General features: G+C 40.1%; 1 protein-coding gene and 1 pseudogene across 6 annotated transcripts; one reads left to right on the top strand and one right to left on the bottom strand.

Moving 5' to 3' along the window:
* Positions 1 to 56,756: 56,756 nt before the first annotated feature.
* Positions 56,757 to 58,839, bottom strand: LOC113917894 (annotated as a pseudogene). The gene has a single exon (XR_003518391.2). The product of XR_003518391.2 is annotated as a cell division cycle protein 16 homolog (transcript).
* A 5,758-nt stretch (positions 58,840 to 64,597) lies between these two features.
* On the top strand, positions 64,598 to 143,293 carry GOLIM4 (golgi integral membrane protein 4). 5 transcript variants are annotated; one of them, XM_027584568.2, is made up of 16 exons: positions 64,598 to 64,881; positions 110,294 to 110,368; positions 111,913 to 111,962; positions 113,232 to 113,285; positions 114,587 to 114,737; positions 118,307 to 118,389; positions 118,919 to 119,002; positions 122,896 to 123,054; positions 125,608 to 125,940; positions 127,828 to 128,075; positions 128,777 to 128,856; positions 130,259 to 130,368; positions 132,906 to 133,073; positions 133,405 to 133,473; positions 141,187 to 141,267; positions 141,582 to 143,293. In XM_027584568.2, the coding sequence occupies exons 1-16, from the start codon at positions 64,695 to 64,697 to the stop codon at positions 141,729 to 141,731; spliced, it is 2,082 nt and encodes a 693-aa protein (XP_027440369.1). In that variant the 5' UTR covers positions 64,598 to 64,694; the 3' UTR covers positions 141,732 to 143,293. The 5 variants fall into 5 exon arrangements, with proteins under 5 accessions (XP_027440369.1, XP_027440368.1, XP_027440371.1 ...); XM_027584567.2 differs by having other exon boundaries at positions 128,777 to 128,859; XM_027584571.2 differs by lacking the exon at positions 64,598 to 64,881 and adding an exon at positions 104,301 to 104,449 and having other exon boundaries at positions 128,777 to 128,859.
* Positions 143,294 to 144,179: the final 886 nt, after the last annotated feature.

Below are 144,179 nucleotides of genomic sequence, written 5' to 3'. Positions count from 1 at the left end.
AGAGGGAAATTTGTTCCACTCAGTGTTTACATTAGAAATAGGAAAAGGACTCAAATTAATCATCTAAGTTCATACCTACACAAACTAGAAAAATGAAAGCAAAATAAACCCAAAGCCAAAAGGATGGGAATATTAAAGCATGACTAGAAATCAGTAGAATTGGCCACAGGAAATGGGTAGAGAAAAATCAATGAAACAAAACCCAGTTCTTTTAAAAATTTCAATAAAATTGATAAACATCTAGCAAGACTGACAAGAATCAAAAGAGAAAACAAAAATCACCAGTCTCAGTCTCAGGAATGAAACAAGCATACCACTATAGGTCTTGAAGCTATTACAAAGCATAGTAAGAGAATACTGCAAGCAATTCTTCTATTCAAATATTCATATACTCAAAAACTTAAAAGAAATGGACCTATTTCTCAAAAATCACAAACTACCAAACCTCAACCTAAATGAAATAGCTTAATTTATTTTTTAATCATTAAGTTAATATATTAGTAATTAAAAGACTCTCAAGAAAAGAAATCTCCAGGCTCAGATAGTTTCACTAGAGAATTCTACCAAACATTTAAAGAATTAACACCAATTTTACACAAATTTTTCCTGAACAGAGAAGAACAGGAAACACTTTTCAGCCTATTTTATGGGTCAGTATTACCCTGCTACCAAAACCAGACAAAGAGAGTACAAAAAAAGAAACCTACTATGAACTTAAATGAAAAAAAAAAAATCCTCACCAAAAAATTAGCAAATCAAATACAACAATGTATGAAAAAGAATTACACACCATGACTAAATGAAATTTATTTCAGGTAGTCAAGCCTGGTTCAATATTGAAAAATCAACCAATGTAATTCATCATATCAACACTATGTGTCCTTATCTACTATCCTTCCTTAATCATCAAGTTACAGGTAAAGGAGAATTGTCTCAACCTGATTAAAAGCATCTACAAAAGAATCTACAGCTAGGGATGCCTCGGTGGCTCAGTTGGTTGAACTTCCAACTCTTGATTTCAGCTCAGGTCATGATCTTGGGGTGTGAGATTGAGCCCTGAGTTGGGCTCCACGCTGGGCTGGGAGTCTGCTTAAGATTCTCTCTCCCTCTCCCTTGTCCTTCCCTCAGCTCATACTTTCCCTCTCTCTCAAATAAATAAGTAAATATATTTTTTTAAAAAATCTACAGCTAACAGCTTACTTAATGGTGAAAAACTGAACACTTGCAGACAAAGCTATGACTCTTACTACTCCTATTCATTGTATTATTGGAAGTTCTAATCACTGAAAGAAGGCAAAAAAGAAGAAATAAAAGACAAAATGGAAAGCAAGAAATTAAACTATCTCTATTTGCAGATAACATGACTATTTAGAACTAATAAGTGAGTTTATCAAGGATATAAGGATGCAAGATAAATGCAAAAAAATACATATATTGTAATTCAATACAATATACATTGAATGTGCAAAAACTATACCACAATATCATTTATTGTTGCTTCAAGGAAAATGAAACACCTAGGTGTATGTTTAAAACATATACAGGATCTGTGTGCTGAAAATTACAAAATGCTGATGAAAGAAATCAAAGACCAAAATAAATAATATATTGTGTTCATGAATTAGAAATCTCAATACAGTTTCAGTTATCCTCAAAATGATCTATAGATTTGATGCAATTTCTTTTAAGATACTAGGACATTTTTCTGTAGACATAGATAAGCTTATTCTAAAACTTATATGGAAAGGCACAGGCCCTAGAATTGCTAAAGCAATTTTGACAGAGAAGAATAAAGTGAGAGGAATCACTCTATTCAATATGAAGGTTTACCAAATAGCTACAGTAATCAAGACAATGTGGTGTTGGTGGAGGGATGCGGTCATAGGTCAATGGAACACAATAGAGAACCCAGAAATAGACCCACTCAAATATGCTTCACTGATTTTTGGCAAAGATACAAAAGCAACTAAATGGAGGAAAGATAATCTTTTCAACAATTGGGCATCCACAGGCAAAAGAAAAAAAAAAATCTCAAACTAAGCCACATAGCTATACAAAAATTAACTCAAAATGGATCATTGACTTAAATGTAAAACATAAAACTATAAAACTTTTAGAAAATAAGGAGAAAATCTTTGGGATCTAGGCTTGACACCAAGAGCATAATCCATAAAAGGAAAAAATCCATATATTAAACTTCGACAAAACTAAAAACTTTTGCTTTCAGAAAGACTATGTGAAGGGAAAGAAAAGACATGCTGCGCAACAGGAAAAAAATATTTGCCAACCACATATCCAACAAGCGACTAGCATCTAGAATACATAAAAAACTACAAAACTTAGCAGTAAATCAATAACCCAACTAGAAAATGGGCAAATAACATGGACAGATATTTCATCGAAGAGAATGTATGGATGACAATTAACACATGAAAAGGTATTCAGCATCACAAGCTCCCAGGAAAGTGCAAATTAAAACTATGATAAGATATCACTACACACCTATCAGGATGACTAAAATAAAAAATAGTGACAAAACCACATGCTGGTGAGAATGTAGAGAAACCAGGTCAACCATGCACAGCTGGCAAGAATGTAAGGTGGTACGATTCTGGAAAGTAGCTTGACAGTTTCTTATAAGACTAAACATGCAATTACCCATATGACCCAGCAATTACAATTTTGGTGTTTGTCCTAGAGAAATGAAAACTATATCCATATAAAAATCTTTACATGAATGTTCATATCAGCTTTATTTCTAATAACCCAAAACTGGAAACAACTCAGGTATCCTTCAATGGTCAAAATAACTATGGTAGAAGAATTTTATGGAAAAAACTCAGCATTTAAAAGAAACAAACTGTTGATACATAACAATCTTTAGAGAATTATGATGAGCGAAAAAATCTCAAAAGGTAACATATTGTATGAATCCATGTATATAACATTTTGAAATGACAAACATTAGCAGTTGTCAGGGGCTAGGAGGGGTGGGTCAGGACAGGGGAATCCATGCATATGGTTATAAAAGAGCAACACCAGGAATCTCTATCATGACAGAAGTGCTGTGATCTTGACTGTGGTGGATATCCAAAACTAGACACATAAAGAACTAAAAATTATAGAGTTATAGCACACACACACGTGCACACACACGTGTGCACAAGAAGAAAAAAGAGGAGAAAAGGGTGGGGAGACCAAATTTAAGTTACAGTTTGGAATAAAGTTTGGAATAGAGTCATCTCTTTGCAGGTTGAATAAGAGAGAGAGAGAGAGAGAGAGAGAGAATGCTGGAAAAAAATGGAAAAGCAAGTCACAGAGAGTGAGACAATATTTCCAAAGCATCTATCTGATAAGAGATGTATCTAAAATGTATTTCAAACTTATAATAATGGAAAACAACAAACCCCACTTAAAAATGGACAAAGAGGATGAAGGCTTAACCAAAGAAGATAACACATGGTCAGTTCGACATCATAATGCATCATTAAAATGCAAAATAAAACCATAATGAGGAACCATTACACACCCAAAGGAACGGCTAAATTAAAAATGGTTCACAATATGAAAGGTTGCCAAGGAGGTAGAGCAACTGAAACTCTCATGCATCTCTGATGAGAATGCAAAATTGTGCATCACTTTTGAAAACAGTATGGCACTTTCTTATCAAATTAAACACACACCACATGGTCCAGAGATCTCACTTCCAGGTAGGATCTCATTTCATTACGCAGTGAGTGTTTTCTTGCAGTGAAAACTATGTTGCAACGATCTGAATAAGGTACTCAGAGGCAGCGGCATTTGCTACTGCGTACAATGTCAGCAGTTGTAGTCTTCACGTTCAAGAAAGCTGCTGAATAGTGAATTTTACCTCATCTTCAAGAAAAATACATATCAGTAAGAAAGAGAGATTAAGAAAAAACACCAGACTGAACAAGATATCAGACTGATTCTTGAATGGGGCTTCTTTGAATTCAAGTGTCTGCTTATTATAATCTAAGGAATAAAGTTAGCCATCAGTCCATATTATACAGTGTTTTGCATACAGTTGATGATCATTTAATATATATTTGGGGAATTAAATTAAATTAGTTCAAGCCCCACTCTTCCTTCAAATTCAGTTGAATTCCCACCTTTTACGTGAGAGTTTTGCTGATTTCTTCCCCTACCACTAACCAACCCTCCTTCTTTCCACCAAACTTATTTCTTACTCCTCTAAATTCCAAGATTTCTTGCATGGTTCAGTCATTTGGAATTTTATATATGGCATGTACTTGTGATCCACTCATACAAAAGTATATGGCACATCTCCCCAGCTAGGTTGTAGGCCTAATATGCCCCATGATGCCTGAGAGAATAAATTCGTCTGTTTAATGCTCATGGTGCACTCTGGTTTCTCTAACCAAGGAAACATTTTGTTTTCCTTGTTTTCATATGTATTCATCTTCCATTTATTTCTTTTTTAAAGGTAGCTCATTTTTTAGGAGGTTTACAATTACAGAAAAATTCAAAGATAGTACCTGTAGTTCTACTATACCCTTACCCAACTTCCCCTATTAACTAACATTTTACGTTAGTATGGTGCACTTGTTAGAACTAATCAACAAATATCGACACATTTTTATTAACTAAAGCCTGTCGTTTTTTCAGATTTCTTTGGTTTTACTTAATACTTTTTCACTGCTCAAGGGTCCCATCCAGGATATCACATCACATGTAGTTGTCATAACTCCTTAGGCTGTTCTTCGCCATGACAGATTTTTGGACTTCCCCAAGGAAACCTTTTTAGAAATTTTCATCATGAGGTAGCTTTTCTCTTAAGAATCACCCAGTGGCACCTGGGTGGCTCAGCTGGTTAAGTATCTGCCTTCAGCTCAGGTCGTGATTTCCAGGTTCTGGGATGGAGCCCCACGTCGTCGGGCTCCCAGCTCAGGGGGGAATCTGTTTCTCCCTCTCCCTCTGCCTCTGCCTCTCCCCCTGCTTGTGCTCTGTCTCTGTCTCTCCCTCTCTCATGAATACATGAAATCTTTAAAAAAAAATCACCCAAATCATGTAGTTTCTTTTTATGACCTTTTAACTTTGCGCACTGTATCATAATTCTAGTGGAGAAAAACAGATAAGAAGTTCACATGGCACACCAGACTGCAGCTTATCATCCTACAGAGTCATTCCCTAAAACATAAAAGGGCAAAAAAACTAGTGCATAGAAACTTATTTCCAGACATGTCTCTTCAGGGCACAGACTTGGCCCTTCCTTCCACTCTCCACTTCCACACTCAGGGTCATCCCATGTGGTTGGGCAAGCCCAACTTCAGAGGCACCCAGGCAAGGGTGGGGGGGTGGATCAAATCTAAACCCCACTATTCTTCTAAGCTATCGACTCATGCCTTGCCTCTTCCTGTAGGAACTGCTTTTGTCTAATTTTCACAGAGGTGCTGTTTGGGCTAGAGAAAGTTGGGGTTTCCAAGTATAGTAGGTTCTACCACCTATTGTCTCTTAAATTGACCAGCTTTTTAAATTGTCCAGAAAAACTCCAACGCCCAAGTCAGTATCGTTTCATCTCCGACCCAAACTCCTGAAATAGCCTTCTGATTGCAATGCCTTTATACAACATTCTTTAGCATAACGAATAAAATGTTTTATTATCCGGTCTCAGTTTACCCTACTGGTCCTATCTGCATTTGCTGTCCAACATGCGGACTGTGATTTAGCCTCACAGGGATATTTGAACAAAACAAAGCTCTTCCATGCCTCGGGAAAATAGAGACAAAAGAAGCCCAAGGGAGATCTGGAGAATGTAAGGTCAAAGGGACCTGCGAACCAGTTCCTAGATAAAACCAAGGGAAGCATCAAGACGCCGACACAAACATGAATGTTCGATGTGCCTAATCATACGGCAGTCAATGGCCTTCCAGGAGCAGCAGAATGTCTGAGAAGGCAATGGAATAACTGAGAGAGAGGCAGACATGAAGAAATCATGTGCATGGAAATGAGAGCAGATTCAACAGTGACCTGTGGGGGCCAAAGTCGAAAGAACCGACAGAAACAAAATCATGTCAGCACATGACTGGGGCGGGACAGCAACAGAGAGCACTGGATGGGGATGCCTCTCACCAGCTAAACCCCAGAGCTCAAACTAACCAAGGCAAGGGGTGTAGGGGCACTAAAGTGACTGAGATGAAGTCTTCATCACCAAACAGATGGAGGTTTAATATAGATAGTAATTATGTCATAGGAAAGTAAGGTTAGAATACTTGGGTATCTCGGTTAGTAGACTCAACTACAAATAATTCTTAAGTAAACTAGAACTCATTAATATTCTTCATGCATAGCGAGTCCTCAATGAATGTTTATTACAAGAGTGAATAAAACTCATAATAATTCTTTTAAGCCATCCCCAAGTTCTGAAATTCTTTCAATTTTTTTTTCCAAAATGTTCCAGTTACCCACTAGGTGGCGGCCATTATCTGGAGTCTTTACTTCCTGGGTTGCTACAGGATTTTTTTTCCTTCGCTGGACCTATGGTTCCTTGTTTGCAGCTAGCAGAGATGTTTCTGAGTATCTCACTAGAGACTTAAACTTTTTTTCTAATGCAAAACTGCTGGGATTTCCCCTCTAATCTTTCCCAGGCCGTCTCTGTAACTGCTGAGGAAAAAGACTGAAGTATCTAGCTACAGCTCATCTAAATACCCGAGCAGCTGCCGAAAACACATCCATTTCACTTTTTTTTTTTAAGATTTTATTTATTTATCTGACAGAGACAGACACAGCAAGAGAGGGAACACAAGGTGGGGGAGTGGGAAAGGGAGAAGCAGGGAGCCCGATGCGGGACTCGATCCCAGGACCCTGGGATCATGACCTGAGCCAAAGGCAGATGCTTAACAACTGAGTCACCCAGGTGCCCCTCCATTTCACTTCCTTAAACATGTTCTTTGGACACAGACTTTGCAGCATTATCCTCCCTTCTGCGTATATCTCTCAGGCCCGTCTCATTTCTATGCCCCCCTGCACGTCCCCTTTCTCCATGAGAAGTAATACTCTATTTTAACTTAAATATATTTGTTGAAGCTTTCTATTTAAAACTGTCTGAATTTTGGACAAGAACATAAGAAAACAGCTATGAGAAATGCCAAAGCAGCTTAGAAAAACTTACTTGGGAAACAAGCTTCTCAAAAAATAACTTTAAATTTTTAAACATTGGCATTTTCACCCTCTAAAAAATAAAACAAAGAAAAATCTCAGTTACTTGAAGGTGAAAAAGTGAGGGACTAGAAAGATGAGTGAAAGATCCTGGAAAGAGGAGAGTGAATGTTTAACTTTTCTGGCCTGGACTTGGGAGAACACTAAATTGTTGTCCACGAGCTTCAGGGAATTCTGTTGTCCTCTTTCTGGGCTACTCACTACAGTGAGGCATCATCCCAGGCAGATTTATCATCACCCCCAGATTCCAGGATCTGAAGGCTGTTCCTTGCTGACTCCCAGCCTCTCACCAGACTAGCATTTTCCAGCTACAGACAACCTACTGCATACCTCCACCTCCCAGGGAGCTGTAATTCCGTAAGTCCAACGCTTGCCCCCTTATAGGCCTCAGCTGGACAATGACATCGGCATCCATTCAAGACAGAGACACGGGAATTCCCCTCCAGTCTGCCTTCTCCCTGACTCCTGCCTAATTAATCACTGGGTCCTGTCATTTGGATCTACTCTGCCATTTCCTTTTTCCATCCTTTCCACTCGATTCCTGATATTCTCTTGGTTTAAGCCCTGGTCAGCTCTACTCTGAGTAATGCAGCAAGCTCTAAACACATTTCCCTGCCTCGCCACCTTCCAGCTCCTCACGCACTGTCCCCAGATTGGTCTTTCCCCAACACAAGTGTGATCATGCAACTTAGTCCTATTTAAACCTTGTTCTGTCTCTAGAATAAAAGTTCAAACTCTCTGGAATGCCCTTCCTCCTCCTACGAGTCAGCCCAGGCCTCCTGTAATATCATCCACCACTCCTCCTGACCTGAACCCTGCATTCCAATCTTCTAAACCACTGACATTCACAAAGGGGCCCTCCTCCTCCATGCCTCATGTCCTAATTAATGCTCAGGCTACATCCCTTCTTAGCAATATCCTTCTATCTCCTCCCTCATTCATCTAGAAAACTCCTCATCATTCTTCAAGACCCAGATCATCCCCCAAATTGATCATTTTTTTTCTCTGTCCCGCCTTGGTACCTTGTATATGAATGTATCAGAGGGTCATTATCCTTTAATGCCAATACTGTGAGTCCCCTAATAGCAGGGATTGCTCCTTAGTTTTATGTTCTTTATTGACGAGTACCGTGCCTAGCCCTACTCAGTACTCAGAATACCTCGAACAATGAATCAATGAAGAGGCAGGATATTATTGATCAACATCTAGTGACTATGTAATGAGACAAGTATTTTGCTAAACCTTTGTAAACAGTATCTCATATACTTCAATAGCCCGATGAAGTGAGTTCTTTAATTATTCTGGTTGGCAGACGGAAAGTTTCAGGAAGTCAAGAAATACATGCAAAAACAATATATGCAAATTAAGGGCTCAGCATCTTTGTTTAGTTTGCTCCGCAGAGCCGAATCTCTCCACTCAAATCTACGCGGCTTCCCCAAAAACTGAATATGAGGAAATGCTATTCTGACTTTCAAAACTTTTTTTTTTTAAAAGAAAGTCATGGACTCTGTATGCTAACCACTTGAGAGCTTGACACATATTCCAGAAAAAGGGCAAAGGTGACTCTTAAGTCTGGTTTGTGAACACTTAGTGAGGGTCGTCTCACTAATACCCTTGGGCATTGCCAGGAAACTGTGGTTTCTCTAGGAATAAGCAATTCCTAACCAGCTTCCTTTCCTTCTGGGAGACAGGACGACTTGAACTTAAATCAGGGAACTAGAGTAGGTGTGTGGGGATGGGCGTGACTCCCCAGCATCCTCCCCTGCCCTGCCCCATTGCACAGAAGCCATGACATGTTGGGTCTTGATGCCAGCTTCAGGGGTGAGGACTGTTTGGTCTAAACTAGTGTTTCTCCAAGTACTGGTCTGTAGAGCTACCAACTGCATGCTTGATAAAAATGAATTTCTTGGGTCACCTGGACGTCTCAATGGGAGGAGGATGTGACTCTTGATCTCGGGATTGTGAGTTCGAGCCCCACGTTGGATGTAGAGATCACTTAAATAAATAAAACTAAAAAAAATTTTAATTATTTCTTATTTCAGTGCTCAGAGATTCTAAATCAGGAGGTCTAGGTGCCCAGGAATTTTCTCCCAGAGGAGTCAGACACAGGTAGGCCAGAGCCACACCTCAGAACTTCAGAAACATGTCCTGAAACCAAACATGAGATCACATCCCCTTGCTGGGAGCCTCAGTTTCAGCCAAACAAGATCCGGTTTTTATCCTGGTAATGGTTCCTGGTCTAGGTCTGAGTGCTAGGGTGACCAGCTGTCCGTGTTTGCCCAGGATTTTCTTGGTTTTAGGGCTCAAAATCCACATTCCAGGATACCCTTTATTCCCAAGCAAATCAGGGTTATTGGTCACTTTAGAGGTGATCGAGGAGGTTGTCCCAGTCAAACTGGAAAAAACAGTCTTCTGTTCACACTTTCTTCCCTTCTCGCCCCCGCTCTGGACACAAACAAGACAGCATGTTGTCCCCACTGCTGTTGGCAGCCATCTTACAACCGCAAGGAAAGCTGGCCCGAGGACAACACACGGAAGAAGGTAGAACAAACTACAAACAGCAGAACAGAGTCACGGTCCTGGTTGTACATGCCTGGGGCCCTCCCTACCTCTGTGCACCGATTAATGCCCTTATTGTTTATTCCAGGTTGATTTAGAGTTCCACCCTTGCATGCAAAAACATTTTAACCAATGCACTTTGGCAAAACAGGGTGTTAGGAAGAAATATGACAAAGCCTCTTTCAGACAAAATGAAGATGTGGACTAAGAAACAGGATAGTAGGGTAAATCTGTCACTTTTGAATGTGCATAACAAATTCTTCTGGGTTCCGTCTTATTGAAAGTTATGGGGAAAAGTATATGAAAATCTGAACTAATATGTAAAATAGTCTATGAAAGCTGGCCTAATGACCTAAACGTAACAAGGTGAAATTTAATAGTCATAAATGTAAAGCCCTACTTTTAGGCCCAAAACAGTAATTAATTTCACAAGTTCAAGATGGCGGAAACATGGCTTAAGAGCAGCATGTGTGAAAGATTTAGGGATTTTGGTTGACTGTAAACTCATTATAAGCCAACAGTGTGATGTGGTTGCCAAAAATGCTAATGCTGTTGTAGGCTGCCTTACTAGAAGTGTAACTAAGATCTCCCTCAGGCCACACCAGCCATAAGAACCTTTTACAAAACAGGATTTTTCTACTCTACAATCACCTGTGTTCTCCTGTTTAGTCCATGGGAATTCTAGATAACCTCCCCTACCAACTTTCTGAGAATCCTTTGGAGTCTTACTGTGAGCTTGTCCCTCTATTTTCTTTTTAGAAACTATCTCAACCATGGATTAAGCTAGCTGTCTGCTTTTTTCACATTCTCATACTCAAGTTACTAAACACTGAAGAAAATCAGATAAATGATAGCACTACAAATTCACCATCATTATCCCCAGCTAGACCCCTCCATACTATTCAACAATCTTTCATTACCCCAAGACAGGGCTCTGTCCTCTTCTCCATTAACTTTTACTACTCTTCTTAAAACCCACACCTCATTTCTCCCTGTGGGCCTAAGCTCTTTCTTCATGAAAATGTAATCTGAATTAACATAGCCCTTGCCTTCATCTCCCTCAGGACCTCATCCTCCTGATTTTCTGCACATCCCCATGGAGTTTCCACCTCAAACTGAGAGATACTGAGACCTGGGGAGGCCAACAAACATCTCCAATGAGACATCCTCGGAGGACCTCCTTGTCTTTCATGAATCCCTTTGGTCCCAAGACCTCTGTCATTGCAGGACAAACAACTAAAGTACCAGCGTCCTCCAGATGTCAGGTAGAGCTGTGTTCCAACCAACACTATTACCTGGTGCCAGGTGGTGCCTCCACATCTCAAAAAAAAAAAAATAAAAAACAGATCCTTCAGTTTTTGCTGGTGGAGTCCCTTCAGAGGGGCTGGAAGTTAATGTGTCTTCTCTTTTTTACAATCCCCACCTTCATCGCTCTCAATCCCACACTCACGCTGGGCAACCAAAACCTTCTTCTTCATCATCTCCCCAAATGATAAAGCTTTCCTGGAAACTGGCATATATAACTGACCATGCCACAGGGTCTGTTTCTCAAATTACGCATCATGCCTAGGCATGGCTCAGCCTAGCCATGAATACAACCTAGGCCCGAGATGAATCTCTTCCACCTGGAAAGCTAGAGGCCAATGAACAAGAAGTCAAATTCCTGGCAGAGCATATCTGAGCCTCTCTTCCCTGCCCTCCCAACTCCTCAGAAGTGCTCTCTCCCTATCTTCACCACTGCTCTGTACCTGACTCGCCTCATACCTGTTCAGAGCTCATTTCTTTCCAGAATCTTCGTCTTGTAGGGAGGGAGGGATTTTTCTGTTTGTGCATATATACATACTCAAGTCTTGCCGACCCCTCTAAGAAACAATAGAACACTAAGTTTTTTTTAAAAATCTCTTGACCCAATGGCATAAACTAATAAAAATGTGCCCTGGAGTAGAATCTAATGTAAATCCTCCTCCATAAATAAGCTCACATCTCTCTTTCTCTTTTGAGTATTAAAAGTAGAATTGGCTAAGCAACAGCAGTCTTTTTTTTTTTTTTAAGGGTTTGATGTGAGGAATATAGTAAAGTGAACAGAGATAGAAGCCAACTACATATTTTCCATCTTCTCCTCCTCCTTCTACAGTTTTGGGGTGGAATTACAAAAGAAGAGAATGTAGGGTCAGTTTCCTGAGCCTAAGTGCTCTGGGACTGCAGCACAGGGTAGGCGCTGAGCTGGCTGAAATTGGCCACCCCCTTCTGTCTGTTCCAGTGGGGCTTAGCATGGACAGACTTTTGTCCTCTTCAGTTCCAGCTCCTCGGCCTCCCCAGAATGGCCACGCCTCCCCAGCATGTCCCCAGTTCACAGTGGCTCTACCGTCACTTGGTTTTGCCAGTGGTGCCACAATGTGGCCTTCATTAGCTTCCCAATGCCTCCACCTCTTTTCTCCTCAGCCAATTTCACATTTCAACTCCTACCCTCATCTATGGGAATCTCTGTCATTGAGGTCTCCAGTGACCACCGTTTTGCAAATTCAACCAACATTCTCTAAGCCCTTTCTTACTCGAATTCTCTACAGTATCTGTTGTTGGCTTTTATTGATCTTTCCTTGAATGTTTTCTTCCTTGCCTCCCATGAAATCAGTGGTTTTAGTTGCTCTTTCTGTCCCCAGGCCGTTCAGTCTCAGTGTCTCTAGTTGTTATCTCTTATTTCCTCAACTATTAGTGTTCCCCAAGATTCTGGTCTTTTTTCCTCTCCTCTCTTTGCCCCACTTTTGAGTGATTGCCCCCCTCACATGGTTTCAACTAGCCCCTACAGACTGCCAACGCCCAAAGCCACACCTTTAGCGACCATCTCTTTTCTGAGTTCCTAACCCAGCCCCCTCCCCCAAATACATGCTGAATATCCAGTAAGAGATTCTAGACCCAACATGTTCAAAATCGAACCCCAAATCACAATCCTCCACACCAAACCTAGGCCTTCTTCCCCTGTTATCTTTACTCTGTTAATGATACTGTGTTCACATACCTGGGGGCATCGGGAACTTCTCTCTTTCCCTCACTCACCCACATTTCTTCTGTGGGTTAAAACCTAATGCCTTCTCTAGAGGTCCAGTGTCTACTGATTTAGTTCAGGCTTTTGTTATTGTCTGGGTGGTGGCCACACCCCCCCTAAAAGGTCTCCTTCATGGTCTAGTATCCCACAACCTCCCCACTGCCTGTCTATTCTCCTCACTATTACCAGATAACTGTTTTTTTCTAATGATATGGATCATCTCATTCCCTTGCTTAATCTTCTCTAGTCATGCCTTCTCACAGACTTCATGACAAATGCCAAATTCTTTACCATGAACTATAAGGCCATTATTATCTGCTCTTGCTTTACCAGCCTCTTACCAGCACTCTCCAACTCAGCCCTCATGCTGTAACTACAGGAGTCATAGTCTCAGTCCCGTGAGAATATTCTGCAGCATGAAAGAATAAATATATCAATAAATAGCCAAGAACAATACCTTCCTTCCCTTAAAAACCAGTTTAGTTTCAAACACCATTGTTCACTGTGTACTCGTAGGTTTCTCCCAATGCTAGATTGTGCGGTTCCTAAAGGCAGTAGTGGACTTTTGTTCATATTTTTATCTCTAATGCTTTGCATGGTGCCTGGCCGTATTGCAGCATTCAATAAATGCTATGGAAGCAAAAACAAACAAAGGGGGATGGAAATGAGAGGAAAAAAAAGGAAAAGGTGCAAGAGAAAGAAAGAGAAAAGAAAAATTGGAAGAGAATAAAAAAAAGACAGAGAAAGAAAAGGAAGAGGGAATGGAGGAGCGGAGATGGGAGGGGAGGAAAGGAGGAGAGACGGAAGGAAGGAAGGAAGGGGAGAGGGAGGGAGGGAGGGAGGAAAGGAAGGAAGGAAGGAAGGAAGGAAGGAAGGAAGGAAGGAAGGAAGGAAGGAAGGAAGGAAGGAGGGAGGGAAAGGCTGCCCTTAATGGCACTATTTTACAATCTTTTCAAACCACATTCTTCTCTTGGCCTGTCTCTGTCTGTCTTACAAACACATGCAGCACCCAAAGCTTACCACGTAATTTTTTAATTAAAAAACCTAATAAAAGAATTTTTATTTGAGAGATAGAAAGAATATTTGTCCTAAAGCATCAAAGAATCTTGCTGGAGAGCAAGCATCTAAGCAACTGCAGATGGCTGAGGATTTTTTGAAAAAATGGAGAAATGTTAGGAATTGAACAGAATTATTAACTTTGTGTCTCATTAATATTTAACTCTAGGTATATCTTTAGAAAACAGAAGAGAGAATATTAACGTCCCCTGTCCTCTAATTGAATAATCTAAGTACCCTCGACTCTCAATTTAGACAAAATCAGAAGCCTGGAGTAATAATTGTTCCAAGATTAAATAACATTAAATCTCTCTCTTCCTGTTTTCTAATCTATAACTGACACCAAATGCTAGCCCTTTCCCTTTGTCTTAAGTGCTATACCTCTCTTCCAGCAAATATGTGAGACCTAGGATATCCCGGATAATGATCCCGTCAGGTGAGGCTGGACATGCGGGAAAGGATTTGTGCTAAGGTATCCAGGAACCACCCCCACATTCCTAAAAACACTGTCATAAAATGCCCACACCTCATAAAAAGATCAGAAGAACTGCCCAGGACAAATTCACAGGCAAAGGCGAAAAGCCTTGGAATCAAGACAAAGTGTACTCTTTCTTCCAATAGCAGTCATAAAACTTGGGAGCTCATGAGCTGATGTTGAGAGAGAAAATACTACATTTTTGACCTTTAAAGCTTTGGCCAGAAATGCATACTTTCAAGGGATTTGATTTGCTGTGTTGCCTATCTCTGGTTGCTGAGGAATAGATGTAATTTCATGAATGGGTCGATGAACTGCAATCAGCATGGTGGAAGATGGCTTCAAATTGCATGTATGAGAGTGAGTGACCAGAGTTGAGGAAGGTTGGCAGGACCCAGGGTGTCTTCCCTGGATGGATAGGACTTGGGACTTGACTCTGTAGGCAACGAGAAACCATTCATTGGAAGATTTTAAGCTCAAAAGTGAAACAGATTTGGTTTTAGGAAGGGGACTTGGGGATGCCTGGGTGGCTCAGTGGGTTAAGCGTCTGCCTTCAGCTCAGGTCATGATCCCAGGGTCCTGGGATCGAGCCCCGCATCGGGCTCCAGGCTCCGTGAGGAGTCTGCTTCTCCCTCTGCTTGCTGCTCCCCCTGCTTGTGCTCAATCTTGTGCATGCTCTCTCTTCGTGACAAATAAATAAATAAATAAAATCTTAAAAGAAAAAAAAAGGAAGGGGATTTGGGCAGCAGGTAGAAGAGAGAAAATAAAGACTCGGACAACAGTTGGGACGTTCTGGCAAAAATCCAGAGTAGACACAAGAGTCCAAATTTAGGCAGCAGGAAGGGAGAGTGGTGAAAAGATCAATGAGAGAAAAGAAGAAACTAAGTAAGAGGAATGGTAATGGTAGTAGGGGACCTTTCTTCCCTAGTTCACCTGACTCCAACCAGGTGGTCTAACTTCACTAGCTGCTTCCCAACTTGACAAGCGCACAGGGTAGGACATTTTTTGTGTGCTCTATAGATCCAACCATTTAGGTAGAACTTCTCACCAGTGTTGTCTGTCAGCAACATCTGTGGAACTTTTTAGCATTAATGCTTCATGGGCACCACCTCTTCTTGTTGTCAGTTCTCTTGATCAACAAAATCGCTGCTTTGGAATGAAATGACACCATTCAACACATGCTCCAGACATTAAAAAAATAAATTTTCCTTAACTCTTCAAAGACCTCACCACACCATGCATTTTCTCAAATGTCCAACATAAAAATGAGCAAGGAACCTATTTTCCTGTTCAAATATTTGAAATGTACTTCTTGTTTTATGGTTATTTATAGTGTTCCACTGACTGCTTATGACATCTTTTCTTTGGGATATAATTAAAAGAAGAATTAGCAAACAATAATGAAAAACATAAATTTGCCAGATTAATAAAATGATTTCAGATAAAATAGCATCCTTGTCCATCAGAATTACATCTGGTGGATGTTGAATACTCAGCTTCTGGGTCTGTCTCTTAACCTTCTTGGTAAAATTAGAGAAGGAGCTAGAAACTGAACTGTATTTAGCTTCTCCAGGTATTTCATGTGCGTAGCCCAGGAGCCATGCTTTGGGAAACACTCTTTTGTACTTGGTTAGTAGTGTATCCAACAAAATGTCTCTGACTTTTGCCACATCTACCAAGATTTTTTATTCCCTCCTCACTGAATCCAGCTGTCCTAATCAGTTTGGAAATCATGCTCATCAAAACTGTAAAATAAAATCTTTTGACATTTTATTTACTTTGGGGAGAAAATTATGACCTCAAATACTATGGGAAGAACTGCAGACTATTAAACATCAGGAGGTTCCCCCTCCCCACGCCCCGGCTGCCTCTGTAGCTAACTTCCCTGACAGGGGTGCTGGCCCTTCCTCCTCCACCCCCACCCCGCCGGCACGGAGGGATTTGCAGAAAGTAGCACTCCATGCTCATGGGGGTTACAAGATTTTGGTATTTGTCATCAGATTTAGTGCAGGTTCTAACAGATAACAAGACGAGAGTAATGAAAAGGGTGGCTTTCAAGTCTGGGGCAGAAAGATGGGTCAGGAACCAGAAGAAACAGTCAGAAGATACAGACAGTTAAGAGGGAAACCAGGCAGGCTCAGGAGAGCTATAATGGTCTTGAGTGGACACTAGGATCACCTACAGAACATAAACATCAACAACAAAATAATATTAGTGCCCAGGTCCCAGGTGAACTACATTAGTAACTCTAGAAGTGGACCCAAGGATAGGTATTCTGAAAGTTCTCCAGGTGATTCTATGTGAAGCCAAGGTTGAGATCCACTCCTCTAAATACCTCCTTTCTCTCAACAGCTTGTTGCCCTGACTGATGACATTCATGCTCTAATTGCAAATGAAACGGATCAAATTCCAGTACCTTTGGTCAGACCTTATTGATCTTTCAAGACACAGCTCCAATATTACATTTGTAATGATGTATTTCGTGATCCCCACTCCAACCTCTTTCATCCTGTGTGCTCTATACCCTGCATATATATGGTTTCATCACAGCACCTGTAAACTCTGTGCACTTGCCTGTCTCCTTCACCAGGATCCCCAAGGGCATGATTAATATGCCTTCATATCCCCATCCCACTTGACATATTGTCTGGAAGGTAACAGACTCTCAATAAAAGTTGACTGAATTCTTAAGAACACAATAAATATTTATTTATTCTTAAATACACATTTAACCACTATATAATTCATTTTCAACATTTATAAAAAGAAAAGATTGAACTATATTGTCTCTAAATCTTTATCCCTTTGAGATCCAAAATGCTGATTTTTTTTTCTCTTTGTATTGCATAAAATGTATACATATGATTCTAGAAATAATGCTTTAGGCCTGTATTTCCCAAACATTAATATGCACTCTACCTACCTGAGATCTTGTTAAAATGCAAATTATAATTGGACAGGTCTGCAATGAGCCTTGAGATTCTGTACTTTTAATAAGCTCTCAGGTCCTGTCGTTGTATCTGGTCAAGGATGACACTGCATAGCATAATTTTAGGGGATGGAGGCAGATCCTAGCCTTCCCTGAGTTCACATCATACATCATAAGGCAGATAAGTTACTCCTTAGCAGCAGACTGCCTGGGTCAGATCCTGGCCCTGATACTTCTATTAAGACAATGAGTCATCTTAACATATTTGTGCCTCATCTTCCTCAACAGTAACAGAGGAATAAGATGGGGTCTTTGTGAAATTAACGAGTTAATTCAGGTGCAATCCTTACAATGGTGCTTCACATATAAAAAGCAGAATACATATTAACACAATACATATATATACTCCTTTCCAGTCAGTTTGTTTCAACAGTGATCATTTCTATTTGTCAGAAGCACTGATTTTTCTTTTTTAATCTTGAAAACAGTGAAGGGGAGATATTTTTCCTTCCTTAGACCGAAAAGCAAACACTGGATCCATAGACCAAGAAAAGATCATGAGAGAAAAAAATTCAACTTGTCATTCTCCAGTCCCATCATTTCTCTGTTTTTTCACCCCAGCGGTGCCCCAAAATACCTAATGTTACCATGTCAGAAAGAGTAAATTGCAAGGATTAAAACCCACAATAAAAAGAAACTCTGGCCAGAATATACAAATTGACACTCAGTACAGCATAAAGAGCAGCACAAAATCACACTATGCAAAGCTTATTTCCTGACACTAAGATACCAGTTCTTTGGCGAGCCAATTGCTTTTCATTGAGGTGTATCAAAGTCTTGGGGTGTAGTCAGAATGCAAGGAAGATCACCCCAACCTGAAATGATTTCATAGCAAGCATTGGGCTCAGGTTCAGAGCCCAATGAAGGAGGAAGAGAAGCATCAGAGAGTAGAAAGAAAACAACAAAAACAAACAAATGGAAGGAGTGCCTGGGTGGCTCAGTAGTTGAGCGTCTGCCTTTGGCTCAGGTCATGATCCCAGGGGTCCTGGGGTCGAACCCCGCATGGGGCTCCCTACTCAGCAGGAAGCCTGCTTCTCCCTCTCCCACTCCCCCTGCCTATGTTCCCTCTCTCGCTGTGTCTGTCAAATGAATAAAATCTTTAAAAAAAACAAAAACGGAAAATCTGACATTATTAGGAGACTTGTCTACCTTAAATAGGAAAAAGAGAGGGGCACCTGGCTGGTTCAGTGGGAAGAGCATGCAACCCTGGATCTTACGGTTGTGAGTTCAAGCCCCACAATGGGTGTAGAGATTACTTAAATAAATAACTATTTTAACAAAAAAGAAGAAAGGGAGGAGGAGAAAAGAAAAAGAAAAAGGGAGGTTCAAAACAATCATTATTGAGTCCTAACTATGTGCCAATGGTTTCAAGTATATTCGGGTTGTAAACATCCCAGAACACTCTCTGCGGAAGGCGTTTTGAACCGCTCTTCACAGTTGAGGAACCTGAGAGGAGAGGGGTCCTACTTGCCAGACCCGGATTCGGCAGAGCTGGGATTTGAATCTCCGGCCGGTGTACTTTGTGTAACTCGTGAGTCCCATCCCCTGAAACTTACTTGGAAAGAACCTCCAGATCCGAGATTTCTCAGGTTCAAATCAAGTTTAAGGTCATATAATAAATAACAAGCCAGGACAAAGTGAAGCAGGAATGAATATATAAAACAGCTGAAGTTGTGCCAAAGACACATTCCGCCTTTTAACAGTTTTCATTGAGAGAGTAAATCCTGGGACGCAAACAAGTCAGTTGGGCTTGTTAACCAGTCCTATAGGCTCGATTCCAGCCAGGGGCTCTACGGTCTGGTCTGCCCCGTCCCTTCTTTTGTTTTAAGGTGTATTTGGAGAAGAGTGTCCGCCCTGCTGGGCGATACGAAGTGCAAAACTCACCAATAGCTTGGATTCTGCCCCTGGCTTCTTCCTGGACTAAAACTGAGGTCGCTTGGGTTGCCCGCACTGCTTTGATCAGTGTAAATTCCACTGGGCCTCCGAGCCCTTGTTAAGTGAAGGAGGTTAACCCAGTGGGAAAAATGAATTCGGGGCCTTGAAAGATGGTTGATTTAACACTGAGAGTTTAGTTAACCTAAAGTTCGACCTATTTACTTACTCATATCTAAGCAAAACAGAAGAGAAAACTTAGCTTGTTGGTTTCATCTCTGACTCATTATGCCGGGAGACCCCTTTCATATCCCGATTTATATAATTCACTCATTACATTACCTACTTTCAATGCTGAACCTACCGTGTTCCTCTTGGTTTGGCTACAGTGAAAAAAATTTTTTTTACCCCTTGGTAAAATTTTCAGAAAGTCTATTTTTCACACTTGGAAAAGTCCATTTATTTCTTATTCGGTTATAAGTTCCTGTGTTAGAAGAAAAAAATCGCTAATAATGATACTGTTAAGGGGATCACATAGCTTGACAATGTTTCATCATTTTGGGTTTTCCTGAACAGAAAACTACTCCAACCGTTTTAACTTTATGCTTCCCACAGAATATATGAATAAGAGAAAAGTAAAAGTCACATTCTTTAATTAGTATGTCAGGAATTTTCAAAATGTTATAAAGTAGTACTTGAAATGGAAAATGGCTGCAAATTCCAGGTTTTTTTGAACATAGCCTGGGAATAAGGTATTCTGATAAATAGATTATTGTCTATATTGTATATAGGTTAAATATTTCCAAAGAATTAGAATTTTCTGGACACTGAAGTGACTTGGAAAATATAATTTAATCTTTCTTTGATAAATCAGAAGATATTTTAAAATTTTATACATTTTCAGGGTCACCATAATAGACACCAATTAATCCAATTTAACTTGTTACTGACAAAACACAAATGTCATTTTTAAGTGAAATGCCAGATTAATAGAGTGACCAATAAACCATATTTCACTGTAACACATAATGTTTTGGAAGCTATGTCCACTGTTTATATTTTTATTTAAGTATATTATTGAGAAATAACTATGTTAGTGGTTGTGAACCTCCCACTCCACAGCTAATCGAAATGCAATTGCATAGGATTTCTTTGCCCCCTGCATATGGTCATTACAAAAGTGGGGTTTGGCATGACAAATATTGCCTCACTGAAATCCCATGTGACATTAAGAGCCAAACAAGAGCAGTGTTTCAAGTATACAAAAGCAAATCTGAGAATTTAATATTTTCTCATAAATTGATTCTCAATCTAAGTAGAGGAAACTTTGCATTCAACATAAAATTGGTAAAGAATTAAGCAATTGTTCTATATACACTGGAAACAAAAAACAGATAAACTTTTAAAACTGTTTGAAGTCATTATGAGTCTTGAGAGAAATGTGTCTGTAATATTATGAAAGAAAGCTTAACTTTCTCATTTGGAGGATTTGGAGGATTTATCTGGTAACTAATATTATTATATTGACTATAAATTACGGCTGTTTCTTAAGTGGACTGCATTAATGTCATTGGTAGCATTCATTAAGTGCATTAAACATCCACCAAGCTTTAAAACAGAAATATTGACTGGAACATGTGCATTCATTATGTTGATAATAAAAACAGGCATATTCTTAACATTTCAGTCACAGAGAGATTTCTAAAATGTTAAATTCCTTGGTAGTAAAAAAATAATTGGATGGAAAACTGATTTGAGGGTGGAGAATAATAAGGGCAGTCTGCACATAAAATAGATCAAAGGGAAAAACTCAAAAACCCACAGCTCTGGAGGCACCTGACTGGCTCAGTCAGTAGAGCATGGGACCCTTGATCTCAGTGTCCTGAGTTCAAGCCCCACGTTGGGCGTAGAGATTATTAAAAAAAAAAAAAACAACCCAGCTTTTTAATTATAGAACAGTGATGACAAAAAATCATAATTGCCACAGAATCATGGAAGAACTTCATGAAACTAATTACCTGGGAAGTAGTTTTGTAACTGTGCTTTCAGCAAGTCTTCATAATTTATTTGTGTACTAATTATTGATTATTTATCCCTGTTATCATATAAGCTACATATTTCTACCTGGGTTTCCCAAAGCTCACCTTCAAAATACACTTTTGTTAAAATATGTTTATAATTTCAAAAACATATTCTAAGAGCATAATAATGTTTATACAATTAACTTGAAGAGATGTATTGGTTAATCAAAAGTTAAAAATAAAACATGAATATTACCATTTTTCTTTTTTTTGCTCTTCATTTTATTTTTGAATAGGTAATTCATTTACATAGTATGACGTTCAGAAGCTAGTAATATTTTACAAACTTCTATATATTATTGAGAGACATGACTATGCCCCAAACAAGTCCTAAAAATAGCAAATATCCATCAATATCATGTCTTGTCTCTTCCACGTCTTGTTAAAATATTTCAGTCCTCTAGTTTTAACTCTGTGTAGCTTTGGTATTTTGAGGCATAGCTTTAACCAAAATGCAGAATGTCATTATGACATACTTTACAAACTCTGTAGTATTTAAGTTTATATTTATAGACTTATGCCATCTCTATTCTAATGTGTCACCCCTTCTAGGCACCAAAATGATGATTAAAATAGGTTTCTTCTCCCTCTCATTTGGAGAATATGGGTAAGGAGTGTAACATAAATTGGTAGATAGTGGCTTATTGAGAAAGGTGTGATAATATTGAGGAACATGCTCAGTTTTTAAATTCTTATGCTAAAAAAAGGATGCCTTTAAAATTTTAATAACCAAAAACCATACTCTGAAGAAAAAAATTAAAGACAAGTTTAGAAAGCACTAAATCTAGCGTGTAGTCGAAACCCACCTTGTTACAGATGAGGAGATTAGGCTCAGAGAAATGAAGCAGCTTGTTCAATTTCCCAGAACTAATGAATCAAAAATCCGAGATTAGAACCTAGTGTCTGGACTCCCAACCCTGATCTCATTTTGCTGTCAAAATTACTTCTTTTCATGCACTTTGCCTTTGAATGACCTACAAAGATGGTATATATTCAAATTATGAATAGGGGTTCCTTTTTATCTTTGTGGGAAGGTATAAATAAATAGGTTTATGAAGGAAATAGATAAATTCATGGATGATATAACTTCAAGAAGAAATTAGAGATATTTGCAGGCTACCATCAAAATTGCCTCCCAGTTACCCCCAGCTCTCTACTCTGTTAAAATTGAGCCCACTTGAGTGTTGGCCACACCTTCCAGTCTACTCACAGCTAACTGTCCTTCAAAGCTGACCAGCTCCACCCCCTGCTCTCTGTGACACTGTTTTGTCTTGACCATCTTTTTGGATTGCTTTCTTGATCTCTCTCCCTCTCTTCCATGTTTATAGCTCTTCCTTTAGGCCCTCCACTGCTCACTTAAACTGCTCTTTCATTATGATCCATCCATGTTTACTATATTTTTCTCTGTAGATGCTTCTCAAATTTCCCTCTCCTGCTCTTTTGTTGACTTTCATCCTGGCTTATATTTCCAACTGCCCATGGATAATCTCCATTTGAATGTCCTGCAGGTACTTCAAACCCAAGTTGTTTAATAATTTATTTTCTCCCCTAAAAAAGATCTCCTGACTTCCTTGCTTCTGTTGTCCTTCCAATAAATCAGGTTCAAAAACTTGGAGTCTTCTTTGATTCTCTCTTTTTTTTTTAATTTCTTCTTCTTCTTCTTTTTTCTTTAGAGAGAGTGCCAGAGCAAGCAGTGGTGGAGGGGCAGAGGGAGAGAGAGAGAATCTTAAGCAGGCTTCACACTCAGTGCGGAGTCTTAAATGGGGCTCAATTCCATGACCCTGAGACCATGACCTGAGCCGAAATCAAGAGTCAGATGCTTAACCAACTGAGCCACCCAGGCACCCCTCTTTGATTCTTTATCTGTGTTTCTAAAACATGTTTTAAACCTAAACTTTATAAACCTTCTCCATAAGTTATCTCATAGTCCTCTTTTTTCTCACACCTTAGTTGCCTATCATCTAATACTTTGACTATTATATAAAACTCTGAAATATTTGTCTTTCACTTTCTCCTGCCCCCAACCTTGATTAATAGACCCATTCACATTACCTTCAGATGAGTCTTTGTATACAGTACTTCAAATCACTTGACATTTGTTTACTCAAACCCTTCAAATTCCCTCAGTCTACATCCAAAGTATTTAATCTGGCATTTAAGGCCATGCATATCCCAATGGTTTCATCTTCAGGCAACCTGTGAGGTTTTTAAGGCCTGCTCCACACCACATACCTAGTTAACAGTGAACCTCCAAGACACTTAGTTTTGAACCACTTTATGTGACTCATCCCAGCTGATTCACTCTGGCCTGCTATGGTCCTTACAGCATTTGTCCTTGCAATTAAACTTGCCTAGAACTGATTCTCTTTGCCATTCCTCTTTCAACTATTCAGCCACCTCTCCTCAAGCCTCTTACCTTGACTGCTACGTTTAGCCACATAAGATAAACATTCTTCTTTATCCTGGAGCAGTAAACCTGGCCGCTGTACTGTCACGTTCTTTCTCTCGTATCTACTCTTGGGTTTGCTCTGTCTACTCACAAACTTTACACACAACTACTTCTGGCCATGAGCCCTCACTCACGGATGTTTAGGCAATGTAATGTCCCCTATGTTGGCTCAAACATCTCTATTTTTGGTTTTAGTTAATGCAAGCTGGGAATGTCCTCTCTTCATTGAGCACATTTTTTTTCTCACTTCATTGTCCATCAAAATTACCTGAGCATTACCCGTAAAGAATACTTTCTTTGAAATCTATAGCAGTTATCAAATAGAAATACAATATGTATCACAAATATAAACCACATATCTAATTTAAAAATTGTAGTAGGCAGCGGAGCCTGGGTGGTTCTGTCATTTGAGCATCCAACTCTTGATTTCAGCTCAGGTCTTGATCTCAGGGTCATGAGCTCAAGCCCTGCATTGGGCTCCATGCTGGGTGTGGAACCTACCTAAAAAAAAAAAATGTAGTAGCCATATTACAAAAGTAAAAAGAAATAGATGAAATGAATTTTAGATTTTATTTTACCCAACATATCCAAACTATCATTTAAAACATGAAATATTAAAATGATCAATGAGATGTTTCTACCTTCCTTTTTTTTTTTATTCCTAAGCCTTTGAAATCCAAGGTGTATTTTATAGTTACAGCATATCCCAATTCAGACTAGCCACACTTCAAATGCTCAATAGCAACATGAGTAAAGGCCACCATAGTAGGTAGTACAGGTTTATCACCTTTGTTGATTTGTTCAGTATTTGGCACATGTTGGTTTGAAAAGTTAATTATGTTTCATGAATAGATAACTAGATTGTCAGTTCCTAAGGTATGGGAATTGCCACTACCAGAAGGGTTTGAATACAAGAATGAGTACTCCGGGCTGGAGCACAATCTGACAGAAAACAGGCATCATGCACAGAGGTTATTACAATACATCATTGTCAGGGTTAAAATAGAAATGGAAGCATGATGCTCCACAGTTCTCTACACCTCTCCTATATCTCTCAGACCTGCCCCCATTAAGCTGCAACCAAGGAAGAAAGTAAGGCCCTAGCCAAATAATTCTAAAGTTATTAATAATTATAAACATGATAAGTATAGGGTAGGTATTAGGGAGCTCATAACTGGGAAAAACTCATCTAGCTCACAAATTTAAAATTTAAAATGAGACCTGAAGGCGATACAGGACAAGAGGAAGTAGGAGAAAGAAGAGTGTTCTAGGCAAAAAGAACAGCCTGTGCAAGGACCATGAGGCAAGAGTTAAGTCAAGAAAGGGCTTCAAGAGGGTGCCTGGGTGGCTCAGTTGGTTAAGCGACTGCCTTCGGCTCAGGTCATGATCCTGGAGTCCCAGGATCGAGTCCCGCATCGGGCTCTCTGCTCGATGGAGAGCCTGCTTCTCCATCTCCCTCTGCCTGCCTCTCTGCCTACTTGTGCTCTCTCTCTATCTCTGTCAAATAAATAAAAAAAAAGAAAGGGCTTCAAGAAACTCCCCAGGAACCTAAAACCTGAGCATGTCTCCTGCACGACACACAGGGCTTTATTTAGAACTTGAAGGGTAAAAAACAGTGAAGATGTACCCTGTGTCTATCAGGGAATTCCTGAGAATGACCAAAAAGTTAGGGGCTGAGGTTCGACAAAGCATTGGGATCCTGTCTGAATGAGTTTTCTGGAGGTCTTATATTCTTTTCAACCTCATAATCTTTGGGAGATGTGACAGAGGTAAAACCTTCTTCATCCCCTCCCTAACAATAGGATTTCATGAGCTGACATCTGAGGGAGAGTGAGGTCGGTCCCACTTGATTCATATTTGAGAAGTCAGAGGTGCCATAGCATCATCTTCCATCATGAGCCATTCCTCGATTAATTGTCTTGATGTTAAGATAAACAAAACAAACCTGAAGGACAGCTAGTTCTAGATCTCAGAAATCCACCTACTAAATATGAACAGGAAGCCTAAGAATAGAAAGAAAGACAAATAAAGCAGCTACATCAAAGTCTTAAGTTTTCCAAACTTCTAATCAATTAAATGTGACCAAAAAAGGCAATACTGCTATTGTTACCTATTTTTAATTCGTGTCTCTTATGCTCCCCCAAATCAATGGAAAAAATCTCTGACAGCTATACAGTGGAGTCACAGCAAAAAGCAGTTTCTATTTTTGAATTCCTGCTTCCAATTACGCAGGCACCCTTTGGAATATTTTCTGCACGATTTAAATATTGGTTGTTGCCCTGTTCCTTAGCCAGCATTGCATGATTCTCATCGAGCGTGGCTGTGTCTAAGAGGGAAAGGTCACAAACTTTGTAAAGCAAACATCATACCAGCATGGCTCAAGGCTTGCTAATTGTTTTTCTGGCTGACCAAAGAATTCTACATATGTTGGAAATGGAATCATTATGGAATCCCATAGTTACCAGTAAAATTCTCTGTTTATGATGCCAAATCAATAGGATGCAGTCAGTTAGTACTGATTCCCAAAGCAGTGAATCAATGGATTATTTTGAAGTTATATGTTTAATTCCTTGCTCAGTTGTGAGTTTATCAAAATCTTGCATAATCACTCAATTAGCCTATTATTCTGGGTCCAGAACTCCTGGGACACTCTCCAGCACATTTTTCTCTCCCATCAAGATAGTTTATTACTACTAGGTTATGTAACTTAACAGCCTAAGTGATTACTGAAACAAATGTCTTCTTCATAGAATTTTAAATCTGGCAATATTTAACTTAAAAAAAAAACTTTCTTTTTTTTTTTATAAAGACCATAGTCCAGCAGTAGCCACAAACCCAATACAGTTAACAATGACAGTAGTGAAAAACTTATGTTGCACATGATTCAGGACACTGCTACTCAAAAGCCTTTCTCTCATTCTTCCTTATCAATAAGATACCATTTTTTGTTTATTTGTTTGTTTGTTTTTGGCTTAGACTCTCTTGCATCTGGGGGAGACCAGGTGACCTGGTTCCAGACAATAGAACATAGGCTGAAATTCTTGGTATGGTTTCTAGGAAAGCTATTGTTTTCCTAAGTGTAAGAAAGAAAGAAGGAAAGAAAGAAAGAAAGAAAGAAAGAAAGAAAGAAAGAAAGAAAGAAAGAAAGAAAGAAAGAAAGAAAGAAAGAAAGAAAGAAAGAAAGAAAGGAAGGAAGGAAGGAAGGAAGGAAGGAAGAAAAAAAGAAAAGAAAAGAAAAGAAAAAAGAAAAAAGAGGGAAAGATGGAGAGGGGGGCCTGGCTGGTTCAGTCAGTGGAGCGTGTGACTCTTAATCTCTAGGTTGTAGTTTCAAGTCCCATGTTGGATGTAGAGATTACTTAAAAAAGAAAATCTTAAAAAAAAAAGAAAGAAAGAAAGAAAGAAAGAAAGAAAGAAAGAAAGAAAGAAAGAAAGAAAGAAAGAAAGAAAGAAAAAGAAAGAAAGAAAAAGAAAGAAAGAAAGAAAGAAAGAAAGAAAGAAAGAAAGAACGAACTTTCCTTTCCTGCCTGGAATTCAGAAGTGGTGGCTGGTTGTGAAGCAGCCCAGATTTCTTATTATGTGAGAAAAAAGAAACCATTTGTGTTCAAAGAAGAGCTGGCCAGGATCTGTGACATGTGGCTGAAAGGGCTCCTAACTGATAAACCACTCTCTAGTCCAGGGCCGCTCTGCCACACGAGTCCAGGGAGTAGCATTTACTTGTATCCTGTACCACCATGGGGTCCTATAGCTGCCAGATGTGAAGCGAGTTCTGGGGATCCAAAAATCTGTGCAATGTGGATTCTGCCTATCAGGAGGTTAACAACCTAATGAGACAAATTTGTAAACAGACAGTTCCAGTGTAGTGTTATCCGTGAAGCTAGGGTTTCATAAAGGATGCACCCTAGAATAGCACCCAAGTTAAAAAATGATCTGCTATCGTATAAGTTCGGTAAAATTACTCTATCTTCAATTGTACTCCGGCATATTAAACATGCCAAGGAGCCTTGTGACAAGAAGGCTACTAACTCCCTTTGACCTACCGTTTCTTAAAACTAATAATTAAACCCTTTTTCTCCTTAGGCAGTACCTCTTTTTTTTATTGTTATGTTATGTTAATCACCTTACATTACATCATTAGTTTTTGATGTAGTGTTCCATGATTCACTGTTTGCGTATAACACCCAGTGCTCCATTCAATACGTGCCCTCTTTAGTACCCATCACCGGGCTAACCCATCCCCCCACCCCCACCCCCTCCCCGGCAGTACCTCTTAATAGCCTTCAGACTAGTATTCAAAAAACACACTTGAGGAAATGTTGTACTAAATGATTTAACAAAGTTATAACCTTAGTACTATGGCAAGTGTTACCCGTGGAAATAATTCAGCCATACTTAAATTATTTATATATGAGTCTCTTTAAAAAAAAAAAGCACATCTGTGTGTGTTGAATTAGGTCCCCCTAAAAGATAGGTAGATGTCCTAATAATAAAACCTGTGCCTGTGCCCTCATTTGGAAATAGGATCTTCAGAGATGTAATTAAGATGTAAATTAAGACAAGGTCATACTAGATTAGGGTGAACTCTAAACCAAATCACTGGTGTCCTTATAAGGAAAACAAAGGATAGCTAAAACAAAAGGCAGAAAGCCAAGTGAAGACAGAGGTAGAGACTGGAGGGACACAGCTGCAAAGAAAAGCAGGCCAAGGATGGCCAGCGACGACCTCGAGCTAGGAAGCCCACAGGGCAGATTCTCCCCTGAGCCTCCGAGAAAGAATCAACCCTGCTGACACCTTGATTTTTGACTTATGGACTCCAGAACTCTGAGAGAAAAAAGATTTTTTTTTTTTTTTTAAGCCTCCTAGTTTGTGGTACTTTGTTACCTCAATCCGAGGAAACTAGTACACCCTCATGCTTCCTACTTGGCTTCCATCAATTCTGTTTTTACTTAAAATTTTTCTTGGTACTTTGTCTCCAGCCTAGCAGCTCCAAGCCCAGAAGAGCTTAAGTTCTGACTCAGCCTATTTTTAATTCTTTAAATTTAGGCCGGTCACTCAGATGTCCTGAGTCTCAATTCTCTCAACTACAAAATAAGGACAGAAACTTGTATTCATTCGTCAAGTCATCTCTTTGACGAGGACTGATTGACCAGTAAATGTGTGCCAAGCACTGTGCAAGGCACATGGATGGATATCCCATAAGCCATTACTAAATCCTGCAAAGGAAAGGCAGGTGTTAAGAGAAGGCATAACCTGACTGCATAAGCTACTGTTGGAGGTGGTGGTGAGGATTACATGAGAAGTATGTGAATGTACCTTATGATCTGCACCTTAAAATATAAACAAAGGTATTATAAATAGGATCAGATGGATTAATGAGAAGGAGTGTCCCTTTTCCCTCTGGTCAGACTGGTAAATATTAAGTAAAAATAAATGAATAAAAGCTCTTGCTGGGGTTTCAAAGGACTGGCAGGAGAAACTGTTGGAGGATCATAAGAGGGAACAGGAGGCTCTAAGAGATTTACACATTTACTGATCACTCATTCAAAAGCAGACCTGGTTATGCTTCTCTCAGAGTTTAGCCAAAACTCACCTATCATGTATTATAATTAAGTGAGATGGTTGATAATTGTTCCTTTTTTTCTCCAAAGAAGTAAAATGGACATTTGTGTTGAATTATCAGCTGGTTCATTTAAGAAATATCAGTATATCAGGGCTCCTGGGTGGCTCAGTCGGTTAAGTGACCGACTGATTTCAGCTCAGGTTATGATCTCAGGGTTCTGGGATGCAGCCCCACGTCAGGCTCCATGGTCAGACAGAGTCTCCCTGTCCCTCTCCCTCTGCTCCTCCTCACACTCTCTCTCTCAAATAAATACAATCTTTTTTTAAAAAAAGGAAATATCAGTATATCAATAACAGGAAGATAAAGTAGCTATTGGTATTACATTGGCAAAATGTGTACTAGAACAAGAGAATAAATAGTCTTAAATATCTCTGAAGTCATGCAGCTGAATATTGGAAAGGTCAAGCCACTAGTACCTGCCCGATGAAGATATAAAAAATCCTACTCCGTAAACCTGTCCAGGATTATCAACCAATTTCTTTGGAACCACCTAGCCATTTGAAAGACCCCTTCCTTGGCATTCAGAAGGCTTGACTTTTCCAGTCTCATAAAGTAAGCAACCAAGAGTTTTCCATGCAAGGATAAGTACTTTCCTATGAAAACTTTATGAAGTGACATAGACCCCTCTTCTTTTAGAAACCAATCATGCACTATATGTTAAACCTCTCTATATTGAAATTCCCTGCACAAAGGTTTGTTCTCTAATTAGAGTATACTGGAATACAGAAAGAATCAGAGATGCAGCTCTGGATAGGGTGCAATGAGCAGCTCAGTCTCCTGGCCCAACCCAGACTTCCCAGTTTCATGGATCAATAACTTACACTCTCACTTTTTCTTCCCAAGAGCTAAAAAAAAAAAAAAAGCCACAAGAATAAATACAGAGATAATGATAATATGTGTTTGTATGAATAAATACACAAAAGCACATATTCTCGCTTATTTCAAAAAAGGGTTTGGGGCTGCTTTTAAAAATATTGTTATTTTTAAGTATATTAAGTTTTAATATCACATATTAAGGTTGTAATATCAAAACTAACATTTCTCATGGCATGAATTTCATTTAAAAAAAACTTAAATTGTATTTCTTAAGTCTATTCAAGATTCAAAGAAAAGTAATCATAGCTCCAAACCTTGCCAGCAGTAATTCAAAATAAACTACCTGATCAGGAAAAGGTTATGTATTTCATGGACTCTGAGGGAATCCTGGCAAACAAGGTTTACATGTTTAATGAGCATCCAAAAATTATGAGGAAAATATAGTGGCATGAATAATATTTGAGTTATAATTATATCTACCTAAGCCATGTCAATTATATTCTTTAATGGTCCTAAGATCATCCATACTTCTGAAGCTTTTCTGCTGTCATATCCTGATCTCTAGGTTCTTCTCTTGAATACCCTCACGGCAACTCTCATAGGGTTAACTAGTCCAGCTGAAATTAAAGTGGACTAATGTAGTCTGAATAGGGGAAAGATGTGATTGAACAATAAGAGATAATTTGAGGGACGCCTGGGTGGCTCAGTCAGTTAAGCGTCTGCCTTCAGCTCAGGTCATGATCCCAGGGTCCTGGGATCCAGCCCCACATCGGGCTCCTTGCTCAGCAGACAGCCTGCCTCTCTCTCTGTCTGCCGCTCCCTCTGCTTGTTCTAGGTCGCTCACTCTCTCTCTCAAATAAATAAAATCTTTTAAAAATAAATAAATAAACAAGAGATAATTTGAGGGCCAATCCATTCTACTCAGAGATGGAGGGGTATGGAGGAGAATATGGACATTTAGAGAAATCATGAGGAATCACAATGGGATCTAGAAGGATCTAGAGACACACACACACACCTATCATTCAACTAAGAAGACATGTAAATATGATATCCAATTATTTCTTTCAAACTTTCGATTTCAATTACAAAATGTTAGTGTTGAAAAAGGCAGAGAAGATTACCGCATTTTTCTCATATTTTACAGTCCTCTTCGTCATTTTGGGATGCTATAACAAACTACCATAGATGGAGTGGCTTAAACAGCAAACATATCTTAGTCCTAGAATCTGGGAAGTCCAAGATCAAGGTGCTGGCAGATTCGTTTCTGGTGAGGGCCCACATCTGGTTTGTAGATGGCCATCTTCTGTGTCCTCACCGGGCAGAGAGAGAGCTCCCATGTGTCTTCCTCTAAGGGCACCAGTGCTATCAGATTGGGGCCCCCACTCCAATGACCTTATTTAACCTCCTCACCGGCTCTAGCTCCAAATACAGCCATGGGGTGGGGGCACGGGAAGGGCTTCAACCTATGAAATTTGGGGGACACACACACTCAGTTCATAACAATAGGTGCATAACCAAGGACAGGAGAGGCAAAATTGCTTATTCAAGGTCATGGAGTGTGCAGAGTCCGTTGGAGATGGGCAAGCCAAAACCTGAAGAGCCCACGGTTAGGACAGGAGCCTGGCAGTGGGTGAGCTTGGAGAGGAAACTGACCTGGGAAGAATGAGCTCCTGGGGAAAACCCCCCTCCCTTTCCTTTGCTCCCCTTGTGGCCCAGGGCCCGTCACCCTGCAAATCACAGTCACTTCCTTCCACCCCACAGTGCTCTTACTGACAGCCCCAGGGTTCATGTTTGCTTTTTTACTGGCAACCAGCACATCAGCTAACAGCAAATCCCAGCAATTCTTCACTCATCTGTGTACAGCCAACAATTACAAAGACACACTCATTTTATTTCTTTGATTGCATAGTGAAAACAGAGACTTTTCATTTCACTTTTTCCTCCCTTCTGTACATTCAAATTCAACGTTCTTCAAGGGGAAATGTAACTGAAAATGTAGATGAGGGGCACTCGGGTGGCTCAGTCAGTTAAGCACCTGCCTTTGGCTCAGGTCGTGATCCTGGGGTCCTGGGATGGAGCCCCATTGGGCTCCCTGCTCAGCGGGGAGTCTGCTTCTCCCTCTCCCTCTGTCCCTCTCCCCACTCATTCTCTCTCTCTCAGATAAATAAAATCTTAAAAAAAAAAGAAAGAAAATGTAGATGAACAAACTAAATTTTTTATTTAAATGCCACCATTAAGGTTTTTTTCCTATCCACTACCCATCTTTTTTTTTTTTTAAGTAAGTAATTTTTGAACTTCATATCATTAATATAATAAAATAAAGGCACAGGGCCAGTGTGTGCTGTGGCCCCTTGGCTCGTGAAGTGTCTTGTCTTCTTTTTCTCCTGAGGCTTGGGCTTTGAAGAGAACAAAGTAGTTCTGGAGTTTTCTCTTCCTTCCCCAGAGTCATTATTATCTGAAGAGCAAAGAAAATAAAGCTGAATGTTGCTTCACTGCAGCACTTCTCAATCTTGCATGCCTGTTTCATCTTGTGGTAGCGGTGGCATTGTTCCCAGCTATGGGGAGAATAGGCTCTTACCTGGAGTGCTTAAGCAAAGAGTAATTTATTAATACTCACAGAGGAGTCCATAGGAATGAAAAGAAGTAAACAAAAGGAAGAAGCCCTTTAGGCATGCTCTCAACAATAAAGCCAGTATTTCCTGTAAGGGCTGCCCAAAGAAACAGCCTTCCATCTCAGGGCCCCCTACCCCCGACCACCACCACCACCACCACCCCCCATCCCCATCTCTAAAATTTTACACCTTCTTCAGCTTTTTCTGATAGTCCCAGTCTATCCTGGGGTGAACTAGCCTGTCTCTGGTCAGTCGCACAGATTAGAATCAGAAGTATATGATATGTCATTTACTAAACTGTAATCAAATATGATGGCTCCCTGGAGATCATCAAATATGAAACTGGTTGAGATTTTCTGCTTGCAATATAGATTCAGTAAAGAAATGCCTATCTGGTGGTTTGTATCTGGTCACTCGCCAAGGAGCTATTTTTTTCTCAGGTATCAGACAATTATTCTTTCCACATAAAATTTTTTATTTTGACACATTTTAAGTGGAAATCCTTCCAAAGTGCATAACAAGTTTGCATGACTTTACTGGTAGGACAAACAAAACATAATTTAATTCGTTACCAGTCTCAAGATTATTAGAGTGCATCCTGGTCTTTTGGATTAGGATGTTTCCTCACCGAAGAGCTGAACAGCCTCTTCTACATGAATTGTGGCAAGCCAGACAGCTACTAAGTAAAAAGACTTCTGAGCTGAAGGCCAGCGGTTGTCAGATACTTGGCCTCAGGACCATTAACTGGGGCCCCGACATGATGCGTTCTCAGAAGTTCTGGGAAAGAGTCCTATATAACTCCTCCAGAGCAAAGACTTGGCACGCGACTGTAGCTACACCGAATTGCAGATGGGGCTATCTTGTGATTCTGTGGGAAGTTTGCTTCTTTACTTGGCTTGCGCTGCACAGTATGTCATTTTCTGCCCACAACTTGGTGAAAGAGAACTTTTCTGATCTCCTTTCCAAGCATGTGTGTGCAATGCAAAGCAAGCCTTGTGTAACTTGATAAAGGACAAAGGAATAAGATTATCTATTCTCCAAAAATACCTTGAGCAATACAACCCAAAGAATGCTATCTTCAAGCCTATGCCTATTCCAAGTAAATGTAATCATCATCACCCTTGAATTAAGTGGATAATAGAAGGTTCTAAACATCATGTTTTAAAATACTAAAAAAATAATTCAAACTCAGTCATAGTAATGATTATTATATAATTTGGGCAAAGAGTTAATCTTTGAAGACTACAGATACTATAAATAATTAAAATATCTAGAAGAGAAATTCTAATTAAAGCCCATTCACACACCTGGATATAGTTTGCTAGAAGTATGTTTTGTTGCTAGATGTTGATAATTATATTTAAGAAAACATGATGAACAAAAAGAGATTTACAAAGTTTACAATTCATACCATCAAACCCTCCTTTCCCAAATTCCTGCATTGTAGACTGACTTCACTTTTCTTTTTTGAATACTAGGTATATTTTACAAAACTTTGATCCTGTTCAAAATCCTGTCCAGGGTTTTGGCTCCCTTTTCCCTAACGAAGCTCATATTCATTGTCTTAGCATTTTTGACTTTATCCCCTCTTTGACCCCAATTTGTCTTTCCAATTTAGTTTCCAACCCTTGCTATACAAACCTATACTCTCACATTATTAGACATTTCATCATTCCTTAAGAAAGCCTTGCACTGATCTTGGGCCATTTCTAATGTAATCTTCTCTGTGAAGCCTCTGTGATCCCTCCAAATAAGAGATTGGTCCTTTATCTGAACTTCTGTAGTCCTTTGTACTCCCATGTGGCATCCGTCACATACGGTGTTGTATTGTTATCTGTACCCATCTTATCTCTCTTACTATATTGTAAAGTACCTTAAAGGCAGAATGGGAGTTAATTTCTCATAGGACTATCACTCGCAATACCCAACACGGTGCTTTACATATACAAAATGCAAGATGATCCAGTGAGATTACATATGCATGCAGCAGGTCACTTATCGGTGGCAAAATAACCGAAACCTAACTCACACTGGCTTAGTTTCTAAAAGAGGAATGTATTGACTCATATAAATGGCCAATCCAGGGATGCAGCTGACTTCATGTATAAAAGGATTGAGGGGCTCAAAGAATGTCATTACTGTTATCTCTCCTTAACTCTCTGCTTTTTCTATATCTCTTTGTCTTCATTTTTCAAGGAGATATTTTCCACATGGTTTTCAAGAAAGGCACATACAACCTCAGGTCACATACCCCAGGGAAGAGAACTATTGGCTCTTCCTGGGTTTCATAAAGTTACACCAGATAGAGAAAGAAAGCATAGTTTTTAATGGAACTCAAAGACAAACGATAAGAAAGCACTCTGGACATTAAAAAACTGTTAAATTACACTACAAAATTACAAATTAACTTCCTAAGAATCTTACAGACTAACATAAGGGTCAGCCTTACCATTTTTTAAATTGTAGTGAAAATATCAAATCAGCAAGAATATATCATACAACTGTGTATTATGCTCAAGAGACACAAATGATATAAAAGCCAAACTCAACCACTGAGGAAATGTAGTCTAGTTGGTGGTTAAAAAAAATTTGATGCATGACAAATAAATGAATATAAGACATGCTATCAACCAAATGTTAAAAATTGCAACACAGGGGTTGCCTGGGTGGCTCAATTGTTTAAGCGTCTGCTTTTGTTCAGGTCATGATCTCAGGGACCTAGGATCCAGCCCAGCATGGGGCTCTCTGCTCAGCTGGGGGTCTGCTTCTCCCTCACCCTCTCCCTCTGTGTTCTCTCTCTCTCTCTCAAATAAATAAACAAAATCTTTTTTAAAAATTGCAACACAGATGATAACTTTAATAATAACTCAAGAAGGGCACCTGGGTAGCTCAGTCCGTTAAGCATCCAACTCTGGTTTCGGCTCAGGTCCTGATACTGGGGTTGTGAGATCGAGCCCCTTGTGGGGCTCCACGCTGAATGTGGAGTTGGCTTGAAGATTCTCTCCCTCTGCCCCTCCCTCCACTCATGCACCCACTCTCTCTCTCCAAAATAAAGAAATAAAATCTTAATAATAATAATAACTCAGGAAAGACAGGATGATCGTGGAATAGAATGACCTTTGAAGGTTTTCTAGTGGTTGGGAAAACTGTTTTGTTCAGTGAAAGACTGTTTTTGAGTTGTTAGAAGAGGGTAGGAAGAAATTAGGGTAGAAGGAAAGAAAATTAAATGGTCTAGAGGTAGGCATTCTATTTGTAGAGACATAATTGTAGACAACAGCTCAGTTATAATGGAGAATTCGTGTTGAGAATGAGGTGAAATGGTTATAGTGAAGTTAGCTTAAAGCAGATTTTGAATACTGGGTCTCTGAGTTTGAATTTGATCTAGTTCTAATTTTCACTATATGTAGGTTTAAAGAAGAATTGAGAGGGAAATCCAGCTGCAGGTCATGATAAAATTGGAGTTCAGCCTTTGGAATTATGTTTCTACTGTGAAATAGGGGTCAACATTTCCCTTTATGTGGGTTGTGAGCTGCACAGCCCTAGTGGGCACCAATCACATTGCAGTCTCTTGGGGTTGTGCAATGCACAACACTTATAACAGTGTATGACTATTAAAAAGAAACCCACAAGCCTGAGGTGGAGTCATTTGACCCTAGAACAGTAAATGAGGACTTAACTGCAATTTCAGCTTCTCCAGGAGTAGAATTTTAAGCCAGTCAATTTAGAATTTTGTGGTCAGCACCAATGAGGTAATCTGTTATGGGCTCTCTCTATCACCCAAAGGAAGATGAGGTAATCCATCTAATAAATCCTTCTGCCCTTCCCTGTTAGGGAAGGTGACCTTGCCTGGAACAATCCCTTCTTTTATTTTGCTAATAACTTCTTGTCCCACCCTTCCTATAAAAACCTTCCATTTTGTACAATTCCTCAAAGCTCCTCTACTTGCTAAATGGAATGCCTTCTGATACACGAATCTATTAATAAAGTCAATTAGATCTTTAAATTTACTCCATTAAATTTTGTTTTGCTTTGTTTTGTTTTGTTCTTACATGGCCAATCTGGATGACTTTCAAGAAACAAAAGAACACATCAGTGTGACATTGGTGGAACATAGGTAGGTGTTAAGTAGAACTTAAAGGGAAGGTTGAAAAGTGGGGACAAGATTATGGATTGCCTCAAATTCCAGGCGAAGAAATATGGACTTTGTTCTGTGTTTAATGCAGGGAAATGATTGGGGAAGCCATTGAAGGATTTTGGATAGAATAGTGAAGTTGTGGGGTGCCTGGGTGGCTCAGTCATTAAGCGTCTGCATTCGGCCCAGGTCATGACCCCAGGGTCCTGGGATCGAGTCCCACATCGGGCTCCCTGCTCGGCAAGAAGCCTGCTTCTCCCTCTCCCACTCGCCCTGTTTGTATTCCCTCTCTTGCCATCTCTCTCTCTGTCAAATAAATAAAATCTTAAAAAAAAAAAAAGAATAGTGAAGTTGTAATCAGTGTTTCAGGTGAATTAAATTTAGGCTACAGGTTGGGGATATATTCAAGGAGCAGAAACTAGCAAATAGCGAACAATTAATAGATCATTTGAGTAGTGCAGAGAAAGTGGACCATGAGATAGAAAGCAAAGGAGAGATTTGGGAGGGTTTTGGTTTGGTTTGGTTTGGTTTTGGTTTTTAAAGAAAAAGAAGGAAAGGCAAGAAAGAGGGATTTTATGAATCTCTTGTGAAAGAAATATGTGCCCTGGGACCTATTATTATTATTTAGATAAAGAATAAAGGACAAAAATTACATTTCTTTCAGATCATTCCCAATGACTTTACTGCTGGCAGTTATACAGCTTTTTACAGTAATTTCAAATATATTATTCCATTTGGATATAGATACTTCTTGAAATCATGAAATTAAACAATGTCCTAAGCTTATATAAAAAAATAACATCTAAAATAGAGAAATTGCGATTCATTACCTAAAATAGAGTACAGTTTAGAATTCTAATGACAACTCTCCCTATGTTTATTTGGACCAGAAGAGAATGAATGGGCAGTGGCTCCAGCATGTCAAAATCAGACTTTTCATGTGTTTTGGATCCCATTTTTCTGGATCCCGTTCTTCTTCAGGGACCTTGTTCCCTATCTTTCCTCTTCCCATCACTGAGTTGCCCTTCAGCATTTTAGAAAAACATTCTTTAACCACCTGGGTTATCTCCTCACTTTCCAACAGTCCAAGCTACTGGTAGAGAAAGTGTACATTTCATGTCTCTTTCTCCTTTGCTCTCAGTCACCTCTCAGTCCATCCCACTGCTGTAACTTTTCTCCCTGAAGATAACGCAAACCTCCTATTTGTTATTTCTATTGGACGATTTTCAGTATTTACCAACTTTGACCTCTCTATAGTGGATAATAGTTTTCCTTTCCTTCATTCTTGAAACTCCTGCCTTGGGTTCCTGGTCTCATTCTGTCTAAACTGTGTTGCCTCCATGCCCTTGACTTTCTCCTGTCCTTTCATGTTAATAATCCTCCAGGGTTCCATCCTTCACACTCTATTCTTTCTCATTATACACACTTTATCTGGGGAATTTCATTCACTCCTAAAGCTTATATACTGATAGCTGTCAACTCTATATCTCTAATCCAGATCTAAAGCCATATATTTACAACTGGATGTTCCACACATACTCCAGAAAACATGTCCAGCCCTGAAATTCTTACCAGGACAATCACTCACAAATTTATGGAACCACCACTAGTGCAAGGTACTATGATATAAAACAGAGAGTTGTCCTTGGTTCTTTTCTTCTCCATCCTCCATGTGATAGTTAATTTTATGTGTCAATATGATTGGGTCACAAGGTACACAGATATTTGATGAAACATTTCCGGTTGTGTCTGTGAGGGTGTTTCCGGATGAAATTAACATCTAAATTGGTAGACTTAATAAAACAGATTTCCCTTCCCCTATCTAATCCATGAAAGGCCTGAAAAGAATAAAAGGCTGAGTAAGAAAGAATTCTTACTCTTGGCCTTAAGGTCTTCAAACCAAAACATCCGTCTTCTACCTTTGGACTCAAACTCAGCTTGAGACCTACATCAACTGCTTCCCTGGTTCACAGGCCTCTGGACTCAGACTGGAAATTTACCCTCAGTTCTTCTGGGTCTCCAGCTTGCTGACTGCAGATCTTGAACTCAGTTTCCCTAATCACATGAGACACCTCTTCCTATAGAAAAGTATATATATGTATATATATATATACTTTTGGTTTTCTTTCTCTGGAGAACCCTGACTAGTTCAGATTTTGGTACCAAGAGTAGATCTAGAGGACCACAATTTTAAGGAAGAGTAGTTGTGAGGTTTCTGAAATTGGTTCTCTAATCTCATTAGATTGAAAAATGGTAATGACCAGTAGTGAAGAGAGCGTTGATAGTCCCTGGCAAGATCTGGCAATAGAGATATGCAAAATATCTTCATTAGATATTCTAATCAACCACTTTAAGAATAAGGAGCTTGGTGACTGCATATATGATACTTTCAAACGTTTTTGGAAATCCAGTGAATTTAATGAGGTTGGTTGGTTGCTCCTAACTTTGCTAGAGAAAGTGATGAAAGAAAGGATGAATTCAGGGATGTAAATTCTCAGTTCAAGTGTCACATCAATGACCTAAACACTTCTGTGTGTGCCCTAAAGGAGACCCTTATCTCCTGGAGCCTCAGAGCTGAGATTGTTGAAAATCACAGAATTTCATCCTGCAGTTGGCTGAATTACACTAGTGGAACTCCCAGCTCTACAGGGTGTCTACTGTTCAACTGAGGGCATTGATTGGGAAAGAATAGAATCTTGTAAATTGGAATGGGGACCTGTTGGAAGAGCCTGATGAGGCTAGGGACATTGAGCCTCTAAATTCTGGCTAGTCTTCTTTCCCAGTGGGAGTGGCCTCCTCACTCCCAGTGGTATTGGCTTCTCCAACTCCCTCTTATTCCCCATTGGAGGGAATTATTCTGCATTGCCTGAGGAAACTGTAAGGCTATGCAATACAAAGCTGATTCTCCTTAGGACCCACATCAACTGCCTCTCTTTGCTTCTAGACCTATAACTAGACTCAAATTCCAGAAGGTCCCTAAGGATGAGATACAAAATGTGACCTATGAGGAGGTGTGCTATACTCCAAAAGAATTATGTGACTTTTCTAATTTATATGGACTAAAATCTGGAAAATATATATGGGAATGGATACTGAGGGCATGGCATAATGATGGAAGAAGCAGAGCTGGATCAGGTTGATATTATCAATATGGGCTTACTAAGCAGAGATCTTGGATTTAACATTGTAGCTCAGGGAGTTGGAAAGGGTTCTAACACTTTTAGTTGATTGGATGAAACATGGACCAAAAAGTGGCCTACTATGAGCAAACTAGAAATACTTGACCCACCTTGCTTAAATGTAGAGGGAGGGATTCAAACGCTTAGGAAGTTTGGAATGCAGATTTGTCAAATTAGTGGATTTGTCAGTTAAGACTTACCCACTCTGAGAGTCCAGGTGACATACCAGAGTCCAGAAGATACCTTTCACCACTACTCTGAGAAAAAAAATTGTGAATAGAGCCCTAGCATCCTTAAAGAGCTCTGTAATCACTCTTCTTTGTAGGCAAGTCCTTAGAGTGGGAACTACAGTCACTGAATCAGGAAACCTAAATGCAATGGGAGTAATTGGATCCTGGGGTAGCAAGGTCCAAATGGCAACATTCAACCACCAAAGGCAAAGTGGGCATGGTTACCATAATGGATAGCAGTTAAGCAGCAATCAGAATAGCCTGACTTGCACAAAACCATGGCATTGGCTGGTTGATCATGGTGTTCCAAGAAGTGAGATATATAGGAAGCCTGCTAAATTTTCACTTGATCTATCACAACAGAAAAGTTTTAGGTCAAGTAGCAAAAGTGTAACCTGAATCATAAAAATAGAGTCATGGCTTCTCAACCAATTCCTGGACTTGATCAATTTTTAGACCCAGAACCTGTTGAATAGAGAAGACACTGAGTCCCCTTGAGTCCCTGTGCACCACCAAAACTTTATAATCTTTCTTCAAGCCTTCACTCAAAGGACCTCCAGGCTTTTACCAGGGTAATTGGGCATCGAGGAAAGAAAATAATGGAACTTTTAGGGACTACTGGACACTGGCTCTGAACTGACACACTAATTCTAGAAGACCTGAAATATCACTGTGATTCACCTGTTGGAGGAGGGGCTTATGGAGGTCAGGTAGTCTGGGGACTTTAGCTCAGTTCCCTCTTACAGTGGGTCTGTGGGTCCTTGAGCCCATCCTGTGGCTATTTTTCCAGTTCTGTGATGCATAATTGGAATAGATATAATTTAGCAGCAGGCGACTCCCCACACTGGCTCCTTGACCTGTGGAGTGAGGACTATTACGGTGGGAAAGGCCAAGTAGAAGCCTCTAGAACTGCCTCTAACTGGGAAAATAGTAAACCAAAGCAATATTGCATCCATGAAGGGACTGCAGAGATTTGTGCCAATATCAAGGATGCAAGTGTGGCAATTCCATGAAATTCCCATTCAACTCACTTATTTGGTCTATGCTGAAGACAGATGGATACTGGAGCATAACAGTTGATTTTATAAGCTTTAACCAGGTGGTGACTGACTATAGCTGCTATACCTGTATGGGTTCAAATTGTTGAGCAAATTAACACATCCCCTGATGTCAGATATGCAGCTATTGATTTGGCACGTGCTTTTTCTCCATACCTGTTAGTAGGAAACAGCAGAAGCTACCTGTCATGAACTGGATGTTATCTGACCCACCAAGCCATAAAGTTAACATGTACAACAGCACTCCACCAGCAAGTAGAAATGGTATGTATGTGGTATGTTTTAAATGTACTGAGACTCATTTATATCTCAGAATTAGGTCCATTTTGGTAAATGGTCCATGAGCACTTAAAAAGAATGTGATTCTGTCGTTGAGTGGAATGTTCTATAAATGTCAATTAGGTCTTGGTTAATAATGTTGTTCAGGTCTTTTATATCCTTACAGATTATCTGGCTACTTCTTTCATCAAGTACCAGGAAAAAAGTGTTGAAGTCTCCAACTGTAGTTGTGGATTGGTCTATTTCTCCTTGTTCTATTAGTTTTTGCTTCATGTATTTAGAAGGTCTACTATTAGGCACATAATCATTTTCGATTATTGGTCCTCTTGATAAATGGACCCCTTTATCATTATGAAATGATCGTCTTTCTTCTTGATAATATTTTTTCTCTAAAATCGACTTTCTCTAAAAAAATTAAAAAGTAAAATAAAATCTCCTTTCTCTATTATTAACATCACCACTCCATCTTTATTTTGATTAGCATTCTCACAGTTTATATTTTCCCTTTTGGGCATTTTTAACACTTTTTACTTTGAAGTAATTTTAGACTAACAGAAAAATGGCAAAAATCGTTCTCATGTACCCTTTACCAACTTTCCCTCACACAGAATGTCTCTTCAATCTGCCGGAGTTTTTTGTCTCCTGTTGGGGAGATGGCCGTGCTCCACCTGGGCTCCTCCTTCTCTATGCGGCAGCCTTCTGGCCAGACAGTAGTGACAGCAGTCATTACCTCTTTTGTTTTCTCTCTCTCTCTAGAAGCACTCTTTCCAGATGCCTTATGGCTGAACCATTGTGTCATGTATTTTGTTCAGTTTTTTAGTTATTTCAGGCTGTGGTGCAAATCTGGTCCCCTTATACAGTATTTTATACCTTTTTGTTTTTTTCTCATTTAGCATTCAACATATCATGGTCTGTTCTTTACGAACACAGGTTAGCAGATATGTCACCGCCCCGTGCGTATTTGCTGGGAAACCTTTGCCATTTTCCTTCCCCCCTTGCCCCCCACCCCCCACCCCGGGCTGCTGCTGTGCTTCACTGCTGTGGTAGCCAATACCTGGGACTCGGGCTGCTGTGGCCATTTTGCTGTTTGCACAGAGGACAGGGAAGTTTCTGGGACTTTACACCCTTCAAACAAACCCTTAATTAATGACTCCGTGGAGTAGTGATATAAATATGCCAGCTCTCTTCCTCCTTATGGGAACAACTCTGAGTATGATCTACACTTTTTCCAGAGCTCTTCTGAGTGAGCAAAAGTTCCTTCGGGATTGCTCATTTGCCATCCTTCCTGCTATCCTGATTTTTCATGAGAATTCTTCCTAATAACCTTCTTCCACATGAAAGCTTTCTTCAGGGTCCCTTTCTGAAGTTTCCAAGCTAAACAACTAGTTCTAATGTTTGCTTAATATTTCTTTTAGAGATTCTGGACCCAATTCCAGCATGGGGGTGTGTTCCTCCCACCCACAACACCAAGCAATTCTTGGACACCAGCAGGCAGTCCGAAAATTCAACTCAAGTCTGATCCTATCTAGGGGCACCTGGGTGGCTCAGTCAGTAACCGATGGTTAGCATCTGCCTTCAGCTTGGGTCATGATCCTGGGGTCCTGGGATCAAGCCCCTTGTCCGGCTCCCTGCTCAGCCAGAAGTCAGCTTCTGCCTGCCACTCCACCCTGCTTGTGCTCTCTCTGTCAAATAAATAAATAAAATCTTAAAAAAAAAAAAAAGTCTTGGGGCGCCTGAGTGGCTCAGTCTTTGGGCGTCTGCCTTCGGCTCAGGTCATGGTCCCAGGGTCCTGGGATTGAGCCCCACATTGGGCTCCCTGATCGGCTGGGAGACTGCTTCTCCCTCTCCCCCTGCTTGTGTTCCCTCTCTCGCTCTATCTCTCTCTGTCAAATAAATAACATTTTTAAAAAATGTCTGATCCTATCTATCCGGAAATAGCATCAGATTTCACAGGTTGAGGGCTCAGTCCCACAAGACTATATCCCCATTCCCAACCCTTCGGACACTTGTCTCAAGCTGTTACCTGTGCTTTTGACCAACCTGTTACAAATTGGAGGTTCCAACAACCTCCTCCTAAAATTTGATTAATTTCCTAGAGCGGCTCACAGAACTCAGGAAAATACTTACGTTAACCAGTTTATTGGAGGATATGATAAAAGACACAAATCAACAGCTAAATGAAGAGATCCATAGGGCAAGGTATGAGGAAAGGGTGGGGAGCTTCCATGCCCACTCTGGGCATGCCACTCTCCCCAAAGCTCCACCTGTTTACCAACCAGGAAGCTCTCTGAAATAAAGGACCAAAAAACTGTCTTAGGTTTTTCTGGAGGCTTCATTACATAGTCATAATTGCCTAAGTCATTGCCCATTGACTGATTCAATCTCCAGCTCCTTCCCCTGACATTGGGGAATGGGACTGAGAGTTTCAATCCTTTAATTACACGTTTAGTCCTCCTGGCAACTAATCCCCGACTTTGACCTTGGGTCAGGTCCAAAAGTCACCTTCATTCTTAACAAGACACCCATTTCACCTTTATGGCTCTGAAGCATTTTCAGGAACTGTGGATGGAGACCAAATATATTTGAGAAATATATTTTGGTTTTCTGAATGACTAACTGTATATTTCTTATAAATCATTATATTGCAATGTTCTATTCTTTTTATTTAAGATTTTATTTATTTATTTGACAGATAGAGACATAGCAAGAGAGCGAACACAAGCCGGGGGAGTGGGAGAGGGAGAAGCAGGCTTCCTGCCGAGCAGGGAGCTCAATGTGGGGCTGGATCCCAAGACCCTGAGATCATGACTTGAGCCGAAGGCAGACGCTTAACCAACTGAGCCACCCAGGCGCCCCTATACTATTTTTTATATACCATTTATACTATAATTTACTGAACTATTTCCAAATAGTTCGGCATTTAGTTTGTTTCTACTTTTTTTACAATAACTAATTTTGTGATAATCATCTTTGTTTTGTTGTTGTCTTTGTTTTAAGTTTATTTATCTATTTAAGTAATCTCTACACCCAACATGGGGTCAAATTCAGGACCCTGAAGTCAAGAGTTATATGCTCTACCAACTATATTATCTACAGATAATTATCTTTGCAAATGTTTTCTTGAGTTCTAGACTACTTTTTATGGATAGATTCCTAGAAGAGAAATTATTGAAAAAAGATACGAATATTTTATGTCCTTGATCTGAATTGCCAATTTGCCTCCCAGAAAATGTATCCATTCATAGTTCCTTTTGCAGCATATCTTTGTTTAAAATATTTTTGACCACATGAAGCCAATCTTAATGTAAACTTTTTTAAAAACCTTGCTATTTTTATTCATTATAAGATTATTAGTATTGTTTTCATTTCTTTGATTACTGAGATTGAATACTTTCTCACATATTTACTGGTGGTTTACCTGCTTATGAACTGTTTATGAACTTTGCAATTTTTTATTATCTTAGTGTTTTAACAATATGCATACAATTATATAAAGTTGTTAGATCTATGTAACTCATGCAATCTATTTAATCTATGCAAATATTCTCTGTATATGTCTGCTTTTAAACTTTTTAGTATTGTTTGAAGTGCGACAATTTTGAATTCAAGTAATCCAATGTATTTATTTCTTTTCATTTCTGATTTCTCCTAAGGCTTCCCTACTTAGAAACTGCACTACATTTAAAATCAGATAAATTTTATTCTACATTTTTCCCAAGATTTTTTTCTTTCTATCTCTTTATCTTGTAAATTCCCGTTACTTATTTTGATCGTTGTCAGAGAACAAAAATAGATTTCATTGTGTGCTAAGTTAATTCACTCACTCAATTAAATGTGTTCAGTGTTTACTAGGTACTAGGCATAGTTCTAGAGACATTGTTGGTAAAGGCAGATGTTGAGAGGGACACTGAAGTCACATCTGAAGTTGATGCAGGCTGGCTGGGTCTGAGGACCAAGGGGGGTCCCACAGGACCAGCCAATAAGGTCCTTGACTTTGTGCACTGGATAGAAATCAAACGTGAGCTGAGAGGAAGTGAGAGAAGTTTATTAAGAGAGAGAAAGAGTGTAGAGACAGAGCATCTGAGAACCTCAGAAAGGAAAGAAAAGTGAATTTTGTCTTTGCTTGGGGCCTGGGGTTTTTATTGGGGGTTGTGATCTGGTGCACAGTGTCTTCTCAAGCATCCAGGAACAAAGATGAGGGTCTAGGTGCTCTCCAAAAGTCACTTACGCCCTGGAGCCAAGGGTCTTGATGAGTCAGTGGTCTCAGGAAGCATTCATGACAACCCCACCTAGTCATTCCTTAGATGTTATGTATTGTGCTGGAAGTCTCAAAAAAAAAAAAAAAAAATCATTAAATCCTTGACTTTTACAAAGAGGACATACACTCTCTGTTTTATAAGGCACGTGTAAGGTGGGGTGTAGGTCCTAGCAAAAATAGAAGCAAGAGGGGTAGGAGCAAGATGGTGGAGGAGTAGGCGACCTAAATTTCATCTGGTCCCAGGAATTCAGCTAGATAGGGATCAGACCATTCTGAACACCTACGAACTCAACAGGAATTTGAAGAAAAGAATAGCAGCAACTCTCTGAACAGAAAAGAGACAATTTTCTGGAAGGTAGGACATGTGGAGAAGTGAATCCAAGGCAATATTCGGGAAGATAGTGGGGCTAAGAGGGGGTGGAACACTCGCTGGGACAGTGTGGTCTCAGGACCCTCGGGGTCACAGAAAGACCAGGGGTGACTAAGTGCGGCAGAGCTCCCAGGTATCGGAGTGGGGAAGCTGGCTGCAGAGACAGAGCTGAGGAGTGGGCTCTCAGTTTCAAGTTGCCATAAACTGTATTCTGCACCACAGTTGGGCCATTGCTCCTCCAGTAGGGACCAAACAAGTGGCAGATCGGGGAGACTCCCCTTCCTCCCCCAGGAGGAGCGGCACGGGAGCGCACCACAGGGATCTGCTGGGTTTGGAGACTCCATACCACGTCAGGTGCCAGAGATAGAAATGCTCGGTCACAGGCCGGGTGAGCACGGAGTGTGGCCGGAGCCAGGGGAGACAGGAGTGATTGACTGCTTTTCTCTGGGGGCGCACTGAGGAGTGGGACCCGGAGCTCTTGGTTCCTCCAGGGCGGAGATTGGGAGGCCGCCATTTTCACTCTCATTCTCTGAAGCTGTACGGAAAGCTTGCAGGGAACAAAAGCTCCCAAGAGCAAACCCGAGTGGATTACTTAGCGGGACCAGCAAGGGCGGGGCAATTCCGCCTCCTGCAAAGACATATGGGAACCATGGCAACAGGCCCCTCCCCCAGAAGATCGGCAAGAACAGCCAGCCAAGACCAAGTTTACTGATCAATGAGAATGGCAGAACTCCAGCGCTAGGGGAATACTGCACGTAGAAGTCATGGCTTTTTTTCCATGATTCTTTAGTCTTTCAAAGTTAATTTTTTTTTAACTTTCTTTTTCTTTTTTTTTTCTGAATTTTCCTTTTTCCCTTTTTCAACCAACATGTTATCAATCCCTTTTTTAAAACATCTTTTCTTTTTTATTTTTCATTTTTAGAGTCATATGCTATCCCTTCATAGTAGTTAACCTTATTTTTGGTATATATATACAAGAAGAAGATGATATATATATATATATATATATATATATATATATATATATATATATATACACATATATATGTTGTTCTCCCTTTAAAATTTTGGGATACAGTCTCTTCTAACAGACCAAACTATACCTAAATCTCTAGTGTATGGCTTTGTTCTAGTCTCCTGCCTGATCATATCCTCTCCCTTTTTTTTCCCTTTTTTAAATCCTCTTTTTTCTTTTTTCAACCAACTTCTTATCAATTCCTTTTATAAAATCTTTTATAATTTTCATCTTTATAGTCATATTCCATCCCTTCATCATATTAACCCTTATTTTTGTACATATATAAGTTTTTCTTTCTTTAAAATTTTGGGAGGCACTTTCTTCTAACAGACCAAAATACACCCAAAATCTAGTGTGTGGCACTGATCTATGCACCAGCCTGATCATATTTGATCATATTCTGTTTTTTGTTGTTGTTGTTTGTTTGTTTTTATCTTTTTCTTTTTCTTTTTTTCTCTTTTTTCTTTCTTTCCCTTTCTTTTCTCCTGGTTTCAGGTCTCTTCTGATTTGTTTAGTGTATATTTTTCTGGGGTCGTTGTTACTCTGTTAGCATTTTGTTCTCTCATTCATCTATTCTCCTCCGGACAAAATGACAAGATGGAAAAAAAATCACCTCAAAAAAAAGAACAAGAGGCAGTACCAACTGCCAGGGATCTAATCAATATGGACATTAGTAAGATGTCAGAACTAGAGTTCAGAATGATGATTTTTAAAGATACTAGCTGGGCTTGAAAAAAGCATGGAAGATATTAGAGAAATCCTTTCTGGAGAAATAAAAGAACTAAAATCTAACCAAGTCAAAATCAAAAAGGCTATTAATGAGGTGCAATAAAAAATGGAGGCTCTAACTGCTAGGATAAATGAGGCAGAAGAGAGAATTAGTGATATAGAAGACCAAATGATGGAAAATAAAGAAGCTGAGAGAGAGATAAACAGCTACTGGATCACGAGGGCAGAATTCGAGAGACAAATGATACCATAAGATGAAATAATATTAGAATAATTGGGATCCCAAAAGAAGAAGAAAGAGAGAGAGGGGCAGAAGGTATATTGGAGTAAATTATAGCATAACACTTCCCTAATTTGGGGAAGGAAACAGGCATGAAAATCCAGGAGGCACAGGCCCCCTCAAAATCAATAAAAATAGGTCAACACCCCGACATCTAACAGTAAAACTTACGAGTCTCAGAGACAAAGAGAAAATCCTGAAAGCAGCTCAGGACAAGAGATTTGTAACCTACAATGGTAGAAACATTAGATTGGCAACAGACCTATCCACAGAGACCTGGCAGGCCAGAAAGGACTGGCATGATATCTTCAGAGTACTAAACAAGAAAAATATGCAGCCAAGAATACTATATCCAGCTAGGCTGTCATTGAAAATAGAAGAGATAAAAAGCTTCCAGGACAAACACCAAATAAAGGAATTTGCAAACATGAAACCAGCCCTACAAGAAATATTGAAAGGGGTCCTCTAAGCAAAGAGAGAGCCTAAAAGCAACATAGATCAGAAAGGAACAGAGACAATATACAGTAACAGTCACCTTACAGGCAATACAATGGCATTAAATTTATATCTTTCAATAGTTACCCTGAATGTAAATGGGCTAAAAGCCCCAATCAAAAGACACAGGCCATCAGATTGGATAAAAAAAAAGACCCATCAATATGCTGTCTGCAAGAGACTCATTTTAGACCGAAAGACACCCCCAGATTGAAAGTGAGGGGGTGGAAAATCATTTACCATGCTAATGGACACCAAAAGAAAGCTGGGGTGGCAATCCTTATATCAGACAAATTAGATTTTCAACCAAAGACTATAATAAGAGATGAGGAAGGACACTATATCCTACTTAAAGGGTCTATCCAACAAGAAGATCTAATAATTGTAAATATCTATGCCCCTAACATGGGAGCAGCCAATTATATAAGCCAATTAAAAACAAAAGCAAAGAAACACATCGACAACAATACAATAATAGTGGGGGACTTTAACAGCCCCCTCACTGAAATGGACAGATCATCTAAGCAAAAGATCAACAAGGAAATAGTGGGGGACTTTAACAGCCCCCTCACTGAAATGGACCATCTAAGCAAAAGATCAACAAGGAAATAAAGACTTTAAATGACACACTGGACCAAATGGACTTCAAAGGTATACCCAGAACATTCCATCCCAATGCAACAGAATAAACATTCTTCTCTAGTGTGCATGGAACATTCTCCAGAATAGATCATATCCTAGGTCACAAATCAGGTACTCAACCAGTACCAAAAGATTGGGATCATTCCCTGCATATTTTCGGACAACAATGCTTTGAAACTAGAACTCAGTCGCAAGAGGAAAGTCAGAAAGAACTCAAATACATGGAGGCTAAAGAGCATCCTACTAAAGAATGAATGGGTCAACCAGGAAATTAAAGAAGAATTTAAAAAATTCATGGAAACAAATGGAAATGACAACACAACTGTTCAAAATCTTTGGGATACAGCAAAGGCAGTCCTGAGAGGAAAGTATATAGCAATACAAGCCTTTCTCAAGAAACAAGAAAGGTGTCAAATACACAACCTAACCCTACACCTAAAGGAGCTAGAGAAAGAACAGCAAATAAAGCCTAAACCCAGTAGGAGAAGAGAAATAATAAAGATGAGAGCAGAAATCAACGAAATAGAAACCAAAAGAACAGTAGAACAGATCAACGAATCTAGGAGCTGGTTCTTTGAAAGAATTAACAAGATGGATAAACCCCTGGCCAGACTTATCAAAAAGAAAAGGGAAATGACCCAAATAAACAAAATTATGAATGAAAGAGGAGAGATCACAACCAACACCAAAGAAATACAAACAATTATAAGAACATATTATGAGCAGCTATATGGCAGCAAATTAGACAATCTGGAAGAAATGGATGCATTCCTAGAGATGTATCTACTACCAAAACTGAAGCAGGAAGAAATAGAAAACCTGAACAGACCTATAACCACTAAGGAAATTGAAGCAGTCATCAAAAATCTCCCAACAAACAAAAGCCCAGGGCCAGATGGCTTCCCGGGGGAATTCTACTACACATTTAAAGAAGAATTAATACCTATTCTCCTGCAACTGTTCCAAAAAATAGAAATGGAAGGAAAACTTCCAAACTCATTTTATGAGGCCACCATTACCTTGATCCCAAAACCAGACAAAGACCCCATCAAAAAGGAGAATTACAGACCAATATCCTTGATGAACATGGATGCAAAAATTCTCACCAAAATACTAGACCAATATCCTTGATGAACATGGATGCAAAAATTCTCACCAAAATACTAGCCAACAACTATCCAACAGTACATTAAAAGGACTATTCACCATGACCAAGTGGGATTTATCCCTGGGCTGCAAGGTTGGTTCAACATCCACAAATCAATCAATGTGATACATTAATAAAAGAAAGAACAAGAGCCATATGATCCTCTCAATAGATGCAGAAAAAGCATTTGACAAAGTATAGCATCCTTTCTTGATCAAAACTCTTCAGAGTATAGGGATAGAGGTTACATACATCAATATCATAAAAGACATCTATGAAAAACCCAGAGTGAATATCATTCTCAATGGGGAAAAACTGAGAGCTTTCCCCTAAGGTCAGGAACATGGCAGGAATGTCCACTATCACCACTGCTATTCAACATAGAATTAGAAGTCCTAGCCACAGCAATCAGAAAACAAACAAACAAAAAAAGGCATCTGAATCAGCAAAGAAGAAGTCAAACTCTCACTCTTTGCAGATGATATGATACCATATGTGGAAAACCCAAAAGACTCCACCCCAAAACTGCTAGAACTCATACAGGAATTCAGTAAAGTGGCCGGATAGAGAATCAATGCACAGAAATCAGTGGCATTCCTATACACCAACAACAGGACAGCAGAAAGAGAAATTAAGGAGTTGATCCCATTTACAATTGCACCCAAAACCATAAAATACCTTGGAATATATCTAACCAAAGAGGCAAAGAATCTGTTCTCAGGAAACTATAAAAGACTCATGAAAGAAATTGAGGAAGCCAAAGAAATGGAGAAACATTCCATGCTCATGGATTGGAAGAACAAATATTGTGAAGGTGTCAATGCTACCTAGATCAATCTACACATTCAGTGCAATCCTTACCAAAATTCCATCAACTTTTTTCAAAGAAATGGAGCAAATAATCCTAAAATTTGTATGGAACCAGAAAAGACCCCAAATAGCCAGGGGAATGTTGAAAAAGAAAAGCAAAGCTGGTGGCATCACAATTCCAGACTTCAAGCTCTACTACAAAGCTGTCATCATCAAGACAGTATGGTACTGGCACAAAAACAGACACATAGATTAATGGAACAGAATAGAGAGCCCAGAAAGGGACCTTCAACTCTATGGTCAACTAATCTTTGACAGAGCAGGAAAGAATGTCCAATGGCAAAAAGACAGTCTCTTCAAAAAATGGTGTTGGGAAAACTGGACCATTTCCTTACACCACACTCAAAATAGTTGAAAGACCTTAATGGGAGACAGGAGTCCATCAAAATCCTAGAGGAGAACACAGGCAGCAATCTCTTCAACCTCAGCTGCAGCAACTTTTTCCTAGAAACACTGCCAAAGGCAAGGGAAGCAATGGCAAAAATGAACTATTGGGACTTCATCAGGATAAAAAGCTTTTGCACAGCAAAGGAAAGTCAACAAAACCAAAAGACAACCGACAGAATGGGAGAAGATATTTGCAAATGACATATCAGATAAAGGGCTAGTATCCAAAATCTATAAAGAACTTATCGAACTCAACACCCAAAGAACAAATGATCCAATCAAGAAATGGGCAGAAGACATGAACAGACATTTTTCCAAAGAAGACATCCAAATGGCCAACAGACACATGAAAAAGTGCTCAACATCGCTCAGCATCAGGGAAATCCAAATCAAAACCTCAATGAGATACCACCTCACACCAGTCAGAATGGCTAAATTAACAAGTCAGGAAACGACAGATGTTGGCGGGGATGCGGAGAAAAGGGAACCCTCCACCCTCCTGCAAGCTGGTGCAGCCACTGTGGAAAACAGTATGGAGGTTCCTCAAAAAGTTGAAAATAGAGTCACCATACGACCCAGCAATTGCACTACTGGGTATTTACCCCAAAGATACAAATGTAGTGATCCGAAGGGGTACGTGCACACCAATGTTTATAGCAGCAATGTCCACAATAGCAGAACTATGGAAAGAGCCAAGATGTCCATCGACAGATGAATGGATAAAGAAGAATTGGTATATATATATATAATGGAATATTATGCAGCCATCAAAAGGAATGAAATCTTGCCATTTGCAATGACATGGATGGAACTGGAGGGTATCATGCTGAGCGAAATAAGTCAATCAGAGAAAGACATGTATCATATGATCTCACTGATATGAGGAATTCTTTAATCTCAGGAAACCCACTGAGGGTTGCTGGAGTGGTGGGGGGTGGGAGTTATGGGGCAGCTGGGTGATAGACATTGGGGAGGGTATGTGCTATGGTGAGCGCTGTGAATTGTGTAAGACTGTTGAATCACAGACCTGTACCTCTGAAGCAAAAAATAAATTATATGTTAAAAAAAAAAAAGAAGAAGAAGAAGAAGATAGCAGAAGGGGAAAAATGAAGGGGGGGAAATTGAAGGGGGAGACAAACCATGAGAGACTATGGACTCAGAAACAGACTGAGGTTTCTAGAGGGTAGGGGCATGGGCGATAGTTTAGCCTGGTGATGGGTATTAAAGAGGGCACATAACTGGATGGAGCACTGGGTGTTATACGCAAACAATGAATCATGGAACACTACATCAAAAACTAATGATGTAATGTATGGTGATTAACATAACATAATAAAAAAATTAAAAAAAAAGAATAGAAGCAAGAAAAGGAGCAAAAACAGGTTTTCGTGGCGTTGTTTTAGTTTCCCTGTCCCAGTCACTCAGTGAGACATTTCACTTAATTCATTATTGATAATGGAAGAGAGAGAGGGAAGATGTGTGTGAAATAATGCCTGCCCAGGGCTGAGTATTTTTCCCTCCTTTTTCATGGTGTTATATCAACTCACTCCTTAAAGAAAAACAGTTCTTATGATCAGGGATATATTCAACAATGTTAAAAGCAGCAAATGAGTAGAAAGCATTATTATCCTGAAGAGAATAGATTTTCATGAGTTATTGAAAATATCCACCTTTCCCCCCTCTTAATCTAATTACTTAAAAGTTGCAATATATATCAAATTATTTTTTCCTTAAGCTTTTAAGATGATTGCAGTAATATTGTTTATGCAATTTCACATTCTCCTGTTTGCATTTAATGTTATGAAGCATTTGTAAAAGTCATAAATTACTAAGTAAACATATCTAACAGTTATACATAAAAGGTTTTAAATGTACCAATTACTGTTATTCAAAGCAGAGTCCATTTTTCTTTTTAAATAAATACATACTGTTTTACACATTCTCTATTCGGGATATTTTCATACAATAACGCCCATTTTGGGGGGTGTGCACATTTAATCAGAGTGAATTAATACAAGTTCACACCACCTTAGGCCCTCCAACAAATTTCTTTTTCAATTAGCCAGGCAATCTTTTCAATTTTCTTCCTCTTAGTGACTCTTAACACCATTCATTCCATAATTTATTGAGCCTTTAAAAGGGAATATGAACCATAGTAGGGCACTGCCTTAAGAGGAACGTTCCAGACATTCCAATGTATTTAATGTGGCACTTCAAATCTTAAACCTATCCCTCTCTACTAGCTCCTTGAAGAAATTCTTGTGTGTGCTAATCCAAAAACCAAAGCCCCCACAGCAAACTTCCCTCAACCCCATTGCCTCTCCAATCTCCACCCAATCTGTCTTCCTTTGCAGGCAAACTCTCAAAAGCAGAGTTCACCCTACTACTCCTCTGCCCTTATTTACCTGTCACCCATTTATTCCCCAGCCCACTGTAATCTTCCACCCCACTCCAAATCAGTTCCTCCTACAGCCTCCTTGTCGTCTTTATCCCAACTTCTTTTGGTAGTTCTACCAACAGTGCTCAAAGTTCTCTTCTTAATACCTTTGGTTTCCCTGTTACTTCTTTCACATACCTTTTCTTGATCACCAGTTCCTCCTTTTACCTCACGAGTCATTTCAATGTATGGTAGAAGCCCTTAACTCCACTTAACCAACTCACTGGATGACAGGAGGCCTTCCCCCCAACGCATGCACTTCAGGGCTGAGGATTCCTGGCACTTCAACTAATCTCTGCTTGGCCTGTGTTTGCCCCCTTTACTGAATGCTTCATAGAAACTAGTGGTTTGTTCTAAAAGCTGTTTATGCAATTTCACTTGCTATTTTAATTATGTAATTTAATCAACTGTTATGTAAACTAATGAAATATGAGAGTGAAAAAAATAAAAGAGTTGTTTCTATGAAAATTAAGATAAGTGATTTGGAAAAGCTCCATAATGGCTGGTGTCTGAAAGAAAAATTGCGGTCAAATTAGGTGAAAAACAAAACCAAGAAAAAACTCCTTCCAATCGAGATGTATTTACATTGAATGACCTTACCATACAAATATCCTGAAGATCTTGCCCCACTCAACGAAGCTGAAACTGGAATCTGAACGATGTTCTTTGGCTTAAGTGGCTAAGCTGAGCTCCAACCAAAAACAGATCCCCACACAAAGCCAAGGCCTTGCCCTGCATCAAAAGAGAATGAAAGCAAAGTAACATTTCTATGTTTTGAGGGGTCTATGCATCACTTTTCTTTTTCCCAGCTTGAACTGCCTCTACTGATTAACTGACACCATTGCCTTCTCTAACAGGCCTCCTTCTCTAGAAATCATGATTACATCATGAGGCCTCTTGTTCTCTTGCTCTGCTCTCTCCCTGAGTAATTTATTTTCCAACCAGAGCTCCAATTTAGCCTTTAAATCAACAAGTACCAAATACACAAGCTCTTCACCAAAATGGTCCATGGTTCATTCATCATTATATCCTCCACCTTCCATTTCCCTCCCCGCACTGTGCCTTGCATACAATAACTACTTGAGAAAATTGTTGACATGTAAAGCATAATGAAAACATTAGTCCAGGGGTGCTTGGGTGGCTCAGTCGTGAAGCGTCTGCCTTCGGCTCAGGTCGTGATCCCCAGGTCCTGGGATCGAGCCCCACATCAGGCTCCCTGCTCTGCGGGAAGCCTACCTCTCCTTCTCCCACTCCCCCTGCTTGTGTTCCTGCTCTCGCTGTGTCTCTCTCTGTCAAATAAATTAAAAAAAAAAAAAGAAAGAAAACATTAGTCCATAAATTATAACCCAAGAATTAGAAATCTAGCTTGAATAAGTGGATTACAAGGAAAGTCCCTTAAGGTCATAATTTATCCCTTTTCAACTATTAGAGAAGCTCAATTAATAATTATGATTAGAAAATTATCATTTTAAACTGGGTAGCTGATTTTTTTTAAATCAACTGTTAGTTTTCCAGAAATGTACAAACAAATTTAGGTCGACAGTGACAGTATCACTACAACATTCAATTTTATTTAAATGAAGTCCAGAGTTTGTCTTGTTCTCTTAAATCCTGTGGGTTTATTCTCTCTGAAGCTCACCAGCACAGATATGATTATCCCTTGCGTTTTACAGATAAGAGAATTAAGGTCCTAACAGTTACTGACTGACTGTTGACCTCATATGTAGCTTGTAACTTTTTTTTTCTTTTTTTAAAAGATTTTATTTATTTGACAGAGAGAGACACAGCGAGAGAGGGAACACAAGCAGGGTGAGTGGGAGAGGGAGAAGCAGGCTTCCCGTGGAGAAGGGAGCCCAATGTGGGGCTCGATCCCAGAATCCGGGGATCATGACCTGAGCTGAAGGCAGGTGCTTAACGACTGAGCCACCCAGGCGCTCCTCATGACTTCCTTCTAAAGCATGCATTATGGGCAGGGGGGAAAAAAAGTAACTTTACAGTAGAAAAACCTGGTAGACACCACCAAGATTACCACCGTCTGTGATAAGTCATGCTGATACTGTGTACCCCCTAACATGTGATGAGAACAGTACTTCATCCACATCTGTGGTATTTTCTTCCCAAAACCAAGAACTCTAGTCCAATATGAGAAATACATCAAACAAACTCAAATCGAGGGATATTCTACAAAACAACTGACCAGTCCTCCTCAAATCCATCTAGGTCATGAAAGACCAGAGAAGCCTGAGACATGGTCACAGCAGAGAGGAGCCTGAGGAGAGCTCAGGGCACTGTGGCTCCTGGACGGCATGCACTTCTCTGTTATGACAAGGTTCCTTGGTTACTTAAGATGTGAATGGGGAGAAACCCGGTGAGGGGTCTGTGGGAGCTCTCTGCTACCTTTGCAGCTTTTGTCCATAAACCTAAAATCAGTCCAAAAGAAAAGCTGATTGAAAAAGAAAAAAAAAAAAGACATAATACACAATTTACCTCTTTATTCCTCTACACAGAATTGTTTTGTAGGATCAGAAAACATGTGTTGCAAAGGTGTGCAGTCCGGTCTCTTCCAGCACGTCTCTATGCCTAAACGGAGAGGTGCAGTCTGCCTTTGTGTCAAGAAATGGGGAATTCTGAAGATAGGACAAGGATGTGAGGAAACCCTGACCTCCCCCAGGACAAAATGGAGCTGAGAGCTGTCTGCAATCATGTGCTGTGGTCTGACATAGAGGTCTCCAGCATCATGTCACTTTCGTTCATTTCAATTTCGAAGGTTTCTTCCAAGGAAGATCTGGGATCTGGAGTTTTCCTTGAGGTTTCTAGTGGTGCAAGCCCTGTTTCTTCTGTAGTCTGTTTTTCTACTTCAAATTCCCTGAAATCCCATGGAGGTGAAATAATGTTTTTTAGTGTCTTCATTGTATGCACATCAAAATCATAGCATTTTAATTTGTCTTTAATGTCTGCTCCAATGTAAGCTTCAGAATCACCAATGTACATCTCAATGCAATGACCAAGCATTGTAACAGAAAATGTATCTTCTCGCCTAAGACCAAGAGCTGTGTGGAAATAGTCAACAGCATTTTCAAAGTTGCCCATCAGACTATGGATATACCCTATGGCAGAATACGTGGATGCGTTCTGGAGAATTAACACCAGCGCCTGATGGTGATAGTCCAAGGCCTCGGCATACTTTTTAAGCTTCCTGCAGACATGCCCCAAGTTGTTCAACAAAGGCTCCCATTTGTCAACTGTTACCTCATTTCCAATTGCTTTAATTTTTTCCAAAGCATCAAGGAACCATTTTTCTGCTGTTTTCCATTCTCTGTTCTGAAACGCAACCACGCCAACCTCGTGCATAACAAATGGGTCTTCTGGTGCAATGCTTAGTGCTTGGCCAAAGAATCTTTCAGCCAATTTTGAGTTATTGGTCAATCCGTATTCTAATCCGATGTACAGCATTGGCAAATACCCTTTCATCAGCTGTGCGGCCGTGAAGTAGGCAGCCATGGCCTGGTCGTGCTTACTCTCCACTGCAAACGAGTGCCCGTATGCTACCCACACAGGCCCGTAAGTCTTCTCAAGTGTTGTTGCTTTGCTGAGATATCTTCTGGCATGTTCATTTTTATGACCAACCATGAGATAGTAGCATCCCACTGCAAACCAAGACACAGGATTACTAGGATATAGATTCACCAACTTATGAGAAAGATAGAAAAGTTCATTTGCTTTATTCAGCTCCACAAGTGTCCCTATATGTACAGGTAAACAGTTTGCATGGAAAGGATCTTTCTCCATTACTACAGAAGTAAGCTTGTAGCACATTTTAAAATCACAGTTATAATAATGTCTTTGACACTACCACATCCAGATTCTCTTGCAAACCATCTACAGACTCGGGGAGGACAGTTTCACTAGGTTTATTATACTTTTTTAATTTGTTCTCAAAGAGAAAGCATAGCAATTCCTGTTCTTCAGTACAGAGCTTGCTAAGAGGTAGTGACTCAAGAAGTTCTTTTTCTTCTTGGGCTGTCAACATGTGATGTGATGTTAAAAGATCAAATGCTTCAAAACAGTAGGCATCGAGCTTCAAAGCTTCTTTGTAGCTAGCTATAGGTAGCTAGAGCTCGGTTATCCAGGGCATCGTAGATCTTCCCTCGTAGGAGACAAATAGAACTCTTTATCGAAGACTGTGACATTTCCCAGTCACTGGAGGGGTCTTTCAAGCCACTTTCATCCTTCAAGTATTTCTCAAATAACCTTTTGTTGATTGGCTCCTCCATATCAAGAATATCAAGAGCCTGCTGATGCTCTTTTGCAGCATAATGTCATCTAGCTGCAAGGTAGCGACATGCTTCATATAGTTTGTCCAGTTTTCGTGACCGAAGTGCATGAGCTGCTCTATGATATTGTGCTGTTAGGTACAGACACTGAGCCAACCAATAAATGTCCTGGGGTTCCTCATGAGAGAGTGAAGCTACTTTATCTGCCCCAAATAGAGCACTTTGATACTGTTGCTGGTCCAGGTACTGTCGGATGTGCTTCCGCAGCCGCTCCAGGTTCATGGCCACGCGGCGGAGGAGTCCGACTGAGCGGCGTCCGCAGCCACAGCGCGAGCCCTCCTTCCCGCTGCCCGCTGGGCCCACCCGGAGCCCGCGCCGCAGCCGCCCGCACCCGGTCCAACTCCCGGTAGTTTGTAACTTAAATGGGATTTGTATACTGGCAGTAGGCATCTTGAGTCACTTTTGAATGTTCCTGAATCCCTTTACAATTGGGCAGGAGAATCAGGAGCTAAGTAGCAAAAAATGAAACTCTTCTATCCATAATTATGACTCATCTGCTCACCAGCCTGTCTAGGATTATGCCATTAGAGTTCAGTCCTTTGGCTTAATATATTTTCTCACAAAATTCTTGAGAGCAATAATAAGTTTATAATTCATCTGTTAATATCTTCCTATTAATTAATGTATCCAATTTGCTTTCCTTTGAATAACTGATTACTCGAAGGACAGTAATAGGTGTTTTGAGGAAGATTATTTTAGATTTTTGTCCTTTGTCTTCAAGAAGGGAAGGACAATGTATGCGTATGTGGGTGGGTAGTAGGGAGTGAAGGGCATAGTCCTAGACAAGGATCCTGGGAAACAAAAGGAGATTCCTGGGATGTTGGATGCCAAGATTTGAAGAGTTGCACTAGAGAGTAGAATGAGAAGGAGTAGAGTGAGGGAAGACATGTGTTTTTATTTCACAATTTTAATATGAGCTGAACTTAATGCTGAGGTAACTCGACTCTTACGATCTTTTTCTTTTTTTGAAAGTTTGCTCTACTTTATTTCTAAGTAAAACCATTGACAGTTCCTTTGTTTTGACTCAAAATATTCCTGAAGCTAGAGCATAAAAAAATATTTATGGAGCAGATTATGATTTCCCTTAGGAATAGTTCTGAAATTGAATGTTGAATTTCTGACCCAGGACTTAGCATTGGATACATCATAAATATGATCAGCCATGTCTCATGATAATTAAGAAATTACTACACATACCTATCATATAACATTAAAATTTTAATACCAATTCTATAAAATGGTCATGGATAAACCAAGCACGTCTTTTATACAAAGCAATCCAATAAACTATACATTTTGGGGGTAACATTAAAAATGTCATGTTTCATTGACTACTGATCTTCCCACCGTCTGTTTATCTGAAGTCTCTGAGTTACTGAAGACAGTCAGCTGGTGAAAGCGGCCTGAAAGAATCAATGGAAGATTTGGGAAGTCCAGTTCACCTGAGTCTTACATATGGTCCTTTTCCATATATTCAAATATTCTATGAAACTAAACTCTTTTCTAAAACTAATATGCTAGCTATAATAAACATTAAGCAACAAATTCAAAATAATTTCTTATGCCACCTTAGAATTTGGAAGAGTTTATGGTATACTAGATTGTCCTGCTTTAGAAGGATGTTAAAGACATTTGACATGATAGTTCTTATTTCTTTAGTCTAGCTACACATCTACACATTTAGGGGCTCCTAAATAATTTTCATTTTTTAATTATGAAATAATTTTCATACTTTGTTAATCTGCTAACAATTATCACCAGGTCATTAGCAAAATTTTGTGGAAAAGGAGTTTCAAAACATCTCTCACAGAGTCCTCAAAAAAACAGAATATCTTGAATGTAGCTTCCTTACCTCTCAAAACAGAGTACATATAATTGGCAAGCAGGAAGCCTTGTGTTAATTAGGTGATAGCAAATGGGTGAAGTGGCAAAAAGGCAGAGATGGAGAGTATAGTTTTCTGCAGAGGAAAAAGGATAGTTGATTTCTGCAAGATTTACATGAAAAGGTTAAAGCTGTGCTTTATTAATACTGAAACACCATTTACAATTTTATTTTTTTATTGATATATAATTGACATATAACACTATATTATTTTTAGGTGTATGACATAATGATTCAATATAAATATTTATTGCAAAATGGTCACCACAATAATTCTAATTAACATCCATCACCACACAGCTACAAATTTTTATTTATTTATTATTTTTGTTTTTTTGGCTACAAATTTTTAAAAAAATTATTTAACATTCATCACCTTTTCTTAGGTGTTGATGTCTCTTGCAAACTATTGAATTCAATTTGTAGAAAGAGATTTAATTGAAAAATTTCACAGACAATGGAAACTACTTACTCTAGGGTGGGTCATCTATTTTTATAAATTATACACCGGCTGTATCCCTCAGCTATATTTTTCTTGCCTTCCCCTATTTTGAAAATGAACAAATTTTATTGAAATGATAAATATAGTAAAACTGGAAAGAATGCTAGGGTTTCCAAATATTACCTGAGTCCTTCTCAAATGTAAGACCTTTAATCTTTAATTTCTTCCTGCTTAGAAATAAAATATTAAACTGGTGAAATACCTCAGGATATATAATTTTAAAATTATATGTATTGTTAAATATATGGCATATAGAAATATAATTATATAATACTATTTTAAAAATGATAAATAAAAATAAAATAGAACTAACAACGAACCTCACAAGACCAGTAGAAATAGCTCATCTATTACAAGTTCTACCCAAAGGCAATGTTATGTAAATTAAATTTATAGGCCCTGGATAGCTTCCCCAATGTTGGCCTCTCAAAAGCTTTATACTGATATTTTTAAGAAACTAGCAGCATACTTCACCTTGGAAAAGTAATTTTATAAAGACACTGCCATTAGTGATTTTATATACTTCTGCATACCCTTCCTGAATTTGAAATAATGGATAAGTCCAGGTAATAATTTTTGTTCTCTTTCAAATTTTATGACTAAAATATTGAGTTGTGTTTTATGGCCTACATTTATTATATTCTGTAGAGTCAGCCAGCAGCTTTAGGCAAAGAATACCTTTGGATTCTGAAATCAGATGCAAAGGAATCAGAGGTTTAAAATGAGTAATCATGTATTCCAGAAGCATAAGAATCTTCCAAAGATTCTGAAATACAACTAAATATTGCAAACTGTGTAATGTATGAGTAATAATTTTCCAATCCTCTGTACAATTTCTTCCTTCCTTTCTCTTTCTCTCTTTCTTTTTTTGTCTGTCTTTCCCTCCCTCCCTCCCTCCCTTCCTTCCTTTTCAGTTAAGATAATTTTCTCTCCTTTAATGGGCCAGGATTGTTGCTTCATTTCCTCCTGAGTAGTTTTGGTAGTACTTTTGGAAGAAGAGTTTATTTAGCAAATTGTACACTGATAATACTAAGGACTTTTTATAAGGAATTTTAACAAGGTTGCAGGAACTATCCAGTCTCAGTTTTTAAGAGTAAAACTGAACGAGGGAAATTTAAATAGTGGTAGGTTGAATAACAAGTAGGGCTATATAATATCTGTATGACAGAACAAAATTCTAAAACTTGCTTAAATAATTTTCTTTTTAAACCAGGTTCTCATTTTAACGGACCAGACACAGTTTGTTAATATCATTTGTTTAAAAAGAATGAGAACTGTGGCTTCCACAGGAGAAAGAGATAAAAATAGCAGGATTCTAACCTAGATCTACTCCTGCTGAACTCCTTTCTGCATGTCGAATGTAAGTCCTAGAGCTATCACAGTCCCTTTAATAAACTTTAGTTTCTTTACCAAACTGTGAGGCTAATACCTAATCTGGGTGTGAAAAGTGAGATAGTGTATTTGTAAATGAAAGCATTTTTTTTTAAGATTTTATTTATTTTGAGAGAGAGAATGAGAGAGAGCATGAGAGGGGGTTGGGTCAGAGGGAGAAGCAGACTCCCTGCTGAGCAGGGAGCCCGATGCGGGACTCGATCCTGGGACTTCAGGATCATGACCTGAGCCGAAGGCAGTCGCTTAACCAACTGAGCCACCCAGGAGTAAATGAAAGCATTTTGAACAATATAATTATTGTTATATTGTAAGTTATTGTTTATTAGGGAAAAGCAGATGCCAGGCAAACTTAGTTTTCATGGTAGTATAAATGTCATAGGCTTGCTAGGTTGTAAGGAGGTTTATTTTATGGTTTAGCATTCTCTAATTTCAGAGTCTACCTAAAAAAGTTCTGCATCAGAGACCACCTTTATGTTTAATTGGCTATGCAGATCTACCCTCATTTTGAGCACCCATTGGCTATTATTGTGATAACTAAAGTCTGGTTAGAATATCATAAAAATTATGCAGCATAAAATAAATTCCATGACATTTCTGAGGCATTTGAGAAATAATTTACTTTCTTAGAAGTCAGGTCAAGAGCAGAAACAAAATTATCATTTATGCCTAACCTCAATTTTCCCCCCTCAAGTATATAAAAAGAAGAAAAGCACTGTTTTCTTTGAATTTGATTTTCTTTGAAGAGGTTTGTGGTTTTATTAAGTTTTACTTTGTTTTACATAGGGAACCTTTGTTGGCCTTTAAAATGTAATTTAGCAATGTAACTGATGTACAATCAAGCAAATACATATGACAAAATGTATGCATACTTATTTCAGCCGCTGAGATTTGTTTTTAAATTACTCTGTTTGGAGCCCCGGGAAGAAAATGAGATCATTTCTTTCCCCTCTGCCAAAGGCAAGCTGATTTCCCCAACCCACATGGATAGTTGAGCAGTAAGTCTAGCGTGTTAGCGTGGCTGAGTCTCCCGACTCGTGTCCTGCCATCAATGAGCACACACGCATTCACTCTAGCACGCGGGATGGGGCAAGAGTCCATTGGCAAGACATCACCGGTTCGGCTACGCAGCTTATGCTGACGGTGTAGCTATGCCGTGTGTCTGCCGCATCTGCCCAGTGGCTGGGGTAAGAAAGAAAGAAAGGGTATTTGGTAGAGTGTAAGCAGTTGCTCCCACCCACTCTCTCTCACTTATATACACTGTACTCCTCTCCCCACGTGCATTCCGAGTGCTGGGTCACGCACACACTCACTTGCACTCTCACACACGTGCGCACCGTAGCTCACCCAGCCGCAAGCCGGGACACGTCGCCCGAGCACCCCAACCTTCCCGCCCCTGGCTCGGCGACCTCTCCCCATCCACCCGCGCTCCACGTGGGCGCACCCCGGCGCCAGGCGGCAGCTCTGCCCACGGAGCCCGTCGCGGGCCCCCGCGGTGGGAGGGAAAGGCGCGGCCCCGGGGTCGGACGGACAAAGCCGGCGTCCAATCGAGCCCCGCACTGCCTCCCCGAAGGGAGGGAGCGGCGGCTCGGACGGGCCCAATGAGCGGGGAGCCCGAGTGGGACTTCCTCCCGGAATCCCGTTGGCCAGAATAGCGGGGCCGTGGGTGACACGTAAGTTGGGTGGGAGGCGGCGGCGGCGGCCAAGGTTCGGCAGCCCCGTCAGTGACACCGGCCCGCCGTCCCCCCAAACCCAGCCGGGCCAGCCGGCCCCCGCCCATCCACCTACCCCCGCGGGCCGCGCACGGAGGCGCCGCCGGGAGCCGGGTCCCTTTGTTGGGCGCGCACCCCCTCCTTTTGGTGGCAACAAAGTCGCGCAGTGGGGAGCCGCCACGAGGGGGCGGGGAGCGGCCGGGGCGGGACTCCGAGCGCCGCCGGGGGCAGCCGAGCCAAAAAGTGGGGAGGAGGAAAAAAGGCAGGCGGTGTCTGGGGACCGGCGCGGGCAGAGCCCGCTCGGAAGTATGCGGAGGGCCCACTCTTGGGCCCGTGCACTCGCGGAGAGCCAGCCTCGCAAAAGTTTGGCGGCCGCTGCCCAGGCGGCGTCGATGGTTGTGCGCCCCGCGGCGCGCGGGGACTGAGCGAGCGCCACTTCCCCTCGGGCCCCGCTTTTGTGTCTCGCGTCTTCTCCTCATGCTGCGTCCGGCCACCTCCTCCGGCGGCTGCTGCTGAGGAGCTCCGCTCAGGCAGAGGGGAGGAAGGGACGGCGGCGGCGGGGGTGGCCGCGGCGCGGGGTCCAGGCGGGACTATGGGAAACGGGATGTGCTCCCGAAAGCAAAAGCGGATTTTCCAGACGCTGCTGCTGCTGACCGTGGTGTTCGGCTTTCTCTACGGCGCGATGCTCTATTACGAGCTGCAGACGCAGCTGCGGAAAGCCGAGGCGGTGGCGCTCAAGTACCAGCAACACCAGGAGTCCCTTTCCGCCCAGTTACAAGGTACGGTTAACGGGACGCGCGCGGCCGGTGGCCAACTTCGCCCCGCGCCTCCCGCCCCGGCTGGAAAAGTGGCTTTGGTGAAACGCTGGCACTGAGGGTGCCACTTCTGACCATCACGGACATCAGAGGCGAGCCCTGCAGGGCCGCCGGGTTTCCGAAGTGTCAAGGGAGATGACATCCCCACCTTCCACTTCCTCCGGCGGTTACGTTTGAAATGGCTAGCACCAGCGGCCGGTCGCGCCGGGCGTTGGATGCGACGGCGCCCACTGAGCGCTTTACCCCAGCCCTTGTCAGTGGCCCAGCTGTAGTCTGGGCAGGCCGACCAGTAGCCATTCCTCTGTTTCTGCCAGCCCATCCCGGGGTGGGGGGGGCATGGTCTCCGTTGCTGGGTATTCGCTTTGAGTTGACTTTGTCAATAGCATAAGAAATGGAGATTGGCAGTGATTATTCAAACTATGCTGTTTTTTCAAGGGAAATTTAGCCATGACCTAGCTGCCCAAACCAATGGCCCAGTCGAATGGAACCTAGACCTGGTAGTTTCTGTTAATAGGGTGACTTTAGTGATGTTGGAAGTGTTGGAAAAGTCCACACTACTACTGTTCACCATCTTGCAGGTATGTTTTTTTGGGGAAAAAAAAAGTTTGTCTTCCTGAGTAACTTTTAGTTTATCGCAGAGGTAAGGGTGTCTGTGTGTTGTGTATTTTACAGTTAGCCTTGAGAAGTCCAAGGGGAGAAACACAGTTTTTCGTTCATCAGATACAGTGAACACAACTTGAGCAAGACCTGCAGAAAGATTTAAAATTCCTATCCTTCTATTTTAGAATCTCATTTAATGTAAATTTCAGAAACATAAATGATGCATGACTGAACTAAGCACCATGTGGTCTTAAGAGCATAGTCGTCCTATACATATTTTGTGAAAGCTTTTACTTGTACTTGTGTCTAGTTTTCAACAGTCATGCAGTCCGCTCCCCAACCAAAAAAAAAATACTACTAGAAAGCTGTGAGTAGTGAAATGTTGACAGTCTTTGCTGATAATGCAAATATAGCTTATTTCATATTACTGGGAAGATACAAGCTGGATGGATGTTTGTGTCAGTGTATGTGTATACAAATAGAAAACAGATGCCTTTTCGTTGCTTCAGCTATTTTGAGTGTTTTCTAGTAAAAAAAAATTAAAATGAGAGAAAATGACATGTGGCTGATTGCTTGGTCTTATTTTCTCTTCCCAACTTAGAAGAAAGGGAAGTATTTTTAGCTTACTGAAGCTGCATAGCCACAGGCAGTGAAAATATGTGAGCTGGGTCTGGGTTTGGTTCAAAAAGAAACCTGTTTTGATACAGACTTAGGTTAAGAAAATTTTTCTTTAAACTTGTTGAAATTTACCCATGACTTATTGTTGGTATACAAATTCTGGGTATTTATGTATTTACTTATTTTACTTAGAAGACATTAGTGGTTTCCCTAAGAAGTTCAGTACAGTTAGACAAAGGGATAATTTTGCCATCTAATACTACAAGGGCAGGACTGGATTTTCCCACATGTGGCTGGAAGGGGCGTGTATGGTGGATGATATGAGGTTGGTGCCTTGGTGTCTTAGTTTAGGAGACCCAAGCAAACAGATGCCGTCAAGTTCACCAGTACATCCTCAGCAGTGCACAGTGCGGGACACTCATGAGGGAATCAATATATATTTATTCAGTCAACAAACGAGCTGTTATCCTGAACTGTGGTGGGAAGATTAATTCAGCGCACTTTTGTCTGCTTTCTCAGGCTTCACTTCCCTGTCTCTGCTTTTTGAAAAGCAAAACAAAACAAAATAACAACAAAATATTTTGCCCAAGTAGAGCTTCTGCCTCAGCAGCCAATGCTGGGACTGACTGAGGCCCTGATTTCTGAGTCATGGCCTGTATTTGCAGTATTTGATTTTGAAAATCAATCTCAATTTCTTTTCTCCTTTTATTTGCCTTCTTTTGGTGGTGGTAGTAGGGGAGACTGGTGGCAAGTGGTAATACAAGGCCATTAAAATATACAACATTTGTTTTGTAGCAGGAGATGAAAAAATGTAGCTAGTTTGAGTGGACTTAACGTCCGTTTCTTAATGTATTTTGCCATTTCCTCTTGAATTGTGCTGCAACAATTATAATACGGTTTTGCCTGAAGAATGATTTCCTAAGCAGGCTATCGTTTCTTTTTTTAATGGATTCACGATTGACTTCTAGAGCATGTATTTTGGATTTCACATCTGCAGGCCATTTAATGAAGATTTTCTGATGGTATGCAGCTTTTGCTTCCCTTTTCCAATGACAAATGACATTTTACTCAGCGGCGCTATGTTGTACCACCTGCATAGATTTGTTTTGAGGGCATTAGGCTGTCCATTCTTAGGACTTGTTTAGTTAAGTGAGATCTCTTGACCTGAGTTGGATTAAGATCAGAGTTAATTATGAGTGGCCTTCTTTAAAAAAAAAAAATATATATATATATATATATATATATGACTCTTGAAATGTTTAAGTAGTTTGGCCCTGTAATCTGAAGGTATACATTTGTTAAGTGAGCATATTTAGGTCATCTTCAGTTTAAGAATGGGTTGTACTCCAGAGATTATTTTGAAAGTAGGTTACGTCTAACTTCAAGTGCCTTTTGTAGTAGACCCATTCCATAAATAGACGGTGAGGGGTGACCTGGGGAAAATTTCAAGACTAAGCAACACCCTCTCCAGTGAAAACAAATGTCTATGTTTGCCAGCCAGTATGTCTCTTTCCTCCACTATCTCCCGCTTCTGCTGCACATTAATTCTACTGATTAGTGGGGCAGGGGTTACAACCTTTGACCAGCACAGTGTTTACTTAACCTCTTAAATTTTTTAAAAACTGCTTTCAGGTGGGCCATGCCCCACCCTCTGTGTCTATACACAGTGGTTCTTAGCTCTGACTGCCCCTTAGAATCACGTGGGCAGCTCCCAAACCCAATCAGTCACAGTCTATGGGGGTGAAACCCACATGGTGTCTTCCCCAGGTGATTACAGTATGCAGCCAAGGTTGAGAATTGCAGCCCTGTAATCTTAAAACTGAGCCACTTCACACATTTACTTTACTTGCTTGGTTGCAAAGACGTCCGAGGGTTTTATTGTCGCTTTTACCCCAGCATGTGATTCAGATTCTAGTCCTGCAGCTTTCTGTGTGAACTTGGCCCTCATTTTTCTTATTTAGACGATGGAGATTAGAATGATCTATTTCATAGGGATAATGTGAGGATAAAATAATGAATACCTATGAAGCTCCTAGCACATACCTGGCACACAGTAGGTACTGCTCATTAAAGACGATCTGTTATTATCATCATGGTCCCTGTTTGAGGCAAGATATTTCACATCTTTCTCTTCCCAGGTTTGTCATGGGTAAAAGTTTTAAAATTGACAAAATTTGTTTTTATAATTAGCTACCTCCTTTTATTGTACCTGATTGAACATCAAAGGAAACGGGTAAACAGACATGAATCCAAGTACTTCCCTCTGGAGAGGGGACCTTCACTGACAATTTAAACTTAAAAAATTAAAGTAGGGTTACTGATTAACTCTTCTGTGTCATATCAGATAAGAAGAGGGTGTAACTCCTAGGGTAGGCAATAACCTTGTGTAATAGCATCTGGAATAGAGATAGAACTATTTAAATTTTTAAAAGTAGGGGCAAATGGCCCCTCATTCCTGAAACACTGTATTACATTTTTGCAGTGCTTTTGGCCCTCCCAGTGATGGCCAGAAACCATTAAGGAAAGGTTTATATAATGTTTCCTACGCTCCTGTTCCAGATAAGTGTATTGCAACTATTTAAAGTAAAAAAAAAGTGGGCACCTGGGTGGCTCAGTCGGTTGAGCACCTGCCTTTGGTTCAGGTCATGATCCCAGGGTTCTGAGATAGAGCCACCTGTCAGGCTTTCTGCTCAGTGAGGGGGGAGGGGGTCTGCTTCTCCCTCTGCCCCTCCCCCTGCTCATGCACGTGAACTCTCTTTAAAAAAAAAAAGTTTGGTGCTTCTAAGGCTCATACTGTTATTTAAGTTAGTTGTCCCTTGCATTGTGCTTCTAACACAGGATGGCATGCTAGCCATCACACTGGTGATATGTTCACGCTCAAAGAACTGGTGACTTCTTTGTTTTTAACCTACCCTGAATCTGCTTAAAAAAGAGTAAGAGTCTCCTTCAGCTCAGGGCCAGGCTTTCTTTCATCTCCAGTGCGTGGTGCCTGGCATATAGTAGGAGCTCAGTAGAGAGTAGGTCTATAGCTTTGTGGTATTCTCTGTCTGCTTATGAATGTGCTTCTATACAGTGGGCAGGGAAGTGTAGTGGGTACAGGCTGAGGGGTCAGAGTACTTGGATTTCAAGTCTTGCTGTCTTTTTTTTTTTACCGGCTGTGTGATCTTGGGTAAATTACTTCTCTGTGACCCACTTTTATCATATGTAATAATCAGAATAATAATGCTTATAATAGGTTGTCATGAGGATCAGTCATGTTAGCTGGCTTACAATGCCTAGAAGTATAAGGCTTACATTTTGGACTGTACAACAGAGTGGTTCACAGAACTCAGTGATTTAGACCCATGAGTGTGGCTGTATGTGGTTAGGTATACTCATTTTCAAGTGCAAAGTTAGGCCTTACATCAACTAGATACTGTTCATTAGATGAACATTTGCATTTAAAAAATAGAATTAAACATTCTTTAACTTAAGTAGTTTTTATTTATATGTAAATCCCTGCCTTAAAATGCATTCCCCGAATAAAAGATGAAAGCTTCTAGGTACTTTGTGAAAATCTGACTCAATTAAGCATTCTGTTAAATATATATGATTTGCACAAATTTGTATGATTCTACATATTGTGTCTGCCTTAGTCATCCGTATAAATTGGAACATGCCCATATTGGTTGACCACATAAGAGAATTTTTCATTATTTGTGAGCCTTTAGTTTAAGTCCCAGATAAATTGGAAGCCTTGCCTTGACTTTATTCTCTTCTGCCTTTCCGAGGACAGTTTTTTATAGGGCCGGGGCACAAGACAGGTTTCAGCAACTGTCAACGAATGAGTGACTTGGAGTTAGAGAACTGATATGCAACAGATGAGAAACTAAAAGAAGGGAAAGAGGGAACAGAGGACTGCTATCAGTTTATGACTTTTCAAAGCACTGAGGAATATTCTTGCTCACATGTTTATGTCTAAAAAGAGAGAAATGGACTAGTGAAGGGAGATTGGTTTTGGCATCAAGTACTGTTTGAATACAGCTCTGGTGTTCACAGGTAGAGACCTTGAACAGGCAAGTAACACCTCTGGACTTCAGTTTCTTCATGTTGAACTGGGGATAACAATGTCTATTTTGCACACTTGTATAGATTGTAAATAATACATCCAAAATGACTAGCACGGGTCCTGGAGCACATTACTACTACATTTATTAGGTGACCAGGACTGCTGTTGTTAGATTAGCACTGGACTGCTTTTTATTTTGCTCGTTGTTTACTGCATCTGGTAGGCAATAGTGTTATTAGTTGTGGTCTAAATGTGGCTCTTTTCAGAATTAAGTACCCAACTTGGCTGAAACTTTTATTTAAGACATTGTCACTCTGTCTTTTCTACTGTATTGACCCTTTCTTTCTTTCTTTTTTTTTTTTTTTAAGAAAGAAAAGGCCTGCGTACACTTAGGTGGTGGTATCAATTAAGAGTGCTCTTTTTCATTTTGACAAATAGTGTTTTTATTTTATCGAGGACAAAATGTTTTTGCTACCTTTGCCAGTCAGTGCTTTATGGATTTTGTAGCTTTGGAAGTAAAAGTTATATATAATACAACTTTATTATAAAAGAAAAGTGGCAAACTATTTTTTTTTCCTTTCAAGCTACTGTTCTTTAAAGGGAATGCATTTTGATAGAATTTTGAAAATTTATTTGAAGAAATTAAATTATTTTAAATACAGTATTTGTTGAATGTCTACCAGGTTCAGGTGCTGTGTTAAGCACGTTACATGCATTTTTTTTCTTTTAACAGTGACATAAGCATGTTAATGTGAGTGAGCATTCTGAGGCTCAGAGGGGTTAATTAACTTGCTAGTGTCAAGGTCAAATCTAATGAAACTGAGCTTAGAACCCTAATGTAACTTCCCAGCCGTGTTCTTTTCACAGTACTCCATTGCCCTCAAAATTATTTACGTGTGTCTCATGACAATATTGATGGTTTTGAGAAAGTAGGTTAGGTGGGTCGTATGAAGAATCAAGATAAAATTTAGAATCAGAAGTAACAGGGTGATTATTTGATGCAGAGTGTAGGACATTTGCTGCTGTTACAAAAGGTAATTTTGGTTGTCATGGAGTTGAATTTAGTTGGTATGAAGATGCTGCATTAAATAATATTGAATCATATAGTAAAAACCTTAAGCCCTTTTGATTTCCCTTTCACTGTTTTCTTGACAAGTCAAGGAGAAACTCTCAGTTTGATGCTAGAATCGCTCTCTTAGATATAGTTACTCATTTGTTTTTCTCAGAGAGCTGAATAAGGTCAGCCAACAGTTTGATAGCTAGAATTTAATAATTGTTTGTTGTTTTATTGCATTTTAAATTTACAGTCACTATATCCTTTAATACCATGTAAATCATATTTTCCATTTACAAGGTAGTAGTATACAGGGTTTTTTTTTTTTTTTAGAAGTTTATTTTAGGGGAAAAAGTGAAATTTGGCAACCCATAGTACCTGTGCAGGTTTTGCATACATAAAGTAAGAAGTCATGTTTGAGTACCTGCATGTCTGTAGTTCAGGAATGCATTAACTGAATCTGATACAGACATTGAATTTTACAGCTAAAGAAACAGTCTGAAGCAGATGAATCATTTATCGTATATCTCAAGTCCACGTATCCTGACTTCCAAAACAACATAGCATTCTTCTGTGCTCTGCTGTCTCTGGAGACCAGTACCCTCTTCTCAGTTCCAGCAGAAATGGGTGTTGCTATTTTTAAACAATGCTGTGTATTTCTGAATGGCATATTTGTGTTCTTTGTTTTTATTGGCCAGTGAGTGCTTATTCAGAGGACATGCCAGTCATTGCCCTTCACTAATAAACCTCACTAAATAGACTCATAGCCTGGAGGGATGTGGGCATGAAATAAATTGTTCTTTAAAACAGTATGACATTTTAAAAAATATTGCCTTAACTATTTTTTCATATATAAAATGTCACAATATGATAGATTGTAAATAGAAAAGTAAAAGATGGGCTGTCATTCTGAAAGATAAGGCATTATAGCACATTTGAATGACACTATTTCCTTTCTGTTGAGAGCGAGTTTAAGAAAAATATATAATCATTTCAGGAGAGTCGAACATTTTATTTCCCATTTCACATATCATTTAAACCCCTTCTTTAAGTGGAATTTTTGTTACAAACAACAACAAAAAATCTGGAAATCAAGAGATTTAAGAGGGCTTTAACATTGCTTATATGATCTTAACAATAGCTATGATGCTATATAGTAGATATTCTAAGCAGATTAAAATTGGGCAGCTGTTAATTACTTTTTTACTTAACTTGGTTATGTAGAATAGTTTAAGTTTTACATTAGTGAGATTAAATCTATAATCTGTCAACCTATTAACACATTGACCTTTAAAAGAATTTTATATCCTTTTTTAAAGGTTTGATGCTATAAAACACATTAATTTGCACTCCTGTCAAGCATCACTTTCATGAGAAGATGAAAAATAACTTGTCTTCACTATGTAGGTGAGCATTAGCTCTAAATCCAAAAGTCATCTAAGTTTGATCTGGGTGTGGTGAGGCTCCTTGGGTATAGTTCCTCAAGTACAGTTCCTTGTCATCTCTATATCTGTGAAACTAGAGTCAAGATACTGACCTCAATACAACCAACCTACAACAATGAGGCTGGCATAAGATACCTACGTGTTCTTGTTCAAAAAAGGGTAACATGCATGGTATTTTGGAGTCACTGGTCCATAGCAATTCTGAAATCCAGCTCGGCAGATGTTCCTTGACTAAGTTTCCAAACCTGGGGATAATTCTCCATGGCTCTTGATTCTTCTCCTTGGGCTGTTGGCTCTACTCTCTGAGTCATCTTTTCCTTTTTTCATGAAAGGTAGCATGTGGTTTGCAGCTGAGTTTTCTCAGCCTGCTGCCTGACAGTAGAATTGGGGGTTATATGGCCTTTTTTCATTTAGTACAGTCTCTGGTCCTTTCATTCTAAACCGGCAGGGTTTCTGCTGATCAAATCCTCTCAAAACTTTTGTCAGTCTCCTGTGAAACTCGGGGTTTACTCTGTTAGACAAAAACCACACCCACATATTTCTTGGAGATAAATCCTTCTCTACCTGGGGCTTCTGCTGAGACAAGGGATAGGCAGTGACCTTTTCCTTTCCAAAGGCCTGTTGATAGTCTCTCTGTGTCATAACCTTAAGGTTTTAGGAGACTTACGGTCTGACTGAATAGCTCCTTAAGAGGCCACATTTCTGGGGCACCTGGGTGGCTCAGTCTGTTGCACCTCCGATTCTTGGTTTTGACTCAGGTCATGATCTCAGGGTACTGAGATTGAGCCTGGTGTCAGGCTCCATGCTGGGTGTGGAGCCTGCTTGGGATTCTCTCTCTCCCTCTGTCCCTCCCCCAGCAACTTGCACATGCATGCTCTCACTCTCTAACAAAAAAAAAGGGGGGGGGCACATTTCTAAGGTCTTAACAAGGATTTCTGAAGTCACATCTCTGTCTCATCTTTAGACCCTGTATTCTCTGACATTTTTCTGGAATTAATCTTTGCGTGGAAGCTGTTTCTTAATTTCAGCATTGTTTGCTGTCCAGAGACGCTGAGAATTTTCAGAACTATCAAGTCCTGCCTCCTTTTTGTTCAGCAGTCCTTCCCTCAATTTATCTTCTCACAGTTTACTATAATCAGCAAGAAGAAACCAGGTAGCATCTTCAGCACTTTGCTGGGAAATCGTAGCTAAATTACCCAGTTCATTCAGCACTTTTTTTTTTTTTTTTTACTTCTTATATAACTGCAAGTGACTGCAGGTCATGTAACTCTGCATAAGTGTGGGTATTGTTAAACCTTTTGTCACTACTTAATTTCCAGTTTCCAATAAAATTTTCCTCATTTTCATTTATGCCCTTCCTAGCAATCTCTTCAAAGTCCAAAATTCTGTGAACAATATGTTTAAGGCACTTTGCATGTTGACTCACACTCTTCTTAAGGCCCATTACACAGTTCCAAAGCTGATCGCCTTTCAGATTTTTGTGATGGCAGCACCCTATTCCAAAATCTGTATTGGTTATCTTATTGCAGAGCCAATTATCCCCAAACTGAATTGGCTTAGAACAACAAATGTTATCTCACAGTTACTACGGGAAAGGAATCTGGGCTTAGCTGGGTGATTTTTTTCAAGATCTCTCATGATGTTGCAGTCAAGCTGCTGACCAGGGTTGTAGTCATCTTAAAACTTGCCTGGGATTGAATGATCTGCTTCAGAATTCACTAATGTGTTTGCTGGCAGGCCTCAGAAGATCCGCTTTTAATCTCAGTCATCTGGGCCTTTCCCTAGGACTTTCTACAGTTCCACCATGGAGCTTAGAAAATGATAGCTGGCTTCCTTCAGGGCAAGAGATCCAAGGGAGAGCTAAAGAGAGAGTATGCAAGAACCTAAGATGAAAGTGAAAGTATTTTAATAACCTCAATCTTGAAAGTGATAACCCATCACTTCTGCCATGTTGTGTTCATTAGAATTGAATCACTAAGTTCAGTCCATGCTCAAGGGAAGGGGTTTGTGAGGGCATGAATAACAGAAGGTGGAGGTCATTGGGGTCATCTTAGGAGCTGCCCACCACAAAGTGGCAGGTAATAATGTCATTATTGTCATTGTTGGCAGTATCATTACCAAGGTCATCATAAACTAACATTCACTGAGCACTTGCTCTGTAGCAGGCGCTGTTCTAAATTATTTTCTTGGATGATCCAACATAATACTTCTGTAAAAATGTGTTACTACATATTTTAATGTGATTTATTATTTAATTTGAAGTGTATTAGCAAGAAGTGGCATTTGAAATCATGACACTTTAGAGAGAAATTATCTGGTATTTAAACCATGTGACCTGTAAAGATTGAAATTAAAAGAGTCCCAAGTAACTCTCTGAAATATAAACCCAACTAGTAGGCTGACAAGGGAAATCCCATAGTGGAAAGCATCGTGTCCTTGAGGAGTTTCAAAATCCATTGGCAACATGTGAAAAGGTCTCACTCATACAGTTGACTGTATTTCTTTGGCAAGTACATAGGAATGCAGTGTAGTGTGTTTGTTCATATAATATTTTTACTTCTGACTGTTCCTTCTGATTTTATAGACTGCAGTTCTTGGTGAAGACCTTGTTATTTGATGGTCAGAAGATAAATTTGGGGGGGGTGGGTTTTACTGGTCTTAGAAAGATAAATATCTTTTATTTATTTATTTATTTTTAAAGATTTTATTTATTTGAAAGAGAGAGACACAGCAAGAGAGGGAACACAAGCAGGGGGAGTGGGAGAGGGAGAAGCAGGCTCCCGCGGAGCAGGGAGCTCGATGCGACACTCGATCCCAGGACCCCGGGATCATGACCTGAGCCGAAGGCAGACGCTTAACGACTGAGCCACCCAGGTGCCCCAATATCTTTGATTTAAAGAAAGAACATTAATTGCATGACTGGTGATTTCAACTTGTTCATTGGTCTCTTTGAAAATCAAGTTTAAAAAATTACAATAGAAGAGTATTCTTTCATAATATTAATAAAAATAGATTATAAGAGCATATTATGAAAAAGTCATTAAATGTTTTCTAAACAATTGGTATTCCAAATTCATGGTATAACCTCACTCTTCTTAACATATTTTAGTAATTATAAGTAATTTAGAAATTACGAGTAAATACGAGATCAGTATTTCTCACAACCCTGAGATTAAGACGGGAGCTGTGATCAGGAGTCGGACAGTTAACCAACCGAGCCACCCAGGTGCCCCAAATATTTCTGTTTTCCATTTGACTTCTGTTATACCTTCCTAAATGAATTTCTATAAGAGATAGGATTGGGAAGTGGTTAGGGAATATCTTGTCAAAATGTGTTTGAGGCCATATGCCATTCAAGAATCAAGAAGAGTTCTCTCCTTGTCAGTGAAAAGTTGCTGTTGAATTTCTGTGAAATTCTGTGGATTGCTTCCTTCTGCAAAGGAAGATGATCTCTTCCTGCCCCACTGCTACCTATGTGGGTGCCAGATTGCTGCCATCATATTCACTGATACTCTGGGCTGCTGTGGACATCTTTTCCTTTGTGATATTCACATGGATACCATTAGGTCCCTTGTGATATGTGGTCATGTTACAGGATTTCTTTTCCTTTACTCACGCCACTTTGAAGAATGAAGAGGTAGACCAGACAGAGTGGTGGCGAGCAGAGCAAAGTTTATTAAGTGATAGTACAAAGCTTCCAAAGAGGGAAGGGACTCAAGAGAGTTGCCACCGGAGTTTCTAAGTCTAGGAAATTTTTTTTTTTTAAGATTTTATTTATTAGAGAGTGAGTGAGAGAGGACAAGCAGGGACAGGGAGAGAGAGAGGGAGAAGCAGATTCCCTTGCTGAGCAGGGAGCCCCACGCAGGGCTGGATCCCAGGACCTTGGGATCATGACCTGAGCCAAAGGCAGACGCTTAACTGACTGAGCCACCCAGGCGCCCCAGTCTAGGGGCTTTTATGGGCTTGTTGTCGGGCTGGTTTAATCCTGTTAACCCTCCGTGAGCCTGTTACCCAATCAGGTTTTTGTCATCTATCTATCACGTGGGAAAGGGTGGAGTTCTCCTTCCAGGGTGTTGTAAAATCCTTTTAAGGGTGGTTTCCTCTTAGGGTTGGGGTGGAGTGGGGGAACGGGAGGGCCTTGTTCCTGCCTGCCTTTCTTCCAGCTATCTTTCATCAGTCTTCATTCTATGTCCCCAAAACCAAAATGTAAAAAATTCTCTACATGTTCTACAATGCAGTATTAACATGTGCAGTGTGGTTCTTAGGGAGACTTAATAGGTTGCATAATTTTTTTTTCTCGTGTATCTTTTGCTCCATTGGTTGATTAGTACCCATTCGGATTAAGCTAGAGGATGTACTCTGTTGTTAAACTGTCCAAGGAAGTAGTAGCTACTAACCCGGTTAGCTAGAATGATGCTTTTGTGAGTGATTATCAGACTCCTTATTTAGACCCTAAGAAGTCTCCATCTGAGGGTCCCATGGTAGCAGTACTTTGAGTAGAGGCTGAGTCTTTAAAGAAAGACTACTTTGTTTTCTTGTAGGCCTCCAGCTGTTCTCAAAACTGCCAGCAGTAGCTCATTCCTAAGGCCATATTGTGTGTCTCATCTGTGACCCTCTCTTCTTTAAGGGTGGCATTTTCAATTTGGGATCCATGGGGGTCCATGAACTTCCTGAAAATATATGTCAGCTCCTTATATGTGCCTTTTTCCAAGACAGAAGCCATAGCTTTTATCAGCTCCTCAAAGCATCAGTGACCTAAAAAAGGTTATGGTTTAGGGCAAATTCCTTCTTCTGAGGTCTTTTTAAGTCCATCTTGGAATTTGACCTCCCTTGGTCCTACCCCGAGAATCCTCTAGAAAGTGGCTGAATTTGTAATGAGGTAGTCAGTGCTATTTCCCTAAAGCCCTAAACCTACTCCACCCGTCTCAAATTTGAGATTCTGATTAGGGACTTAAATGGCACTTTATAAACTGCATTCCTAGAATCCACTAGTAATTGCTTAGTAAATAATAAAAAATACCTTGTAATTACATGAGAAATTTATATCTTCCAAATTTATATTCATGATATCATTTGGTCCTGGAAGCAAGATATAGAGAAAAGCAATATGCTGTATTATTACCACTTTAAATTTGAGGACACAGAAGTCGCACAGCAGGACAGCGACACACTTGGGATTAATGTTCAAACTGCTTGAATCCTAACTCAGGGCTCTTAGTTATCCTTGGTTATCAAGGTCCTCTCATCCTGGAACTAAAATGAGGTTTTAACAATATTCACAAAACAGAGTTTCTGACTTTACCTCTTCAGAGGGAACTCTATCCTTTTTAGATTCTGCTAAGCAGTTAAGAATATTCCCAGATGGTGACTCACCTGGACTTGAGGACTGGTCTTCTTGGAGTCCACCTGCCACAGTAACCGAACCAGTGAGAGTTTGTCCACCTGATACACAGCAAGCCAGTACAAACTGACACTGGGCTTCTGCAGTGAGGAAAGGCTGTTTATTGGTGTGGCACTACCCAGGAGAAAGGGCAACTAATGCTCAAAAGCCTGGAACGCTCTGATTGCTTGCCTGTGAGGGTTTTTAAGGACAAAACTGGGGACAGAGGTCTTCTGAGAAGGTGGATGCTGTTGATTGGAGGCCCATGGGGTCATGGTAGCACATGTTCCTTAATAACTTATGGTGCCACTTCATCTGGCCCCCGCATGGTCTGTTCTGTCTCAAGAGACTTGGAATCTGAGAAATATCTTTGTTCCATATGTGAGAGCTTTCGTTAGTGCTGATTAATTACTTGTCCTACAGGTTCCTTTGAAAGATAAGCAAGCATTCCTGTCCCTCGAGCCTAGGCCTGTGTGTTCCTTGGTTGTCAGGTCCTTCCTGGGGGTGGTAGGACCCCTGGTGTCATTCTTCTATCTGAACTGGTGAATTCCAGCTCCATTCCCTGCCCCTCCCCCCTTTCGTCCACAGAAGGTACCAGTAGCTGCCCAAGCTGCTACTTCCTGCTTCACCTCTGCAGCTTTCCAAAGTCAGTGGCAAGTTTACCTTTTTTGTTTTTTGGATCCTACATGCCCTGGAGGATCCAAGCAGGCTCCGTAGGGACTGGGCCCCAGGGCGAGAAGAGTGATATTCACTGTGATAAACTTGGCTTCATTACCCGTTCCATCTATCTCTGGCACATTGCCCTTGATCCAAAAAGTAGGGTGTTAGGCTGTCCCTTACCTTAATAATAATAATAAGTAATTCTTTTTTTAGACTCCTCTGCATCCTGGGGTATAGACAGAGCTTAAGCTCACACTGGATACTGCTAACCTTCACCAGAGGCTGTCACCTCCTGATAGCATCTGTAGCTTCACCTTGACTTCACAGGGGGGCTTTGAATCTCACCACTCAACTGATTCTCCAGCTGTGCTTTTTAGCTTCCAGATGTAGAAGTCAAATCACTCCTAAATAAATCATAGATTGGTAGAGCAGGAAAGAATGTTTATAGAACCCAGGTTGCAAAGAGTAGCATATGGATATATTTTGGTTTGCCCCACACAGCGCTCTGAAAAATTTCACAGTAATTGTCTACATGGAAAAAGAAAGATATTTTATGTAAACATCCAGATTTCTGACTGTATTTGAAAAGGCCAAAGATCCCTTGACACTGGTCTGCATTCCTGCAGGGTGAGTGGCCCACATTTTGATTGGGGCATGTGGGCTTCAGTTGGCAGAAATTCTCACTGGGAATTCTGTATGTCGGGCAATAACTTCTTTAGTTGATCAGTGAAGAAAGTGAAGCTTCAAGAGATGGAATGATCTGACACTTGTGCTGTCCAATATGGTAGCCCCTGGTCATGTGTGGTAGAAGCATTAAAATGCAGCTGGTATGACTGAGAAACTGAATTTCAAATTTTAGCTAATTTAAATTCAATAGTTAAAACTAAAGCATTGTTGGGGTGCCTGGGTGCCTCAGTTGGTTAAGCATCAGGCTCCTGATTTCTGCTCAGGTCATGATCTCGGTCCTGAGATCAAGCCCTGTGTCAGGCTCCACTCCCAGCGTGGAGTCAGCTTGAGATTCTCTCTCTTCTGCCTGTGCCCCTCCCCCTCCTCATGCTTGCTCACCCTCTCTTTCTCTGTCTGAATAAATAAATAAATAAAATTAAAAAATCACAAAACTAAAGCATTGTGAAATATTTTTCTGGAAAACACGACCTTACTGTTTTGGTGGCACTACATTTTGGTGAAGTGCTGTGTTGCATTAGATATTATTGGTATATTACAGTGCACATATACTTCTTACTTTTTAAAATGTGGCTACTAGAAATTTAAAAATCACAAATGTGATTCACAGTGTGTTTCTATTGGATGGTACTGATCTGACAGAGTTCACACAGACCCCCCCAGGTCTGGAATTGGTCAGCAGATTTCCACAGTTCTAACCATACTTTTTCTCCATTACTAAAGTAGTGTCCATTTTTTTTCCCCACAATTCTCAAAACCTTTTTTCATTATAACATATACTCCCACCAACTCCTATGGGAATTTGTTTTTCCTAATTTTTACATGGTACATAATACAGAAGTGATTTTATGTAAAGAAAATTTAGCTCTGTATATTAACAATTTTATAATAAAGCTAACTTTAAAGATAATAAAATTAATATTCATGACATATAAAGACCATTTTCAATTTTTTTCTCATTGTTAGTGACACTGACATTTTCTCTGAATTATTTGTGTTAGAAAACATTTTTTTCAGAGGACAATTTTTAATACATTCAAAATAATATTGTATTTGATTTTGGCACAGGTGTATATTAAAATGTAGCCTAAAATTAGTTACCTATTGTAACTTTAAAATAAGGCAAAATTACTTTTAGACCTATTTATTTTCTTACATTCGACGTGGTAAGAAAGAATCAAATACTTTGCACATAAAAACATTGGTCATGTGAATAGCTCAGTCAAATCTAACACTTTTTTTTGACATTTTAGTTATTGAACCATGAATTTTAACTTATATACATAAAAGTGCACAGATTGTAAGCATACAGCATCACAAACTTTCACAAATATGTTTGTGTAACCAGCAACCAGATCAAGACACGTAGCAATATCGGCAGCAGGTAGTTTTGTTGAGCTCCTTCAAGTCACTAACTGCCCCTTCCTCTGTGGGTAATCACCATGGATTAATTTGCCTGTTTTTGTAGTGTACATAAACGAAATCAAACAATAGGTACGGTTGTGTCTGGCCTCTTTTGTTTAACATTGTTTGTGAGATTCATCCAAGCTGTTACATGTAGTTACAGATTGTTCATTTCTATTAGTATGCCATTAGAATTTATTCATTCTTCTACTGATGGACTTTTGGGTAATATCAATTCCTGCTGCTATGAATGCTCCGGTTCTTTTGCCTTGTTTAGGACTAGCAGCTTCTCGATGTGCTTGATGACTATTTTGAGTAAGATAATGCCCCTTAAGGACTATTTTGAGTGTATTTGTAAAATCATTATTATTGACCCTCTACTAGTGCTAATTTAATATTCTTATGCATCCTGTCTACAAATGCTGGTCTATTATCAGTACAGATTTAAAAATATGACCCAAGTAAGAACAACTATAACTTAATGTTCAAGACACAAGCAGTGGTATCATTGTCCCGCCAATTATACGCTGCCTATGGGACTGCCTGGGTAGGAATTGGCCTGTCGGTTCTCGTGTTAACTATCATTCATGCTCATTTGGTACATTTTTTTTTCCCATTTGTATCGTGTAAAGGGGTCATCTAAAAGTAATTAATTTTTTTTTTAAAAAGTAGAAATTACAATAGGCCCAATTACTGCCTTTTGCTAAATTAATTTACTGAAACCTAGTGGCAATCCCACTAGTTTGGAAACACTGCCTCTCACTGGAAAGGTCCAAAGTATAACCGAGCATTCTGGAGGAATGGTACAGAGTTTACTCAAATATCTGGCGGGTAATTGAACTAGCCTTAAGATTCCTTCTGAGCAGGGCGCCTGGGTGGCTCAGTCATTAAGTGTCTGCCTTCGGCTCAGGGCATGTTCCCAGGGTCCTGGGATCGAGCCCCGCGTCGAGCCCCGCGTCGGGCACCCTGCTCGGCAGGAAGCCTGCTTCTCCCTCTCTCACTCCCCCTGCTTGTGTTCCCTCTCTCGATGTCTCTCTCAAATAAATAAATCTTCAAAAAAAAAAAGATTCCTTCTAAGCTAAAATTTTGTGATTTTTAAATTCTGAGATGCTAGCTTAAGTGAATAATAATGAAAATAATTGCCTGTAGTGACTCCTACTTACTACTACACAGTTTTCACAGTATCGCCTTTATTATATATAAATGGCAGAAAGGGCAATGACATTCTTGGAATTGATCCATGAAAATCTCATTAATATTACTTTTATAATGTGATAACTGAACTTCATTCAAATTATGACAGAAAAAATTAATAAAATATCTTTGTAAACAAAAATCTACCCCATTTTTAAAACAACAGATTTCTAAATCCTTTAGGAATATGAAAAGATAACCTCCTAACCCAAGAATTAACAGATGATTCCCTTCTAGTTAAGGCAGGCCCTGAAAGTATTAGTCCTCAAAAGTAATAAAATTGCACATATCAAAAACTTCTTCAAGACTTTTGCTAATTCATACTAGCTTCTCCTCCCAACATGAGTTAGTTTGCACGTGAGGTTTTGAGAAACTGCTCAAACAAAACAAAACAAAAAACAGGCAAAAAAGTTCTAGAGTATATCAGACATTCAAGGAGCTGCTTTATGTTCAATTCACTTGGAGGACTGCTTGGTAAATTAGAGAAACATCTGAGGTTACAAAATTATAACTTGGATGTCTTAAAATATAGCTTATTCAGTTTATTATAGTTTATTTCTGGAAATCACACCAGTTATAGAACAAATGTCTTTCTATGACAATGTTTTTCTTAAAAAGTTCCTTTATTAAAAAAAATCTGATTTTCTGAAATGGAAGATAGCCCAAGAAGATGACTGTTTGGGATAGGTAAATCACAAAGGTGTGGTTCAGAGCAGCTAATGTTACATGAGTTGCTGTGTAAAGATACTGAGAGTCAGTATACTAGTTTTTGTTTTGTATTGATTGCAAAATCTTAGTGTTTTATAATAACAAACATATTCGTGTTCAAGTTCTGCAGTTTGGCTGTGGTTTGGCCATCGGGGACTGGGCTTGGCTGGGCCTGACTTGCCTGAACCTAGGCCTGGGCAACAGGTTTTTGGTTAGTTTCAAGTAGACTCTGAATGCCTCCTTTCTACAGCCTGCTAAAAGGATTCCATCTACCTGGGGGTGCCCTCCTCAGTGGATTACAGGAGCACAAGAGGGTGAGTGTTAACATACAATGCCTCTTTTTTTTTTTTTTAATAAAAGATTTTATTTATTTATTTGACAGAGAGAGACACAGCAAGAGAGGGAACACAAGCAGGGGGAGTGGGGGAGGGAGAAGCAGGCTTCTGCGGAGCAGGGGGCCCGATGTGGGACTCAATCCCAAGCCCCTGGGACCATGGCCAGAGCTGAAGGCAGACGCTTAACGCTTAACGACTGAGCCACCCAGGCGCCCCAACATACAATGCCTCTTAAAGCCTGGCCGAGGAGCTGGCGAGCTGTCAGTGTTGTCCACTTCCCATTGGCCACGCAAGTCACGTGGTCATTCCCAACATGAGTGGATTGGGATGCGGAAGAATCCTCTGCCTGTGGCAGTGAGTGCATAGTAGGGTGTGGATGTAGCACACTAGTAAGGGATGAAGGATTTAGAATAATGATTCCATCTACCCCATCAGTCAATTTCAAAATTGGTACAATGTGAGATAAAGGAAGAAAGCTGCTTTTACTTGAAGAATCATTTTGCAGTGATTTGATGTAGACTTTTTAAAAGAGTAATGTTAAATAACAATTTTAGTTATTTTTGTGTATTTCTTAGAAAAGGATATGTTTTGGGGCGCCTGGGTGGCTCAGTCGTTAAGCGTCTGCCTTCGGCTCAGGTCATGATCCCAGGGTCCTGGGATTGAGCCCCACATCGGGCTCCCTGCTCAGTGGGGAGCCTGCTTCTCCCTCTCCCACTCCCCCTGCTGTGTTTCCTCTCTCCTGTTTCTCTCTGTCAAATAAGTAAATAAAAATCTTTAAAAAAGAAGAGAGAGAGATAGAATGTATGACTGCTCATTCACTGACATAGAGTAAGTAGAACTTCTCTACCAAAGCATTTCAACATTTAATATAATAATTTTAGCAGCAAAAGCAGACACGATAAAACATAGAATTATTTTTATATACTAATTTATGTGGGTTGAAAAAACTGAAGCAATTTAGAACATGGGCCCATGAATAGGATTGGGCATTTTAATTTTTTTTGTATACTTCTTATGAACATATGTAATACTTTTTAAAAAAAATTTGGTGCATATTCACTGAGATTCTTTTGTAAAACAAAATTAAATGAAAAAAATATATAATTAGTATTTATTTAAAGGTTCTAGCACCCACTGTGGTAACCATATATGTTTATACCCAAGGCCTTGGGAAAAAACTACAGAAAATTCATACATACAAATGTTCTTTTTTGTCTGTCCTTTAAAGAACGTACCTGATTTTAAACATTTCTTTTAAAAAGTTGCACATTCATGGGGTGCCTGGGTGGCTCAGTTAAGTGTCCATCTCCTGATTTTGGCTCAGGTCATGATCTCAGGGTCATGAGATCAAGCCCTGAGTCCTGTGGGGGAACCCTGTGGGGAGCCCTGTGTCGGTCTCTGTGCTGGGCATAGATCCTGCTTTAAGATGATCTCTCTCCCTCTGCATGTCCGCCTGCTCTTCTGGCATATGCACGCGTGCTCTCTCTCTCTAAAAAAAAAAAAGTTGCACATACTTTCCATTTAATGTGAGATTCTGTGTGTGTATATGTTTGTATATACGTGTGTGTGTGTGTGTGTGTGTGTGTGTGTGTCTAATTGCTTATTATATTGTCCTCTTTAGTAAGCTAATCCTAATAGCAATTTGTTTCGATTTTTACTTTTTAAAGCTTGATCTTTCATGTCTTGGCTTAGTATCAGAACTCTGTACTAAAAAAGGGAAGCTGAAGGCTGGTCCCTAGGTACACAAATATGGCCTTGATTTAGAAATGGATATTTCCTGTGAGTCGTCCTGACATGCTTTTTGTGCACATAATAGAAGAAGCAGTAAGAAGAGGCAAGGTTTTTTTCTGACAAGTTCATTTATGTACTTTTTGTGAACATTGCCCGCTCAGAAAATTTGCACAGTAGGAACATGTAGATTCTTGTTAAGCTCTAATAAGTAAAGCTGTAAGGCTCTATGAAACCACTGAATAGTCTGCAAGTTACTAGTGTAAGTATTCTCTTACTTAAATAAATACTTTTCATCATTAACTTTGTTCCTTTGGAAATACGTTGATGTAGAAGGAAAATCAGACTTTATTTTTAGTCTTTCTCATCTCTTGTTTTATTACTTTTTTTTTCTTTTTAATCTCACTAGTTGATTGCTTAAACAACTTTTTTATAACAGTCTGGTTGGCACCAATCAGAATAGACACTAAAAGAACATTTCGATTGACTGCTTAATTCTTTCCATTCCTCACTGAATTTTAACTCCAAGAGGTTAGTTTTTAACTACCCCACCTAAAATTATTTTTTGAAATTTGAGTTATATTTCAAGTAGGTCATATCTCAGTTCCCCTTTTTCTGGGGTGGTTCTGGTTTTATCCAGGTCACTCAAAAACCAGAACCTATTGGCATGGTGTAATCTACATGGATAAGTTTTTCATATAGTTGTGTTGACTCTTCTTTCAAAATATATATCCTGAATTGTGGGGCACCTGGGTGTCTCAGTCAGTTGAGCACCCAACTCTTGGTTTTAGCTCAGGTCATAATCTCAGAGGTTGTGGGATCGAGCCCTACGTTGGGCTCTGCGCTCAGTGCAGAGTCAGCTTCAGATTCTTTCTCTCTCTCCCTCTGCCCTTTCCTGCTAGTGTTCTCTCTCTCTCTCTCAAATAAATAAATAAAATACTTATATATATATATATATATCTCCTGAATATTACCAATCTAGAATATTTCTAGCATCCTAGTCTGACCATCATCTCTTGACTGTACTAATTGTAGTAGGCTTCCACCTGGTTTTCTTGCCCCCACCCTTACCTCCCACATAGTGGTCGGTAGTTTACAAAGGTTATTCTTCCTTTTTTTTTTTTTTTAAGATTTTATTTATTTATTTGACAGAGAGAGCACAAGCAGGGGGAGTGGCAGAGGGAGAGGGAGAAGCAGGCTTTCTGCTGAGCAGGGAGCCTGATGCAGGGCTCCATCCTAGGACTCTGGGATCATGACCTGAGCCAAAGACAGACACTTAACCAACTGAGCCACCCAGGCGCCCCAAAGGTTATTCTTTATAAGATATAAATTATGTAATGCTATCTTCCATTTCTCTTTGGAGAAATTTCACCTCTTACTACTTTATTGTACTTTACTAACAAAATTCTAGCCACGTGGGCCTTTTAGCTATTTGAAGTGACACTGCAAGCTCACATTCTAATTCTTAGGGTCTTTATACTTGCTGTTCTCTCTGTCAGGAATATTCTTCCCTGAGATCTATTCTTCACTAGCTCCTATTTATTTAGGCCTCAGCTCAGATATCAAATACTAGAAGGGTAGCTGTATTATCTGTTGCTACATAACAAATTACCCCCAAACTTAGCACCATCAAGCAAGAAGCATATAAATATTAGCTATTTCACAGAGTTCCCTGAGGTCATGAATCCAGGAGCAGCTTTGCTGGATGGTTCTGGCTCAGAGTCTCTCATGAGCCTATAACTAACCTGATGGCTGGGCTTCAGTCATCTAAGAATCAGTTGGGGAGGATCTACTTTCAAGCTCACTCGCATGGTTGTCGGTAGGCCTTAGTTTCTCCCTATGGAATACCCTTGCATAGACTGCCTGAGTGACCTCATGATCTGGCAGCTGGCATCCCACAGGGTGAGGGATCTAAGAGAGGAAGAGCCCAACGTGGAAGCCATAGTCTTTCATAACCTAATTTTGGAAGGGAGATAACATCGCTTGTGCTGGATGCTATTAGTCACACCGAGCAACCTACTACAGTGTTAGAAGGGAGTACATAGGATTTGAGTACCAGGAGGTGGGGATCACAGGAAACAGTCTGAAAGCCTGGCAACTACTGCAGCCCTGCCTCCCATTGAGATTTCCCTGGTTACTTTCAAGAAGCCTGCACCTTTCATATTTTTTACCTCTGAACAATCTATAGAAGTTGTAACTACATCTCTTCCTTGATATAAGGTAATACCCCATATAAGCAGAAAAATGATAATAGTTCTTCTACCCAAGTACTCTATCCCATTATCCTCCATGATTTTCTTATTTGTGCTGATGACTATCTGAAATGTTGTATCTCCAAGTTGTCCGTCTTCCTCTGTGAGATTATAGGACCTTGAATTCAGAAAGCTGGTATTTCATGTCTGCTGTTGTAATCCTTGAGCTCAGAATAGTGTCTGAAATGTAATAGTTATTTGATAAATGAAAAACAGGTTTGCCTTTTCAAGCCCTAGAAGTTTTTTTTTTTTTAAGATTTTATTTATTTGAGAGAGAGTGAGAGTGAGAGAGCACAAGTGGGGGAAGGGGCAGAAGGACAAGCAGACTCCCCGCTGAGCATGGAGCCCAGCATGGGGCTCAGTTGCAGGACCATGAGATCATGACCTGAGCGGAAGTCAGATGCTTAATGGACCGAGCCCCCAGGAGCCCCTCAAGCCCAGTTTTATGTTAACTATTTTATATGGAAATGTTTCTACATGCTCCCTATATTCTAGAATTGAGTATATTGTGCATAAATTTCACTAGTTTAATATTTGCTGAGTTTACCTTATGTAGAAGGCACTGTGCTAGATACTCTGAAGTTACAAACACAAGTAAGAGATGGTCCCTGCCCCCACAAGAGTCCCGTTAGTTAGGAAGGGCAGACTGTGGTGTGGGTCATATGAGAACAAGTAAACTAGAGGAGAGGGAAGAACTATAGGGCCCGGGGAATGATGACACTTGGAGGAGGCTACACAGTGGAATGCCCTCTAGGTGTCTGAGGGCAGTACAGTTATTTTATGTTGTAATACTATGTTCCTTTTAGCACATTCAGAAGGTAAGAAGCAAAGAGACCATATTTTTTTTAAAGGTTTTATTTATTCATTTGACAGAGAGAGAGACACAGCGAGAGAGGGAACACAAGCGGGGGGAGTGGGAGAGGGAGAAGCAGGCTTCCCGCCGAGCAGGGAGCCCAGTGCGGGCTCAATCCCAGGACTCTGGGTTCATGACCTGAGCCGAGGGCAGACGCTTAACGACTGAGGCACCCAGGTGCCCCGAGATACCATATGTTTTAAACAATAACAATGACAAACTGGGAAATAGAAATAAGTAGAAATGGTAGATTTATTTATATATTTATAACAATCATCTTGCTGAAATGACTAGAAATATATGGAATTGTGTTTCATTCTATGTGGTCATATGTAGAGCAGTGTGCCAGTGCATCAGGTAGCTCTAGACCAGTGTATCTGTGGAATTAGTTCTCTGAATAGTGATTATTTTGATAGTGCTCTCTGCTGTTAGCTAGCGTGTTCCTGTCGTCCTTCTCTGTCTTCTGAGTTGCTTCACCTCATTGCTGTGGATTTGAAAGCCCAGTAACCAAACTTGATAGAATTATATATAAGAAGAATAAATAAGTCTCAAAGTTTTCTTTTCAAAGAAGTTTTCAGGGAGGTGTTTTTTTTAGTTGAACCATTTGTGGCCCATTTTTACATCTTTCTAGTACTCACCTCATTCGGTCCCACTTCCCTTAATAGACAGGAGGTTATTTTACCTTAGGTTTTCTCTTAAACTTTTTGTCTCATGCAGTGTATCAGAGTTGGCTTTAAAGTCAGACTGACTCATAGTTCTGCCAGATTTTAGCTTTACGTCCTTAAGTAAGTGTTGGATCTTTCTGAGTTTTATTAAAAACAAAAAAAAGAGTCAGATCTTCCTCACAGGGTGAGTGTGAAGAGTAAATGAATGTGGCCAGGCCCTAGAATGTGACCTAGAATGTGGCAGTCTGTTTCCTGCTTTCCTCCTCTGCCAGTTATTTCCCAGCAGGTTGAATAGGTTTCACACTCCATCACCTAGTGCCTCATGACAGATACCTTGGTAAGCAGCATCCATAAAGCATGATCCCTTTGACAGGGATGTCCTGGCTTATCTCTGGCAGCATAGGGCTGGGCCAGGAAGAGCAGGCCTGCAGACACCTTTGTTTCCTAAGATGGGCGGCATAACTCAGGGAGTGATGCAAGGTTGAGGTTCACAGCAGAGTGGTACCAGTGACTTGTCCCTATAGAAAATCCAGTCTGAGACTGGCCGTAAAAGTAAACATGCTCTTTAGGTATCCATCAGAGATTTGATCCCCAGAAGCAGGTTTAACTGCTGTTTGATGTTTTATTCCCTACCCTGGGTTTACAGCAGTGGAACTCAGAGGCATCTCAGCCTTTGAGAAAAATAAGGCCATGGAAGTTTTATGGGAGGATGAATCACTCACGGTACATACTCAAAGTTAACAAAGCTTTCAGAGCAAGGAATTTTTTAATTAAAGTAAGTTCTACAATATCCTTGTAATTACTTACATTTTTCTACTCCCTCACATGTTTTCTCAGCTTACCCACCCTTGTGACTCATTCAGTAGCAAAATCAGTGAAATCAGCATTCTCTTCTAGTCATCAAGCAAAAGTGGGTCATCTCCCTGGCCTATTGGATTGTCTGGTATGCCCCAGAGAAGCTCATTTCAGCTGAACCTCTCCTTGCTTCCATGTTTCCTTGCTTTCCGCTTGGACTGGCTTCCACCAGCCATCAGGAACTTCTCACCATGGCCAGCTCCTTCACTCCAGGTTGCTCTTGCTTCAGTGTTGCATTTCTTGTATTCATTTACCTCCATGCCCTGAGAAAACTGCTAAGATTCAGCCTTTTTCTTGTTGTAAATTCAGCTGAAATTCATTGAGTACCTATTATGTGCCATACGCTGAATTAGGTCCTGATACTTACATTATGGATTAGAAGAATGAGGTTCAGAAAGGTTATGTGTCCAGAATGACAAAAGTAATAAATGGTAGAAGGAATTTGAATGCAAATCTGCTGACTCCAAAGGCAGTTTTACTTCTAATTTAGCACACTCCCTCCCCCCCTTTCCTCCAGGCCAGTGTTGAGAAACACTGATGATGTGAGCTGGAAGACTTCATTAGGTCATGCTTGAGTCTGTACCACTGGCCATCACCTCTTGTCCAGCTTTGGCAACTGCTGTAAGCAGCGTGCAGCAGATGTGCGGGGGCTAGGTCTATAGAATGGAGAGAAAGATAGCTTCACCATTGATTTGAAAAAAAAAAAAGGTTGGTCTTAAAAGTAGATTTAGCAATTCAAGATAGAAAACCTCCACTCACTAAGGAGAGTAGACTTACTAAATTTAAAGGAGTTGGGAGAACTCCATGACTGCAGTTTATTCAGAATATGGATTTAATCTTTAATCAGAAAAGTAGAAAGGTGTTACCTGTTACATTGAGTAAGCATTCCCTTTCAAGTTTTTTTTTTAATATTTTATTTATTTGTCAGAGAGAGCGCCCAAGTAGGGGGAGTGACAGGCAGACAGAGATGCAGGCTCCCTGCTGAGCAGGGAGCGAGATGCAGGACTCCATCCCAGGACCCTGGGATCATGACCTGAGACGAAGGCAGAGGATTAACCAAGTGAGCCATCCAGGCGCCCCTCCCTTTCAAGTTTTAAAGCTATATGCCTCTGTCTAGATTGGTCACAGAAATAGCTTTTTCTTTTTTTTTTTTAAGTTTTTACATAACCTTAATGAAAATGAAGGTGGTTTCTACGAGTTGAAAAATAGGTAGTTATTGATTAATTGTATTATTGGAGGGCAATATTAAAAATAATTCATTTTGGGTTTCACAATGTGATTTTTGAGTTTACCTTAGAATCTGTATTTGATGACATAGAAGATTACATCGGAGACTTTAATGAAGCCACAGTGTGAACACCCAGCTCAGGAAGATGAGGAAACTATGCACTTCCCCAAAATTTGGAATGAATGTAAACCTGGGTTGAAATTTGGACTCCATCATTAAATACTTGATGACACTTGGCAAGTTACCTAGGCATTTGGGCTGTTTCATTTGCCTATTCAAATAAGGGCTACACCTGCTTGCTTTCTGGAGTTAGGAGTCTGATGAAGGCATCTGTCTTGTGCCTAGTACATGGTAGACATATTGTAATCCACCATTCTGATTAGTTGATAAATGACAATTACTAGAAAAACAAAGTATTTGGCTTACTAATGGTGAGTTGTTAATTTCATCTTGAAGGAAAGGCTTTGTAGTTCAAAATTTGCTACATTATATCCAAGGTTTTATGTAACACTAACTTAGGAAGTGAAAATAGAGATAGCCTAAAGCTCTAATGACACCGTTTTAAAATTCCCATTAAGGAAAGTAAGTTTAACATAAGACATGGTATTTTTAACAGGCATTTTTATTTTTCTCTGGAAGTATATTTTGGAATGATGTTTGAAAGGCTTCCATTTTAATTGTTAATTCATTTTACTCAGAGATTTTGAACATCAAAGCCCCAAAACTCAATTAAGTGAAATAGGAAATAGAATATTCTGGTGAATTTAGTTGTCAGTGTTAAATAGAAAACTTATTACATTCTCCACCCATATGATTTCTGGTCTCTGTATTTAAATCATTCTGTTCAATTAGAGTTATATTGAAAGGTCTGTGGCAAGTTTGTTTTTCTGGACAAAGGAAGGGAAATCAAAGAAAATCCTTTTTGTTTCAAGTTATATTACTGAAAAGCATTCCAAAATACACTGATTGCTTTACTTCATTGGTAAGAATGGTGACCACTGGAAACGTCAATTTTCTTCCAGTGCCGGAAATATAGATTAGATATAAAGAAGATTCAACTTAAATGAGCATAGCAATGAACTGACGTATCGATGGATTTTGATCTTTCCTTTACTTCTGGAACTTGAGTGCAAAAAAAAAAAAAACCACTCAGTTAAGTTACGGTGAAATGAGCATCAGCATAATTAATCGACAGGCGGCTATAGACTTGAAAGAGTAGCTTATGTTTGTGTAGAAATTTGGAAAGTGCAGAAAATTTTTAAGAAGCAAAAGAAAAAAGTCATTGATAATCTTAACAACCAGAGCAATCTTGTAATACTTCAGGTTTAGTTTTTTTTTTTTTTTTAAGATTTTATTTATTTACTTGAGAGAGCAAGAGAGAGAGAGAACACAAGAGCGGGGGAGAGGGGCAGAGGGAGAGGGAAAAGCAGACGCCCCGTTGAGCAGGGAGCCCGACATGGGGATCGATCCCAGGACCCTGGGATCATGACCTGAGCCAAAGGCAGGCACTTACGACTGCGCCACCCACGCGCTCCCAGGGTTTAGTCTTTATTTATAGAATCAAAGGCAAATGGATGTGCAGTTCTTTTTTTTTTTAACAAGTTTTTTTTTAAGCCTGCTTAAGTTGGTGTTTTGCTCTATGTATTCTTAGTTCTGAGTTTTAAAGAAATTATAAGAAAAAATGGATGAAAGGAGGAGAAATAAAGCTTTCCTTTTTATGCTTAAAAAAAAGTCTGTCCTTAATCAGCATTGCTGTATCTTAATGGGTATACAGAAAAAGATAAATTATTTTTTAAAAGTTTTTTGTTCTGGGGCACCTGGGTGGCTCAGTCGCTTAAGTGTCCGACTCTTGGTTTCAGCTCAAGTCATGATCCCAGGGTCATGAGATGGAGCCCTGAGTCAGCTCTGAGCTCTGCAGGGAGTCTGCTCAAGATTCTCTCTCCCTCTCCCTCTGTCCCTCCTGCTCATACTCACTCACTCTCTCTCTCTCTCTCTCGAATAAATAAATGTAAAAAAGTTTTTTGTTCTACAAGAAGTTGGTATGTAAGTAGTAAATCATATACCCCTTTCAGAATTCAGTGGGAAAAAAATGCTCTAAAAATTAGGAGCATTCAAAACCCCAATTTTTTTTTTTAATTTTTTTATTGTTATGTTAATCACCATATATTACATCATTAGTTTTTGGTGCAGTGTTCCATGATTCATTGTTTGTTCATAACACCCAGTGCTCCATGCAGAACGTGCCCTCCTCAATACCCATCACCAGGCTAACCCATCCCCCTACCCCCCCTCCCCTCTAGAACCCTCAGTTTGTTTTTCAGAGTCCATCATCTCTCATGGTCCGTCTCCCCCTCTGACATACTCCCCTTTTCTTCCTCTCCTGTTATCTTCTTCTTTTTCCTTTTTCTTAAAATGTGTTGCGTTATTTGTTTCAGAAGTACAGAACTGTGATTCAACAGTCTTGCACAATTCACAGTGCTCACCGTAGCACATACCCTCCCCAATGTCTATCACCCAGCCACCCCATCCCTCCCACCCCCAACCACTCCAGTAACCCTCAGTTTGTTTCCTGAGATTAAGAATTCCTCATATCAGTGAGGTCATGTGATACATGTCTTTCTCTGATTGACTTATTTCACTCAGCATAACACCCTCCAGTTCCATCCACGTCGTTGCAAATGGCAAGATCTCATTCCTTTTGATGGCTGCATAATATTCCATTGTGTATATATACCACATCTTCTTTATCCATTCATCTGTCGATGGGCATCTTGGCTCTTTCCACAGTTTGGCTATGGTGGACATTGCTGCTATAAACATTGGGGTACACGTACCCCTTCGGGTCCCTACATCAAAACCCAAATTTTAAGATTTTTTCTTTTGTTTTGTTGCCTTATTTTCTTCCTTGGAGTGTTGAATGAATTGTTTCATCATAGTAATTTTTTGTTTGTTTACTTTCAAGGTTTTTTTTTTTCCTTTATGATAGTAGGAAATGCAAGCTTAACAGAAAAATGCATCCATGAATTATCAGTATATCAACATAAATTCCTGATCGTGGACTTTGTGAGGAATATTTTGTGAAAGTTATTCTAATTCTATAGTGCAGTATTATCAGATATGTATTTTCATCATATATATAGTGATATTTTATAAACTCATTTAGATTTAGAATAGAAATTAAGCTCATGGCATCCATTATTTCTTAGTTCTATAGTTAAGGAATTATAAAATTGTTTTTGTATATTCCTGATGAAATAGCAGGCCAGAAAATAATATGCTCTGTAAGATTTCATCTGTGTGCTTTTCACATTCATGGAACTCTGGAAGAAAGATGATAGAAATACTCATTTTCTGCACTTCACATAAGTATCATGTATATTTCCATATTGATAATGTAGAATCATCCTTTCTGCCTTTTTTTTTGAGAGTCTTGGCCTTTTTTTCATTTCTCGAATGGCTGTGTTGTATTCTCTGGTGCATTTAGTATGGGGATGATTTACTGAATTCTGTCAGTTCCTTGGCAACTACATTTCAGATCAGAGGTTGTTTGGTTTTGGTTTTGCTATATCACTTGTGTGTGTGTTTGGTAGCCTTGGCGGAAAAGCTAATAACTATTTAGTTCTGTTTTTTGTTTGCCTACATATACTACTAATTATATATTTATTTAAGTAACAGCTCAATGTGTATTCCTAGGTTTATTGCTTTGGATCAAGGGCTAAAATTCTTAATTAATAAATTTGTGGTGCCGAAGGGATAGGCTACTTGTAAGTACTGTAGTTGTTTCCCCCGCCACTGAGTAAGTAATAAAGTAGGCACACAATTATTTTCATTGAAGTAGCACTCAAAAGTGGGTTCTTTAAATGTTAAACAAAAAATTTACCTAATGTGTTCTCAAGATTCTAAAGCAAAGATGAGAGAACCGAGCATGAATATTAACTAAAAATTGTCCTATTCTTTCTATGATGATTTGTACTCAGCGTAATTACAAAATTTTTTTCTTTTATCCGTATACTTCTATTGATGGGGGGCTATGTTGTATAAACGATTTTAAGGTAAATTTAAAAATAATAGTCTCTTTTCTTTCCCACAGTCTCTTGAATGACACCCACAAAATTACCATAGTAAGTGGATTCCTTTTCTAATGAAGTAACTCTTAAGGAATTCAGAATAATGGAACAAGACTATACCAAATCACCAGAAAGTTTAATACTTTTTAAGTAAATGCATTTTTTTATACTGTAAATGTAAGATGAACTAATGGCTAAAGAAAGGTCACTGTATCTTCTAATGAATAGATGGGAGTAATATCTTATTAGCACCTTGTTCCCTCACAAATTACCCGTGATTGGATGTAAAAGCTCTTTGGATATAAACTGTAAAGGGCTACAAAAACATAATTTGTTATGATTGCTATGAAAGTAGATTTTAAGAGACCTTTTCCCCCCTGAATATATGAACACTCATTTACAAATATTTTTAACCTCTTAGTGACAGTTTTATTTACAAGATGATAAAGAATAGAACTGAGATCTTTAGTGAAATAACTGCTCTTCCTGAGAAATTCTGATTTACACTTTGTCAGTGGAGAAATAACAAAAATCAGAGGCGAAGTGTCTAGTATGCTAATGAATCTTATTTTAAGGGCTGTGGTTATAATTAGTGTTGTTCTCTGCTGCTTGAAAAAAACTATTATTTATAATAATAAATGTCAGTTACTTAAGTCCAAATTATTATAAATATTGAATTGGTTGAATCTGGAACTAGTGAGGTTATTCTGTGCCTGAACTTCCTGTTTTCACCTACCTCCCAATTACTTGCAGCTGTCAAAATAATTTTAATCATTCTCAGATACTTTGCAAAAGAAAAGGGTCTTAAGCCCTTCAGCCAAAAAGGTGTTGCCCCTTCTCTTCTCATCTTCCTTTGTAGCCCTGCTGGGTCCCTCTGTTGTAGTCAGGCCAGCATTCTTTCTGAACATCACCATTACGCTCTAAGATCTTAAACATTTATCCAGGTCATTCCACAGTTCTGATCCCGTGTCCTTGCCTGCTCAACCACATCAGAGAATCAGAATTTTAGAGCTAGGACAGGCCTTAGTAATCAGTTGGTAAGCTCTCTCATTTTGCCAATGATGAAACATATGACATTAAATAAATACTTCTCAGATTAAAAATTAAACCCAAATCTCTGGACTTCTAGCCTTTGGCCCCTTCCACCATCACCTGTTGCCTGCAGATATATGCAAGTAGGCATGAACAAACTAACACTTGCAATCTCCCATCTCGGTGTCCAGGCTGTCCACCAGATATACCTGGTTATGTCCCAGTATGTATAAGAGCTATTTTGGGAATTAAAAAAAAGTTATTATGGGAGAGCACATTGAAACATATATTAGGCAGGGGAAAAATGTGCAAGCCCACTTCTTAGATCCATTTGTGATTAGAGTAGCAGTTGTACTTTGCCACTTTTATTATTCATTCATTATTATTCATTCAGTGTCAGAAAAGGAAAACGTGTTTGTATTTTTCACAGCCAAATCTATAAAAAAGGAGAGCCCCACTATAGGACACCTTAAGTATGGCACAGGGTCTTAGCTTGTATATATATTTTCAACTTTTTGAAAATTGTGGGAAACAGTTAAATCTGCAATCATGTTCTTCTGTCAAAAGCTTTTTCCTAAAAAAAAAAATCAGAGCCTTTCTTAGCATTTTGCTAAACTGGGTCCTTTCTCGCTTGTATTTAAATTTAATATATTGAAAATACATAATACCAATTTGAATTGATTTATGTATTGTCAGTGTCACCACTCTTCTAGTAATTACTGCAAATAAGCAAATATGCATGGTTAGAATTTTAGCACTGGAAGGACCTTGGCCACTTAACTGTTCAACTGCATTTTGTTGCTGAGGAAACAGACTTAGAAAGGTGAAGTTTCTTGGTTGTGAGCACAGAACTGGTTAGTGTCAGCCAGCATGGATCTCAGGAATCTTGGCTCAGGCCAGTGGTATTTTCCCTAAATTATTTGAAAAATCCTCTTTAAATTATCTCTTGTCTCCATCTAATTCTATTTGTCAGCCTGTCTCTTTTTTCTTTGTTGCTTTTTTCTTTCAGTAGAATTCATCTCAGTCCTATTTAAGTTATTTTCAATGGATTAAATCTGAATTCTAACTATGGAATGAGGTTGAGAAGAAAAATCGGAAGTCTGTCTCTAATTAGAATGCTGATACCATCAAAGATTTTTTCTTTTTTTCTTTCAGCATCCAGTCATGCTCCTTTCTACAGATCAGGACTGTTTATTGATTTTTCTGTGCTTTCAAAAGTCCCCATGTACTTTGTTCATTTAAACAACATAGATATATTTTTTCTACCTTTGATAGAGAAACTTTAGAGGTTGCCAGTGAATTCCCATGCTTCTTTTGGTGCAAGTCAGCTGTATCAAATTTAAAGTGTCTTAAAAGAGGACTCTTGGAAGTCCACCATGATATGTAACCATAAGGCTTTACATACATACATTTTATGGAACAGTTGATAATGCAGAGTACGTTATTAACATCACATGCAGCCTTCAACCCTGACATTCATTTGTCTGCATTAGTTCAATCACTTAATAAACATTTAGCAGGTACCCATTTTGTACCAGACCCAGGCTAGTGTGCAAATAGTAAAGAGACCAACTCTCTCATAAGTAATCCACAGCGCAACAGAAGTGGCAAATCTGTATATAAAATGATAATAAGACTGTGGGTAGAACTATGCCTAGGGCCCTGTAGGAGGGAGAAGGAAGGGCATCCATACTGCTCAGAGAGGCCTCCAGGGATCACAGTGAAGGCAGTTGCTGATCATCTTGAGGGTTGGGTGTCATGTCATGCATGACCTTATTTACATGATGCAGACCAGTATGATGGAAGTATCCCAAGGACTGCTCACCAGGATATGCTTTCACAAAACCCTTTATATCCTTCTTGCATCATACCATCATCAAAAATCTCTCACTGTTACCCTCAAGCCCACAGCTCCTAGTAAGTAGTATGCCCTTTCTTAAAGGATGAAGAAAGGATGACACTTTTATATTTGACCTTTGAGGTCTCACCCAGTGACCCCAGCCCTGCTCTAGTTTAAGGACTTCTACATAGTGTGCAGTGATTAGTGACTAAATGGTAACCCCCTGCCCCAATTTGGGCAGTGCCCGACATCTCAGTGCAGAAGGTAAACCTGTTTAGAGCCACATGTGTTGTTCTTAAAAACCACTAGGAAAATATTCATTTTCTGTAGCAGAAAGTATAAAGAAATATACTTAATTATATTTTTATCCCAAAGGAAAGCTTAAAAATGAATGGCCAAAAGTGAAAATAGAATTCAGGCTATCAGGAGGAATTCCAGTGAAACTGGTGAAGTAACTTTTAGACATTGAGTGCTGACTTTATTCCCACAGTCCCCTATTTTTTTATTATTTTTTAAGTTCCCTCAGTTGTAACTCTTAAGTACTCAGGCAGTTTGGTGGCAGTAGGACAAAGATATGTCAGGAAGAGTAGGATTGGCTCTGGGGAATAGGCTGAGGTTTGCCTCAGAGGGATCCTTGTGTTGGTCTTAGACCTGGAAGAGATGGTGAAATGGCCCTTCCCAGCAAGGACCTTCTCGCTGCCAGCAACTTAGATTCTTAGATTACTCTTTAAATTTCTCTGTGCTATATGGATATCCCTATCAAACATTGAACATGTCCAACAGGTGACACATGATTTGCCCCGCCCCAGGCCTCCTTAATCCTGGACCCATCTTTCACACGGTAGCCTAAGTCAAAAATATTTGTACCATCCTTGGATGCACTCTCATGGTGCACTTTGAATCAGTCACTCAGGCATTTTGATTTGATTTCCTTAAATATATTTTGTTTCTGGGCATTCCTTTCCCTGTGTCAATGATTATTGCATATGCTTGAATATTATAACGCAAGGTTCCCTTCATCCTGCAAAATTACTCCTCAGAAAAAGAGGGAGTGTTGTTGTATTGGAGTCAACACAAAGCCTCTGCTATTTCTGGGTGCGTTCCCAACTGCTTTATTTTAAACAGCAGAGTACTGTGTGAGGAAGACACATTAGCCCAAAATGACCTCGTTTGATGTGGTTAGATATTTATGGAAGGCACCTGACCAGTTTTGTTTTTTTTTTTTTAAGGATGAACTAGCACTTAGAATGGTGTATTTATTCCCAGGACTGTGTCCTCCAATTGCAAATGCAAAATGTTTTTACAAACAAGCCTTTTTACTACCAACCCCCCAAAAGCACCGCAGTACATTCGAGTTAACGATACAGAAAGCATGAATACACACCTCTAGGACAAATGAAACTCTCAGCTCTCCTAATTTTTACCAGATGTCTGCAGCTTAGGACGTTTCCGGTGATAGCATCAGGCCGAGATTCCACAAACACTGTGTCTCCAGTGAAGTTGGGTATTCTTCAGAAAACTCAGAGGACTAAAATTCTGACTTGTGGTACTATGGACACGGACATCAGACAAACACGTGAAGAGTTTGAATCATGGTGTTTGGAGAGATGTGCATCGAAAAAAAAGGGACATTCGAAATGTGTTTTATATTTCATTGTGACTTGAACTGAAAATAACAAATACCCTTATCTTATATCAACAAGTATACATTCAGAAAAGTAGAGGAATTGTAAGTATAGAGCTCAGTGGATTTTCACAAAGCAGACAGTGTATCCAGCACTCAGACCAAGAACCGGAACATTTCCCTCACCCAAAAATGCTCCCTCTTGTTCTCTCCCAGTCCCTGGCTGCCCGCCTCCCCCTGCCGTATGCACACTGTGAACAGCATCCTATCTCCTAGCACCACGGATTAGCTTTGCTCATTTTTGAACTGCTTATAAGTAGAATTATTTAGTAAGTACCACTTTGCTGTCTGGCTTCTTTCCTCAACATTATGTCTGTGAAATTTATGTTCTTACAGTTAGTTTGTTCACATTGCTGAGTGATACTTAATTTTTTTCAACAACTGCAACCTATTCATTCTCCTATGATAGGTGATTGTGTTATTTCCAGTTTGGGACTATTATGAATACTGCTGCTCTTAAGGCTCTCCTATGTGACTTTTGGTAACTAAATTAACGTATTTGGTTGGGGACGTGCCTAGGCATGGGATTTATTGGCCACAAGGTTTGTGTTCGTCAGCTCTGGCAGGCACAGTCAAACAGTTTTCTAAAATGGTTGGACTGACTCACACATCCATCAGCAAAGTTTTGCCAACCTTTGGTATTGTCTGTCTTTTAAAATTTTAGTCATTTTGATGGGAGAATGGTGGTATTACATTATGATTTAATTTGATTTCCCTGATGATTAATTTAGTTGACCACCTTTTTGTACATTTAATCACTGTAAGAATATCTTTAATCACTTTAGAATATCTTTAAGTGTTAGAATATCTTCCACTGCTCTAAAATTTTGTATATTCCAGTTGGGAAAGCAATCAACTTTTTTTAATTGGATTGTCTTATTGGCATAACTGGAGATCATCTCATATTCAGGCAATATGGAATTTTAACCTTCATGTTACTTTATTTTAGGTTATTGCAATGACCTCCTAAACTAATCCATCAACCTCGACACTCTCTTGGATTCTCTATCTTCTGCACCACCCATAAACTTATTTTTTGGCAACCATGCAGATCTGATCGAGTCAATGGCAGCCCTGCCTCACTCATTCTCTCCCCACCTGCCCACTTTCCTATCATCCCTATGCTAAAGAGCCTTTCCAGAACTCCCTTATAAAAGCACATGGAGGGGGGGGGAGGTGGTGCATACTTGTTAAATATTCAGATTCTCAGGTATCTTCCCTGGAAATTCTGATTCAGTAGATGCAGGTTGGGCCCCAGGAATCTGTGCTATTAAGACAGTTACTCTTACTCAGTTTGAGTAATACTATAAACAAATTTTTTTTAAAATGTTATTTCTTTATTTGAAAGAGAGAGAGAAAGCAGAAACAGGGGGAACAGCAGATGGAGAAGGAGAAGCAGGCTCCCTGCTAAGCAAGGAGCCCGATGTAGGGCTCGATCCCAGGACCCTAGGATCATGACCTGAGCTGAAGGCAGAGGCTTAACCAACTGAGCCACCCAGGCGCTCCCAGATTTTTTGTTTTTGCCTCAGTGCTCTTGCATGTTCTTTCTCCACTGTCTGTATTTTTCTGTCTTCTTTCTTCCATTGTCATCTCTCAACATCCACACAAGATGTTACCTGTAGGAATCTTTCCTGCAGGCTGAGTAAATCACTTTGTAATCCATAAATTGCTTATTCCAGATCTTCCTCACAAACCTATTTCACTAGTAGCCTTCCCCATCTCAGCCGATAACATGCACTGGTTTTATTCTCAGTATAAATGCAGAATCTGCCATAGCCTGCACATTGGTCCTGTTCTCCCGTTACCTCATGCCTGGATTACTGTAGAAACCTGCTAATAACTGCTTTCCCTGCTTGCATCTTGCACCCATGCGGTCAGAGTGATCATTATTTTCAGATCTAAGTCATCACTCTATATTCCTGCTAAAACCCTCCAAAGGGTTTTAGAGTAAAAGCTAGAGTCTTCACTAGGTTCTATGAGGCCTGTCCCAATTTGTCCCCTTCCCCACCTTCGCCCTTCCAGCTCACTCTACCTCAGCTACACTGACTGTGTACTTTTCTTAGAACATCCCAAGTATGCTTGCCCTGTAGAGCTTTTGCCTTGCCTATTCCTTATATCTAGAACATTTTCCCCTAGATGTCTGTAGTAGTAACTCTTGCACTTTTATCAAGTCTTGGCTCAGATGTCTTCTCAGTGAGTCATGCCTTGAATACTTGATTTAGAAATGTGACCCATCCTCCCCATACCTCCAGTCTCTTTTACCCTGTTCCCACCCCCCCTCCCCCTGCCGCTGACACTAATTAGCTCCTAATCATTTATATATCTGCTGGAATATGAGCTCCCCAAAGGCAAATGTTTTTTTTTTTACTGTTGGGTTCCCAAATATCAGAACCAGTGCCTGGCACATAGTAAGTGTTCACTGAATACTTGTTTGATTTGTTGAATGAAGTATTCAGGATGCAATAGATATGTAACCTTAAATAATATCTCTGTATAAGCCAGATTTTTATGAAAACTTTTCCAAGATATATTGCATAATTTCACATCTTGAGGTGAAAATGTGACATTGGGAGTTTGGATGAAGATGGGGTTGCTTGTGTACTGTTGTGTTGATTTGAAGAAGTCAGTTGTAGCCTGGCTCATCCTGCCCTCCTTGTGGTTATGCTCTGCCATGCAGGTTTATACAGAGTAAAAACCTCTTAGGGCTTGATACTTGAGTACTTTAGGTTGTTTCCTCTTTGCTGGTGTTGGTGGAAGTGTCCATAGAAAGAGGTTCCCGTGATGAAATCAGATCACTTAGGAAAATGAAATGTCTTTTCTGGTTGGTTCAAGCACATTAGTTTTGAAAAGTATATGCATAAATGCATAGTCCTTTATAAAACCAATATGCTTTTGCATATTTTAGCCCATCTAAAGGGCATTCTTCTACATCCTTGCATCAATTTGGGGTGACCAAAAGCCTCTTTCCCTCTTTCTCTTTCTCTCATTCATTATTTCCTGAAACACTGGGATGCTGTCCTGCTAAAATCTGACTGCTCGATAGGAAGAATATTACTGTACAGGGTCTATTTATATACATCTAATTTCAGAATAATTTTGCTTCTATTAACTGTGAGTCCTTAAGTTTCTAATATATATGCATATATATGTATAATTTATGTATATAATTTTTGCTTTGTAGAGTGCAACATTTTCATGGGACAGGAGGATATTTTTCCTCTCCTCTTACAAAGAGAGTCTGTTTAAAAATCTGCTGGCTCGGCAAGTCATTATGTCAGCTCACCTAACTTGGTGAGCTCTAATTGTCTCCTTACTGTTTTACCTGGCTTTGTCTCTTCTCACAGCCCGAATTCATTGATTATAAGCTTTAAGTCAATCGTACACTTTTGTGTTTCCCAAGGTGCCTGGAACACTGCTGGGCTGTAATATAATAGCTCTGAAGACCTAAGAAAAGAATCCTTTCATGAGAAGTGAATAGATTTCTTCTAATAATAAGAATGATTATTAGTAGCTCACCACTTGAAAGAAGACTCGTATGAAGAAATATATCTTAAGTCAGCTAATGTAATCCTTATTTGAAAAAGCCAAATCTCCGAGAGTGTCATGAGGGAAAGCCTGGGTATAGTTTTATCCAAAATAGAGAAGGCAGTTAAGCACCTTTCAAATCCTGGTTTAAAATTTCCATTTAAACGACTTCCTAAACAGTATGCATTAGCAAACTTAAAAATAGACACTTGTGTGAGCTATTATAGGAACTTTATTGTGCAGCAAAAAAAAAAAACCCAAAAAAACCCAAAAACCAAAAAACCTTAAATTGCCATGCAGTAGAAAAATACCTAATCAGACTGTCCTTTTTTTCTCTCAGCGTCCTGAAAGCGTCTATATTCCAGGGCTATGATTTAACTAATGCTAATCTTATGAGCCTGCACATCAACAGATAAATTTATATTTAATCTCTATTCTGTTACTTCTCTCTTCTCTGCGATATGCGAGTACTAATGAGCCAACAAATGTGGAAATTTAGTTTAAAAGTGCCTGGACATAAAGGATGGCAGGCAAATGAGCAAAAGTATGAAATCTCTTCTAAAGGCATTCATTCACTTAACAGCTATTGAACACTACTAGATATTAGGAACTGGGGTATTGGGTCGGAAGTAGTAATGAAGGTTTGGGATATAGAAGAGGAAGATTAAGGAGATAGCCAATCCCAGCCTTCAAGGCACATATAGTTCATTCATTACTTATCTATAGAATGTCGACAATCCAATGTGCCAGGGATATAGGAATGAAAGAAGGCAAACCGGAAATTCTTACCCTGACTAAACTTACATTCTAGTGGGATAGAAAGAGAATAAATAAGACAAATTAAGTAAAAAAAAAAAAAAAATAAGTACTGTAGAGTGTTAGGTGCTAAGGAGAAAAATAAAGTAGGAATGGAGACCAAAAGTGTTGAGGGTGGGGAGCAGGTTGCAATTCTCGATAGGTTGTCCAGGAAAGGACTTGGTGAGAAGGTGTCTTTTTAGTAAAGATCTGCAGGAAATGAGGGAGTCAGTCGTGCAGGTACCTGGAGAAGGAGCAACGGAGGTGCCAGCAAGAGGCAGTTCAAGGTGCTGAGGTGAGAGGGGGCCTGGCCTGTTCAAGGAGGGGCAGGCTGCAGCAGGACAACAATCTGGTGAAGCCTTGAGAGGGGGTTGGGTTTCACTCAGCGAGACGGGAAGCCACTGCAAGGTTTTGCCCCCTGGCGCGGAATGTGACTATGTAGTTTAGTAAAGGGAGCTAACCATAGGAAAAGGTTAATTAATAATTGAATTCAGCTATAAATTGTCAAGCGGACTGGATGAGTGAGAAGTAAAAGCTGGACTTAACTGTGAGAGGTCATAGTGAAGTTACGAAGACGGTGCAGGAGTAGGGCTCAGACGCCGCCGGCAAATTTAGAGTGCCCTTGCCTGCCCCCTGGGGGCTGGAGGGAGGATCCAGTGAGATCCTCAAAATGTCGCCACGCTGTTCTTTTACTTGGCTGTTTTATAGGGGTTAATTTCCAAGTAGATCTGCTCTGTTCTTTCTCAGACTCCTTATGAGGTAAAATGATGAAGGAAGGAAAGATAATTGGAAAACTGTATCTATGATGTTGTCTTCTTGTTTATTACCAAGTCCTTGTTCTACGGAAGAGGGGGCGGCTGTTCTCCACCCCACGTCTGGTGAGTTAGAACCACAACAGAAAACTGTTCTTAAAGCCTGTAATAAATATCTGCTATTTTAGGCTTAAAAACAAAGACAAAACAAATCTTCCAAAAGTATTATGTTCTGGCAACTAAGGTGATTTCAATTTATCTTCCTTTTTGTCATTTCTCTTGCTTATCCTACTTAAGAAATCTTCAACCACGGGGGCACCTGGATGGCTCAGTCGGTTAAGCGGCTGAGTCTTGATTTCATGATCAAGGTGATTGTGATCTCAGGGTTGTGAGATTGAGCCCTGCCTCCAGCCCCTCGTTCAGCACAGAGTCAAATTGAGTTTCCCTCTCCCTTTCCCTCTGTCCTTCGTCCTTCTCTCTCTCTCTCTCTCAAATAAATAAATAAAATCTTTAAAAAAAAAACAAACCTTCAACCACAATTGTCAAAAGCACAGATTTTTTCATTTTAATCTTTATCATCTGTAAAGTGATAAAGGTACTTGCAATTCTTAATGTTTTCACAAGTTGAATTGTGTGACTTTCATACAGTTGTTTGTTTTTTATAAAGCTAAAACCTTATGTTATTGTCAAGACTGAAAGCAAAATTTTATGGGCTGTTGTTTCTGCCAAAGAAACATTGCCCTCTCTTGGCTTAAGGTGTTAAAACACTTAGCAATATTTTCTAATTTTGGAGTGTTGCTTTTTAATTCTGAATTGGAGCAGTTTGCCCTGAAATGTCATGTATATGTATTTTGCCCATAAGTGGATGTATACAGCTAATTTCTCTTATGACTTTCAGAGGAAGTCAGAGTTCAAATGGAAAATTGCTGTAGGAAGCTGGCATGATTTTAAACTCTTGAGTGCTTGAAGGAGGAGTAAAACCTCTTTCCATTCTCCACTGCATGGAAAATATTAAACTCCTTTTCAGGAAGCAGGGGAGATGATGAGTATTATGCATTTTCATCTTTTTCTCATGGGTTCTTGTGATTCAAATCGTATCCCCATTGCAGTGTTACTCTGCATTAAAAATCTTGAATGCCAAGACTGAATCATTATTTTTGTCCTTATTTTTCCTTAAACTTGTCTGGGGCTTTGAGAATATTCATTATGTACCTTTTTTGTTGTAGAGGTTCTAGCAGCATTAGCTCATCTTGACTGATGCCCTTGACTTCAGAGTATAAATAGAAAAATAGAGATAGGTGACAAGGATTGATTAGCGGATCCTCCTTCTAAGTGAAAACAGTAAACCTATCTAGATAAATCACTAGCTCAAAGGCTTGGAGAATGCACGTTAAAAGAATTAAAGGGGAGTGTGGGTATATGTGTGTATGTATGTTTAGTTGATAGGGAAAATTTCTAGGAGAACTACAAGGACACGAAAATTCTATCTGGTCTGTTTTACTGTCTTTCAGTTTATATTAAAAAAAAAGGCTTCTGAGTTTTGGAGCTGTTGGACTGATTATTTACTTCTTTTTTTTTTTAAGGGAAAAATTTCTTTTAAGTAAAAGGGAACCGAGATTAATATTTTATTGCCTTTTCGAGTCCCCCGCCCTCTCTCCATATTATATATATATATGTATACACACACACACACACACACACACACACACACACACACACACACACAATTACTTCATTATTATTAGACTTTAATTGTAGGGTTGAAAGCCTCTGATTCCTTCTCTGGCAGTCTTAAGCCACCACAGATAGGAGAAAAAAGTATTTTAGGATTTTCTAGCATTTACTCTGTGCCAGGTAGTGTTCTAAGCACTTGGCACATATTAACTCATTTAAGCCTGACTTCCACCCAGAGAGATAGATACTGTCATTATTCCCATAGACGATGTCAGGAAACTGAAGTACAGAGAAGTTCAGCAGCTTGCCCCATAGGGAATGGATCTGGGATTTGAGTCCAGACACCAGACTCGAGCTCTCAACCACTCTGTTACCGCCTGCCTCTTTCTTTCTCTGCCTTTCTTTTTCGAATTTGCAATTCCAAGGGTGACTTTTCACACCCCCTTTCCCTTCCCTAATGTGGTGTCCTCAGCTTATCTTCTAAGGCTCCTTTTGGCTTTGTTTTCCTGAACTTGAGGAAGGAAGGGCGCTTCTCCCACCTCTCGCCTCTGCCAGTCGCTGCCGCTCCCTTTTCTCCCCTCCCCCTTGCTCATAGTCTTCCACCCTGACGCCATTTCTGCGTTCTTCAGTTATTTTATGACAGGACTAGAAACTGGTGCTATACTAACGGCTTGGCCAGTTCTGAGTAAGAAAACATCAACAGTACGATTACCTCATGGTTTGTGTGTATATCCTCTCTTCCTGTTTACCACATCTTTTTTCACTGCTTTTGCAAAACCACATTCTTCATGCCTTGGATCTTGCTACTAGTGATGCCATCTTATTCATCTGTGAATATCTCAAGATTTCTCAAGACCTTTGAATTTTGACTGAAATCCACAAACATGTCCTTCTCTTAGTGGACATTGTGTAGCATCTGTTTAGGTTATTGATGAAAGTTTGTAATTGTGTATCCTAGGATTTTCTGGCTCTTGAGACTACGCTGCTGTTAATATGTTGAGTGTGTCAATTCCCATTGAGCGTAAAACTGTCAAAGACAGTTGTGTGGTTCAGTATGATAAATGGGTACTTTGCACCAGCCGTTGGCACATTATCTACCCGGCCGCTTTGCAGGGAAGAAACTAAAGAATGGAGCAGGGTCTCCCACCCTCTCATCCCATCGCCTATACTCCCTCTCTACTTGCTGTAATCTAGTGGACTCTCCACTCTTACTGAAGATGAAATAATACTGATGAGTTTTCTGCTTCCCAGTGCAAAGACAGTCATTACCTGATTACCAAGTCCCATACAAGCCTGGCTTTGCAACAGCAAGATTGTAGTGATTGCTGCTGTATCTTAAGCAAAGAATTTCACCAGATTGTAATTTGCAAATGCAGCGTTCCCCCTCTATTGTTTCCCATCTATCATTACCATTCCATAACGAGGTTTACTACCTAGAGTCTGAGGTGCCCGGTGATAGGTGGTGAGCAGTCCTCTCCTGTTTGTCTTGTTGATTATGCTGCTGTCTTTTAAAATCATGGATGTTTCTAGGCTGGAATCGCTTCCCTCTAGTGGTCCTGACCTCCTTGGGAGCCCCTAAACTTGGGCCCTCCCCACCCCCACTGCCACTTCAGTTCCATTGGAAAAAAGATCTTGACTATTCTTCCTGTTCCTTTCTTTGAAAGTGATGCACGTGCTTGCTAAAATCATCTGTGATAGATCCACTTCGTGCACCACAATTCCATGTTAACTGGCGTGTTTATGTTTCCATGACCCTACCCAGACCTGGGAACTTTGGCCAGTGGATTAGAGGAGAGGGAGTGTATTTCTTTCCAGCTGGGGGGCTCAGGTGTTCCTCTGCCATCCCGTTCTTCCTCTGGGATATCAGGATAGCATTGTAATAGACCTGGTTCCCTGTACACTTTTCCTACCTGCCTGGAATTCTCAAAGACTGTAAGCATGCAGTGTAGGGCTTGCCTTAGTGAGATCCTTAAAGTGCTAATCTTTTTTTCCTCTGCTGTGTTCCAAACATCATTCCAGATGATACTCCTAGTACCAATTCAAGGAACTTCTTGGTTTTAATAGGCTTTTAGAAATCAGCAGAGGGACTTATATACTGTACAGATTTGTTTGGAAAAAAATGTAATTTCTCAACAATGGACTTACAGACAAGCTTTTTGGAGTTGAGCTACCTTTAGCCCAATTTCTGACCTCTGTGCCTTTGTCCCTATGATGTCTTCCAGAGATGCCTTTCTCCCGTGGCACCCTTTCCTATCAAGTTGCTCTTCATTCTCAAAGCCAGCCAAGAGATGAGTACCTCTGATGACTACTTCACCCCTCTCCCATCCAGAGCTCATCCTTGTCTTTCCTTGGGCTTAAATGTACTTTTATTATGCTACATGTATTTAGCTCTAATTATATAAAAATTATCTAACCTATCTACTGTGTTAGGCTTGAGCTCCTTGTGGCCAAGGCCCATGTCTATTCATTTTGCATTTCTACACATAATGTGGTTCCAGATACATAGTAGGGGCTCAATAAATGCAGAGTTATATCAGATCCTTTATAATAATAGCACGAGGGGGGGTAGGGGTCATCTGGCAAAAGAAATTGAACCCGGGCAGAGGAAAAGACTGGGACAGGGGTTGTTAGGATGACTTGTGGGAGGCTGAGGCTGCGGCGGAAGCTGAGATCGAGGCACACACGCTGTGGGGGAGGACACCATGCCAGTTCGGGTGGCGGCAGGCGTTGTAAGGGGGTGTGCACGGAGATGTTAGCAGAAGTGTGAGTGGAGGTAGGAGCTGCGGTAGTTGTAGAGGCAGCCCTGGAAACGGAAGGTTTCTGTGGGATGGCAAGATGAGACATGCAGCAGGGGGAGAAGGTGGAGGACCCAGGAGATGCTGGGCATGCTGGAAGGAGGACAGCAGTGGTTGGTAACTGGCAGCTGGGGCACTGGGGAAAGGGCAGGCGGCAGAGAGTTATAGCAGGTGCGAGGGAGGGGGGGTGGCTGTGACCTTGGCCCTCTGGGATGGCCAGTAGTGCTGGGCAGTTGGATGTGTTGTACCTGGCGAGTCAGTGATTGATGATTAAATTGTATCTTAGGTAGCCAGAGGCAGCTAAAGACTGGTCGAAGAAGCAAATGACAGCTTGGGCTTAGTTTGGCAAGGAATGGGATCAGAGGTGACCGTACTGCTGCACAAATAGGATTCAAAGCCTACCTCAGAAATTCAGTTTTTGCCTTTTTTCCCCTTCTTTGCCTTTTACAAACCACTCTGTTGAGGCTGGGTTTTCTGTCCCAGAATGAAAACACAGACTTGGATACTTCTTGACTTCTCTCAGATTAAAAAAAAGAGAGTATTAATAACTTTTATCCATAAACACAGTCTCGGTCTTGTAAGTATTATGTCTGGTCTAGTCCCTATGCATACATTTTATTATATAAATAAAATACCTGTTTTCTTATTTTATTCATTCAAAAGCAGAGCTTTTCCCACTCTTCGAGCTCCTGTTTGCTGTAGGTGTGAAGCCAGAGGTGGGGAAGGGAGTTCTGATAAGCTTCTCCTCCCTGCTTTCCCCCTAGGACACCCACACTTCTCTCTACTCGCCAGGCAACGCTGGCGTCTTCAGAGTAGACAGGGCAGGTAGGGGAACCGTGGCACCATGGCAGATGTGAACCTGACTTTCACAGGTTCTCTGTAGAGGCCCTCCCCCCTTCATTTCTGTGGCTCTCTCACCTGTGTTTTCCTTGATGTGGGGGAACACACCATCTCTTTTATGCCGATGGGGTGCTGAGGTTTTCTCATGGGTCCAGCAGCCTTAGTTCCAATTCAGATCATGTGGACTTGGCAGTACTTATGGGATACCTAGGTGGAAAAACCCTGGAGTCTTTAGGAAATGCTGTACTAGTACCTAAGACAGAGGTGGGAGCCAGAAATATAGGTGTGGGGCTAACTGCTGTGCAAACGGTGGTTGAAGTCAAGAGACTGGACACATTTACCCAGGAAAAGACATGGAACCTCACAGAGAAGGTTTTGAGAAGCAGGAGAAGGAGCAGGGGCTGGTAAAGAAGATGGAAGGAAACCTCTTTCAGAGTATTGCTTAGTATTGCTTCTATAAAGGGGCAGACCGTGCGGAAGTCAGCTCAGACTTACGTCTGTTGTGGCTGTTTTTTACCCAGCATGTGGAACTTATAAACGCATACGTTTTTATTTTAATTGTGAAGACCCTAAAGTGTTTCCCCCCATTTTGAAAATTGATGTGAATTTTACTTTAGAATTTCTAATTCTTTGCAGACAAATTTTAACTTTTTTCTTTCAGTTGTGTATGAACACAGATCAAGATTAGAGAAATCCTTGCAAAAGGAAAGACTTGAACATAAGAAAGCAAAAGAAGGTAAATATAAAATGCAGTTTGTATTCTGTGTTTTTATCATACTTTGAAACATCATGTGCTTGCTTTACTTTTTTTTTTTTGTTAAGAAATTTCTCAACTCAACCCTAAGTCACTTTTATAGGTAGACAGAGAAAGTCAAGCACTATGTTATGCATTGTACAACACAGTAATTCCTGCTTAAGACTGGATTCTGAATCTTTCATTCAGTGTGCTGCAACCTTGAGGTAGTTCACATTATTAGTTACACATATTGTATCAGAAATAAACAGCTTTTCATCTGAATATTACACACATATGTTACTCATACCTGAAAATTCTGTCCGTAGATAGTAACAGCATGTGTTGTCTAGAATATGACAGATTTTATACATTCATATACACGCACATGTGTACATACATACATTCTTATATGTACATTTACAACATAATAAATTGATCATATTGTATGGCGTCTCTTTTTTGTATGGTGTCTTTTAAGTTACGCACTTGTCTTCATCTTGTGAAGACTTATTGGCACAGCTGATCGATTCAGTTTGAAAAATTAGCATCTAGCACAAGCATTGGGCAATGCTTTTATCAGAATTTTTCTATATAGCATAGGCTTTATACAGCTTGTGGTTTGAAATGATCCACATCCTTATTTTTATTTATTAGCTCATGTTTTGTGAAATCTTGGGAGGAAATATAAGTTAGGTATTCTGTCTGACTATGTTGTTGTGGGGTAGAGGGAGGGAAAATGAGAGGGCAGTATGGGTTAGGATGTTTTACTGACCCTTGGATTAAGCCTGGATGAAGAATAGGAGTTTAACATCATTAAAATGCTTTGATAGGATTTGGATTTTCCTTGTCTTTAAATGCAGAGTGATTTTATAGAGCCATCTAGTGGATAATAAAGCTTTAAGAGCATTAAAGATGGTTTCCACTGTTTGATGTCTCTTTTCGAGTCCTGAATGATTTTAGCGTGCCATCTAGTGGATAGCAATAAATCATCTCTGTCTTTAGGTATGCCTCATTTTGTTTTTCTCCTAAATTTCAAGGAAAGTTGATCACAGAGTGCACATTCTAAATTCACTTCTAATTAATTGGTTATAATGTGTATTTTCTTTATTCAAGATATACAGCTTTAAAATAAAGCTGAAAATTAATAGTTTTTTTTTCCAACTCTTTCTAAAAAGGCCTTAAGAGGCAAAATAAAGTATGTTACCAGGCAGATGGTTTTTATTTTTATTTTTTTAAAGATTTTATTTATTTATTTGACAGAGAGAGAGACAGTGAGAGAGGGAACCCAAGCAGGGGGAGTGGGAGAGGGAAAGCAGACTCCCCACTGAGCAAGGAGCCCTATGCGGGGCTCGATCCCAGGACCCTGGGACCATGACCTGAGCTGAAGGCAGACGCTCAACGACTGAGCCAGTCAGGCGCCCCCAAGCAGATTTTTAAAACTAAATATTTTTCACAAGTCTGAATAAAATTTGCTTTTATTCTTTTGAAAATTCCATAATGAGTTAGTTAATCACACCCAATTTTCTCCATTTTTTGTTTTCTAGATTTTCTTGTTTATAAGTTAGAAGCACAAGAAACACTAAATAAAGGAAGGGTAAGTTTTGGACTTTTTCTTAATTATTTTATGAAACTTAAGGAGAGGGAAATAATAGTGGCAAAATCTTTTGCTATGTTGATCGTTAGGACTGAAAGGCTGAAATATACTAACACGTATGTATATATGTATGTATGTATTGCTTGCCAAAAAAATCCTGCAATGTTACTGTCACTTGCACAGTCCAAATTAACTGGAGAAAAGCAAGTTTTTCTCTTACTCCAAGAAGAATATATAACCATGAGTTGAATGAAACACTGGCATTTTGTAGTACTAAAACTGAGAAGAGTCAGTTCCTCGGATAGCTGGGAGACTGTCAGCTTTCAACTCTTACCGCCTTTAAAAGCCCCAGCCAAAGCTGTGTGTTTTCTGTTGTGCATTTCATAATGCAGTTTCTTTGTAAAGTAAAAGAGTAAAGCAATAAAATAAATCAATAGAGTAAAAATGAAATTCATCTTAGAAATTGTAAAAAAATGAAAGAAACAACTGGTTGCGGGTGTGCTTGTGCTGGAGCCAAAGCAGGGGGTGTGATGCGTCAGATAGCAGAGCCCCACATGGGGAGAGAAAATGGTTGGGTGTCTTGTGTACAGACTGCTCACGGCTGCCCAGGACTCTGCACATGTGTGAGGTCCATGTGTCAGGCTGTTCTACTGGGACACACACGTACACCACTGGAACATGGCTTAGGCTCAAGTTTCAGTCCTGGCTCTGCTACTAAAGGAAATGTTTGCCCTCAACTTATTCCTTATCCTTTCTCCATTTCTTCACTCTGTGAAATGGGAGTCTCATTTGGGTAAAGTAATATATGGAGAATTCCTTACCCACTGAAGCTCAGGGAAGGAAAGCGCCTTTTCCTTTCAAAGCTTGTGAGGCCTGGACCTAGTCCCCTCTGAGCACCTGGCACAGTGTATCAGCCATGCACAGTGACAGTGACTCAGGACAAGGTCCTTGTGCATCGGAGCCTCGGTTCTTCTCAGCTTGAGAGGGGAAGTAAATCATTTCCAGGGCCCCTGCTAAGCTGCTTTTTTTAGGATTCCATGTCTTGCTTTTTCTTTACTAAACTCTAGCAAACTTACAGGAATGTTAAGACTTCATTCCAGCCATTAAATAAAGAGATGGCCCTAGAGACATCCTGGTTGAAGCACAGACTTCATTGTAGCTTATATAAGTGAAATAAATGGAATTCTTCCGTTAAGTGCTTTAAGCTATGTTTAGCAAGAGAACCAGATTCATTATCTTTGTGTTAACTATTTTCTTTTCAATTTACAGCAAGATTCCAATAGCAGATACAGTGCATTGAATGTGCAACATCAGATGTTGAAAGTGAGTAATTTAAAGTTGTTCCTCATGAATGAATGAATAAAAGAATTAACTAAGTAACTCAAGTGATTAAGGAAAGCTTACAGAAAATTGATCTGTATGGTAGGATGGTACCTTAAAGTCATATTTCACTAAAAATGACATAGAATTGTAATGTTCCCTCATCTTACCACCCAATTACAACAATCAGAGTCATCTTATTATACATTTTCTTGTAAATCAGTCTGTCTGGTCACCTAATTTTTAATTTTATTCTTCTCTTTCTCTTTTAAGGCTTTTTTGTTTGTTTGCTTGCTTAGTTTCTCACAGTGGTTTTCCTCAGATGTTTCTTTTTATCTTAGGCACACTGGGGGCAGTAGAATGATTAAATGCCTCCTTCATGTTACTAAAATTTAATGTGTCCTTTTACCTACCACAGGAACACAATTTATATTTAAAGATTCTCCTTCCTCGGTTCTTGGGTAAAACTCATTGTTGTGTGTCAAGAAGACTTGGAAGGGGAGAGAGTCATGATTTCTGTCAAGCTAGAAGAGAGGAGTGGATGCCATCAAGGGTTCTGCACAGCAGGAAAACCCTGCCATGATCTCCACGCCTCCAACCTCCCTCCCTTGCCCGTCTCGCTTTTTGTTTGGTGTTGTCTTTCCTCCTGTATCAGGAGAACAAGTGCTTTTTATTGAAGCCAGAACCTTTCCTAGTATCAAGAAAGTAGTGCGTGGATTAAAGCAGACCACCCTTTCACATTAGCATTTGGAGACTGTGGGTTTTATCTAGATTGTGATTCCAGTGTAGTAGTATGACAAGGAGTAAGGTAAATAAGAATAATTCTATAAACAATGTATTACTTCCCCCAAACGGAAAGAAATCTTTTTTTTTTAAACTAGGTTACCAGGAAGGCTGAAAACTAAAGAAGGGAAATAAAAAAATGTTGCTCGGAAAACATCAGATTGAAAGAGGAAGTCTGGAATAGCTGTGGAGGGATAATTTTTCCGTTCGCTTTACCTTGTCTCCACAGCAATTTGAGTCCCTGGGAGTTTCCCCAATCCTTCCCCTTTCCATCTCCCATGGCTAACTTCTAACTTCTTGTTTTTACCAATGTTCAAAATTAAGGAGAAAATTATTTTTGGCCATGATCCCAAACCCTTGATTTGAAATGTAAGGGAAATGCAGGGGAGCTGCCCCAATTCAAAGCAACCTGAGGAAAACAGAGCCTCCTGCTGCATCTGTTCTTTCTTGAGAGAGAAAGGCTCTAGACTGTGGTATAATTTAGAGAATGTACATCTCTGCTCAGATTCTCATCTTTGCAGAGTCAACACGAGGAGCTGAAGAAACAGCACAGTGACTTGGAGGAGGAGCATCGCAAACAAGGAGAAGACTTCAGTAGGACGTTTAATGACCATAAGCAGAAGTACCTGCAGCTACAGCAAGAGAAGGAACAAGAACTTTCTAAGCTAAAAGGTATTTGGAAGTCTGATTAGCTAGTTTATTTGGAAATAACTATTCCGTGTAATGTTTCAGTAAAGCAGTAGAATTGTGTTTGTTTGCATGGCAGTTGATTCACATTTACCATGTGGTGCTTTACCAGCCACTTACTTCTTTGTAACATTTCACAATTATCCTTATCTCTTTGGGTTTGTTTAGGAAACAATAGAATATTTGGTGTTTCTCAATGGGGCACATAGGCCACATCGGGCAAGAAAGTTCTCTTTTTCTGTGTTTTGTAAGATATTTAGTGTCTCTGACCCCTACTCACAAAATGCCATCAGTGCTCCACATTCAATGTGATGATCAGAGTCGCCTCATGCATTTCCTAATCTCCAAGGGGCCAAAAAAAAATACCTGTTGATCACTAGTAGTAGCTTTGAAAAGCTCAGGATCTAGAGTCAGACTGCCCTGGTGAGTCCTGGCCTCTCTAATGTCTAGTTATAGGACCATGGTCAAATTGTATGATCACCACAGGCCTCATTGTCATCATCTGTAGAATTGGGATATTCATAAAAAGCTATTAACCTCATAGGGTTGTATTAAATAATTTATGTAAAGCACCTAGGACAGTTCCTGATAATGTGATCAGTGTCAGCATGAGGTATTTTCATGGTATTATGAAACAAATTGTATCACTCTGAGTATATGTAAATTCTGAAAAAGGGAAATATTCTACAATCACCTATTCAGGTGCTAAATAAGTTTGAAGTGTGAGAATTGGTTTAAAAAGTCACATGGTGCTTGCGAAAAAACAATGGTGAAATCCGAGGAAGGTCTGTCGTCCAGTTAATTATACTGTGCCAAACAGTATTTTTATTTTATATAAGATATCATCGTAGAAGGAAGCTCAGTGATAGGTACTTTGGTCCTCTCTGTATTTTTATTTGCAATATTTTGTCTATGAGTATTTCACAATAGTAAGTTATAACAAAGAAGGCACATGAGCGTTCAGTAGCCATTGAGGCAGACTATTAAGGGTTAGGGTGGTCTTGAAAGTGTTGAGGCAGGTGTCAGCAGATGATACCCAAGAGCTGTAGACGTGCAGGGGCGTTGGTTGGCTTTTGGTGATATAGCAGATGGTGGGGGTCGTTAAGATAACAGACAAAGAAACGTCCTCACAAAGGAAATATAAAGCATGTTTTCTTGCATCTAGTGTGTATTCCTTTCTTTGAAACAAAGTGCATTTAGAGTAAAATTTTAACAAATTATATTTAGAAGTAATAAATCAGAACCGTGGAAAATAGGAGGACACATTGTATGTAGTTCTGTGTACTGAGATAATTTAAGCCTCGCAACCTGGTCTGAACTTCCTGGTAGCCAAGACCGAAAGGGAAATGCAGTAAGTTTTGGGGCTCTTCTCATCAGAAAGAGAGTATACCTACCCTGTGCGTGGGGCAAGGCAGGGAGAAAGACAAAGAGAAAGAAAGAGAAGGGGGCGAGAGAGAACTGTATTTCTGGTATCAGTTAATTTTTGGAAGAAATTTCTCAGAGGCTTTAAACAATAGGGTGTGACAGTGCCTTTGATGATACTTTACTGAGCAGTTTCCACGTCAGCACTTTTGTTTGATTATGATCCTTTGATAAAAGCTTCAGATAGTAAGTTAAAGCATATGGTGACAGACCCAGGTCAGTAGTGGCAACTCAAACATATAACCCAGGTAGTCTCGGGTCAAGTTTAATGTGATATCAGAAAAGAATTTAGAATTCCTGGGAGATAAACTGGTAGGGTAGAAGCTTAGGTAATTATTCTTTTCATTTCTGTTGTAATAATAGCTGACACTCAGCACATGTTAACCATGTGCTAGTACCAGGTGAAATTTTTCATGCAATTATTTTATTTAATTCTCATAACAACCTGTAAGCGAGGCATTGTGTTTAGCCTAATTTAACAAAGGCAGAAAATGAGCCTTCATAAAGTTAAATAACTTACTCAAGGCAATACAGTTAAGGCACAGAAGCAACTGCCATTAAGTTTATGACCTCAAACTCCTTTAGAAGCTAGCAGTTTGGGTATGTGTGTGTGTGTGTGTGTGTGTGTGTGTGTGTGTGTGAATGCGTGCATGCATGTGTGTGCACATGCGTGTGTGTGTGCGCAGTGTGTGTATGCGTATGTGTGTATGCGTGAGTGCATATGTGTATGTGTGTGCACTTGCGTGTATGTGTGTATGTGTATGTGCACGCTTGCGTGTGTGTGTTTACTGAAGCCCCATCCAGCCAACAACACACTGACAGTCCCCTTGGATCTCCAGTGGTGTCCTATTTTGACCTTTGCATCAGAACCTTTCCCACCTGTTCTTGACCTCTCCCTTACACGTAGTCAACCATCCAGAGGCCAGGGGTGAGGCAGGGATGATAAAGGTGTAAAAGTGGACAGAAAATAGGGTGAGAGATGGGGGTGGGCACTTTTCTTCAGTGCTGAGTGTCACATCAGAGAGCTAAGGTTTTGTCTGCAGAGGGTGGCTGCCACTCAGGGATAATTTGCCTGGCACACTGTTACCCAGACCTGCTGTGTCAGCATCATTATTAACAGCCTCCCCTTTTACTTTCAAAGGTATCTCCTGTTGAAAAATGAATTATATTGTCACCTGCCACCATTCAACTTCTGCTGACTCTTGTCACATGAGAATTGGCCTCATGTTGCTAGATCTTAGTAGACCCAGATCCTTGATTTTTAAATGGTGCCAACTATTCACATGTGGAACACTCTGCATAGGCCAGCACTGCAGGGGCCGGGAGAAAAAAAAGAAAAGAAAAAAAAATGTGAGCTGGATTCAGCCCCAGGGCTGCCAGTTTATAACATTTAATGTCCAGATGCAGCGAAAGTAAGAAATTCACCCAGTGGGTAGGAGAGGTGGGCCTGGAATCTTTAAGTCACTGAGGCTGTTCCCTGAACAGTAGGCTTAAGATTGGAGAGATTATAGGGCTTCACTGAGACAGCTACATTGTAGGCCTGGGAAAAACTGTTCTATCGCTATTGGAAGGGGGAATTTGTATCAGGCAAGAACTCAGTGCCAGGAGAAAGAAAATATACTTAGAATTTTTAAGCAGGTAAGTGGGGTTTCTCTCTGTCTCTTCTTTTATTTCTTGAGTTGTCTTTGCAATTGAAATACCTTTTGGGGTCCATGGAAATTATTCATGCTATGAGAAATAGTATTTGTACTAATTTTGATAACTTTCTTTTTAATTTGTGGAGAGACTCAAATCTTATATCATCCCTGCCTGTTACATTTTATTCCTGAGGACTTGCTTACTACAGAAATACTTCATTTTTAACTCCTGAGTAATTAGAAATCCTTAACTTCCACACTGTGTAGCTTCCTTAAAAGTATTTAAACTACCAAACCAGATTGTATTGGAATGGCAAGCTGAATCCATGTCACATCCCAAAATGATAGAATTTTTGTTGATTTGGCATACTATACTGTCAAAGTTTAAAACAAATCCTAAAAATAGTTATGTGAAGTTTTAGATATGACAGTAATGGAATCAAAAGCCAGAAAAATCTCAAGGCTTTATGCATGATTTTTTTTCTCCACAAATAGAAACTGTGTACAATTTGAGAGAAGAGAATAGACAGCTAAGGAAGGCACACCAGGACATGCATACACAGCTTCAAGACGTCAAGGTAAAACAAACCCGGGCATTTGACTGCTTAGTATTGGCCTGCTTTACTTTGTAGAATAGCTTTACAAGTCATTCCCTAATTGACCTGCATTCAAATCCACATTGTTATTTGGACTTTGCATAAACTGGATTGTGCCCATACTTTTACCACATCTGTCTGCACTGTAAGCTAAAAGATGGTCTGAAAATCCAAACATTTTCATTAGTACCGAAATGATTCTTTGGCTAGATGGTTGCATTTTAATAAGCTTTTTATTTACAAAGGTTTATTAATAATGAAGTATTTGTTCCTTTGGTTTTGATTTCATTGTAAGGGATTATGATATTTAGGTAGTACGTTTTAGATTTCAGAATATTATCTTATTATCTATTGTCTTCTCTCTACAATGATTTTTAAACTCAGCAAGTGCTGCAAGAACAACAAACAAGCAGGCAAGCAAGCTACGTTTGGGTGCTCATACCACTGTCAGCCAAAGAAAAATCTGTCTTAGAATGTTAAATCTCAACATGTAAAATTCTTTTTTGTGTAGCAACAGCATAAGAATTTACTCTCCGAGCATGAACAACTTGTAGTGACTTTGGAAGACCACAAGAGTGCGCTAGCTGCTGCACAGGTTAGAAGGGCAGCAGTCTCTATCGGTTCTCCTTACAATCTGCCTAACATTTCCGAATTCCTTTATGCATGTAGTCTCTTACAAGCCAATCTTCAGTGAGTTCTTAGGACAGAGCTCTCCTGATCCTGAGGCTCATGCATGCTTTCAAAATTCAATCAAGAGAATATTAAATAAGCCTTTGATTATGTTTTTCGCACTGGTAGTGTGGTACCTATGACTATTTCTACCCTCCACCAGCACCTACATGCAATGGTCAAATGCTTGTTTAAATCACAGAAATTATCCCATATATATGGTCTTCTGCCACTCTCTGACCTGTGGTGACTCTTCTTATAGGATCTATAGGATTTTATGATGCTAGCTACCAAATAAATTATTGTCAGACTTTTTCTTCCATCCCTCCCTCCCTTGCTTCCGTATCCCAGCCTACACACACTCCTTTTAGGACTAGCCTTATGTGTTCTTGGCCAAATTACAGAAAATAAGAGATCTCATGTCAATGGAGAAGGAAAAACAAGAGTCGAGTCGTAAGTTCCGTTTTTCAAAGCCTAGAACAGTCCCTGGCACAAAGTAAGCCCTCAGTGGTTATTTACTGAATGTACAAACGAACGAATACAAGTGTTGGAGAGCTTATTAAAGCAATACCATACTGTGTTTTACAGCTTTCTAGGAGAAGTGAACAAACAGGAATGGCTAGCTTAGTCACTAGGTTTGTACTTTCTTCAGTTGGAAGAATTAAGAGGAAAACCAGCTATCTGTCCTTATCAGGAGACCATTTTTTTTTTTTTGTATTATATTTTGTCTTTATAAAATTAGAAAAAGTATAACATGCTGGGCCTTGACCCATCTCATTGGCTGTAGCATCTGTATTTGTGGGACTTCTTTTCAAGGTAGTCATTGATTATCCCCCTATGAAACTGTAGCTGTGTGGTAATTTTTTACAGGTGTACAGATTAAATTGACTTGAGATTATTTCATTTAAAACCCTCTTTATAAAATTTTTACCAAATACTATTTTATTTGAGGCTGTTTTTCATGCTGAAAAATGTGACAAGCCAATTTGAATATTCTGTGTGCTATGATGGCCACAAATATTAGACTAAGCAGCAGTTTGAAAATCCAGAGAAATATAAATTAAAATAAGGCATTTAATGACCAAAACTGAATTCTGTAGTAAGCACACTGGCAGTATTATGGACAAGTTTTGTAATAGAAAAAAATATTTTTATGTAACTTATGTATAGTATTCTATTTCTTTAAAAATATTTTCTGCTCCTTTGAGAAGGGGCTCAAGTTGTCCTGCCCACCAACCACCCCCTTTAAATCATTATGCCAGAACTAGGTGTAGTACTTCCGAGTCCCACCTCCCATCCCCATATTAATACTTTCCCTGGGTGTCCTCAGAAAATAAATGCTGCTTCAAGCATCTACGTTTCTTATTTAAATCATCTTATGAGACTGTGACTTGACATCCTGATTTTTTTTAAAGATTGACTTATTTATTTGAGAGAGAGCGTGCATGGTAGGAGGGGCAGAGAGAGAGAGAGAATCTAGAGCAGACTCTGAGCTGAGCAGGGAGCCTGACACGGGGCACGAGCTCATGACCCTGAGATCATAACCTGAGCTGAATCCAAAAGTTGGACGCTCAACTGACTGAGCCACCCAGGTGCCCCAACAACCCAATTTTTAAATGTAGTTGAGTGGGGGGACCACAAGCACAGAATAGGGGGCGCCTGGGTGGCTCAGTCGTTAAGCGTCTGCCTTCAGCTCAGGTCTTAATCCCAGGGTCCTGGGATCGAGTCCCGCATTGGTCTCCCTGCTCAGTGGGAAGCCTGCTTCTCCCTCTGTCTCTGCCTGCTGCTCCTCCTGCTTGTGCCCCCCCCCTCTCTCTCTCTGACAAACAAATAAATAAAATCTTAAAAAAAAAACCAGAATAGAATTTGAGTTTACAGTGTGTCAAGGATCATCATAAGAACTTTTTATATAGGAGTTTAATGTTCACAGTCAACTGAGTTATATAACATTGTGTCCTTTTTATAACTAAATAAAAGGAGGTCAAAGGGAAATAAAATAGCTGGCCCAAGATCAGCGACCAGACTGAGCTTAGAGTTTAGGTGCTCTTGACGTCACGGTCATGTGTAACTCTTAAACTGGTGTTTTTGGAGACTATCCTGCATCACAGTTACCTGGCCTTGCCCCAGACCTACTGAGTCATAATTTCTAGGGTGGGGGCCCAGGAGATTGCCCTTTTAACATGATCCTTTCATGGTTCTCAATGCACACTAATATTTGAGAACTGCAGCATAACTGCTTTCAAATATATCTCTAGGAGGAGGAGAAAGAAGAAATATTTATTAAAAGTATCACTATGTGGATGTCTTTTTTAAAATTTTTCTTTGGGGATGCCTGGGTGGCTCAGTCGGTTAAGCGTCTGCCTTCGGCTCAGGTCATGATCTCAGGGTCCTGAGATCGAGTCCCGCATCGGGTTCCCTGCTCAGTGGGAAGCCTGCTTCTCCCTCTGCCTTCTGCTCCCCCTGCTTGTACTCTCTCTCTCTGACAAATAAATAAAATCTTAAAAAAAAATAAAAAATAAATAAAAATTTTCTTTGACCTCCAAAGTTGGTTTGCAAATGTTTTGATAGATTTCTGGGATAAGGGCCACTGTTAGCCATATGGCATACCTTTGTACAAATTACAAGGATGCATTCCTCTGAGACAGATTTAACAAGAAAACTTCTTCACCTTTGTGTGAATTGGAAAAAAATAAAAAGGCCCCCCTTCGTTGGGGTGGAAGAGCACTCTGCCAGGGTGCACGGCTAGGGCAGTGGGGGTGCCAGCTGGGTTCCAGCCTCCACTCACCCGCTCTGCTGCGCCCACTGGCTGGAAACTTGTCCAGAATGGATTTCTGTGTTTTTTGGATATGTTTATGTAGGTGTGTGTTTACACACACAGCATTTCTGTTTTAGGATAATAGTGTTGGTGCATATGATGAGCTAAGTATGAGCAGTGTCTATTGATTTCCTTAGTGAAGGTATTTGATTTTTTTTCTGTCTTTTTAGCTCCTTGTATTAAAAATATTGTGCATGCACACACACATACACACCACCATCAAATATACACAGATACACCTGGATGAGGTATTGTAGTTTAATACTTACATTAGCGCCTTTATCACCTTACAAGAAAGGAGGTTCACAATTGAGGAATAAAAATCTAGGCCCATTTCATGCCTATGCTATTGCTTTCCTAAATCTTCAGAGCACAATACCAGAAGCATTATGGAAAGTTAGGGACCCTATTCGAGCACAGGTTGATGGTGGGGGGTGGGGGGGGGTGGGTGGCCTGAGTGATTTTATAAATAAATAACTAAATATACACACACACACACACACACACACACACACACACACACACACATACTTAGTTACTTATTTTAAACTTATGATTCCTTTTCACTGAAAAACGTTACTCAGACCATATTGGTAAAAGATATCTGCACTTGTATTTATATAATTGTGTGAATTTTTAAACAGATTTTTTAATGCTATAAAACTGATTGCAAACTGTGTTTTAATAATGATATTTATACCAGAAAGTTATTTATAAAAATTCTGACTGTTTAACATAGCATGAAAAGCTAACATCTGTCTTAGATATTTTTTCCTCCCTTCCCTTTATATCTAATTCTCATTTGCATGTGCTTAAAAATGGTTAAGCATGTCCAAGTAAGAATAGCTAATGCATGGAAATAATCTGCATATTTTTCCTAACTTGTACTTAGGTATAATATTTTAGTCTAGTCTTCCAGTGAACCGTAGTGTCCATCCATGAACGGTATCTCTTTCCCTCCTCAAATTGTACAATTTGTATACAATTGTGCAATTTATACACAGACACAAGTTGCAGAATATAAACAATTGAAAGATACTCTGAATAGGATTCCAAGCCTTCGAAAGCCAGAGAAAGCAGAGCAGCAGAATGTTACCCAGGTGACACATTCTCCACGAGGTGACAACACAGCGAGGGAGGATGCAGCTGGGGAGCCACGGGAGGTAAGAGGCGTGAACTGGTATTCCGTGATGGGGTCACTTTCCCCGTCAAGCTGTTATCAGGTGAACTGCTCTAAATATTGCCAACTCTTCCTCCAGAGCAGTGGTTCTCAAATTTTAGCGTATATCAGAGTCCCCAGCAGAGCTGTTAGAATGCAGATAGTTGGGCCCTAGCCCAGAATTTCCAGTTCAGTTATTTTGGGATGAGGCCTGAAGATTTGCATTTCTAACTGATTCAGCTGGTCTGGGGGGGACGCTCAGAGAACTACTGCTATAGTATTTTCTGGGAAAGACTTTACTGGCTTTGTTTATTTTTTTGGAAGGGGCTGTTGTATCTGAACTTTTAAATTTTCTTTTTGTTCTTGTTTGGCTTTTTGGGGGGTAGAGTGAGAAGTTTAAATGATCATGAGGCTGTTCTGTGACAGCCCACTCAAGTATTAAAGTTGGTAATATAGTTGAACTTGATGCAGTGCTACGTCCACACGGAACAAGCCAAAAATTGTATTTAAGAAGTCTTTATAAAACTATCAAAGGTGTGAGTGCTAGTCTCTTAATCCACTTTTTTTTTTTTTTTTTTTTTTTTGGCATTCCTGCTCTTCATAAAAACTGAGCCTTGCTTAAGAGTGTCTCCTAAGTGGGACATCAAAAGTAGGGTCACCCTTATCCTCAAGTCTAACATAGTTGTTTTAATCACATGCATAATACAAATGGCAAATACGGCTGTCTTTCTCCCCGAAGAAGTTGTTTTTAACAGTGAATGTTTGAGAGGGTGTGTCCTGCATGACCATCTTATGGGAATAATTAAGTCGCTGTGAGTAGACTTCATCGAAGTCTTTAGTCCTGCAGAGCATCCCTTCACAGACAGAACCTTCTGTGTCTTCATGGACCCTTCTTTGTTACTACTAAGAAAACATGACCAGATCCCTGGCCTGGGAATTAGTCGTCTTCCCTGTCCTAGTCTGACTCCCTGTTTCCTGGATTAATTAATCTTCTAATGACTCAGACCTTGAGTGTTTTCATCTGTGAGGTAGAGATAGTAGTTATCTCCTATAACCTTTCTCACAGGAATTCTGTGGAGATAAATGGCAGGTATTTGAAAGCACTTAAGGCTCTTTAGAGAAATATTTCATATTTCTCTAAGTCAGAGCAGTATTATGTCCAACCTGCCAGGTATGTGAGGACGTTGGTAAGACATACATCTCCAGAAGCTCTCCTCAGATGTCTGAGAGAGGACTTTCTTCCTCCATTTATTTATTTACTTATTCATTCATTCATTCATTCATTCCGATTTCTCAGTTATAGTTCTGCTAATTTAAGAAGAGGGTTTCCCATTTATTTCAATTTGGAGTAGCAATCTCACCAAATAAGTTATTTTTTCCAATAATAAGGTTGGAGGGGGGAAGGAGTGATAAATTTTCATATGATATTATATCATCTTTTTTTTTTGCCCCTCTTTTCTAAGTAATGAAGATCACGTGGAAATCTCTGAAACTTTAAATCCAGGAACACCAATTTAAACCAACCAATTTTAGAAGAGGAGTTCTCTGTAAAAAAGACATTTTTTAATGTTGAATTTTATGTATTAACAATACAAAATATTTACAAAGGATTTCCTCTGATTTATGAAGAAATACTACTCTAATATGTTAAAAATATTTTATTGTATCTAGTTTAATGGGCACAAATATTTTTAGCTAACATGGATGCCTATTAGTAATGGCATTCTTTTTTTAAATTAGTAAAAAATAAACCCAGCTCATCTTCAATTTGATCTTGTCCTTCTCTTTCCAAATCATTATATTTTTTTAAAGTTCTGTTCTTAATTTAAGTAAGCTCTACACCCTTCCCCCACCCAAGGGGCTCAAACTCACAACCCTGCAATCAAGAGTCGCATGTTCTGGGCGCCTGGGTAGCTCAGTTGTTTAAGCGACTGCCTTCGGCTCAGGTCATGATCCTGGAGTCCCGGGATCGAGTCCTGCTTCGGGCTCCCTGCTCAGCAGGGAGTCTGCTTCTCTCTCTGACTCTCCCCCTCTCATGCTCTCTAACTATCTCTCTCAATAAATAAATACAAATCTTTAAAAAAAAAGATTTTATTAAAAAAAAAAGTTTCATGTTCTTGCGACTGAGCCAGCCAGATGTCCCACTTTTTAAATCATTACTGAAAACAAAATTTACCTTGAAGAAAATTACATAAACACTTCATCACTTTGAAGGTTGAGGGGTTTTTCCTTTTTGTTTTAAGGGAAAACAGGAGTTAGATTGCTTTTGAGGGACGGGTCTGCTGAGATGTGGTCACATATAGGCTTTACTTTTAGATTACTTACTGTATTCTTCCCAGGATGAAATTGTGCTCATGTTATCTCTATTTTATAGGTGAGATTACAGAGTAAGAAGAGTTAAGTGACTCCATTGCAGCCATACTTTTCAGTCAGGATTCTGTATTTCTAGACTCCAGGATTTTGCTTATGTTGTAACCCCATAGACATGGTAATAAAGAGATTATATCACTGCTTTCAAAATGGAAGCGTGTCATCTCCAGTGATGTGCTTGGCCTAGGTGTCTCGAAATAGTGATGGGTGGCAGACGCATGAAGCAGTTCCTAGAAGAATGGAAGAAACAAAACTTTACCCTCCCACCCAGAAGGAGGCAGAGTTTCAGGCTCCAGTGGAGCTGAAGCAGCCTGAAGCTGAAGGCAGAGAGCCCGAGGAGCGGCAGGTGGAAGAGGAGCACAGAAAGGCCCTGGAGGAGGAGGCGATGGAGCAGGTCGGGCGGGCCGAACGTCTGGAGGAGGAGCATGACCCATCACCCGAGGAACAGGATCGGGAATGGAAGGAACAGCGTGAACCTCGAGAAGAAGCCAACCTTCTGGGAGGGCACGCGCCCAACGAGGTACGAGGTCATCTGCTTCATATCCACCAGGGTTATGTTTTGTCGGCTGGGACAGGGAGTGTGGCTTTGTTTTTAAATATTGAAAAAGCCTCCCCATAGATGACAGTCCCTAAAATAAAATCTGAGTGAGTTCGCTAAATGTTATATGCACGTATCTTAGTTTTCTATTGTCATGCTCATAGCATAGCTGCCCAGGTACCTCAGAAAGGTGCCTGGGGGAAGGAGAAGGCTGTTGGTGTGTGTATTTTCTTTGTCAGTGGTGCCAAACAAGGGAGCTCAGTGCTGCTTTCCCTTGGGCAGTAAGAGGAGAGATGAGCGCCTGATTGGGCACTTCCTGGAACGTGCTCAAGTCCCACAGGCATCGTGAGGCCGAGAAAGGTCTCATTTTCTGTGATCAAAAGTCTCCTTCTCCCTGTTCATTTACTATCAAATGGTAGATTGGCTTTTGCACATTCATCTTCAAGGTGATTATTAAGTTGTCTAAAGGCTGATCTTATCACTTAAGGATGCCCCACTGGGGGAGTATATATGTTTAACCAGGCTCTGCTCAGGCTCCCCCTACAGAGCACTCCCCTCTTACATAAATAAGGTTTTTTCCCTTTAAAAAATCCATTATTATTAGAAATCATACTCATAAAAAGAACTTGAAACAACCCTGAACGCAGAAGCTGAGCTGTCTCTTCTGATGTCTCCAAACGGATACTTAACGGTGGGCTACTTGGCCTTTACATAGATGCTGATCACCTTTTATTTATGACTCTGAAGTTGTGTTTGGCCCGACTTTCTAAGACTTCAAGCTGGTTGAGGCTTTAGGCTGAGTAGATGTAAAGGCCTCTATTGCACTTCTATATTGTTGCAAACTTAGCATGGAGAAGCCTCTCCCAGTCTTGTGTCCCTCATAGCTTTTTTTTTTTTTAATTTTATTTATTTGACACAGAGAGACATAGCGAGAGAGGGAACACAAGCAGAGGGAGTGGGAGAGGGAGAAGCAGGCTTCCCACTGAGCAGGGAGCCCGATGTGGGGCTCAATCCCAGGACCCTGGGATCGTGACCTGAGCCGAAGGCAGACGCTTAACGACTGAGCCACCCAGGCACCCCCCTCATAGCTTTCTTCAAAAGTAATTACCCCCATGGGTTTGATTTCCCTTACCCCTGCACCTTCTTTCCGTTGGTGAAAATTGCGTGTGCTTGTGTTGGTTGGGAGAGACGGTGGCGGAGGAGAGAGCAGCAGGTAGCTCAGTGGGAAGCAGAGTTTAAGAATTCCTGTATCAGTTTTTCCTTTCGTCGGAAGGTATTATGTTCTCCCCCATTCTCTTTTTCCTTGAAGAAATTGGTTCTCTGCCTCTCCACCCTTACCTGAAATTTGGCTTTTTTTGCTTGCTTGCTATGGTTAACCTGAGGCTGGCTGTGCAGTCCTAGAATTAATTGGTGTCCCTGCATCTTAAACTCTTCGTGGAAAATCCTTAGCCACAGCGTTAGCCCACAAATTGCCCCAATTAATGGGAGGTCACCAAGTGCCCCCTTACGGCAGAGCCTCTTGAACAAAACATTTAATTAAGGCCCCAAACTGACTTTTTTCTGTTGTGCCCTCTTCCATAGAGGGAAGCACACTGAAGGGAGAGAGGGAGCACACTGAAAATCTGCCAAAGTGCCGGGAAATCAGGAAAATGAGTAGCTGAAAGAAGCCAAGGGTGACTCAGGGAGTTGGGAAATAGGAGTTCTGGCTCTGGGTGACCTTGGAGCCAGGGTATAATCATAGTTCACCCGACAGATGAGGATTAAGGAAGCAAGCCAGCCCTGCCTCATGAGTTTGTCATGAAAATCAGAGGAAGAGAGAACCCAGAGGTCCCGACTACCCTTGCTCAGCACCTGCTTGTTTTCCCTCAGGTATATCCTTCAGCCAAGCCGGTCACCAGGTTCCGGTCGCCATCTGAGGAGCAGTTAGAAGCGCGGAGAGTGGCCGCCAGGCGGGCGGAGGAGGCCCAGGCACTGAGGGATCAGCAGGAGGCTCTGCACCAGCAGAGGCTGCAGGGACACTTGTGGAGGCCACAGCAGCAGCTTCTCGCCAGAGAGGTGGCCCGGCAGAGGCAGGCCGGCCCGCAGGAGGGGCGGCCGCGGCCCCCGGAGCAGCCCCGGTAGCCTCCTCCTGATGGGTGCAGACAGCCCCTCCTCTTGTTCTCTTTGGTTTTATTTATTTATTTATTTTTATTTTTATTTATTTATTTTAAAGATTTTATTTATTTATTTGACAGAGAGAGACACAGCGAGAGAGGGAACACAAGCAGGGGGAGTGGGAGAGGGAGAAGCAGGCTTCCCGCGGAGCAGGGAGCCTGATGCGGGGCTCAGTCCTGGGACCCTGGGATCATGACCTGAGCCGAAGGCAGACGCCTAACAACTGAAACACCCAGGCACCCCAATCCCCTGTTCTTATAAGCAGGTGGCAAACAGCTTTGTGTATTTATTACCCGTGAGCTTGAGCATCTCCTGTGGCTGGGGCAGAACAACAGCTTGAGAATTAAATTTCCAAATATTTAATTTCTAAAATAATCAACATTTTTAATGTTAGGTCTCCAAGCTTAGTTTAGGTCTCAAAATAACTAGCAGGTTTTGTGCTCACTTTATCACACTTGAAAGGTGTTTTATCTCTCTTAAAGTATCCTTTGAAATTGTATCTGGAATCTTTATGAAACCTAATAGCACAAGGTTGAAAAAAAATTTCTGACTTTTTAAAAAACGTTGAAAAATTTGTTTAACGCTACCTGTAAATATAAATGACTTATGGCCAGTTGTGCCACTTAATCCGTCACTGAACTGATAATGTTTGTGTCCCTTACAGGCAGCAAGCTCATTATGATGCTATGGATCATGATATTGTTCAGGGAGCCGAGGACCAGGGCATCCAAGAAGAGGAAGGAGGTGGTGAGACTTCCCAGATGATGGATATGTTAATAAGATTACTTGGTAACATGCAGTGTCAACTCAGAGTAGTGTGCGTGTCTGAGTACACACAGGAGATCTGTGTACCGTGTGTCTTTTTTTGTTGTTGCTGTTGTGTTTTTGGTATTCCTCCCAAACAGTGCACATTGGTGGCCCAGACAGCTCGAGATCATCTATTTCCTTTCTAATGTTTTTCCCATGGTTTAAGCGTTTTTGTATACTTTTTGTATACTGAATTGTTATTTCTGGCACATTATCATAGGGCTGTTATACTCTGGGAAATGGCTCCATTTTCACCTTACCTTGGAAGCCTTTGGATCATTGCCTTTAAAAGTTTTTCAAATTAAGGTGATAGTAGCTTTCACTTGTGGTGAGCATCTCCTATGTAATTTATCAAATATCACTGTATAATAGAACTAGAAAGTAACCGTCTCTCTGGCAGCTCTAACACTCAGATATGTATCCTTTTTTTAAAGAGTCTAAAAGAAGGTGATTACCCAGACTCCCTCTACAGCCTGTTTTGATCTGATATTTTATAGCCCTTCTAGTCAAGAAATTGTTTTCCTTATGTCCCCCTGTACAGCACTTTAAGGTTTTTTGTTCCATTATCAGTAAGACGAGACAACAGTTTGTTCTCTTATTTATTTAATGAATCCCTTGGTGCACTTGAACCTGATGGTAAGTTACCTTGCATCCCTATTTTCTATAAGCTAAATACTCCCCATGTACTTAACCTTTCCTCTTATATCTTACTTAAAAAGTTGTTTGTTCTTCTCTTTGTATGCTCTTATCTAAATTCCCTTTGTGGAAATATTTTTTTCCAAAAGCTGCAAGTAAATGTCTCTGGGAGCTGAAATGTGAGATGTATCTGTGTGGTGGCAGCCCTCATCAGTGCCATATCAGATGACACACGATGGGCTGGATTTGATTTGAGCTCCACAGATGGAGTTGTTCTTTCTTTCATTTTCTGAGACGTTATCAGTTTCTTCTTTTGGTACCTTGTTATTTCCTCTGATATTGCCAAAACTTAGCTGATAATTTTGGCAGTGTCCAGTTGACTGGGCTTTCTTTTATTGGGAAAGTTTTGGTTATTGTTTTTTGCATAACAAGGGGGAGAATGCAGCTGCTGTTATAAACATCTGTTTCAGAAGGTAAGAATGGTGTCACTCACCCATGCTATCTCCTTAGACACACGGTCTGGGAAAAGGGCATAATTTCCTTCAGAAAAGCTGAGATGTACGCCATATGGTGAATTAACCTCTCTGGAGGAGAATTGGGAGAAATGGTCTGGAGGAAAGCCCACCAGTGGCTTTTCTTTGAGTGAAAGGGCAGAATCCTGTCTGGTTCATCTGCACTGATGTTAGTTCCTTCGATTTGCTAGCCTATGAGAGAGACAACCAGCACCAAGATGAGGCAGAAGATGACCCAGAGAACGGACGTGAGCCTCAGGATCAGGGGCCCCACGAAACCGATCCGGAATCTGAGGCAGATGTAAGTGTCCTCTCTTTTGGTCACGACACTTGGAGACCCCAAGGCGGAAAGGAAACTTGAAGGTTTGCCTGACGCCAGGCCTCTGGCTCCAGCTCTGGCTCCAGATGTGTCTGTTATTTCGCCAGTGCAGGAGGAAGGTGGCTTGCGTAATTACATGAGCAGTATTGTTAACTGTAAACTGGGGGCATGCGTATGTGATGAGACTGGCTCAAAAATTGTTCTGGGAAAACATAAAAGGAGTTTTCCTCTGCCAACTTTTAAATTAATAAAATTAAAACTGAGAAAAGCAAAATTGAGAGGCATTGAAATATGTAGTCATTCTGAAAGATGGAAAAAAAAAAGCAAGTGTGGCAGTTAGAGAACCGGAGAAAGGAAGTGGACCATTATGGAGTCCGTTGAATAGTCCGCTAGAGTGTTATGTATGTCTTGTGACTCTGTCATCTCTCACCAGTCAGGCCCAGCAGTCAGGGGCCATTTTAATCGATATATGGATAGATAAGGATGCGTGGCTTGAGAAGTAAAAGAAAAATCTGCTCAGGTACCATGGTGCTATAGAAAAATTAGAATATAAATTGGTAGAGACCTACTAACCGGGAATGTTCTTTGGGTTTACCGAAGAAGAACCCCGGACTCTCAGTTCAGCTGTGTGGCCCAGGGCCTGAGGCAAGCAAAGATCCAGTGAGCATGTTCTTGTGCAGATGTGTAGAGGAGTTTCACAACTCACTTTAGCTCTCCTGTCATCTTTTGCTAGTAAATCAACCTCCATGTTTATGAAATCCAGTCTATGCTACCGTATGGGTCCTGTTTGTATGGAAAGGAGGATCTATATCCTTCCTTGGTAGTCATTGAGAAAGGCTTCCTGAAAGCTTCCTGAAGTCCCTTGGATGGAAATGGCTTTTCTACTTGTGCAGGGATGTGGCAGACACATTCGCCTGCAGCCTGTGGATCAGCACTTGTGAAAGTATGCTCAGGAAAGAGCAGGAGCTCCAGAGAGCAGGAGAGCCAGAGGGAGCTTGAGACTGTGACAGGGCAAGAGAGTGTCTTGCAAGAGGAGCAAGAAAGCAGTGTGCGCCTGACAGGGATGGAGGGGCAGCAAAAGGATGCCTGTTCCAGCCACCCCCCGGGAGGTGCTGTATACTTCGAGTACTGGACTGTGTAACCCTTTACTTTCCCATCAGCGGTTTACAGAGGACCTGCTGCTGGCCTTCCTCCCATCCCTTCTTTTAATTAGATATTGTTAGCCTACTCGTCTCTCTTTGTCTCATCTATTTTATTTTTTTAAAAAAATTTTGTCCAGCTTCATTGAGTTATAACTGACCGTCTGTTTTATTTGAACATAACAACCGTGCCTATTACACTTTACTTGTTACTTGGTCAGAGTTGGACCCAGTGTATACGTTTCGCGGGCTTTTGCAAAAGCTTTTGGTACTTTTACTTCTGAAGAGAATGTGTTAAATTTTTCCTGTGTTTCCACACAAATTATTGATAATGCACGAAAACAAATCTATGGAATGAGATTATGGAGTAATTGGCGTTGTGTGAAGGCGATGATTTGTCACTCTATATTCCCAAGAAGAGCATCATCTGCACTTGGGTGAAGTGTATAACCAGGGGTGTGCACATCATAAGTCAGCTGAGATTGCGGTGTGCCCTTGATTATGTTCAAGGCCCCGAAGTGAATTGAAGTAGAGTCCTGTTGTCTGGAGAACAGTGATACAGACTCAATCTCTGGGAAGCATTTGCCGCTTCCGATAAGTGTTCTGTTGGTGACCCTGGAGGCATCGGAAGGCTCCTGCAGGCATTACCGTGTCTGCCCAGCTCGGCCTTTAAACTCTGAACGTTTATGAGGACATCTATTATTTTGAAAGGTGCTTTGGGAGTTTGAGTGGAAAATAGAGATAATTCTCAAGTTGATCCTATGAAGGGCATTTGTTGAACTCCCTCACTGAGAGCTGCCGGAGGGGGGTTACGGGAGGGATTTTTCAAGATATACTTCCGGAGACTGGGTTAGCCCCTACTTGTCTCCTTCACAGCCCCTTTCTTAGGTCCTTTCCAGTGGGGCCTTCTCGCTCTTCGACGGCTGTCCACCCACTTAACATGAGAAATCAGCGGCAGAGGAAGGTTTGTCTGTATAAAAATCAACATACTCATGAAAGAAGTTACAATTTGCCTATCTAAATCTATCATTTTAATGATTTCTCCTACTTGGTCTTTCAGCTTTTATTAGCTGTTTTTCTTGTTGTCTATTTAGTTATGCTCACATTTCTTGTGACAGAATTTGGAGGACTGTTTTGGAATCGCTTGCAGAAAACGAGTGCTGTTTGTACTGCCTTCTGATTCATTCAGCCTCTGACAAATAAAGCAAGTTTTCTCTTTTGACAGTGGGATGTGTACTTGCTAGTCTTGGCAAGGATGGATCTGTACAATCTGGTGGAGGACGATTTCATTTTCTGCCAGTGTGTGTGTGGCCTTTCAAATGAAATTAAGTTTGATCCTGGATTTTGAAGTAGTGGTTGCTTTTTATTAAAATTTTGCAGAGGGCAGCTGTAGAGGATATAAACCCAGCAGATGACCCTAATAATCAAGGCGAAGATGAATTTGAGGAAGCCGAGCAAGTGAGAGAAGAAAATTTGCCAGATGAAAATGAAGAGCCAAAACAAAGTAATCAAAAGCAAGAGAATGCAGAGATGGAGGAGCATTTGGTGGTAAGCAGACGCTAGTACAGAGGGTGGTTTTACCCTGGGCATCTTAAGAACTGCCTGGGTTATGCAAAAGGTTAGTCCTAATGCACGTGGACAGAAGGTTTGCCTCTTTGGTTGGGGTTTAGGCCATTATGTGAAATGATGTGCCCACACTCAGAGAGAGAGGGTAACACACCTCCTGGGTTTTGTGTTGGAAAGGATTATTCATCGTTTCCTGGCCACTGATGCACTGCAAGGACATTTTTTATGGCTGCGAGCTTGCTCTTTGTCTCGGTGTACTGTAAAACACATCTCCAGTGTTCAGTAACCTGAGCTTCCCCTTTTGTTCCCACAGATGGCAGGAAACCCAGACCAGCAGGAGGATAATGTTGACGAGCAGTACCAGGACGAGGCAGAGGAGGAGGTAGGGGGGAGGAGGGCGGGCTGCAGGAAACTCATCAGGGTGCTTGGTGCATCGCACTCCCCTTGAGTGGCGGCGTCGGCTCTGACGTGCCTTCTCTAGACACCTTCAGAAAGACACAGGCGGGATGAGAGAGGGTGCTTTCAAGAGGAAATGGACTGTGGAAGTAGAGACATTTGGTTAGGAGGGGACAAAAACAGGGTCATAGAATCCTTCCTTCTGGTTCTCACTAGAAATTTTGAACTGAAAGAAGACGTTTGGCCTTCTAGGAATGGTGGACTTAGGTCTTTGTGATCTCTGTAAGAATATTTTCTCCTGTTTCTTTGCCTCATAAAAGAGAGAAGAGCAAAGCTTTGCCTATTGAGGGGTCTGGAATGACCCCTGTAACTTGCTCTGTAGACATTGCCACAGTTCTGCCTCACAGCAGTGCCCAGCCCCGCTGTGTCCGTTAGAATACACTTAACACCCTCCAAAAAAGTTTCTGAGTCTCTACTTTTTGCCTGTCTTACCTCCTAAGAATTTAGTGTCATAATGAAATTTAACAATGAAGAAAAGGAAAAATACGTAAGAAGCTCAGTTGAATAAAATGCATTTGGGTGGAATTTCTTTTTTTTTTTTAAGATTTATTTTATTTTAGAGAGAGAGAGACAGCATGGGGTGAGGAGGAGCAGAGGGAGAGGGAGAGAGAATCTCAAGCAGACTCCATGCTGAGCGTGTAGCCTGACATAGGGCTCGATCTCACAACCCTGAGATCACGACCTGAGCCAAAATCAAGAGTCGGCTGCTTTAACCAACTGCACCACCTAGGCACCCCATGGGTGGAATCAATCTTTCTCTTTCTTTTTCTTTTTCTTCTTTCTTTCTTTTTTTCTTTCTTTTCTTTTCTTTCTTTCTTTCTTTCTTTCTTTCTTTCTTTCTTTCTTTCTTTCTTTCTTTCTTTTTCTTTCTTTCTTTCTCTTTCTTTCATTTCTTTCTTTGTTTCTTTGTTTCTTTGTTTCTTTCTTTCTTTCTTCCTTCCTTCCTTCCTTCCTTCCTTCCTCTTTCTTTTTCTTTCTTTTTCTCTCTTTCTTTTGAAGATTTGATTTATTTATTTGTTAGAAAGAGAGAGAGAGAGAGAGTGAGCACAAGCAGGGGGAATGGCAGGCAGAGGGAGAAGCAGGCTCCCCACTGAGCAAGGAACCTGATGTGGGGCTCGATCCTAGGACCCTGGGGATCATGACCTGAGCTGAAGTCAGATGCTTAACCGACTGAGCCACCCAGGCATCCCTCCATGGGTAGAATTTCTTAAATTTCATTTTAGTTTACTTTTTATTGTAAACTTCTGGCAGATTATTGTTAACTAGTTTCAAGGAGCACCTATCATGGTGACACATCTGCGTAAGTGATGGATGAATGCGAATGGTTGGAGCTGGTTAGTCACAGTGCTCTACTCTGTGGACCACTGAAGCTCCATACCTGGGGATATGCTCTGAATGAGGCCAAGGCCCCATGTTTAGTCTCTCTCTGGCCCAGGAAAGCTCCTGGTTCAGAGGGGTTTCTCAGCCAGGCTTCTTGCTGACGTGGGGCTTTAGCCCTATGGGGAACTGCATGAATGGTTGGACAAATGTCAGCCCAGACAGATACCCCCACCATTGGGGATCCTGCTCAGAATACATGTGCTACTATACTTGTGTGCATAGTTCCCTGCTTTTTCAGTTTTGTTGAATTTGTCATCCACTTCTCAGAGCTAATGCTAAAATTTGCACTTATACCAGAAAAACAGAAAGGGATGTTGCTCTTTATGGCCGTTGGCAACGTATAGCTCTAGTCATGGGCACTCTGGCTTGATCTTTTTATTCTTTCTCTGTTCTCATCCTGCTGTTCATCCTGATCAAGATCCTGAGCTGTGGTATCACAAGAGAGCATTAGGAAAACTGGCAGCCTTGAATATTAAGACATTTTGCAAGAAAAAGGTATTCATCTGGACTTCTCTTGTAACAGGATGTCTGGACAAATATTATTCTGTTTCATTATGTCAGATGCCAGATATCTGTGAGGGATTAAAAGAGAGGAGGTTCACCTTGGCTTCTTTTTAAAAATGCAGAAGGGTAAACATAAAATTTTAATCAGTATTTACTGATTACTTTTTTACCTTCATATAATGTCAGTTAAAGTGGAGAGAGCACTCCTGTGATCCAAGCGGGGTCAAGGATAGGGAAAAAACAAAGAGGAGGGGAAGAGAGTGGTGGCAGGCCAAGGTGAGGACTGCTGCTCTTCGTGTCCCTCAGGTCAGCTGAGCCCACCAGAGCCCTTTTATCTCCCTGCAGCAGGCCCCGGGGCCTGCGTCTCTTTCTCGGGTTCCCTGCTCTGAATTCCTGTCTGGCATCTCTGCCCCTCTTTCGGACCCCCTCTTGCGTAGGCTTGAGGTCGTGCACCCTGCCTTGTAGGAGTGCTCTCAGCCTGCCTTTTTCCTTCCTTGGGTGACTCGCCTCTTTGCCCCTGAGTGGCCCTTACACAGACTGTGGTGCTTCCTCAACCAGTTCCGGTGATGCTTAGCTATTGGATCTTCCCACCTTTTCCCATTGTTCCCAGTTCTTCCCTGGAGGAGGGAGGAGAGTGGTTCCCGAATACCATTTAAGGACTAGTAGAGACGAAATTCTCACCAGACTGCGGCAAAATGAGAAAGAAAGGAATGCGATATGTGAGGACCCATTTCATGTTTATAAGTGATGCATGTGAGACAATTGTGGGATGCTCCGAAAGCCATGCAGGGCCGTGTCATACGCGTCCTTCTTCTCTGCATTGAGCCTCAGAGTACGCTGCCTACAGGCTCATTGCTGTTGTTGCTTCCCCTCCCATGCGTCCCGCGTCACCTGACTTCCATCAGCATTTGCTCCTAGGGAGGAAATGCATCTTGCTAGGGTCCTCCCATCAGACCTGTGACTTGAGCTCAGACAGTGGGACCCGAGATAAGTGGGCTTTTTGGACATTTGCACTCTCCCTGCCTTCTTTTATCTTAGTGCAATAGTGTTACCCTTCTACGACCTAAAAACGGATGTGAACAAGTGTTCATGGCTCATTGCTTGGGACATTCATGTGGGCATCCCATCCCCGTGTTGCCCACTTTCCAGAATTTTTATCTGCTTATGAGCAAACAAGACAAATTAATGGCATTGCCAGAAAGTGCTACGGCTGCTTAAAAGTGGTTTAAACGTTCAAAGAGATATGTAAGTTACATAGATAGATAGATAGATAAGCTTGAAAACTCTGAGTGCTCATTTTCTCCCAATACAATTGAAAATAGATGGATCTGCACACTCGTGGGAGAGCATGCACAGGGTTACTCAGCTGCCGGTAGGGGGTCCGCCAGCCTGTGAGTCACCGCAGCACGGAGCTGTCGAGGCGCACAGCTCCTGCTAACCGCGACTCAGCCAGCTGTGGTGTCCCCCACGAGAGCCGCTGGTGCCGAAGACCTTTCCTTTGTCCCACTCCATCCACATCTGTAGATCCTAGCGTCCTGCACTACTTCAAATTCAGTCTTCTGGTTCCTGTCTCATCCCATGACATCTTTGATGTGTAGAGCCAAAGCCCATCTTGGACTCAGTAGATCCGTCTTATTTTGGCGATTAAACTTTGCTACATCACATAGGGACTATTTCTAAAATGCCTAAGACATTAGATTTCAGTGACTAAAAATGAGTAATGAGGAACAGTATTGGGAAATCTTTGACAAAATGTTTGCGTCAGCTTTATCAGGGTACTAAAGAGGGTCGAATGTGGAAGACATAATTGGTGTGTCTCCATTATAAAAGATTAACATTTGGCTTCTGTTATTAGTCTAAGCATATCTGAAAGTAGAAACTCCATATCATTTTGTTCCTTTTCAGGAATGCCTTTTAAGAGGAGTTTGTATTACTTTTGTTCCAAACATGAAGAGTATATTACCAGAATAATAATGTATATCTATAAATTTGAAAATTACAAAATTTTCATTTGTGGGTTCCCTAGATTAAAGAGTAATTTACATCAGGGCTTCTTACCTCAGATTCTATTGACAACTGATAAACAACCCAAATTTTCTACAGTAGATCTCCAGGGAAGAGAAGAAAGAATTTAGGTAAGGGTGTTTATCTCTCTAGCCAGAGACACCCTTAACCCTGTACTCACTGTCACTCAAGCTAGTAGCTCTCAGTCTTTGCTGTGGCTAAGAATCACCTTGGAGAGAGTGTGTGAAAGGTACAAATTCCTGTATCGGACCTTACCCTTGGAGATTTTGATCTTACCTGTGGTGGGCCTACGAATCAGAGCTCCAGGAACACACTGTTTGGAGGAGCATTCCTAGAACAGGTGGCCACAGGTGGACTCGGGAAGTCTGAGCCTCCTGAAACTTCTGTGTCACATGATGTGTATCTGTGCCTATTTGCTTAAATTTGCATTTCTTTCCAAAGTCTTAAAAGGATTCATGACTCCCCTCCCCCACACACAAAATTAAAATCACTGATTTTTATCAAACCCTTTTATTTTACAGATAAGAAATTTGAGCCTTAGTTAGCTAAGTTTCTGAAGGTCATACAGCTTGTTATTTTTGGAACCATGATTAGAGCTCATGCAGATCTAATTTTAGAGGTTATCATAAATAAGTATACCAAGGACAATAACTAAATAATTGGGCAAGTTCTTCTTTATAGAAGTTAGTGAAGCAGAAGGAATAATGGAATTAGAAAGTCACCATTTTTGTAGCCCCCTAATTAAAACAAGTGACTTAAGAGCGAGATGAATGGTGGTCAGGGAATTTTTATCATGGAGGGATCAGGCAGTTACCTTCTGAGCTCATTGACCAACTTCAGCCTCACAAAAAATGGGGTGAGCGTTATGTGCCTCCTGATGTGATGAAAATACAAAATCTGCAGCATTACCTTTGAAAAACTCTTGCTTTGCAAATCTAATCTGAATTCATGTAAGTCTTTAACTTCCTTTTATAAGAAATGTGGGGGCTGGAGGAATGATTTAAGTGATGCCTCAAAGAAGCCAATGAATCCAGAGTGTGGGCCATTCTACAGGAAAACAAGTCAATAGCATTAAGGAAAAAAGAGGGGAGCGGAACTGCTGTTAGGTATAGCCTTTGTTTGGATGATGATTAGGCCAAACCAACTGTAAATAGACAGTTTTGGGTTTTTTTTTTTGTTTTGTGTTTTTGATTTTTATTTATTTGACAGAGCATGAGTGGGGTGGGGGGGAGGAGTAAGAGGAGAGGGAGAAGCAGGCTCCCCGCCGAACAGGGTACCTGGTGCGGGGCTCAATCCCAGGACCTTGGGACCTGAGCCAAAGGCAGACGCTTAACCAACTAAGCCCCCCAGGTGCCCGACATTTTGAAGATAATCAGGAAAATGTTAAGTCGGAACTAGATATTAGATGATACCATGGGATTATTCATCAGGTGTGATAATGACATTGTGGTTATATAAGAAAAATCCGTTGTTTTTAGGGATACATACTGAGATGGGTAAGGATGAAATTACTGAAATTATATGATATCTAGAATTTTTAAGAATAGGTCATCAAAAAAAAAAAAAAAAAAACAACACTGATAGCTGATGCAAGGGTGGCAACATTGAGCTAACTTTTGAACCTTGGTAATGGCTGTAAGGAGTTCCCTGAATCATTTGCTTTATATGTATGTGCTGGCAAATGTTCATAATAGATTTTATACAGCTAGCATTTGGGAGCCACGGTTTAAATCCAGGTCTGTCTAAATCTACAGCCTGTGTTAGAGTTTGGCAGATTATAGGCCTTGGTCCATTTTGTAAGTCAGGTCTCATTGGAACATGGCTTTTTGTTTACGTATTGTCCAAGGCTGCTTCTGCACCCCAATGGTAGGGTTGAATAGCTGCTCCGGAGACTTTATGGCTGAGCAAGCCTGAATATTTACTAAGTCTGGCCTTTTACAAAAAAAATTCGTGGACCCTGGTTTATACATTCTTTCCCACCGTATTGCAGTTTCAAGGCAGTTCCTTCCCAACCCCAAGTAAACCAAGTTTGGTGTTCACTAGTGTATTTTCATTATTAAGGCTACAGAAGACATGCCTTTGTTCACTGAAATTGATGGGGCTACTTTGGCAATTTAACGATGTTTCAATTAGTGAAGCTTTAATATATGTAGTCTGAAATTAGTAATTCAGTGTTTTCATCTCAAATGTTGTTATGAGATTCTGTGACAAAGGGCAGAAGAGATGTCACGGACCACTGATAAGAGCCTGTCGGTGAGACTATGGTGTCTTCGCTTTAGCTTGCACCACTGGGACGTGTGAATACAAAAAAAGCCCTATGCCACTGTCCCCAGAATGTATTTATTTGGTTCTCTTGTAGTTTAGGGGCTGTGAGTCAGGCTGACGTTGGGCTGATTAGAAGAGGTTCAAGAAAGCTGGGCTTTGTCTAGGCCTCTTTGAAGGGTCATCTTTGTCAGCTCTTAACAAGCCAGGTTCCTGCCAAAGCTTGTGTGGTGGTTTGTGGTTCATTCCTGTCACACCTGGGCTGGACGCTTTGAGGCAGCCTTAATTTGTTCCTCTTTAAGTGTAACACCTGTGTGCTTTCCTTCCCTTGCCCATTTCTGTGATTTTTAACACCCCCTTCCCCACCTCCACCCCCAATCTGGTAATTCTGTGTGTTATTCAGGAAGACCTACTCTTATACCCCTGTCTTAGGACATCAGGTTTTCTTTTAGTCCCAGGACACTACTTGATGCTTAATGGATGGGCAGCAATTTTTTTGAAATTCAAGTGACTTCAGTCTTTTGGCATGCATACGGTTTTCAAAACAGTTAAGTTAGAAAATATATTTTACCTTGTATTTTTGTGGAATGTAATCATTAAATAGAGATTATTTTGCAAAAATATTTGGGTACTTTCTTTGATTTACATTTTGAAAAAATAATTGGGATCAGTGACAGACACGTAATAGTAATAGCACACATAAAAGAAACCTACTTGAAACAGAAATGTCATGTTAGAACATTGAAGAGATGTAGGGATTTGGGGCAGTTTAGTAACTATTTCATGAAGAAATTGAAATGATTGTGTTCTATGTTCTAGATATTTTAGCCAGAGAGCTTTATTCTTAATTATAGGATTATATATATACATTTTCTCTGTTTTCTACTACGTCATGTATAGGTAATGGTGTCTGTTTTCTGTGCCTTTACAGAGCAGGTATTTTTTGCATTGATTCACTTATTCATTCACTGACTGATGCATTCACCAGTATTTATTAAGCAGTTGCCGTGTGCCAGGTACACATCTAGGTACTAAAGACAGTGGAGTAAGACAGATGGTTGCTGTCATCCTGGAACTTACATTCCGTCAGAGCCTTCAGACTTCTGCAGTTCTCCTGTCTTCTAGGTTGGCCTGTTAAAACTGCTCCCATTTTAATTTTATAAGCTGAATTTCCTCAGGTGTTATACTTGCAGGGTTAACACTTATTCAAAGAAATGAGAAATTCAAACACAAAAGTCCTAGGCTCTGAATCAATGGCATTGATTTTTTGTAGGAGGTGTATTGTATACATCTCTTCATAGCTGATAGACGAGTTAAATCTTTGACTCAAAAAGACTTTTGTCTTTTTTCAAATTTTAGTTTAATTTTGTTTCTGCTATTTTTAATGAGCTGTTTGGAGATCAGAATATGTTGTTGCAAGTATTTAAATGATAAAAAAGGGTCACCTAGGATCTCTGGTTTCTTTCAGGTTCAGGAAGATTTGACTGAAGAGAAAAAAAGGGAATTGGAGCATAATGCTGAAGAGACCTATGGTGAAAATGAGGAGAACGTACGTAGAGGCCAGAGATGGCTACTGCGCATGTGCGCGTGCATGGGGGCTACGTCTGGTCAGTTGGGTAGAGGTACCAGTGGGTACGTCTCAGGTGCCGAGCAGTTTAACGGGCCAACCTAGAGTTAGGAAAACCCGTGACAACGTGAAGATTAGGAAAGACTAGCGCCCTTGCCTGTCGGAGCTTATTCCCCCGGTCGTTTCCTTTCTCTAAAAATGTATAACTTCACATTTTTTTTTTAAAGGGGGAAATTATTTATATCACTAGCTCTATACCCTACCTCTTCGTTTTCCCTTTTTCTTTTACTTTTAAGGCCGATGAAAAAAACAATGATGGCGAAGAACAGGAAGTTCGAGATGACAACCGCCCCAAAGGCCGAGAGGAACACTACGAGGAGGAGGAAGAGGAGGAGGAGGACGGGGCTGCGGCTGCGGAGAAGTCACAGCGGAGAGCGGAAATGTAGCGGTGCCCGACCGCACGGGCGGTGCTCGGCCAACCGATTCTTTTCAAGCTGCTCAGAAACAAATCTGCCTACTGAACTCTAGGATATTTAATTACAAAATTAAGAACTTAGACTTTTTTTTACCTTTTGTATTAGAAATGCTCATACATTTATATGAATATATTTTGATAACCTAGGTTAGAGCTTCTTTTATAGTCAAGTTACACACGAACAAGAAGACAAACAATAAAGCAACCCTTAGCCTTTGAATCTCATTTTTCATAGATTATGTGATGGAAAGGGCACCGATTTTGTATATTTCAGCTTGTTACTTCTCTATCTTCTAGTTTCCAGGTGTTCTGTTGTTTGCCTTTAATAAGATACAGGATTTCACATAGGGAATACTGCAAAATGCTGTACAGCCTTTAAGGAGAATGGCCAGTTTATTAACTGCTGCCTTTCTGAGGTTCTTGTGTATAGTTCGGAGGGAATTTTCGCCCCGCTGTCTGTCTCTCGAATAAGATCCACGTACAGACTGACATAAATTGGAAAGGCATTTGGTTATAAAGACATTGTTTTTCAGACTTTTCGTATCAGTTAGAAAAATGTCTGGCTTTACTTCAAATCACAGCTGTTCTTGAAAGGAATTAGATTTTAAAATGAGATGGTACTAAAACTCATGCCACAGTATTCTGGACTTTGATATTCCAGTATTCAAACAAAGTAGGACGCATCAGTGTATTAACCTTCCTGAAGGACTGACACCTTGTTTAGTAACTAATTTAGTGTGTGTGGGTGCTGTTTTCTACGTGAGCACCCATTCAGTTCTTTGTTTTCTGAAATCATCTAGTGATATCCTTGTTTCAATATCTAGTTCTCTACGGCAATATAGATTTCCCCCATAAGCTCTGTTCCTCAATATGTAATCACTTTGATGACAAGTATGAATATGAAGGCATTCCAAATTATACAGTTGAATAGGGTTATTTTTTGAAAACTATACAGTGAAGTACCCATGGTGATATGATAGACCATCATGACTTTTCTGTTTGCTGGGATCAGAGCCTGTGTTATGCCCATGTATGGTATTTTGATGACTACAAAAGTCCCCTAAAATAAAAAAAAATAAAAATTTCTTTTGGGTTCAAGACATATTTGTCTCTCTACATAAAGATTTTTAAATATATAGAATTAGGTTATATAATTCATATGTGTGTGGTTTTATAATAATACTCTCAAATTAATAAGGACATTTAATTTCTACCATTGTTGTATGAATGTAATGTTAGTTTTTAATAACCACACTCATGTATGATTTTGATTATCCCAGTGGAGTGATTATGTATGTATGCATAGGAATGTTTTGTTCAAATGTATTTTGGATTTTCAATAATCATAAATCAAATTTTACCTTTATGTATAAAAATCCTTTATGTAATGTAAAATGTATAATATTGTACATAACATTCAGAATACAATTATTTTGGTAAATTAGTTTGTATTTTTAATGTCCCAGTTGCAGTATTTAATTATTTGAACCATATTGAAACTTCGTAATAGTCAATAAAGCTATAAAAAGAAAGTGGTAAATCTCTTGAAGTCTGTGATTTCTTATTAGTTTCTGATCCTATTGTTCAGTCCTTTTTTATAAAAGGAAAAATTTTAGGAGGTACCAGCATAGATTAATGAATTATAAAATGACTTTCCAACCTTTTCCTACTTTCCTTCTCTCTCTCTCTCTCTCTCAATTGGATTGGTACTTGATTTTCTTTCCCCCTCTCCTAAAGAAAGAGCTAAGAATTGTTATTGTATTTGAGCTAGTTCTTGGGGAAGAAAACATAAATAGATAGAGAAATGTAAGAGACTGACTGTCATGTGAGCACACACAAAACAAGGAAACACATTTTAAAATTCCCCCTAGGAAAGCAACCAGCCCAAACCATTCTTCTCTGTATGACACCAAGTGTTTAGAAGAGAACTAATCAGAGTTGAGCTATATTAATGAGATGTGCAGAAATAAAATGTCACTTGTATTTATCTTGCCAATTAATCTGTGACTTTTGGTGCAGTCAATAAATCAAAGGATTTGGGCCCAGTGACATAATCAGAAGGGGGGAAAAAGGCACATTTATTAGGGACAAGGACAGCGGAACACAAAAAAACTACATTAGGACAATGTAATGACTATATATTTGTAAGCGTGGTTTTAAAAGATCCTGGAGTAAGGATATATTCTGAACCACGGGTAAGTCACAGCAACTCACTTTCGTAAAGGAAAATTATTGACATTTATTGAATGCCTTCATAACACAGGCAGTGTGTGAATAGGACCCACTTTATCCCCACAGCGATCCTTTAAGATTGATGGAATCCCCCTTCTCACAGCTGAAGAATTTTGTCCTCCTGGAGCATTTGACACTATGTAACTGCTTTGAGTTCTGCTTTGTCTTCAGTCCTCTCATGACATTG

This window comes from Zalophus californianus, chromosome 1 (assembly GCF_009762305.2).
Source record: "Zalophus californianus isolate mZalCal1 chromosome 1, mZalCal1.pri.v2, whole genome shotgun sequence".
In the NCBI taxonomy this organism is placed as follows: Eukaryota; Metazoa; Chordata; class Mammalia; order Carnivora; family Otariidae; genus Zalophus; species Zalophus californianus.
This window is presented reverse-complemented; position numbering and strand designations above follow the sequence as displayed.

Bases quoted from the DNA above. Each gene is read 5' to 3' on its own strand.
- GOLIM4 (XM_027584567.2), top strand. From the start codon at position 64,695: ATGGGAAACGGGATGTGCTCCCGAAAGCAAAAGCGGATTTTCCAGACG. The intron at 64,882-110,293 runs GTACGGTTAACG...TTTTTCTTTCAG, and splicing joins CCTTTCCGCCCAGTTACAAG to TTGTGTATGAACACAGATCA. The intron at 110,369-111,912 runs GTAAATATAAAA...TTTGTTTTCTAG, and splicing joins ACATAAGAAAGCAAAAGAAG to ATTTTCTTGTTTATAAGTTA.